Source organism: Manacus candei, unplaced genomic scaffold (assembly GCF_025592945.1).
Source record: "Manacus candei isolate 608988 ecotype Guabito, Panama unplaced genomic scaffold, ASM2559294v1 h1tg000002l, whole genome shotgun sequence".
Taxonomy (NCBI): Eukaryota; Metazoa; Chordata; class Aves; order Passeriformes; family Pipridae; genus Manacus; species Manacus candei.
Window position 1 is genome coordinate 10,544,808 of NW_026138050.1, and position 115,188 is coordinate 10,659,995.

General features: G+C 39.5%; 3 protein-coding genes across 10 annotated transcripts; 1 reads left to right on the forward strand and 2 right to left on the reverse strand.

The window, feature by feature from the left end:
* Positions 1-1,369: 1,369 nt before the first annotated feature.
* On the reverse strand, positions 1,370-64,789 carry CLEC16A (C-type lectin domain containing 16A). Of its 4 annotated transcripts, none has more exons than XM_051783169.1 (24): positions 64,561-64,789; positions 59,157-59,285; positions 57,713-57,846; positions 56,817-56,965; positions 56,040-56,145; positions 54,079-54,202; positions 53,052-53,226; positions 51,418-51,471; positions 48,829-48,942; positions 43,835-44,063; positions 42,607-42,736; positions 38,440-38,540; positions 37,587-37,709; positions 36,323-36,432; positions 35,794-35,838; positions 34,400-34,450; positions 33,170-33,298; positions 29,825-29,945; positions 25,415-25,566; positions 24,467-24,671; positions 22,944-23,111; positions 17,862-18,008; positions 12,223-12,342; positions 1,370-8,184 (listed from the first exon to the last, which is right to left on the reverse strand). In XM_051783169.1, the coding sequence occupies exons 1-24, from the start codon at positions 64,638-64,640 to the stop codon at positions 7,844-7,846; spliced, it is 3,237 nt and encodes a 1,078-aa protein (XP_051639129.1). In that variant the 5' UTR covers positions 64,641-64,789; the 3' UTR covers positions 1,370-7,843. The 4 variants fall into 4 exon arrangements, with proteins under 4 accessions (XP_051639129.1, XP_051639138.1, XP_051639143.1 ...); XM_051783183.1 differs by having other exon boundaries at positions 8,044-8,184; positions 12,223-12,346; positions 64,561-64,788; XM_051783178.1 differs by lacking the exon at positions 12,223-12,342 and having other exon boundaries at positions 64,561-64,787.
* Positions 64,790-66,242: 1,453 nt separating this feature from the next.
* Positions 66,243-74,775, forward strand: DEXI (Dexi homolog). Its single transcript, XM_051783193.1, has 2 exons — positions 66,243-67,082; positions 74,118-74,775. Exon 1 carries the CDS (start codon positions 66,565-66,567, stop codon positions 66,844-66,846), a length of 282 nt encoding a protein of 93 aa, XP_051639153.1. The 5' UTR covers positions 66,243-66,564; the 3' UTR covers positions 66,847-67,082; positions 74,118-74,775.
* Positions 74,776-76,571: 1,796 nt separating this feature from the next.
* On the reverse strand, positions 76,572-104,112 carry CIITA (class II major histocompatibility complex transactivator). Of its 5 annotated transcripts, none has more exons than XM_051778503.1 (20): positions 103,784-104,112; positions 97,752-97,885; positions 96,670-96,798; positions 96,183-96,242; positions 94,771-94,854; positions 94,121-94,180; positions 91,129-91,278; positions 89,835-89,975; positions 89,649-89,705; positions 87,526-87,591; positions 85,404-87,111; positions 85,125-85,298; positions 84,190-84,261; positions 82,829-82,909; positions 81,722-81,814; positions 81,296-81,379; positions 80,870-80,953; positions 80,317-80,400; positions 79,570-79,662; positions 76,572-78,692 (listed from the first exon to the last, which is right to left on the reverse strand). In XM_051778503.1, the coding sequence occupies exons 2-19, from the start codon at positions 97,870-97,872 to the stop codon at positions 79,590-79,592; spliced, it is 3,321 nt and encodes a 1,106-aa protein (XP_051634463.1). In that variant the 5' UTR covers positions 97,873-97,885; positions 103,784-104,112; the 3' UTR covers positions 76,572-78,692; positions 79,570-79,589. The 5 variants fall into 5 exon arrangements, with proteins under 5 accessions (XP_051634463.1, XP_051634309.1, XP_051634527.1 ...); XM_051778349.1 differs by having other exon boundaries at positions 97,752-97,889; XM_051778567.1 differs by lacking the exon at positions 103,784-104,112 and adding an exon at positions 103,574-103,770 and having other exon boundaries at positions 97,752-97,889.
* Between the last annotated feature and the right edge of the window lie 11,076 nt (positions 104,113-115,188).

Below are 115,188 nucleotides of genomic sequence, written 5' to 3' on the forward strand. Positions count from 1 at the left end.
TTGAGAGACAAAAGGTATCCATTTAAAATACAATGGAATTTTCAGCAAATACACTCACAAACAGTAAACTCTCATTCCCAGTTGTATGCATCCCATATTAAAGATCACCAGAAAGTGCCAACATGGCTTTTGTCTTCACACATGGCAGCATAGAAACACAGCTTCTTCCATCCATGAAATCCCAACAAACAACTTTCCTTGACACAGAAACAAAGTTTAAGTGTCAAAGCATGAAGATACCAATCTCCAAATGCAGTATCTTTACTTAGACAAGAGTTATTTTCATAAAGACATATGTATTGATAGAGTTTCACTTTTGTATTTATAGAGAAGCTGTGGATTTACCTATTACAGGACTGTTCAAGCTGCTGCACTTACATATTCATGGGGGTCATTACAGCACTGCATTTCTGTCCAGCTCATTTTCAACCCAGTCAGCATGAGGAGTGGGTTGCAGGCTGTGCTTTCATTCCATCTCTGATCATCAGTGAGGCAGGGCAAGATGCTGAACCTGACTCAGTGTCTGAGTCTAGAAAGACTTTGTGCAAAAACACAGGAAAAATGACAACACAAAAGGCTGAAAAAGTTCTGAAGCATCAGGATATGGAACCACAAACCAGGTTCAAACTTGAAGGAAGGGAAGGAAGGGAACTTCCTGCCCACAAATTATAAAACTGGCATCCTTAAAGCAGTGTCACTGGCACAACTTAGAAAGTTCAAATGCCAGGAGCAGATTTAAACAATTTTTCCACTATATACCATACTTTAATACTTGCATCTTGTAGTAAACCCCAGTGTTGTCTCTGACCTCTGATACCTTCCTTGCTTATTTCAATGTACAATGTAATCGAATTTCTTCCTCAAGACGCTTCTGGAGCAAAGATTAGTTTGAGAAATAACATTTCACAAGGAATGTAAATTGACTGCAACTAATTCCTACCGATGCAGACGCTAATTAACAAGAATCTAATTAATAACTTGGTTGGGTTTAATCCATATAGTGAACTGGCAACATACACCAGAGAAAAGAGGCAGAGAGGGCAAGAAGAAGTCACACACGACAGGCACTTTCAAAGTGGTTCACAGATATTTTAGATGTTGCCCAGCCATCCTTAACCTTTGGGCTCATCTACTTTCCATCTCCCTCCAGGTTTCTTTTCTGCTCCCTCTCATGCAATGTCTGTCCTGCACACACAATGCAAATTACTTTGGCTATTCCAGTTTTCAGCTCAAAGATTAAACTGCCCTCCCCTTCACACATGCACAACATTCTTCTAACAAATACAAGATTCTGCAAATTTTGCCTTTCACTGTTATTGAATGTCCTCGAGCATCAAATGCAGCAAGAGAGCATGAAAGGGAAAGAAAGTTTCCTTAGTAACACCATTTTTATTGCCAAGTTCCATTTACAAAGAAAGGTCTATTCTTCATCCTTGTCCAGGTTTTCAACAGCCACGACACATGACCAATGCCAGCAAATACAGACTCAGCTATAGAAATCTGGATTTCAGAAACATACACAATATTTTCTAATTCCACTCCCTTTCCAGACACTTATTTACATTCTTCTTTAAATTAACATAAGATATTGTCACACTTACTCCAACTGTCTAACATAACTTATATTAAATAATTAATACTTATTGCCTGTAAAAAGACATTTCAGAATTCAGTTCACCCCATTTTGGGGTTTTTTTCCCTGTAAATGTAAGTGCATGTTCAGGACTTGTTTTTTTTTCCTTAAATGAAGTACATTTCAGACACAACTTTATTGAAACATATTTCATAGGAGGACAGTCCATGTTCATGAAATGTTTTATGTAGTGTTTAAATCCCACGTACATTCATTCTTCTAGAAAAATACATTTCTCCCTCTTTGCACTTAAAACAATCAAACTTACAAAACAGCTCAAAATGAAATAAAAAGTTTGCTACAGAAATATCAACAGAGCTATTCACAAGTGGAGATGCCTAAAGTTATCTTCTGAAGTTTATAATGCTTCCAGCAGGTTCCCTAGAACTGTGACAATATGTTATTCAGTGCTATCCCTGGGCAAAACAAAGCTCCTAGAAATTCTAACGGTCTATAAATTTGCACACTTGAATCTATTCTCAGTGTTTTTAAAAATTATCTTTGTGTTCATTGTAAATATTTCTGCCACAGTCTCTAAACACAAAACCCCAGACCCTCCCATCTCCTCATATATACTGAAGTTATCAGATTGCAATTACTATGTGTGTTAAACTCAGTTTAGTAAAAGCACCCATAACCAAAAGTAATGGGGAACAAGATAAAAAGTCTAGTGTATCTTCAGATCATGGTCTTAAAAGACTCCTGTGAACATTATGTACTAATCTGAACCTTAACTCTAACTTCTGTTATCAAGTATTGTTAGTCATTACCTGCTTAAGCCCTCTTTTAAAAGAAATGCACTCCACACATTTTTTTATGACAAGACAGTCCCAACAATGACTCGTTTTTCCTTTTCTTATTAAGAACCAATGAATTCAAGTTAGCAAAACAGTAAACCAGATACCACCACAGTGTACATTTATTAGACAACCAAAAGTTAGCTTTACATTTATAATACAATAATAAACACAAAATATACATTTTATAACACCTTGCAAAAGAAATCAAATCCGAGCAACGCGCAAATCTAAAAACAGTGGGAGATCAAAATAGGGAAAATTCTGTACAAATGTAATATAAAAATATGTTTCCATATGAAAGAACCTTCTGTTTGAGACTCAGCCAAGAACTGCATCTCCTATGTCTTTGTTGCTGCTCAAAAAATCCTGAGCAGCAGGAAAAACCCCCAAGCACTTCCCCCCTCCCAGCCCCTACAAACATCCCACCCTAGCAAGCCCTGCTTGGACCACAATCTGCTTTTCAGAATCCACTAGGAGACAGCAAGAGTTATTATATTTGTTTCTAATTCATGCTGCAAATGCTGGGAAAGGTCATGAGCAACAGAGCAGGCCAGCATAGCAGAACTACTCCAAAGGTTTCTAGATAATAGAAGAGCAGTGCCCAGTTAGTGGTACCCCAGGGATGGTTAACCAGTGACATACCAAAAACTCTTTCAAGAAGAATGACAGTAGCAGTTAAGAAGAGAATTTTCAACATATATTTAGATGGCTAACATTAGGCTGTCTGGAAGTAGGAGACTCATCAAGGAGACTCATTATCTTCAGAGGCAAAAGCCCTCGACCTCCCTGCCCCCAGCTGGTGTCTCTGCAAACCTCTAATTTGCACTAAACCCCTCACTTTGTGCTTTTAAAAGCAACTCCCCGTTCAACTTTAGCTGGGTAGTGGAGACACGGTCAGAATTGTCAGGCAGGTGGGGCTTTTTGACCACTACAACCGTGACCATTCCTGAGGCTGTTCTGGAGTTCCCTGGAATGTGCAGTGGAGAGTGACCGGTCACACCAGGGCACAGACAGCACCATGTGAATAAAGTGTTTACTTTTATGAAGTGGCTTCCTACTCACACATACACAGTTTGACCTGCTTGTCTGATACATTACCTATGTCTTCAAGCATATTTAAGTTCATTTTACTACTACTGAAGTGACACTCAATTACAGGGCAATTATTGAATTCCTGGATTGCTTAATCACCCCCAGCCACTTTCAGTAAGTGGAAATTACAGTCACTCACACCTTACTGCTTAATTAGAAAATAAAATCACAGTAATTTCGATCCTGAAGATCATAAATTTTGCCATGAACAAACTGTCTCAACTATCGTTTCTCAAATTCTACAAACCAAAATACTTCAAATCCAGAAAGGAACATTATTTCCCCCTGTATTCTCTCTCTATTGGGTAAAGTTTTTATAGGAATCACTTGACATTGACTTAAACTCTGAATACTCAGATCTGTATCTGAGCCTTAAATTCTGGATCTGAAAGAAGATTTTTTTTTTTAAAATGTCACATACCAGTCTGTCCTTTAGCAACAATACTACAAAAGAATACGTGAACTCTGGAAGATATGCCCAATTTTTCCTCACCAAGTAACTGCAAGTAAAATTCCAGCTATGGTGTAAAGAGAAGAACACTGAGGAGCTTCTTCAATAGGTGTAATTTTATATATTTCTTTTTTTTTAAGCTCAGCTTAATTTAAGGAAGTGTAGTCAGAATTTTGTTTATCATGATTAGCAGTGGAGAATACAAATGAGCTCAGCTCTTACAGTGCATATAAATCATGACTTCACAGACAAAATACAGCTTTTTGTAGTAATATATGTGACCACATTTCTAATGAATTTGGTTTAATACACACAGCTTGTGAAATGAAGTGCAGGAAACTTAACCTCTGGTTTTGTTCTATATCAAAGAATTTCAGCAAAACAATTAGTTTCCACACCCAAGCTTCACACTGCAAGCATTACTTCCATGGTGAAGCAGATACCAGAACTGGTGCTTCCTCCCTCCCTTTCCTCACCAAATTACCAAGTGTCTGCTGCCACCACTCCCTTCACAAATGCAAAGCTCAAGTCTGGGTCACTGCTGGTGACAAAAAAGCAAAGGGAACCAGTGAGAAGCAGGGAGGCAACACATGGTTCTGTTAAAATAGTAATAGCTTGGTAAAATTTAATAAAATATGACACACAGACCATAAAATAGCAAAGCAACATTCATTATGTCCTGGCTTTTTTGGCTTCTCAAAAGGAAGGAATTTTCAACAGAATTGTGTTAAGTGAAGAGGCATAGCCCCTACAAACACACATTGAGAATTTAGCATATCTCCAGAATTTTGGTATTTTGCTCTGGAATATTGATATATTTAGAGTGATTCTATCTTCCTCTGCAGTATTGCACTGAAAGAATGGAGCTTTTGAATGACTACTTGTTTAGTTGCTGCTCTCACCTGCAGTTTGGTATTTGGGTTTGGTCAGAAAGTGATGTTACTCAAATGAACTTTTTTTTTAAGAAAAAAACTGACATTTGTGGCTGATGTGCTAATGCCTTCCTGGTTGAGTTTCCTTTTTACAGTGAAAGGAGGGCAAGGAAACACCCTAAGGAAACAGATTCTGATGAGTGAGAGATAGATATGATACTCTTCAAGGAACTGTAGATGAGTATTATACTCGCAGAGCTTAAAAATGGCTGGTGGCAGATTATTTTGGTATCTCCAGAGTTTCTACATTCTGAAGTCTCCTAATGCAGCACAAAGCACAGAAAATTGTATACACACATGCCTTAATATCAGAAGCAAAGTCAAAAATCAATTGCTTCTGTGGTAGAACCATCCAGACCCAGCTGAAGTGTAACACCCCAACATCGGTGAGGCTGGTGCAGCCAGACCTTTCCTGCTGTAATTCCATCTCTGCAGAGAGCTTTTGATAGAACTGTTAGAAGATATCCCATCTATCCCTCAACCAGCAAGGCTCTGCCAGCAGCAGACTAGACAGTAGACCTAGGCTCAGTATCCACCTCAGTCATTTCCTCTGAAGTTCTCAGTAGACAACTGGTCATGAGATTTAAGAGTCACTCAAAGGCAATGAAAGCACAAAGTCAGCTTTCTACCCCTTTGTCCCATTTCTTGTGCAGTGTGGCTCAAGGGTGAGACTATGAATACCCATCAAAGAGACTCCTCGTGCATGTGCATGGCTCTGATCTTCCTAGAACTGACTTTGAAAGGAGATAAATAAAGATCAAGGTTTTCCTGTCTAAAAGCAATTCTATTTAAGGGAACTCATTCTGCACAGTGGCATTTTGTGTAATCTAGGTCAAGAGTCTAAATAAAATGTCTCAAATTAGGGCATTTTTTTATAATGATCTTCAGAATATTACTGGAGCTACAGTGCAATGCTGCAAAATCCTAGAGGAAGTCTAGATTGCAATCAGTTCAGCTAATAATTTATGTGGTCCTAGTGCCCAAATTGCTGATGTCTAGACTTGTTCAGGTACATGCTCACTACCTGCAACAGTGACTGCATGAGTGCAAACTCACCCTAAGCATGTGACAAACAAACCCAAAAAGTAAGCCCTTACTCCAGCCATGCCAAATTCTCATCCAATATGCACAGTTGTGCTGAGGACACCCAACTCTCAGAATTCATTTAGAGTTGGGGCCACTCTGGAATGCTCAGAATTATCAGTTAATTCAATTTGAGATGAAGCAGAAGTCAGAGGAAAATAGAAATCAACAAAACTGCATGTAAAAGTTAATAAGGGGAGGAGAAAAATTACTGGCATTCAGTAACAGACACCTTGTATACATGGTTGGGAAAGGTTAGGTTGTTATGTGAAGGAGAAGATGGAAAAAGTGAAAAAAGTTATACTTGTGGATTAGTCAATCTCATATATAACATTGAAAATCACTCCAAGTATTCCATATGACAGCCAGGAAGAGATACAATAAACGACTAGGAAGTAGGTAAAAACTTTTCAGATTCACCCCTTTGATAAGAAATCAATAGTAGTGGAGACAGAATGAGGAAAAAGATTGCACTGATGACTGAAATCAATAGCAGTAAACAGCAGACTTCCTTCTTTGAGAGCCTGAAAGCACTTGAGTATGAACAGACCCACAATGACAACCTGCTCATTTTACATTAATTTAAATTAACATACTTGGAAATTGATGAAAAATCTTAAATTCCATTCATGTTAAACTACGTATCAAATCAGCAGAGAACATTCCAGACTTTAATCAATACTTTTCCACTGCTTTCTGTCAACTTGGTGTCAGGATCTAGGAAGCAAAGCATGCCAAGCACAAACTCAGAATCACTGTTATGTAGCAATGTTGTTTAACTGGGATACCATCCCAGATAGGAAAAAAAATTACACAATCCCTTTCTTTTTTTGTTTCAGACTTGCAAAGAAATTCACAGTTAGATATGGTGACCTTCTTCCTATATGACTGAAAAATTTGAAAACTCTCTGGAGTAAAACTGCTTCTGTCTGCTTCTTGAAGTTGTCTTTCAGTAGCAAGCATACCACCATTCCTCAGAGGTGTAGCAATCTGACTGTCAGAAGCAAACAAGCTATAGCAATATCTTAAAATGTTTCACATTCCTCTGAAGATGGCTAAGCAAAGACTAAAGTAGTCTCTAAAATCCCTTAGGTTAATTTGAATAAGCATTTGTCATTAACTTCAGACTTTTACCTTCTAGAAAATTGTATCTTGCTTTGAATCAAACCTTGAAATAAATATTTCAGATGGAAAAAAACAATACTGAAGTCTGGAGTCCTATGAAGACAACACTGACAGTGGCCAAGCCTGCTGGTATCATGCAGACCTCCAAAAGATGAACAAGATCAGGATTAAAAAACAAAACCAACCAACCAAAAACTAACCAAAAAAATCCCAAAACCCCTCCTCCCCCCAAAAAATCTAAACCAAACACCAAACTGAAAAACACACCCTAACTCAAATGGAAATTTTGCCTCTGTACTACAATATATCATTTTTTCTGGTCAATGGCATGTCTCCAGTTTGAGAGACATAATAATATAGCATCATGAAGCCGGGTATCCAAAAATTTCTTCTCTTCCCCATAATACTGTAGACCTTTTACAATTAATTAGTTCCTGTTAGAAAGACAGTAGGTCCTCTGAAACACTTCCATGTTCTTGTATAACAGAAACTGGTAGGAAAGAACCAGTCCAGATTCAAAAGTTTGTATTTTTCCCTCTTCTCCAGTTTAGATATGCTGAGTATCCAATGTTTCCTCTAAAAGCTGCTGACATTCTCACTCACCAGTGGGCCCCTTGTGGACCCCACGGCCTCTCAGGCCTCAAGAAGTATCTGCACTCCCAGAGAAAAAACAGTTCAGAATTTGGTTGCGTTTTCTTCACTGTTTATTACAGTCTGCGTGTTGGCTTTAGTCAGAACATTCTTCCTCAACCTCCTTTACCTTGCAAACTTCATCTTCAGACTGCAAAGAGGGTTGAGGAATGCAGGGGAATGTCCGGATGCTGTGGGGATCCACCGGAGGCACCAGGGTCAGCGACTCCACGCTCAGTGTATCCGTGTTGTCATCTGTAATTAGGGATATTGTGGGCTGCTGGGCAGGAATCAGGCTGGGAGACAGGTTTGCTGTTTCTATGTCATTGGTTTTCCCAGCATTTCTGCTGGACTTTGAGACAGCTGAAGGAGTTTCATCAGTCAACATCGTCTGACTGGAAATGGCCGTCTGAGGATGCTCTGGAGCTGAAGGGTCATCTAATAAAAGAAAACACCAAGAATAATCAATATTCAATTTAGTATGTACATTAAGCCAAACAATATACTATTATTCATGAGTGTTCAAGAATAATTGGGTGGGAAATGCAGTTCTGTGAAGCACTATGCTTACACATTCACTTTCTAGTAATTAGAAATAAAACAAGATATTATGGAGGCATAACCTAAAATGCCAGCAGGATTCTGTTCAAAACCAGACAGTTTTAGACATTTAGTATTAGAATATGCAGCAATATTAGAAATATTCCTAGAGAGAGGAAATTGAGGGGAAGAATAAGAAAACCTCTCCAGTATTTAGTACCCACTAAAATGAACAGCTACCCCATGCCAGGAAGATCTTTAGAAATAAAAGAGAAACCAAAAAAGAACCACTGTATAGCTAGCTCTCCCAAAAGGTGGCTTGTTTCTTACAAAAATTTGGAAGTCATTCTCTCAATTCATTCTCCAGATTCACATTGAAGTGACACCTCAACCACAGAAAGCAGAAATATGGAAGCACAGGAAGGAGGATAATGTGCTTACTGCAACTGAAAGGTGCTGCAAAATAGGCCTGGTTTATACAGGTTTGTGTCATAGGATTTTTTAGTCCTCCTAAGCATGGAGCATACAACACAAAATTGAGAATAAGCATAACATACCACAGAAAACTGATATGCTACTACACCTTTCCACACTATGAAAACAACTCCAGCATTAACAACTATTTGTACTATTTGTCCTTTTCCCCCTAAAAATCCAAGTGAACTATTCAGTAAACTGTTCATTTGGCTCAGGATGGAGAAGGATGGAGGGGATGAGGTGATACAGCCTTACATGAGCAAGTATGCCCAAAAAAGTCATTTTTTTCTTTTTCTTTTCAGACTACAACAATAGATGCCATTAAAGTAACAGGTATCCAGCTTCAAGACAGACCACTTTTAGAGCTTTTGTAAGAAACAGCATGTGTTCAAGTGTACAGGCATCTGCACAAAGTCTACAAGGCAATGTAGTGAATACAGAAGCTAAGAATTAGGTTCTGCTTTTAATACAGTGACCTTAAAAATATTTCCGTTTCAATATGATTCCAATTAATCCTGGAAAAGAACAGAAAGCATGAACATAAGAAAAAAAAAAAAAAGAAGACAAACAAAGCTGAGAAAGGAATGGATATCAGGAAGGGATCAGTGGGATAACAGTAAGGTTATTGATTTTTTTTACCTTGCTGGAAAGATAAACCCAAACAATGGTGTATTCTCACTTCAGAAACCACTCAAATTTACTTTTTGTTGAATCGGTGGCTAAAGCTTCTCGCTTTAATAAAAACAAAATTTACAGACTGTAAAAAAGTCTCCTTTTAAATCAAAGGGACACGACTGGTTATTTTGGAAATATAAGGACAGATTCAAAGTAACTCTGCAGATTCTTTTCAGCTGTCAAGAAGCTTTAGGGAGAATGTAGCAACTGATAACAGAGGAAGTGATGCAAGACTTGCATGGAAAATGAACTGCTAAAACAATAAAATACAGCCTCAGTTCCCTGAATTCCAAGCTAAATGCTACCATTTCAGGATGCACAAAACAGTGAGTCTCTTTGTGGTGATTTTACTTTCTGAATTTATAAAATCTTAAAAGGATATCAAATGTTCTTTGCCAAGACTATTTTTTATTTTACTTCTACTATAATGTGAAAATTCACCAAAATTCAGGATTCAGAAACTTGAGGCATTCTGGTAAATAAAGGATTCTCAGTCAGTGGCATTCTGCTCAGGAATGTTATATACAGCACATCTCTACTGTGGTTCTGCTATTTCACTTCTGATTCTGCACTTCATTTCTTACATCATTCCTCCCCATTTCCCAATAAAATATCAATATATTTTCTCAATACTTTCATTTACTGAAATCATGAAAGACATACATGTTCTTTTGTTATGCTGTATTGTCCCCAAATCCTTCCATGTAGGTTCTAATCCTGAAGTGACTCCCTTCTTAATGTCACAAAGAGTATTTGAAAAAAGTGCCCATTAAAAAAAAAAGTATCTGGAGTTAACAAGCCCAAACTTTCCATACAGAAGTCTCAAAAAACATTCAGGAAAAAAAAGATAAAAATATCAAAAAAAGCTCTCAAGCCCACAGGCTACTTGAGGTATACACTTGGCTTGAAAATGCAGCTATAAGCTTGTGTTAGTAGGTTTTGACCGTGATTATCTCTCATATATTTTGGATATAAGCCTAGAGGAGAATAATCCCAGACTACAGACGAAGGAATACAGAGATCCAGCATCTTGGAATGAAAATTTGGTATATGAGACATTATAATGAAAAAAACATCAGACAATCCTCATGATGGAAAAACTTTTTTAATTGAATACCTGGCTTCAGGACAATAATTACTAATGAGAAAATCTTTGAGGTTCAAAATTTCAAAGCCTTTTGAAGTCATGCTCAACTCAGAGAAGGATGTAAATGGATAAATATACATTTAGTATGATCTGAATTATGAAAGTCTCTGAAACTGGAATAAACAATTGGCAAAAAGATGTGCCCTGGGTGAAAAAAAAACCTAAAGAATGGGTTTACAGGAACATCTGTCTCTAGGTAGGTACCAAGACAGGTACACCAAGCTCTGGCTTCTAGAGACTTTTGAATACCCAGTATGTTTACAGACTCATTTCTCTACCCATTATCTGGAATTTCTGCCAATATAGTGGCTTTCAAAAAAACCCTCAAACTCCTAACATTTGGTTCCAGTCTGACTTTTGGATAGAAAGAAAAAAAAGTAATTGTAATTTTTACCTGGATAAAACCACTGATCATTAAGATACGCCCTACTCTTAAATATGAAAAAGTTATCATCTAATACTGGAGAACAACATTTCTATTTATCTCTTTCCAAGTAAGAGTGTTCTGGCAAAAAAATATAAGCCAGTTCTGAAACAATACCAAGGAGAGTTCAGCCAGTTTCCTCACACAGTTGTGATGCTGACATTTAGTTCTAACAAACCCCTCCCACATACCTCCAAACTTAAGCACCAAACAAGATTTGAAAACAGGGTGTCATTTTGCAAGTTTTGGGGTATTATTAGCTCTCTGTGGATCCAGTGGCTTCAACAGCCTTAGATGTTTTTTCAGCACTTCTGTAATGCTACAGAGATTATCATTATAGCAAAAAAATCCACACCAAATCACTCAATTTCTGTTATATTAACTTATGTTCAGAAGAATTATCAGTGAAAAAAGACAGACTAGAACAGAAAAAGGAAAGAATGAATATCATCTACAGAGAAGTGTTCTAATCTGTACAGCAACACAATATGAAACAATAATGAAAACATAAATCACCAGACATTAAGTGAAAAGATGCAAATTAAATCTATAAAGATGAAAAAGGGTGTTTACATAATATAAACAGAATAAAGTATCTTGGTGCCATGACAGTAAAAAAAAGAAATTAATTAGATACAAGTTAAAGCAGGTTATGTAAAAAAGCAGGTCATCTGAAGCGTATTTCCATCTTTTTTGCATGTGCTTCCCCTCCTCAGGCAATTAAACAGTCCATAAAGTCATCTGCCTGAGCTTGATATCACAGAAGTATGAAGCTTGTGCCATCAGAGCCCAAGGGCAGTTGGCCATTCAGTCATGCTGAATGCCTGTCCATTTTACCTGAGCTATAACAGACTCCCTGCTGCCGGCCAAGTACCTGCATCACTGTCCAGTCAGAGCCTGTGCTCACTCAGTGTCACTACAGCCAGAGCTGCCCTGTGCAAATGAAGACATGGCTGCTTTGAAGCTGGAGACTTGAGAGCACAATTTCCACCTTTGGCAACAGAGCCAAGGGATGTGGGACAAACTGCAGGCAAGGCTCTCAGAAATGGCTCAACATTGCTTTACGATTCTCCCAAACCGAAATGCAGAGACAAAAATCACCGTGCTTGCTTTCTTCAGCTTCCTACCTCACTGGCACTGGTGTCAGCATGGAAACCAAGTATGTTCTATTAACAAGTGTTATGGGCTCGTGAAAGCTTATGGAGGAACCTGCCTGAGTGGGTATTGCGGGAGTTTCTGCTGCAGCTGCTGCTCGAAGACCTAAACCCAGTGTCCGCCGTGACTGTCAGCCTCCGACAGACTAAACACCCGCCGGCGTCCTTTCCTGCCAGACCTTACTAGAGGAAAACACAGCGATATATCATACACAGGCTTTAACAGGGACACAGGGGAGGGAAACTGGAATGAAGACAAAGGATAAATGTTAGAGCAGCAACAAGAATAAGTGACAAGGACGCATCCGGAACTGCTGGTATCTTGGATACAATCTGATGCCGCATCAAGAGCTTTCTAAGTTTGGGAAATACTTCTGGAGCTGGAAGTATTCATTCTTCAGGAATAAATGAGTTTAACTGAATTTAATTTTTGCTCCCCTCTCTGAAAAGGTTCATAATGCAGGTTTGGCTGTGTCTGGCAATACCAGCAGCACTTACAGTGAGGAGGGACTGGCAGGCATTTATTTGCATTCCAATCTCCTCACATGCTTTAGAAATCTCGAGAGAAGTTATTTATCACAAGTTCTGGTGACACAGAATTATTCTCCTTTTCCCTGGCCATAAATTATGTGAGGTGTAGTACTGTGCAGGTGACAGCACTGCAGATCATTCAGCCCTACAATTCTATCATCTACATTATAATGAATTACAATGATTATAATAAAGCTAAACACAGTGTTTTAAAAGATAGCAGCAGTTCAGATGATGATGCTTGGTGCACAGAAAGTTCCTAGAAAAGAAACTTTCTAAGAACAAAAGTACTTCCTCAGCTAGTTGAAAAATTACTAGCATCATAGAACAGGAGATCAAACCACATTTACATCACTGATTATAGAGGGAAGAGACAGGGGTGGTTTCAATAAGATGGGAGGCACTTCTCTTACAGGCTCTCCATGCTTCATTAATCATTCTCTCCTTGGAATAAAAATTTAATTTTACAGACTGGAATCCAATGTTCTCTGCAACAAGGGACAGCTCTTAGTACTTATTTTAGGCCTTTTATCATCAATATCTGCCAGAAGTGTGAAATACAGCGTAAGTGGCACAGAAGATCAGTGCCTTGTGAAGTCCTCAATATCCATTGCTCCAATGTAAACATTTTCTTAAGTACTGAAGCCAATTGCTTTTTAAAGTTAAGACAACTTAAACAGGAATAAAATACAGTGTAGATGACATTAACACATTTGTAATTCTGGAAGGCTGCTAACTTACAGTAAGAGAGCTTCTATATCTAATCTTTGACATATATAAAAATAAGCACTTTAAAGGAGTGCTCGGTTCCAGCAAGGTTAGCCAAGACATGACTGTATTCTAACCTCTGAAACTTGATGACTAAAATCTGCCTAGAAAGAAAACATTTCTACTTTATGCACAGCAACTCTTCAAAAGGACATGTTCATTAAAAAAAATAAATCACATAAATACAAAGAAAAAACCCAAACCAACAGCAGCATTTGCAGAACCTGATACTGCCTTTTCTGTCTTTAGGGATTCTGCTTTCTTTAAGGGATGACTTCTGCCTTTCCAATTTTAAAGAACTGTGATCTTATAAGGGGCTAAGCTTAATTCCCAAATACTACAAAGGTGGGAGCTGCTAGGTTTTAAAATATCTGTGCCATAAAGCAGTGTGACAATTATTAGGTACGATAGCTGATAAAAATCATAAGAGTTTATTTTACTCATGACAAGGCAGTTAATGCAACACTGTGGGATTGCTTGATGCAGGTAGGGTGACACAAGTAAACTATTTTTACCAAACACCAAATTAACAATTTTTCCCTGTCATGCATTTTTGAAAGCTCTTTTGCTGTTTAACCTTTAACATATACTCTATGTTGTAACATTGTTTTCTCTTAACTGACACACACTTTGTCTTTATTTTGTTCTCATCTATCACTGTTTTATGTTAAAGTTGGTGAGTATGTTCCAAATCTTATTTCCTGAAACAACTCTGAGAAGATTTACAAGTACCATCTCAAATATATCAAACCCCTAACAGTTTAAATCAATAGCAACTGTCAACAGACAGTAGTTCAGGACACTATGATCACAAGTTTACAGTACAAAAAGCTCTGTGGTTTAAAATGTTGCTCTTAAGGGAGGTAGTTGAGGTAGTTTCCTTGAAGTTCACATACTCATCTCCCCTTTATCTTGTCTGGTCTTCTTGACTGAAGTTCCTGAGCAGCTCAGCATGTTCTTCATGCTCAACAACCCCAGCAGTTGCCAGAACAAACAGGGGAGCAGGGAAGGAGGGAGGGACAGAGAGCTCATACATGTGCTTGTGTGAGTGTGTTTAAAATGGAATGGGAAATGAGACGGGAGATTCAAATGTGACAGATGGTGGCAGCATTCAAGTGCTACCTTGGGACATAAAACAGCTCTTGGGAACTACTTGCTGCTCATCACCTACTTATTTGCTCCTCTAAGGGGCCACTTCACATCATGCAAGCCTCTTCTGCTTACAGCCAAGCAAGGCAGGCTAGTTCCAACTGTCCTCAAACGGTTAAGGGAAAAATCACTGCATTTTGCATTGAAGTGGGTGAATACCAACAGTTGTTTCCATATCCCAGCTGAGTGGTCAGTAAGACCTGATACAACACACAGTAATGACACTGTCACTTATTTCAGCAGAGTACTTTTCTGTTCACACAGAAGCCTATCTGGACATGCCAAAGGGATCATCTCTGTCGTGACCGTGTTCCTGGCAAGTTTCCAGTACAGATCTCAATTACAAATGGTATAAAAGGGAGAACATTAATTACAAATTTGCAGTAAACCAGTCAAATCACTGAATGCAGAAACATTGTTCCCAAGAATAGACAACAGTATTGATCTGACACCAAAGATTAGCAAAAAGTGTCAACAGAGCTCCCTGGGTTGGGGAAAACCTTCCCCATATCCCAACTCAAAAAAGACCTACCTCCATGGATTTCAGAATTCTCTCTAGTCTATACTGAGGACCTTGAGACACCATCACCCCCTCACCTACAGCTATTTAAAACATTATTCATTACTGGTTGCAACTACACCAGCAGTATGGTACAGACTTCTGAAGAATCATGCACACTTACTGCTTTGTTTGATTTTAGGAACAGTTTCCGTGCATTAATGACATTCCTTCACAAGGAAACCAAACTACAACATATGCTACATCTATGCACCAAATACACTTCAAATATTAATACCAACGTATGCCTGAACTAATAACTGGTCCTTCAGACAATCCCATACATGACAGGAATTCTTGGTCCTAAAGGTCAGGGTAAATATGGTCCACAGCGAAATCCCTGAGCCATCTCAGTACCACCTGTGCATTGTCCTACTGCAACAAACTACCTGCTCAGGCACCTACAGTCACTGTCTTCCTCTTTGTTACTGTCCCCTGAGCAGAACAAAACCAGGAGTTGAGCTGCAAAGTCATCCCTGCAGCAGGTCAGTGAAGCTGCTGACCTCAGACTGAAGGAGCTGATGCACATTCTCATATTCACCTCTTCTGACTTTACTGAAGGTCACTGTGCTTATGGTGGTGGGGCACAGAACTATATCCTCACAGCTACATTTGCTAAAAGCACCTGCATCAGTGTGCCCGGATCCTGGGCAAAAAAATCAAACCCCACCCAAAGACTGTTTTCTTGCATGGCACGAGGCATTTTGCACACGCTTTATGATTAATTCACAGGGAAGATCAAGGTGGGCAGTTCATGCAATGTAATCAGTATGTGCACACTGAAAGCAGGCTTTTATGAAAACCTTCCCTCTGTTTTTTGTTCTGTTCTGGTTTTTGTTTGTTTGTTTGTTTTTTGGGGGAGGTTGGTTGTTTGCTTTTGGGGAGGGTAGGGAAGAGTTTGTTTTGAGTTCTTGGTTATTGTTTTTATTTTTTTTTTTTGAAAACAAAAACCAGCCTTCTGTCATCAGGCTTTTTAAACTGCAGGAAAACCAGAATTTTATGTTATACAAATGCCAACATAGCGTGTAAACTACAGTCTGTGATTATTCTTTGATAAGGCACTATCTTTTTATGCTTGATGAGTAATTATGTGTTCTGGATCTAGGCATTTTTTCATAGAAGCCAGATTATATGCATTTGAGAGACCTCATTTTGAAATGTAGTACAGTCTTGCTTGATATTTCTGTGAACTGGTATGTGGCTTACAACAACAAAAATAATTTAGATTCTTTATTTTCATTTCCTTTACCACAGTTTTCTCTTAGCTGCTATTGGCAAGAACTTGTGGTTACATTTCTCTGATCACAGATGATTTAAATACAGCAAGGATATTGCACATGAGCCTTTTTACACTGCTAAGGAGAAACAGGTCATCAAACAAATGTTTTCTTGTAGTGCCAATCCATATTGAGAGTTCTGACAAATAAATGATAGCACCTCTAGAGTCTAGGTGCTGAATGCTTTACATATTTATTGTTCATAAACTTCATAAGCACCCTCTCCTCACCCTCTCCAGCAGTATTTCTTGCAGGGATAGTCACTTTAAACATATAATGCACATTGATGTGCTGACACTGTTCCAGTGAAGGCTACAGAACACTAAATGCCTAACAAAGGTTGCATCATTTCCTGTAGGACTGCAACAAAGTTTAGATCTAGCTGGGGCTTCCAAAATGGTATGTCTTAGAAGGGGTAACCAGAACATCCCTCTCAAGGAGTGATCAACATTGGAAATGACCAGTAAAATGAGGGAGTTACTTGAAAAGGTCCTGAGAATCAGGTTCCCTCTTTTGTTTTACAACCAAATGAGGCAGAGGAGATCAGTGCTAGCACAAAAGCAGCTCAGCATGGACCCTTCAGCATTTACTTCTTGTTTAGTCTCCAGCCTGAGGCTTTACCTCACATAATTTGCACTCAGAACAGATACCATTACAAGATTCTCTACAATTACTATCCAAAAAGGAGGAATGGTGTTCTAATTAGAGGGTGTTCTAATGCAACAAGAAGTTCCAGTTTAAACACACCCACTAAATATATTGACCAGTGCAAACAAATGGGGGCCATGTTTGTGAAAGTTACACTGTCACTATTTATGTTGCAGCCTCTTCTGGACCAATGGAACAGCTCCTGACTGGTGGTGTTCAGCCACAAGAGTGTTATTGCAAAAGCTTTACAATATAACCATCCTAAATAACTATTTTTCAAATATTTCATATTTGGCCCATTGTTACAAATTAACATGAGTATCAGAAAAACACACAAAAGCAAATGTCACCCAGTTCAAAAAAGATGGAGATCAACTTATCCACTAAGGTGAAAGGCTAACAGTTTAGATTACAAATTCATGCAAAGAATACTTTAGTTAACACAAGCAAAACAAACCATCAACAAAAAACCCCCCACAACATTCTAAACTGTGTGTGCTAGGAGAAAAGACAGACAAGCAGGACATTGTTTCACCAGTACTTAAAATCATTACTGAAAGATGACAAGTATTTATTAGAGTTCCAGAAAGTTGAAGAGATCACTAAAATTTGCACCACAATTTACTTTTAATTGGCTTAGTTGAATGATCAAGTGACCTAAAACCATAAAGCCCCATTGTTTTTAATCCAATAACACAGTAACTTAATTTTACAATAAACTACCCTATATCCCTTAGTGCCTGGGCTGAAAATGGTGATTGAATACCTGAGGGGCTCTGTGCAGCAGAAGGAGTGGATGTCGAGCTCGCAGTCACCGAATCACAGCGCCCTGTGCTCCCACTGCCACTGGAAGGTGATGGTGATGAGAGTGGGGAGGGATGGTGCTGATTTATACACTGGGCTACAGCAAAGCCTGCAAAACAGCACAGTGAAGCTTACAAGTTAATTATTACCTTGAAAGAGTTAACCTATTGAAGAAATTGGGGAAAGCTGGGAGCAAATACTGTATCAAAGTGGTGTTGATTTCATGTAGTGACCCAGAGGACCCACTGAAAGCTTTAAAACACAGAAATGACAAGTCAGGAAAATGCTGTGAGCAGCAACACACACTGACAGGTTGTGCTACAAGAAAACACAATGAAGAAGGCACAGAAAAAAGCTAACAAATACCAGTCCTGTTAATAATCTGACTTGATCTGCACTCCCGCCTCCTACCCCCCATGCTTACAGTCTAGAACTAGACTCAAAGCCACTTGCACAAACACAATGCTATCTGCATTTCTGTCATACTTGCATCATAGTTCTAGATGGGTGAATGCTACTTTTACTGAGCTTTTCTCTTATCTAAGTTACAGCTTGTTATGTCCAAGATGAATACCACTTGAAAGAATTAAATCACCACCACGGCAGGAGCCATCTATTTTGGTGAAAAACAAAACAGTTTGGTGAGGAGCTAACTATCCCATAAATGTAAATAAATTCATGTATTTTATTTCAGAAACCAACCTGATTGATCTTCTACAATCACTTAGATAAGTTAAACTGAGGTCACACACAGTGACGCCTGACAGTCTGCAAAAAGTTAACCACAAACTGACCTACCTCAAACGTGAAAGACTTCTGTATCACTGGCCCTGAGTGCTGTAGTTTTTAATCACAGAAAATGTACATTAGGTTTCTCATACACACTTCATATTTTGAAATACCAGTTAGAAGTGGGAAACAAGGAATAATCAGTGGACTCCTGACCACAGAAGTGAGGTAAAGTCAACTGTTAATGTGAACGAAATTTGTTTTAAGAACAGCTGCTAAAGCCACTGGTATAGAAGTGCTTACATCAAGATATTTTTCTTCCCTTACAGTACTGGAAAAAGCTGTACCTTCTATATTCACAAAAGGTTTGCACTTCAAGAGAGGAGAAATCTTCCATCCTCACCAAAATAGAAGAAAACAGTAAATAAGGTCTGCCCTGACTATCACAGGGAAAGTTGGCCTGATTCAGCAGGATTGCCTGCCCAAACTTCTGCAGAACAGCACTCAGGGATTTGTGTCCTTACAAGGGAGCATTTGCTTCAAAATGATCTTAACACAGTTTCTCTCCCAGTACAACTGCAGAGGAAGGATTTGAAGTTAACAAGAAGTTAATTTAGATAGGAGGGAAAAGTAAGCCTAAATCATTCAAAATACTGTAACTGGGAAACTACTGACCAAGAACAAATCTGCTAATCAGGAAACTCCTTCAGGAAATACTTGCAAAGACAAGGGGAGCAGAATTAATCATAGCTACAGGAAGTAAAATTAACTTAGAAGGTTCTAGAGGTGTCTTTTTCATTACTTTATGACTCTCAAGTTGTGATTGTGGTTGCTAATGAACAAAAATATTTCCTTTCCAGTAGTCATGATTCTGCTTTAACATACATTTCTATTAAAGACTCAGCAAAGTATTACTGTAAAGATGTGCTTCCCAATTCCTTGGAGATCTTATTTGCATAATCACGTTTCATAGGGCTGTGTTTTCTTTCCTAAAACATGTATCAACAGCTATCCTCCTACTGCATTTTACACAACAGCAGCAAAATTTCATGCCAAAACCTGAAATAGCTTCTTAGCTTTTCTTTAAAGGAACTTTTTCTTAAGCAATTAATGCAAATCTTCCTCCTAAACTGGGAAAAGCTTACCTACTGTCTTATAGAAGTTTTCATGTGAAAGACAGCCTTAACCATAAATTCTCCTATAAATAAAAATGGAGGTGAGGAAAAGGGGAAAGGGCACCGGTGGCAGAAAGCAGGAAGAAGGAAAAAAAAAAATAAAGAAGCCTGAGAAGTAGAAATAAAATCTTGGCCAAGAAAGCAGTAAATGTTTTCTCATTGCAAACCATATCCTCATTGCCCCAGCGTCTTCTGGGGCAATTTCTTTCTATTCTGTTCTTCTATACATTGTTATCTTATTACAAATTCTCATATCATACTTAAGTAAACTATTCCAATCTGATGTTCCAACAGTAGCTGTGGACCAAACTTTATATAGAATTCTTGCCTGTATTTTCTTTTTCATTCAAAGGGTTACAAAGCTATAAAAGATGATTTTTTCCTTCAGATTTTAAAATGAAGATGGTTATAGTTTGCTTGCCATGGCTAACGTTAGTGAGAGGTTTTTTCAGCTTTTCCCCTTCAAATCATATCATCATCATTATATACTAAGGTATTAACAATGGATAAAATAGTAAGAGATATTTATTGATTCCTTTTGCTTTTCAAAATAAATTTACTCAGTAGGTAAGCTACCACACTTGTTAAAATATTTAGATGTACCTTTTGCTGGAAATCATTAAGATTTCCCTTAAGACACACTGGGAACATAAATCTCAGAATAGAGCTGATACTTGAAACTAATACTTGAGTTTGCTTGGAGAGGAAGTCATTATTTATTTACTTTCAGTAGAAGACCTGTGTTCACAGGGCCCCTACCAAATCTGCTGGTTTCTTTGAAAACAATATAATTATTTATATAGAGTGCTTCAGAAGTATCACATTCATACACAGATGGTGAACAGTCCAGCCAGCTAAACTACCCCTAGAATGCTCTAACATTCCAGCAAAGGCCATTAACTTAAAATAGACCCTGAAGTATATTAATAGCCATGACCTCATGATGATAAAATTGATCAAGTGAAGGCTTTTGCTCATGCTGTTCTCTGATAAGAACTGCCCAGTTTATCAGCCAGTTGGCTGGGATGATTCCAGCATCTCACTGCCTTTGCATAACACTCTATAAAACATACAGGTTAACAGGGATGTTCTGGAGCATGGTCTGTTATATTCTCATCACCTTTCACATGTCTTGCACAAAATCTGGTTTTAAGCTACAACAGTCCTCACTCTCTTCCCCCCAGGATACCAAGAAGCACTTTAAAAAACATTTTCACTTTGTGCCATGAAACAATAAAGAAAAACAAAGCACAGTTTGCCTACAACAAGGTAACTGCACACTCTCTAGTGAAATATGGAGAGCTCTATTTATGCACTATGACAGAAACTGAACCAGACCAGACTGAAATAAGTGTTCTTGGAAATTCTGAATTCATTGACAAGATGGATTAGGGAACTGATTCAACAGTTGTATTAAAATCCTCCACAGAGCAAAATTTGCAGGAGAGCTGAAAACATTTATATTATTGTTAATGTCTTAAAAACCACACTGAGTGTACAGCACCGACAGCTGACACAGTCCTACTAAAAGTAATAAATAAGCTTCCAAAAATATTGCCAAAACACATAGTTCTCCTTTAAATCTAGAAAGGACATCATCACCAAGAGAAAGTATAATTTGTTTCTTAAAAGTACAATCAAATTAACTGACTGTACGAGCTTTGCACAACTCTTAAGCACCAGATGAAGGTGTAGCATTAAGAAATGAATACATGAAGCCAGTAATTTAACTGCAACTTCTTCAGTCATTGTTTCAAAAGGCAAAAAAATCTTCCTCTTGAAGTAAAAATCACGGTGGGCCTGATTAAGGGATAAGCACAAACAGATTCCTATGATAATCACTCAGAACTAGGAAACCTCATTCATCCATGAGCAAGAAAGAGGTATTTGATATTTATTTTGTAATCAGATGTAAAACAGGATGTGAATCCATTTTTTATTATATTACTGGCTGCCATAAAACGCACTTCAAAGATCCTACACTTGAAATACTTCATGTTCTGTGCCTCATTTCTTGTACTTTGTGCCAAATAAAAGCTTCAGAATACTTTTTCCTCTAGATTTGCAAGTGCAAGTCTCCAGTTCCTGGAATTCAAAGGAAGTATGTGCTTGTTGGAACAAATTACCATATTGCACCACCTCCAATATCCCCCCCTGAAATTAGTAGATGAAGTCACTTGTTAGGAACACAAGGGCACGTGTCTTAGAGAAAGTTGAAACAGTAACCCCGGGGCACCTTTCCAACCACACCTTTTCCCTGGAAGTCATGTCAAATAAGGAAATACTCTCCCATCATACAACATACACTTGTCTTTTGAAAAACCTGACTGGCAATATCTATGGTTTTATAATTTCTGTTCCCCAGTCAAGACTCAAGAAAACTGAGCTCCAATTCAGTCTTAAAGCAGTTAAACATCTGTGGTGTAAGTAGGGCACTTGAATTTTGAACCATTGAATCACATTTAAAGAGAAATGCTGACTTCTGTGAAAGGATTGGCAACAAGTGGGGTAAGGACATTGTATCTTTTTGTATAATACAGCACAAATAAGTACTTTCAAGCAGTATGAAATTCAACTTTAAAATGACTCAAGACCAAATGAGAAAATTTCACCATCTGGAAAAGAAATTCTGTGGAGAAGTCAGTTTGTGAAACAGATAGTAAGAGACAAAAAGCAAAGAGCCCATTGTTTTAGAATCATTCCTTTAATCCCAATTCCAAGCTAATGTTTTAGGAGCAGGTGTGACCCTCTTCTCTCTTGCTGGCTTTAAGGTAAATGAAGCAGTTCACAGTATCCTGGTTATTTTTACAATCTGGCACAAAAACCATCATAACCAAATTAGAGGAGGAAATACAACTGACAGATGTGTTGCATAAATACTGAGTATGCAAAACAGGATTGAATCTAAGTTGATTTGTAAAGGAAGTCAAAGTATTAAGATATTTCCAGCATATTTGGGGACACTGCCATGAAGTATTGCTCACAACACACCCAGAACACACCCCCGGTATTGTTTCTCAAGGAGTAACTTTTTCCATAAGCCTCATGCTGGACTTGTGTGTTCAGGAACATATTGCAGCAAGTTTTTCACTGCTTATCCAGATTACAATACAGTTTTTGTCAGTGAATGCTGCTCTCACCTGGGACTTTGTCAACAGATGCAAAGACAGAGCGCTGCACTGTGGGGTCGCTGCTCCCACGGCGGGACTGGTCGTAGAATCTAAAGGGAAGGTGCTGGGCTGTAGCTCCAGAGCTGTGTCCAAAACCCATAACTTCAGTTGAAGGCTGAACAGGAAGATCCAGGAGAGCTATGTTTAATCACAATTGATAATTTTTGTTACTCAAAAATACATAAAAGGAAGAGGAGGTGAAAATAAAATTGATAGTTTGTTCAGGATCTTAAGACTAAATCAGATTTTTAACGTGACTTGTCTGCATTTGCCTGTTAATTATGGTTAAAATTTTGTTGGAAAACAAGAGAGACAACACTTCTGGCAACCTGTTCTACCATTGCTGTCCACATCACATTCACACTAAGGAAACCCCAGAATAAACAGTGGAGGGCTAAAAAAACCAGGATTGCAGGAAGCTCCTTGCACTAAACAAGCCATAGGAGTTATTAAAAATAAAAAATCCTTTTGTTTTTCCCTGTACAAATAAAGTAATTCATTAGTTACAACTGAACACTGCAGAAAGCCACTGAAAGAGACAAACTCCTTTAAACTGGAAAAAAAATGCCTTTGCATTACCATTGAACTTAAAACTTTTAATATCAAGTAAATCTGTATCACCCTCAGACTTGCTTTAAATTTTTTTATATGAAGCAAGCCATAAAAGTATGACATATCCACTCTATAAACTCCAAGTATAAAATTCTTTATTAGCTTCCTACACATCCATAATAAAGCATCTATAATCAGAATAATTCTCTGGCCAACTCAGTAATTTTAATACCAGCTATTACTTTGTTTTTCACAGCTCTGATTAGTTCATTATTGCTCTTGGACTATCCAAGTAACTTAGATAACTTCTTTTTATTTGCACACTTATTTTCCTTCCTGTATTTCAGAGCTTCTTTTTCTGTACTCAACAGTTCACTCAGTTTACTGGTAAGCTTCAATTTACTCTTCACTCAATATTCAAGTAATATTTGAATCACTGCTATTTCCTCAAATTAACTCTTTCCTTCATGTCTTCACAAGCATTTCCCTCAAACACAGGAATTTAGTGTTGATGTGTCACTCAACATTTTGGATTGCTCATCATCACCACATCCAAGCATTATCATCAAGACCATCAGGACACCATCCAACTCAAGTAAACTGAGCTCCAGTTGAGTCCTGGGGCAGCAGGACATCTGCTTTCTATTGGAATTCTGAATCACTGAACCACACTTGAAGAGAAATGCTGTGTTTTGTACAATAATTGGCAGCAAGTGGCAACAAGACAGGATTCCTCTTTCATCCTTTCCTGAGCTGTCTGTCATAACTATGAAACCACATATTTCACTCCAGTAAAATCTATCACTTGGAAACTCGGCACTGCTTCACAGCTTTCTGTGGCCACCACTTTGTAAGGTTTCTGTACCTCACCCTTGTGTTACAGAGTGATTTGCAATGGCACACGAGCCTTGTTGCAGACCCATTTCCCAGTGCCCACCCACCTGCTATCCTCTGCATTTTCATGCGCCGGGCCTGGATGCGGCCCTTGGCCAGGCGCTGCTTGGCGATAATGCAGCGGATGTGATCCGAGAAAATGAACGTGGCCTGGAGGATGGGGAAGGGCTTAGAGTGAGGGCTTGAGGCAGGCTTGTGGATGATTATGTTCAGAGCTCTACTGTCATCCTCTACTCCCGTCACCTGCATGTCCTAAAGAGAAACAGAAGGCAAGTAGCTAATGAAAAGCAAGCTTTTTTAAAACTATAGGTTAAGTATCAAAATTAAAAGAAAATGCTATGAATGTTCCATTGAAGCTCTCACAAAGACAGTTTCTGTGGTAAAAACCCCAGTAAAATAAAACCAAAACAAACAACCTTGGTTTGCAACCTTGTGCAATTTGTACAACCTTGGATTTACTCCTTCAGAAATTGGTATTCAGAGAGATTTAGTCAGTTTAAAATTCAATTAAATTATCTGAACATAGCAAATTTTCAGGAGATAAAAACAAGGCAAGGAGACACAAATGAGAGAAACTTCCTAAAGCTTTGGAAATCAATTAGATAAGCACTGATCATTTTGAAGTTGCAACTTGTCACCTTCCCTACTCATGGAGGAAGACCTTGAAAAGTTCATTACTCTGCTACTTGAGCAAAGTGCTTGGGACTCAATCCTAGGTGGAAATGACTTCACTGTTCAAATGAACACAGCCCAATATTTACTAGGAAAGTCACCTCATCTTCAAGTATGTGTCTACTTAGCTGTGTAAACTTCTTCAGAAAATCAGAGATGTTTTAAAAGGCAGGAAGCAGAAAAAAGATTAGTAACTGAAGAAGCAAGTAAGCATTGTACAGAGCTTAAATACGAAAGCTAATATTGGTATTACTATTTATCCAACACAAAATGTAGATTTTCAGGTGAGAAAAAGTAACCACCTAGATTACAACTTCTCTTACCTGCAAAAGGCCTGCAAACTTTACTACTCCCCATCCAAGTCTGGCAATATCTGGTTCAACCAAACTCATCTGGTAAATATCCACAGCCAGGAATCTTTGAACTTGACCCCCATCCTTTGTTATCACTGTACAAGCAATTAGATCACTGTTATCTGAAGGAAGAAAGGAAGGAAAAAGGTTATTTAATCACTGAAGTTGAGGATTCTGGGGTCTGAATGTTTTACATAACATAAAATGTTAATATATAAAAGCATCTTGACAACACATGGTTACAGTTTTTGTTTGCTCTTTTAATAAATATTTTAAGTTTTGCCATAATATTTATAGCTACATAGAAAGGGCAAGTTAGATTTTAACAACAGTGGTTCAGACATCTGAAGATGGGTATTAACATATATAAGACAGGTATTATACACACCTTGCTTTCTCTTACCACCTTCATTATCTTTCAGTAACACAGGTCCCCTCATCTCAGGAGTGAAATTGCAACAGTGCTGATGTGTCTCACTAAGTGAAGTCTCAAAAAGTTTTGTTGGAAGACCAAAGACAGTCCTGCACCACTGCAGGCAATTATTTCTACCTTGTTAGAAACTCTGGCTCCTGACACAAGTGACATTTGCACAGGTCTGAAACCTGATATTCTGACTGTTGGAAGCCCTTCAAGATTACATGGATTCTCCAGGCAAACTGTAGCAGGCTTTTGCCAATATTTGTTAAATGAGGTGATATTTTTTCCTTTACCCATGCATTTTATTCACTTATATTGAACAAACATACCCTTTCTTTACCATTACTCCAGGACCCCTCCAACAAGCCCCCAAACAAATCCTCCTGTATCTCCTCACTGCCCTTGTTCCAGTTCAAATCCATTGTTCTTGAAAAGGGATTCAATCACCTTCTTTACACCACCTGGAATCTACCAAGCACCCCTTAAACTGCCACAATTTCTAGCAGACCTTTGCTAATCTTAACTAGAGTTGCTTTTTCCTGTGCTTCAAACTCTTACTTTCATTCATATACTTGATATACACAGGTCTTTTTCCACTCTCTTATCTAGTACAATTTATAGCAAGTAAAATATTCTGAACATTATACAAAACAGTAGAACTATTTTAAATTTATTCATCCAAACATCTAACCAAGTATTTAACACCATATTTCATCCTAGAAACATTTGCAGGATAGATACAAAAGCTACAAGTGGAAGCACACAGCTTTTCACAGTGGCAGGTTATACAACTACAGGCAACAGCCACAAATTATGGTTGGGAGGTGGAAGAAATTCCTTTGTGCATAATACAGCACAGTATGTTACCCAGAGAGGCTGTGGAATTTATATCACCAAGGGTTTTCAAGTTTCAAAAAACCAAAACCAACAATCCTCCCCAAACCAACCTCCTCTTCCTCCCAAAAATCCCCCCACACCACAAGCGTGAGGTCCCTTCCAACTAACATTTCTCTGAATCTACAAATTACCCTTTACCAGCAGGATCCATTCAAAATTGATTGGTGATAGGAGATGAAAAATGGAACCCTAACACAATTAAAAGAGGATAATTAATGCTAATCCAGTGTGAATTTACTGTGAGCTTTTGAAATTTGAGAAAACAAGTTTAATCAATAAATGCAATACATACAGGACGTGATACATTTACACGAGGATTGATTGCTATTACCTTCTCACAGCCCTAGAAGGCTCAAGAAATCCATACAGGATTGGTAAATATTACTAGAGGAGCCTGTGGAAGATTTATTCCTGTTTAGAGAAGGAGCTGAGACACCAGGCAGAGAATCTTAGAGGAGATCTAAAATGGCAAAGTAGGCAACTGAATCCTACTGAATATTATTGTGCCACTGGCATTCTAATAATCTGAACAATAAAAGACAAGCCACAGAAACAGAATAAAACAAGAAAATCCATGTCAATATTTATAAAGTTTTCAGTGCAACAGCAAGCAGATTAAAATACCTGGAATTATTGCTGTACAAATTCAACTACCCGACTACAAAAATGTACTTCAGGTAAAGAACTTAAGGGGCAGAAGTTGCTTTCCAGAGCCGAAAGTTTTCATTTCAGATCTGACAAAAACTTGAAGTAAAACTGTAAAAATTTATCAAAGAACAGAAGGAAAAATTACTCATTTATTAGGCAACTGTTTCAGGAATCCTTTGAGTTTATACAACTGAGTGAAGGCCATTTCAGCTCACAGCTGCTGAAAGGTCAAAAGCTACACCATCTTTGATGACAAAAACAGAAGGGAAAGTGTAGTTAAACACATTTCCAGTGAACTGATCTGAGAATACTCACAGCTATACTATGAAACAGTTACACAACACATAGCTAACACATTTAGAGGAAAATACCAAGCCCAGTAAAATTCAGTCTGAAACTGAAAATTTGATCTGGGGATTAAAGTGAATCCCAGGCTGAAAGGCCATTCAATACTCATATGACACTGCTGCAAAGAAATGTGCTGTCCTTCCTGAGAGTAACTGCAGTGCCTAATTTTTCCTCATGCAAAATGAAGCCTGTAGCCAGTTTGGACACTACACCTTCAAGACATGGATCCAAGAGTTCTGTGGACTTTCTCAAAGAAAAATACAAGTCGTAGGAAACAACCAAGGAAGGAGAGTTCAAAGACCTCAGCTGCTTGCAGCACAGATGTACATTAGGTGAAAACAGCTGACTGTGTTCATGCAATACTTACCTGAAAAGATTGCATTACATGAATTCTTTACTAATATAACAGCTACTTGAGGAGATGGTCTAAATGTACATGATCTGCCTCAGGGCTTGATCTTTAATGATTTTATAATTTACTGTCATCACAATTCCAGAAATCATCTGCAGGCACTAAAAGCTCTTACAGAAAACTTTTAGCCCTTTGGACACACAGCTGGTGGCCCAAGATAAGCATTAGGCTGCAGAAAGTTAATGCACCACCTCCCACTTGACAAGAAGAACCTTTCCCAACAGCACAGAGCCCATTAGTATGACATTCTGCTTTACTGCTTACTAAGAATGCAACAAATCAAGGACCCACCCAGATGTTCCCACAAAGGACATTTAGTTGAGATTAGGGGATGTGTCCCTGGTCATACACCTGCACTACATTTTGGCTTCCTCTCTTTTCTTCAAATATGACAAGTTGCACTGGGCAACTTCCTCTACCTGACTGTTTTGAGCAGGGGAGTTAGACTAGTGATCTCCTGATGTTCCTTCCAACCTCAATTATTCCATCATAAACTTTTCTCAAACATTTTTTTAGAAATATTGGCTGCTTTTCTAAAGTCTGGATATTTGGTAGAGACAGAATATACAAGGAGATTTAAGTATAATGTGACTCATTTTTAGTTTCAGCAAAGAAACAACAGCTTTAAATGTACCATCATTTACCTCTTGGCCATGGTATTTAAAACAATGCCACAAACAGAATGCTGTTACCAGCCTGAAACCAAGCACTGAGGCTGTTAATTTGAGCTGCCAGTGAATTTCACACAGTGAGCTGCTAAGATTAAAAAGACACCTGCATGAGACACCTACAGCCTCACATGCAGTCTGAGGCAGGCAGTTATCACACAACACGTGAGTGATTCAAAACTATTTACAGTAGAAAAACAACACTGAAAAGTAATAGATATCATTCTGGTGGCAGCATACTCAGCAATATAGAATGAATTCTGTGGAATTCCCTGCCTCTCAACACATACATTCATATATAGTGCTGACAACCTTGCAACTACACCTAAAGGTTTACAATGAACATATGCCCATCAAAATATTAAAATGTTTCTTTACAAGGTACTTTAATCTTTCTCATCCAGCTCCCATAAAACACCAGCATTGCATTCAGACAAAAGGAAAAAAAGTCATTTTGATAAAGTCAGTTTTGCAGGATTTTTCAAAATCCAAACAGTAGCTGAAACCATTAGTGGATCATATTAACCTCTACTTGACACTATTTGTGTACAAACAACCATAACCACAGGAGGCATCTTAATGTTCAGAAGAATTTTTAAAGACTTGTGATAATATAGATTGGGGAAAATTTGTTACATCAACAATATCTCCAAAGTGATAATTAAAAAAGGCACACAACTAGAATTTTTTAGGTCTCATTTTGCCCACTGCTAAGTCTCCTGCCAAGACAAGGTATCTATGCAATGATGTGTATCCTGTATGCTTTATGCAAAAATGCTGATATTCTCCTGTTTCTCTCTTGGGCAACATAAAAGACTTGAACTGGAAAATATGTTTTTATATTACAACACACACCAGAACTTCACCTCTGCACTATCTCAATTCAGGTAGTTTAGGTAACAATAGCAGTAATAACCAGTTTAGAGGGAAAAAAAAAATAAGTCAGTAACTTCTCTTCAGACTATTTGGGAAATTGAGGGACTACTTACTCAAATCAAGAACATCATCTGTCTTTATCAGATCTCCCTCCCTCGTGAGTGGTAACTGAGTTTCTGGCTCATCTCGCAAGTGCAGTGACAGCGAACGGAGCATAAAGAAAACTCTGATTGCCTTGAGAAATTAAAGAAAAGAATATTAAAATATTGCTACCCCCAGTACTACATATTTTAACAGAATCTTACAAATGTATCCTGGCTTTTACAACCCCCGAGTTTGTTCTCATACAGTAGGATCTACATTTTAAATTGACAAAGTAGAATGTAATTTCAAACTTAGCTAGAAAAATATATGAAAAAAGTTGAAACGTGCAATTTTCAATGAAGTAGAAGCAGCAGAGTTTTTTTGGCACTGGCACACTTACACAGACTGACAGGTAATTTTTTCTTTAATAATTATTTTAAGACTGATTGTATTTGCAATACCTATATGCTACACACACCTCCCCAATCAGCCTTCAGAGACTGTCACATTTTGAACTTAAAACAGTGATAACTTTTCTGGTCAAGCCTCGCTAAGATGCCTGCAAGTTAGAGAGAAAACAGTGGGGATTTTTGCATTTTAATTTGCTGTGTTCATCAGAACTAGCCACATATAACACAACATTCTTGAAGCACTTGATTCATATTCTCAGAAGGTCCGTACCAGGGTAAAGCACTCTGAAAGCTGCACCAGGCCCAAGAAACTTTCAACAGTTGCTCTGTGAAATTAATAAGCTAGTTTTGATTTATAAATTCATGACATATGGTATGCAAAGACCAAAAGTGTCAAAGAACAATCATCATTTTATTAGCCACATTTTGAAAGGCACCATTTATAATCCTCTTCCCCTACAAGAACTGTATTTTCAGTATAGTAAATGAAAAAATCATTTTTTATTACTTCCGGTGTTTTGTTTTTTAAGAGTTTCCTATACAGTAATTCTGTGGCATACTGTAAATTAACTGCTGCCTTACAGTAAAAGCATTGAATACATGAACAGCTGCAATGCCCAGAAACTCCCAGATTGCAGGAAGTATCAGGACAAACAAATCTGAAGTGCTTTAAGGGAAAACCCTTCACCCCTCTATTTTTAAAATCAACAGAACTGTGGCTCCTGTGAACCAGCAGTGTGAGTGCTTGGCCAGCCATCATCCTGGCAGTGCTTCCAGAAACTTCTGGCACAGCAGGGATGAAGAGAGGGAAGTCATGTTCCCAGCTCTTCCATGAAATGACAAAGCAGATGAATTTGGCATGCTGTTGAAATCTAATGGGGCAATACGATTCTGTGAATCAAAGGATGTCAAGGGTATCTAAAAAAATATGATATTAACACTGGCTTATTCATAAGAACAGAGTCATTTTGTAATGGGAGATCTCTCCCCTTCAGGCAGATTGCATTCTAATGGACTCTGGATTTACTGAAATTATACACTATTACTATAAAGCACTTTTACTATCAGATGCTTCAAGAAAAATTCACAATACTGGGTTTAAGACTTTTCAAATTCAATCAAGAAAAGGACTATTTTTGGTAACCCAAAAGTCAAACCCAACAAGGCATTTGGGTTTTTTTGTTTGTTTGTTTTATTGTTTTTGCTTTTTTGTTTGTTTTTTAATTTAGAGGGCAGGCATCACTCAGCCTGCTTTCACTTACTTTTCCCTTCAATCCTCTTCCTCCTAGACAGCATTAATTTTTGTTGCATACATTCCCTATAAAACAAACATCTCTCATCTCCAAACATGTAATCACATTTACTGCAGATTAAGGTACAGCAGTAGGGAACAAAATTAGAACTTTAGCCTTTGCAAGAAAAAAATTAAAAAGCAAGAACATCAGATGAAAAGGGAGTTACACTGTGCTTCCTACAATATTGACAGCCCTCAGTTTGTTAGCAACATCAATATAAATCCAAAATCATGTGAGTTGGGCCTTCCTACAACAGTTTATTGCCACATAGAGACTTTCTATAGTGAAACAGGTCAGAACCTAAAAAGATCTGATCTCTAACAGCTAAGAACTCACAATATAATCCAAGTAAGGGACTTCTTCACTTGCCAGTGAAACAAAACTCAAGAACTTTTTTGGAATCATGACACAGGATGCTCAGAATCGACTGTTCATTTGAAACTGTCAGCAAAACCCCAGAAGTGGCAGCAGCAATGTCACAAGACAGACCTCGAGTTCAGCACATTGTTATGGCAATTCAGCAAAGCAAGGGAGCCCAGCTGGAAGAAAGCAGCCCAGGAATTGAGAAAATGCTAAAACTTGTAGAGCAATGTGACTGGGGAAGGACAATCAACAAGGAAGCATTGTGGGACTTCTTGTGGATGATAAAGCCCCTTTCATCCCAAACACTCTACAGGAATATTTGCACTGATTTTTTGATTTCCACTAACAGAAGTTAAGCTATTCCTTATTTAGCTCATGAAAACCATGGAACAGTCAGTTTCCATTAATGTGCATTTCTAAGTATCTTCTGTTAAATGCCTCAGAGAGAATTCCAGGAAGCATTTTTGCTTTCTAAGAATACTTTTCAAAATAATTCACTGTATTTTACCAGACAGCTTATGGTGATAACAAAAGCTGTGTGGCTCACAATAAGTAATGAAAACAAACCTTTTCAGAAGATTCCTGGAAAAATGTTTTTTCTTCAAGGGTACTTGAATATACATACATATATACTTATGTAAATGCAAAGAAACCCAAAGAACAGCACTTTTCAAATAATAATGTCGTGCAATAATATCTCTCTTAGACTTACTGGCACTGCAAGGCTTACAGGACACTGCCAGATTTGGGTCAAGAACTGATTAACCTAAGAATGGTGATAATGATTCAGGTCAGTATTACCTCTACAGATTGTGTCAGTCCTGAAAATAGATATTTTGCTATTTTTCTCCTCATTCTCAAGATCTCTGTCATTAATTACTTTGAACTCTGGAGTAGTTAAACTTTTTGTTATGTGTAGAAACATGAGCAATATGAAGCCAGCCAGCCTTCCACTGGAGATTCCCACCACAGGAATATAATTGTAAGATAGACAGAGACATCTGACAATATATTAATGAGTGTCATCTAACTGCCATTGTATGTAGATGTCTGTATGATCTGAAAAATTAAAACCCCACTGCAAGAACATGTTGTGTTGACTAGACACAGGAAATCATAGAGAAAAAGTTGTTCTCCACTGGGACAGGTAATTATTTTATACTCTGCACAAGTCTTTCTCATTTTATGGACGAAGCTTCCAACCAAGTAGTTTTCAGGGAAAAGTATTATTTGTATTTCTAGAATTGTGCAAGGACTTTGGCATCATTTTGCCATGAACAAATGTAAGAAAAATAGTCTTACTCACTCTTCGTGTTCTTTCCACATCTCCACAAGGCAATCTTTTCACAAAATCAATACCAGTCAGTGGTGTCCCCGTTGGAGGCAGTAAGATTGAGGCATCCATCATCAAGTATTCTACATTCATGGGTTTAATCTATAAAAGTATTTTAACATTGATTACCATACAGGACAATAAGCATCTGCCTCTTTGCTTTCAAATATAACTCATTGTTCCATATTCTAGAGTTCTGAGAAATTTTAATACCAACTGTCTTACTTGAAGCTCCTTACAAGCAATCTCTGTTTTATATTTGTTCATCATTTCCTCACACACTGTTGAAGTTTCCATACTGATAGAACAGGGGGAAAGCTCCAAAAGATTACTGAAGAAGAGGTACTTCCCTAATACTAAAAACCAAATTTGTCAGGTTTGCTTTTAAGTTTTGACTTAAATTTGTGACTACTTCCATCACAATAAAGAGTTTCCTATAACTTTTTCTCCCCAGAAACAACTTTCTAGTTTCTAATAATGCAGCAACTTTCAAAGTTAAATATTTCACTAAAAACTTCCATTATTTAGGCTGGTAAGATATGTGTAAGATGCTTCCCATATTAAAAGACTTATTACAACATACCAGCTGTAGATTGTGCTTTTTCAAAGAGACAACGAGCAGCTGCTCATTAAATCCCTCACCACTGGGGAAAAAACCCTGTAACTGAGTACCCAAAGCATTTTTATCTGAACTCTAACCTAAGAACTGAAACAGATAATTACTTTTAAAACACATTTACAGGTTAAATATGAACTGAGATCAATCTTAGTAATCCATTAACACCTTCACAGGCAGTACCTCTCCTAGAGCAAAGGGCTCAGCATTTGCTTGCTCCAACCCTGTTTTCCACTGGTAAATAAAGTGACACCATCAAAACTGAGACCTTGCTGGGCTTTGGACAGATACAGGAAGATTTTCATATTGTTCAGTAACTAGGGAAAAAATAAATCCAATGTCCCATTTAGCAGAATAATTTTTGTATATTCCATCTCAGAAAGTAATGGGCTTTACTAAACAAAGAGTTGTGAAATTTCACATAACAATTTATGTAACTAGAGACACAACTCCTCAGAGATAAAACCACATTTTGTTATTCTCCTGTCAGCAATAAAGACCCCAGTGTTCTCAGTAACTATCAGTAACTGTTCCTGCTCCTGTGCTGTATCTGGGTTTGAGGATTTGGCAGAAAAGGTGTCACTTACTGTCATACTCCGGTATTCATCTTCAAACATATCCAGAAAAATTTCTTCTCCCTTCCAAAAGCAAGAACATGGACACACCATGAAACCTGAGGGTTGCAGAGCTGGGTTTGTTTGGTTTGGTTATGTACAGGGTGTCTGTGAGGGGAGGCCTCTGCAGGACACTGCTGAGCACCACAGCTCACTGATGGGAAAACACACTAAGAGGGAGAGGGATTCCTCTGCAGCCCCTGGAGAGGACCATGGTGGAGCACATATCCACAGGGCAGCAGGAAGATGTGCCCTGAAGGAGTTGCAGTCTGTGCAGGACCCACAGATTATTTTCCTGAAGGACTGCAGCCCATGGAGGAGGAGATCCACACTGGGGCAGAGGAAAGTGTGAGGAAGAAGAGGCAGCAAGAGATGAACTGTCATGGTCTGACATCAAACCCCTATTTCCCCATCGCCCCTACACCACTCAGCAGGGGGAGAGGGCAGAAGAGTCAGGAATGAAGGAGCAGAGCTGAGCCTGGGAAAAAGGAGGGGTGGGGGGAAAGGTGTCTGTTTTTATTTTTAAATTTGTCTTTGTTTCTCGCTATCTAAATTTATTTTTATTGGCAATAAATTCATTTTTGCCAAGTTGGCTCTCTTTCACCCTTGACTATAATTAGCAAGTGACCTCTCAGTTCTTTATCTTTACAGCAAGATACTGTCTTCCCTCTCCATCCTGTTGAGGAAGGGCAGTGAAAGAGTAGCTGAGTGAACCTCTAGCAGCCAACCATAAGGTGACTTATTTTTTGGAAGCCATATTGAGCAAACAGTGTTCAAAAGTATTCTGACAAAAACAGGAAGATATTTCAGACACTTGAAATCTCTAATGGATTTACTGCTCCTTATTTGGAAGTTAACACCTAGATCTTATAATTTTAATTCTTTCACTGTTTACAACACACTCACACACACACACAAAAAAAAAAGCAAAAAGCTGCAAAGGTCTCCAATAAGAAAGAAAGATTAAGTACCAGCATTTCAGATAAGACACAAACAAAAAGTAATGTCAAAACCAAACACATTCCATATTAGTGCCAATGATAAAATCCCAGGAATCATGCTCCAATTGTGTGGCTCAGTTCCATGAAACACATAACAGAAGCAACAAAGGGGCCTGACTGCTAATTTGACCTCCAATATAAACCCTGAGTCTTCTAACAGCCCTTTTGTGACATATGTCAGTGTGGCATGGGAAGGGCAGGAAAGGAGAGGAATCCCCCAACAAAACAGTTCGTTTTCTGTCACAAATTTGGAGTTCTCATATTAAAAAAGTGCTGCCTTGGGCACCAGTAAAGACTGGGTTGCAGACTTGCTTCTAATTCCACATGATGTAAAGGACTTTTTCTTACAGCATTTTGCATATATACCTTATAGAAACGACGAAGGAGATGAACACTTTCTTCCCTGGCACCCTAGAAAAGATAAAATGTTTTTCAGGGAGTACATACACAATTTACTTATTAATCACATTAAAAAACCTACCCAAAAACTCATATAGAAGGGACTGTCTATTGATTTCCCCACACACAGTCTTCATCCCAGAATTTGACAGAATACATTTTGAGCTTCTGAAAATACAGCTTATGTGACTTTATTAGTTTCAAAAGAACTTTTCTTTACATTACTGAGGTGGATGATATACAAATTTCAGAGAGAAAATTAAACCTAACACTGCTTGGGAAGTTATGAGTTTAAACAGCATGATAACAGCAAAGCTGGGGACAGAACAGAGGTTTTGATTCTTCTGCACAGAGCCACCAATGCCAAGATGTTCTAGAAGCTCAAATTTCACATCTAGGCTTATTGCAATCAGAAATGAAACAAATTTATTCAACTATATTACAAGACTCAAAGACTAGTAATGCTGTGACTGGAAATTTGAAAGAAAATACTCACCTCAAGACAAGCAAGGTGAACATCTTTTATGATGCTGCCATTTTTAGAAAACACAAGCTGCTTCAGCAACAGGCACCCAAGTTCTAAAGTTGCCAAACGGATTTTTCCATCTATGAAAAGAAAATTTCAATACACAAAACAGCAGTAGTTTAATTATTGTTCTTCTCATTATCTGATGTTCTTTAATATTTTTACTTTTCCCCCAGTTGTCAAACTTGGCTCCTCTGTCACACACCCCCTATCTGACAAGCATCAGTGCACATGCTGGCTTACAATGCTAATGGGTAAAAAAGAAAAAGAATTGGAAGAGTAATTTAAAACAGAAGAAAATTTAAAACAGAACCATGCAATAAGAAGGCAACAAAGATTAACACTGTTGAAAAATAAGCCAAACCCATGCCTTCATTAATCTGCAACCACAAGTTGAATTACACTAAAATTACAAAAGGATCAGAGACATTTGGCATGGATAAAGTCACAAGGTGAAAGGCAGCTTTGTATGTAGCATACTAATAAGGTATAGCTTTTCCTTAAAAGAAGTCCAAAGGATTCAGATACAGCCTGGATCTGAGAATCTAGAGAAGTCAGACTGAAAGAATGCACCGAGATTTTAAGCTTAGTGTCAGAAGGATTTTAAAAAACAATAATAGAAATTATGTACAGTCTGAGCTCAGTGATCTATGCTAAGACAATATATCCAAGAGACAGACTGACATCTCAGCTTTTGACTCCAACTCCTGTTCTACCACTTCAAAAGTTAGCACTATGCTGTCAGAAACTGAAGATACAAAGGTCAGTACCCCCTCTAAAAAAGAGAAAAGATGTTCTACATGGCATTTAGCAAGTGTAATAAAAATCCAGTATTTCCACTCCTCCCCAGACAAGCCTTTACTTAAATAAATCCATTTCCTCATCTTGCACTCTTCCCTGTTACTGCATGTATAAACTCTTCATATATAAACATGTTTTTAATCTCTGACTGGCACATCAGCACTAGTTAATGCTCTCAGATCAGTCTTGCAAGTCAAATAAACATTAGATTTTACTCTGCAAACAATCAGGAATTTGAGAATGTGTCCGTTTCAGGGGAAAACCAGTTCCACTCATTTGAAGTTTTAAAGGGGGAAGTGCAGGAAGAAGAGCTGTGGCTTGAACAAAAGTCATATTTCCATGGAATGGGTCACTGAGCATTGTAACCAGATGGCTTTTTTCCAGTTTCAAAAGTTTCAGCTTGGAAGGAAAACAAATACTGGAAAAGCAATACCTGGTTGTGCAGCATAATTCATTATCCTGATGAGCCTTTCTGCAAGTACATGATTATATGAGTTTCTCTCTTCAGCATGTTGAGCTGGAAGCTGAATTCTCTCCAGTTTGACTGGGTCAATTCCTTTTTCGGGGTGAAGGAAGAAAGGTAAATTAGAAAGCAGGAGTATGTCCTGAGGCAAGTATTTAATAGACCACAGCAGTTTTCTCGGAACATAATAATTAGCAATATGAGACTAGGCAAGTTAGCTTTGAATTAATATTACAAGGAGGAACAACAGAAAGACTGAAGACATTGATGAATCCCTGAAAATTCGCAGCCTTAAACAGAGTACTCAAATCCCAAAGTGGTTGGTGAAATCCAAACTATTTTGCTGTTTCTGAAATTCTAAAACTATTTGTTTGCATCTAAATCAAATGAAAGTCAAGCCATATATCTGAAGAGCATAGTGACTAAAGGGGAAAAGATGAAAGTCTGATCTTAAATTCTGCTCTGGTAGTAAGTGATCCGTTCATATATGTTTAAAAAAAAAAAGGAATTTTATTTTGTAACTAGAAGCCTCTGATTGAGTACCCTCCTCCATGCAAATTAAATTCCCCCTGAATGGTTGTATAAGGAAATTAATCCCATTTTTCTTCAACATATTCCTCTAAAATATCGAGGTATTTCTCAGAATAGACTGGTTACTGTAAGACCTCTTAGGACAATACATAATTATGGATTGCTGGGAATCTCCCTGTCCTGTTCTAAAGAATGGTAATAAACAATCTCATAAACCAGAAGATGATTATATTTAGGTTTACAGTTTCTTCCAACCCTGGCCTTGTAGTTAACTCTGCATAACAGCACTTACCTTTGTTGTGTGACATTGCATATAAAAGACAGAGCACAAAGAGGGCATAGTAATCATCTTCAGGACAGTCCAGTGCATTATAGACCATATCAAGAAAAGGTCTGCGGAAAGGAGTAATTTAAAAAAGAAAAATGGTTAAGAAAGTAACATATCTATAGAAAAATGGGTAACTATCTTATTCTACATGTAGCTAATGGATGAGGCAAATTTACAGTAATGCACATTTTCAGGCATAAAGGAAATTTCTGTTAGAGAGGAGTCAGATTATAGCCATGCCTTGCATTTACACTCTGCCAATAATTCTGATGCTTTAACAGGATTTGTTACATAATACTTTCCCAGGAATTGATTGTTCAAACATTTACTGGTTGTTTGTGGCACATTTAGTACCTATTGAAAGCTTGTTCTAAGTGTATACGTAAGCAACTTCAAGGAGCTGCTCTCACTGTTGCATAAAAGAAAGAGAATACCTCCAAACTCATGTACTAAACAGAGCTGAAAAGATCTATTACAAGTAAGCATTTTTCATCAGAAGTTTGGAGGAAGCCATTTTGTTCTAAAACAATCAACAACTTTACCATGCAACAGTTATAGGAAAGAAAAATTAATAAGCAGGGAACACTTGAATGAAAAAAAGAAAGCTTTGGATTGCAGATAAACTTTGTTTTCCTGAGTTTAAGCACATGTGGCCTATGACACTTCTGCAGGAAGTTATAAAGTGCCAAGTTCACCTTTTACCTGTACCCTGAAGAGACCACAAAAGTCAACGTAATCCAGAAGCCGTTTGGACAGATCAGATATGGCTGAGATTTAGCTGATATGAGCACAAGCCTGACTGTAAGGCAGCTTGGTTTCTTGTCTTAGGCTGGCCTGCATCCAATCAGTTGCACCAGTTCAGAGCATAAGTGAAAATTCAATATATTTTCACAACTGGTCCAGGCAAACAAACAATGTATCAGGGAAATGTCACAATCACCAGAAGATGACAGTCTAGAACCCTGAGTGAAATGAGTTAAAAAATACTTCAAAAGGTAGGGAATTAACAGGGAAAGAAAAAAACCCCTTACATCACCTAAATTACATTCAATAAAATACATTAAGGTAATATAGAAGTCATAAAAACATTTTCCTGTCTTCAGAGCTAGCAGACAAGAAGCATCCACTACAAACTCATGGTTGTGGTCAGCTGAGGGTCAGCAGGGCTATCAGAGCCCAGAACACAACATACTTCAGTACCTCCTCCAGGCCTGTGGCGCCATCATGGCCACACTTAATGTGCCCCAGTAAAGCCACCAAGTCATAACAAGGGACTTGACCTTCCCGTCAGCTCCACACACATTTCACCACCATGTTCTTTTACTGAAACAAGGCAGTGATCAGATTCACAGACCACGTTGTTCCTCTGCTCAGTCCCTGACACTGCAGCACGTCGTGCATTTCTGAAGCGGCATCACAACCATCCTCTGCGGGAAACACCACCCAGTTATGATCCCTCTTTGCCCAAGGTCAACACCTCTCTGTGCCTAAGCCACATTTCCCACATATTGTAGATCTTAAAAGAATGTAACTATTCAAGGAAAACCAACCTAAATAATTAGCAATGTTGAAAACAAACCAAGAGGGCCTTCAGGCTTCCTAAGTGTTAAACAAACCCTAAAGCCTGATGTCACCTTCAAAGTGGGGGCTTTTCACACCACAGGGGGAGTTCAGCTTCAAGGGCTAAAGAAAGAGGACCAAGACATCCAGGTTCAGGATATTAACATACTTAAATACAAAATAACATGAGGTCTGCTTTCAGACCAACAGACACTAACTAACCTAAAACGTGACCTATGATATAAAAGTAATATTTAATATAATTTTGTTAAAGCCAATGTTTTAGCAGGTCAAAGCTGCTGAAACATCAGTAGCTGTTCATATAACACCAATATTACATGGTATTAATTGATTTCTGTAATTTCTAATGCATTTTTCACTGTTTTACCCCCTGCATACTAATTAGATTTGTAAAATTACATAACTTGAAAAAAATTACAGCAGCAAGAGAAATCGTTCTCATTCCAGATGCTTCTTCACAGCATCTCTCTATCTGCATTACCAGAGTCTCAGTCACAGTAATCTGAGGCCAAAACAACTTCCAAGAATCCCACTCACCAACAGTCCTCAAATAGACTAAATACATGATAGACCCAGAAAAACTCAGCTGTAAGAAAATAGCAACCAAAGCCACAACATAGCACAAAGATTTCACATTCTGGAAAAAGGCTTTGCTGTACAGCATATTGCAAAAGAAAGGTAATTTAAAACATGTCTTTAAGCTCAAAGTTTCCAGCAGTGAGGCCCATCAAAATAAAATTACACCCTAAAATATTTCATGTTCTTCACAGCAGTAAAAGGGCTAAGGGAAACTGAAAACTTGACTTAGTTTTTAAAGCTTTTAAACTCCCTTCCGTGCTGTTTTCCATTCATTTTTCAACAACTATTGGACTATTTTTAAAAAACACTTTTAATAGTGAAGTCTGTATTGTAAATATTTTCAAATATAAGTAGTTCTTAACTCTGTAAGCATTTTCTTCCTTAACTAGGCTTTTACTACCAACTTGACAGAAGAAGTATATCAAATGCCATACAAGTGTTCTTTAAATTATTTATTCTTGTGGAGTGTGCCTACAACTGAAGACTGCAACACACTGGGAATCACAATCATCACAGTCATGAATGATTATTCCAGTTAGGGAAGACTCACTTTGGGCATGGCATGATGTTCACTGCATTTTCCACTACCACATGGCACCTTATCCACAAGATTCAGTGATTTCCATCAGTGTAGGGCAGAAACTGTACACACTTGAGCAAATCTCTTGAGAAATTTAGCTACTGTTTCTAATACTACATTTGGCATAGAAGATAACACAAGATTTTAAGCTACAGCAGCTTATCCACAGGTATTTCCAAAAATTCACATACATAACTAAGGTCACTACCAATTGCACTACACGAGGTCTATCCTTATTTTAAAGATATTTTTAGCTCTGCACATTCTTTGATGTAGATGCAGGATGCTGTGAGATCATATCTGCAGAACAAGAGAGTCCTGAACTGCAGACATTTGCCAAATGCATCACATCTAAGGATTTTGCACTTTTTGAGACCTGAGCATCACAGTCATTTTAGTATTCAATGCAGTCATGGCCAATTTCTTTCTAAAAGCCATTTGGCACATATTTTAGTCAAATTATCAATAATCTAGAACAATGCATTTTAAAGCCAGTTCAAGTCAAGGTTCAATTTCACTTTTACAATGAAATGAAATGTTATCTTTATTAATGAATGTAATCTAAGGTACATCAAAGCTATAATGGAGACAGAATGAAATTCTGGGAATACCAGGCAGCATTTCCCAAGTTTAAAAATAAATTTAAAATGCTATTAAACATGTGCATTTCCCCAACAGACACATCTGCAATTACTTTTGTGTCAGATACAGCACGTTTGGTTTCTTTTCTCCAACATCCTATTAACAGGAACACAAAATTCTTACTGAGAAGGTGTCTTACAGGTATTTAATACATCCAAGTTTAAATTTTTAAGTCAGGGTGATTTCTGCTCCCAGAAATACTTAAAAACTGTATTTTCAATAGAAGTCTTCAATAACTTTAAGATACACTAATGGACCCTGGAAACTGTAGGTTAGAAGGGTTTATCTGTAACTACTCCCACTAAAATTTTGCCAAATTCAGCCCTGAACTGAGGAGTTTTCCTTGGTTTTTTCCCTACAGGTGCATACAGAACTGACAAATGTGACCTTATATATAATTAAGAAAACTTCTTCTGGTTTAATTTAGAGGTTTAGAAAATTCTGGAATGCAAACATTTATATTCTGGTTTTGTTGTGTTAATATTCTGTAATTTAACTTTACCAACTTAACATATCACAATTGCCATAAAGGAAAGCACAAACTTTACAAAGGAACAGGATCATTTGTGCAACTGATGAGCAGAGAGGTTACATCCCACTTTTCTGTTTATTCCCTTATATGTGATGCAGAAGAACCCTGTAATTTTAACTGGAAGCAGATTTGAAACATTCCTTAAGAGAATTGAAAGAGTTAAGGGGAGGACAAGGAAGGAAACAATTCAGCAAAATATATTACAGTTCCTTTATACCTGTTCCAGTTTGTTATCTCACTCCCAGAAGCAGCTGCACTCTTTTCTTCATCTGTTGTATTCTGTTCTGTCACAGTAGAGATGGACAGCTCTGACAGCTTACACCTCTCCATGATCACCATCTCTATTTCTAAAAAAATCAAAACACACCACCAAAATTGGACATTTTTAAAGTTATCACAAGCTCTTTTCTATTTTCTGTTTGCCATTAGAAGTGACTGATGCATCTGTATATAAGAGGTATAACCACAACCTCAGAAAGGTTAATGAATGAATAGATGTAGGCAAATTTTCTTCCCAATAAAGAACTTTGTTTACATGTCTTTAAGGAGTTTGATGTGATAAGAAATGTAAACGTATACATAAAATACGTAAAGAAAACAAACATATCATTTTGGCAAACAAACAAGCAACAGTAAGCTCTCTTCCCCACAAACCACAGGAAGAAAGCACAGAACCTCTTTCTGCTAAGAAGATTTCTCCGTGAGGATGCTGGTGAGAGCAGGGCATGGGTGGACATCAAGCTTCAAGGAGGGTGTAAAGAGGCCTCTACAATTAGAGCAAACAGGACACCTGGGCTCTAGTGCTTCAAACCTGACTTTCAGTAGAACCATTAGGACCAAATTCAGCTTTTGCTTAAGAATTTGGACAAAGATGATGACTAAATGCACCAGGTTAAACAGTAGATCATTTTAGATTTTCCTCAAATCATGGCAGACAATACACCACCAGCTATCTGACACTATTTAAAGAAAGCCTTCTCAGACAGACTGCTTACCTAAACCTAAATTCAACCATGTTTGGACAGGACTGTCAAAGCATAACACTCTTGTTTTCAATTGCTTGCATGCCAATCTGCTACAGAACTTTTTTTTTCAATTTATGTCTAACAAATACCAGGAGAAGACACAAAGTTGTCAATTCTACTTATCAAGTGCCCCGTACCCACCCACACTTTGGTGCAAGGTATGCATGTGGGATAAGGGCTCAGGACTGCAGGAAGATATGAAAACACTTTCATAGTTTTTAATCAGATTAGAAGTACATGTTCTCACAGAATGATTTAACATGAGAAGAAAATACAGCCAAAGACTTAAACAAACATAATAGTCCTGTGTTTACCTCGTGCAACAGGAGAACAAGTCACACAACAAATCACAACTAGGTCTATACAGTAAATAGAAGGACCTATATTGTAAGCATCATTTTTACTTGTTGGTATACTCACCTTCATTTTCACTGCTTGTTCTTATGCCTTTTGAACTTGCTTCTGTACCTTTAGTTTTATCAAGGTCATCTTGGTTATCTTCAGATCCTCTCTCCTCTTCATCCTCTTCACCAACATTTTTATAGTTGGGTCGTTTTTGCATCCTCTTCTTCCCCTTCTGTTTATTAATTTCAAGAGACCTCTCAAGTGTTTCTGTTGGTTTGATGAAACATCTGATACTGGACTTTGCCTGTAAATTTGAAGAGTTTACACTGAGTTACAGCAAACATTTTTAACTGTTATTCATAAAGAAACTTCAGTTCATACAATTGATGGGGTTTAGAATGTAAACTGGCATACTACTTACAAATCTCAAATCCATTTTAAAATACAAAAAAGCAAGTTGTATCAAATCATCAGTAGCACACATGACCAAAGTAACATACTCTGAAGATTCACCACTAAAAGTATGGCATCTTGAGACAAGAAGATACAGAACTATCCATTTCATCAACAGAAGTTTATTAAATTGTTTTCCCCTTCTTTGAACAGGTGAGATAGACAGTACACATAAAATTAAGATACCTTTTGTAAAAAGGATGCAGGTAGCAAAATCCTAAGTGTGTGTTGACAGTAGTGTATTAATATGAAATACACCCTTTAAAGGTCGTTGGCAGTAGCAAGGACAAAACCCAATGCTCTATGCCACAAGCTTTTTTTTTTTTTTTGGGGGGGGGGTGTTTTGGTTTTTTTGTTTTGAGTCTTACACTTCCCACAACACCAAACTAATCCTTGTATCAACTAGGACCAAATGACACCTTCGATAACCCTTTTTGGGTCTCCAGAACCTACCCAAGTCTAGAAAACAAGTTTCATTTGTTAGACTTAATTTTACTTGTGTTTTACCCAAAGTTATCACTGGCTTTGGACAAGATGACAAACAGTATTCAGTCAATATCCGATTTTCCCGATTATTAAGTTATAGAGCCAGAAAATAAAATTAAATTACAAATTTCTCCCAGAAGAAATGAAGTATTTTCAGGAATCTGTGCCATCCTAACACAGAACAACGTATACTTTGTAGAGACCAAGACACTGCAAGAAGTTCTGCAACTAGAAGGACTAACAAAACTTGGTTTTCTACAGTTTTGGAGCTTTTTCTGAGCTGGATTAAGTTCCCTTCTCACTTGCTGGGCCTGCCAGCTGGATTACCAGAGTACAGTATAAACATTGATCAGTCAAACCTCTCTCACTGAGAAGTGAAACACATGGATTGGGGGCATCCTGCCAGCACAGGTTTATGCTACACAAGACTGCTACAGAAACTCCATTACCTTTCAGAGCTTAACACTTCAATCACATTTAGCTGACACTGGCTAAAGGGTTTAAAAGTTTAAGGCAAGAGAAAAGAAGTAAGACTAGAGTAAATACCAAACTGATTCCCTTCTTTGCCTCAGGTGACTCAAGTACAATAAGCACTGAAGAGACCTCAGGGAAGAAGTTTGGAAAAATCCTCCCTTCACTTAATAAGGAACATCTATATGTAAAAACCCAAGAGATTAGGGAAAGATCAGGGAAGAAACTGTCTACAAGTTAAAGGGCCAAAATGGTTCTTTGAGTCTTGTGATGTTTTGCAAAGGTTTTACAGAAATCTTGCATAAGTCACCTTACACTTGGCACTGAAACAAACCACATAGGAGGAAGAACTTCCTACAAGACCAAACAAACCCCATAATATGAAATCTAGTACACATGCCCCCAGTAGCCTCTCTGACAAATTTTAGTCTTATCCAACTGCAACACAGGAAGGTTATAAAATGACCAGGTTACCTTTTATTGGTGGCTTCTGGTCAGAAAGGTTGTAAGAAAAGGGAAGAACACCTTAATTTCTGTTCTTCAGGGAAATAACAGCAAAGTAGCATGCAAGTTGCATAATGCATTTTCCCCTTTCTGCATTCACTTCTTACTTCTGCATTGCTTCCTAGAATCTTGTAGCTACTTTCTTTATGCAGAATGTATGTACTTAACTTGCATTTCTAACAGGCTGTTGGCCACATGAGCAAAGTAACACAAGAGACCAGCAGACAGTGATATGCACTGAGTCATGGTCTGCTCCATATAAAGAATGCTGAAAAAAAACCCCTCTATACATATATTCTGTTCTGCTAAACACAACAAGGCTATGTATTTAAACCATTCTAAAATCTGACTTAAAATTCATTTGACTAGTATATGGTTTATTACACAAGTTGATTATACAGCTTGAGGTACTGCTAATTCACACTTCTAAAATATCTTTCAATGATGGTTTGTCTTGTGCAATGTGTGCTTGTAAGATAAGGCAGTACCAGTAACACCTTTTACGGGAAGGGGAAAGTAGGTTAAAGAAGAAACAGGCACTGGGTAGAATTGGCCCACATCTGAATTATGCAGGAAAACAGATCTCACAGGAAGTCAGGTAAACCTTAGTGTGATGTCTGACAAGTTTAAATACATTCTGCTGGCTACACATATTCAACTCTTATTGTGAGGTAAGGGTTTGTATTTCTTCTGATGACACCTAAAACCAGAAATACAGGGAAAAAATATGGAAAAATAAAAGTGTATCTTAATCTGCTATACTTTGAGGTGGAGAACCTGTTCAATGGAGGTCAAGCAATCGTTACTGCCCTATGATGTTCAGCAGATCTCCATGGGTAGTTATTGTCAATTCCTAAGATATGAATTGTTCCTGTCCTGACAACCATCACTGCTCTTTATCCTAAATCATTCAGGATATTTTGCATTTATATACAGCAACTGTAACCCTTCTCAGCTTTTGTTTTTGTTAAGTGTTCTTTACTCATTTAGTCTCCTAGGAAGAGGACATGTGACTCTGCTTCTCGTAATCTCAGTCCTTACTGTGTTTCCACTTTAATTCACCTTAATAGGAAGATGAACATAGATATGAGCTTCTACTTACTTCAGGTTTTAGAAACTGTCAGTTACACTTCAGCTTAAACATATCAAGACATCTCAGTTACATCCCCAAAACAACGAGCTTAGGAGATTATCAGAGTGGTTATCATGAGAAGTTAGAGCAAAAAGGAAGTAAAAGATAACTTTGGGTCTGATTTACGAATAAACACAATTCTGCACTCAGATAAAAAGCAAATTAAAAAACTTACTCCTCACTTTTCTCTACTATCTCAAAACAAGTAATTCTAAAGTAACTTCTGAAATAGCTTCCAGTATTCAATAGAAATTTGCAATTTTTTTGCAACAGAAAACACCACAGTAATAACTTAGCAATGATACTGATACACCTTATGGTCCAAAGAACAGCCCCTGAAATGGTTCACAATCCTCAAAAATCAACTTTCCGTTCTGTCCCATCACAAAGCAACAAGAAACTGCCTCACCTTGACTGTGCCTCTATATCTACAGCTGACTCACTGCACTAAGCTATGTATCAGTAGAAAATACCAAGCCCTACATGCAGCAGTTGTTCATACACATTGACAGAGAGCAGCTCACATGACAGCTCCTCTCCCTGGAAGCAGGGCATGGATCTCCTCTGGTGAAGATCACCCCACTCTTTCTGCACATAACCAACCTCCACCAGTGGGCTTTCTCACAGTACAGGTTCTCCCCTCCATGGTTTCATTGAAGAATACAGTTTAATTTACTAAAAATTAAAGTTTCTCCCATGGAAGTTTTTCCCCCATCCAGCACTCTGCACTCTCTGTAACAAAGCTCCACCTCCAGCAGTTTCTCTAAGGGGCCACTGCAGAATGCCAAGGCTCTCCCATTTACTACCTGTTCAGGTAGGACAGAACTCCCCATTAACATACTGTGAGGACACATCTTTGAGTCCAGTGAGAAGCAGCGACCTAAAGAGTATTACAAACATAAGAGAATAGATGAACAGGAGTTTACAGGGAAGCCCCAATATTTCTGACATTAGTGCAAGCACACCGCATGCTACAGGTATTTTGTAACTTTGTACAGTAACTATGACAGGAAGAGAAAAAAATCTCACTTCTGTAACAAGTGGTGCTCCACCCTCTCGCCACAAATTTCCTTGTAACAAAGCTGCTTCTGCACAAGTCACACACAACATTCAGTGTGCAGCCAGCAGAAGGTCAGACATTTCCCAACAGAAGTAAGGGATTGCTGTATCTTAAAGCATTCAGTCAACTCTAGCATTCAGTCAACTCTACCATTCTCCTACAATTTTCTCTAAAATAAATTCTAAATATTAAGGTTAACAGAACAAAATACCAGAACCCAAAAGCTACTGGATAAGATCTGCCCACACAGCTTCCAATGCACAGAGGAGAGAAATTTGGAAAAGCTGGCTTGTGTGATGGAAGAGTTGAAGCATCTGCCCTTTGAGCTACAGTCACTGCTGGGAAAGAACATGCATGAGAATCAATCTACTGCTTGTTATAAATTAAACATTTGGTCAGCAACTGCTGGCCAGTCATTAGGGGACATGTTCAATTTTTAGACAGAACTACAGTCAGAGGCCTCTTAAAGGTCATACCCTCTTCTTACTACTCTCCCCAAAACAGGCCTTTAAAAAGTAACAAATAAGCATTTCACAAACTGTGAAACTCACAACAAAAGAGAAAATATATACATGACACTTAGAAAACCAGTAACAACAGCATCTAGCAACATCTACACAGGACTGAATGTGAAGTAAAAGGGCAGTGACTAAGTGATAGCCCTCTCACCTATCTGAGGCTGGTCTCTGCTCTCACATGCACACAGATGCACTTTTTCAGCTTTACTGCTAAAACACTTAGAATGTTCAGAGGAAAGTCTTTATTTCCTTCTACATCCAAGCACAGAAGACTGGATTACAGAACTGTCCCAGCAAAATGATGATCCAACAACAAAAGCTGAAGTCTATTGCTGCTCTTCTAAACACACACACCTTGGCTTACCAGTTTCCAATACCTGATTTCATTTTTCAAAGATTTTCTTTGCCTTTAAAACATTACAGTTAAAGACAATTGGCCACTTACTGAGTTTTTCTGTATATCTTGCTCAACCTTAGAAGAAAACACCGAGAGGTCACCATTGAGTATAACCTCAGCCAAGGAGTTCACCAAAGGAGCATAATGTATAATTAGAAAAACCTATTAAAAGAAGAATGGAAAGAAATATCAGACATATTTACAGAATAATACAGTTTCACAATTTTAATCACTGAACAAACTTCTTTGACCTTCTTAAGTGCTATCTGTGGTTTATATGTAAATATAACTGGTAACACTGATTGTTCATTAAATCTACTTTAAAACACAGGAGACCATAATCCTCTTTACAGCTATTTGAACTTTCTCTACCTTTGAAGACACCTAGTTTTAATAATTGTTCATATTCTTCCCTCCTTTTGAGGCATGTAAATTCTCTCTCCTTATCAGCTTTGAGATGAAAGCTGTGTGATACTCCAGCAAGGAACTCAAAGCTGCTCCAGAAATTATTTTCTTTTTTAGAAACAACACAAACTGATTATGGTGCACAGCATCCATGGATCTTCCATGACAACAACTGGGTGGATTCCAGGAAGTTCTGGGCTGTGCCCACAATTGCTGTGCAGTGATTCATGGGTAAATGCCGTGCAATTGGCTGAACTGGAGCAGAAGTAGCTTTTCTGGCTCCGAAATTGCAACAAATTAAGGTCTAGTGACAAAGTGGCTCCACAAGGCAGGAGTAAGGGCCATACTGCCGGGAACATTAAAGCACTTCTCCACAAATTTTGGTGCTTTAACAGAGCTCTCTGTTTACACCAACTCCTCTATTTTGAGCCAAGGCTTACAAAAGCGTGGGCCAGCAAACAACTGGCTTCTGGACAGAACCAGCTCAGGTCCAGTCACAATAACCTTCTGCCAGCTTATATCCCTTCTCTTCACAGGAGAATCAAAGCTGGATCCCGAAACAGCTGCAAGATTCCCAAATAATTTCTAAGTCATTAAATCTAATCATTGTTTTGACAATATTTAGCTCAACGTTCTCCACAGGTTTTCTCATTAAAGCCAGCACCATTCCAGACCTTCAAAAGGGAAGTGATTATTAGCATGTGGTGCTGACCCATGTAAACTTTGGAAAGTCTCATCACACTTCCAAAATGCTTTGAAGAACCTCCAAATCACTTGAGCTTCTGCCAGTCCACAAAGTGTTGCTCGACTGTACCCAGGCCTGTTTTGGTGTAAGTACATCACATGTTCCCTTTGGGAACAGGGGAGGAAAAGTCCCAGGAGCGGATTTTCATTTGCCAGCATGAGTCTCTCAAGCACTTGTCTCTAATATATCAGTGGTGCCTAAAGTGTATCCCTGGTGTCAGTAACAGAAACAGTTTGCAAGGTTTGTCAGATGCTCAGTGCACAGCTTTTCACATCCCACTCCATCAAAGACAGACTCTGGGTTAAAAAAGGTGGAAAAAGATGCATTTCTGCCAGTTGCAGAAACAGCAGCTTGATTTTCTACATCACATCCCATTCTGATACACAGAACTTGTTCTCAATTCTTTATGACTAGTTCCATTTTCTTTTTTAAAAAGAATGAAGAACATAGACACAAATCTTGAAGTGATACCCAGTCAATGCTTCCACTGAAATCAAAAAGGTTAAAAAAGGTCAACTCATACAACCCTACAGTGCAGATCCCTTTAGTTACAAGAAGCTGTTGCTCCCACAGTTTTGTCTGTCGTAAATAACTCCCATATCACCACAATTTTTTAGATTTAAATTAAGGAGCATCAAATTATATTATCCTGAAAAAAAAATAAAATAAAAAAAAATTTAAAAAATCACACTTTTAGTAAAGCTCTGAAAGAAAAAGATGAAATTATGGGCCAGACAATAATAAAAGGACTACTGAAAAACTTTTAAGTTCAAAGAAAAATAAATATAAATTCTATAAATACAAGTCAGAATTATTTTCAGGGAGTGTAATTTAAGAAAACCAGTCTCACAGCAACGCACTACAGAGAGAAAAGATTAATTTTCTGTACAGTAAAAAGATCCACTGTAAAACTCTTAATTTGAAAATAAGTCCCAGAAAGAAAAGGAGGTGGGACTGGTAAGAATAAGAAATAACAAGTACTTAGTTACAGATTTAAGCTACAGGCATAAGGAAATTCAAATTCTGAGAAAGTGAGATTTCGGTACTGGTGATTTTTGGGGTTGAGTTTTCAAAGAGAAAAATTCAGACCTGAAATCTGCTACAGCTTAGGTAGATTCAAAATGCAATAAAGCATTTATCTAAATTTCACCTGCCATTGTACCAAGTTCTGTCCCAACACGTTGCCTGACTCTGTTATGCATCATTTGTCAGGTGGTGACAATCCATAGTCATGGAATGCTCTAGAGGTTACCCTGTGCTATAGGAGCCTCAGAGGAATGACAGTAACTCAAATAAGAACCTATTTTGTCTGCCCATAAAAACACAAAAGATTTTGCTTTTTTTTTTAATAGAAACTGAAAGGTTAAAAACTTCTTCTGCCAAAGCCAAATTGTCTTTAATGGCTTTGCCAAAAATACAGTAATTCATAAACCATAACAGTACTGAAAAACTTATTCTGATACACAACAAATACTTAAAACACTTACTTGAGACAGAAGATAGAGAGAAACTTGGAGACTTATTTTTGGACGCTCTCCACCCTATGGGAAAAGGTTATGAAAAATGCTGATTTATTTATACAAAGTTAAAGCCATTTACACTGTTTAATAATTCATTTAAAATGTTTAATATTGTATTATTCCACATTCTGCTACAAAATATTCAGAAAGCATTGTTCTTTTAACATTCACTGCTTGTGAACTATTTCAAATGGAGACTCCCTGAACAAGCACATCCCTTACTGCAATTGCTTAAAAAATTGCTATTAATTACTGTCTTTCATGGTCACTTGAGTAACTGGAATTTAAGAGGTGAGCATGAGAAGTACATTGGTTTCCACTACACTACTATTCTTTCAAAAAGTACTTCTCAGTTAACATTCATTAAAATCTGCTTTAAAAATCAGCTATTCAGAAACAGTGAAACATTACCCATATCATAAAAACATGTTCTTGGCAGACACTTCTTAAATCAAGTAAATAACATTGGGCAAAAATACTTGAAGTGTTAACTTCAGCACAATAACACTAAGTTTATAGACCAGTAGTATTGAAAATGTTTCTAAAAATAAATCAGTGATACTTTAGAAAAATCACCAAACAAATTCATCAGAAGGTAGGAGCAGCCCAATTTTATGACTGCAAATATCTCCAGCCTCATGATAACAGACACCTGCCTGAAAATAGGAGGACAAGCAGATTTTTGCACATGGAATGAGTCAAAGTAGCTGAAATGAAAGTAGAAGTCAGGCAAGCTCCTGCACTCTATTTCAATGGTCTTATCAATGGCAAGACAAGAGGCTGATTTTTAATTCAATCTTCAGCGCACATGCAACATACTGAATTTATTAACTTGCAAGAAACCTGATCTAATGAAAGCATGCTGAAATTCCAAAGCATTGTGATCTTAAAAAAACACCACTACAGCACAAGAAGAGGGGAGGGGAAAAAAAAAAAGAAAAAAAAAAAGAAAAACCAGAAATGAACCGAACAGTGAATTATTTAATTTTTTTAAAAGACAACTGAATGCAGAAACTTGTTCAGGTTTTACAAGAACAGTTTCTATTTCATTAAAAAGTAGCTCTCCACCAAATTTAAAGGCTATGTCTTAAAAATAAATTCAGTTGTATCACATTCCAGCACAGCTTCTCTGCAAATCGAAGGATCCAGTATCAAAATCAAAAGTTGGTATTTTCCATGTGGTACAGACTTTAACATCATGGAAAATTTGCATGTATACTGTGAAAAGGTATTATAACCTGCTTTTGCCAGAAGACAAGTTACCTTATCAGAAAAGGAAATCACACGTCTCCCAGTGTCAGAGAAATTTAAACCCTGTTCTGAATTCACAGTTGTTCTTGTCTGCACTACTGGCAGCTTTTAACCACCACATCATTCAAAGCAGTACTTCTTTGGTGAATAAAATTGAATCTATTGTGCTCTTAAATTTATTTTCAGGGTATTTCCCTGACAGTCACCTTACTGAAGCTGTTTCATGTAAAACACACAAACACAGACAGCAACAGTATTAACCCTACTACAGCAGACACATCCTGAACAAATCACTATGCTGAAAGCAAGAAATAGCTTTGAGGATTAACTGTTTGCAGATATTAGCTTACCTTATCTTGATTTACTAATGAATACACGTAGAGGGGAAGAAAGAGTCTATTAAGTAGGTGGTCTGTCAACACATCATTTAAAAATTCACAATTAATGATGAGGATATCATTAAGGTAATGCAGATGATCAAGATGTTCTGCTACCAGGTCACTCAGTTTGCCCCTATTTCTGTGCCTGAAAGAGAGAAGAAAGAAAGAATGATAAATTAGCAATTGTGAAAGTCATAAAAACCTAGGTTAAAAAAAACATTAATGTGCATCCCTGCCACAGATCACCTTGTGCAGACAGACTGCCTGGAGAAGATGTTTCAGTAAAGTCAACTAATGCAAGCAGCAAGGAGAGTTCAGGCTTATTTGTGCTTTAGGATGCACATATCAAGTTTTTCTTCACTGACAGAGGCTTTTCACAAGCCAACCACAAAAAATGGTAAGATTTGTTCCCAAAACTGAAAGAAGAATTCTGTGTTGTATTTAACATCTACCTCTTCACTTTAAGAAAGCAAGCGACAGACACCCACTCCAAGGTGGGGGTGGCAAGGCAAACAAAGAATAACCTGAATCACAAAATATTTCTGTAGTTGATAGTGGAATATTACACAGCTATGTCAGGTCTGATAAAGTTCATCTTTCCAGTTTAAAATTTTTTCCTAGAATCTTTTCAGAAAGAACTTTTTCTGAGATAATACATAGAAAAGGAACATTAAAAAGACAAAGATTATAAGATTGAGAAGCACAAAATACCTTTTTTGCCTTCTGGATAGCTACTAAATTTAGCAGAATTAAAGAGAGATGAAGAAGAAAAAGCATGTTGCCAAACACTAATTTACTTGGAAGGATATTAGCACAGATTAGGCACACAGCACTAGCTGTTAACTTACAGAATCACTAAAAGTTCTGAAGAACGAAAAGCCTGAACAGTCTACAAGGGAACATATTCAAAAACTGGACTACTACAGACAAAATAAGGACAGCTTTAGCATCTGGGAAAGGCATTTCCATTCAATACCCAGCATTTGTAAAAGCTTACTCTTCATCAGTCTGCACACAGTTATCCAGTTCTATCACGTGGCTGCCAATAAACCAGACGAGGTTGGAGAAATAAGGAACTGCAGTTTTATCTCGAATGTAATGCAGCATAGGCTGGTTGTCCACTGAAATCATTAAAAAGAATCATGAGTTGCCAGTATTTTTTTATTGTTCTTTAAGAAAAACAACAAAGTATCTTCTGAATTTTGATGACATGCTGGCTTTCCACATGAGAATATACCTGACACGATCTTATGCGTGAAATGGAATCTATACAAACGTCATATCAGTTCTTAGCTGGCTTGAATGAGCCTAATATTGATATATTTACTTATGTCTGAAGATAAACAAATCTAGTGGAATTCAGAGAGGTTCTATTAGCACATTATTTATTAAAAAGAAGAGAAAAAAGCACAAGAATAAAGCAGTAATGCTGAGAGTCAAGCTAGTTAGACTTACATGACACTGCATTAAGGAACACAGGAATCATCAGTGAAGGAAGGGCAAAAGAAACAGACAACAGTTAACAGGATTAGGAACTGGGATAGTGACATCCTCTAAAAGGGTTAAAAAAGCTAAAGCACAAAGCATCTAAACTAAAGGATACAGGGTAGGTGTTAGAGCAGAATATATGCAAATGGATAGTCTGAGAATTATCAAACCTGAACATCTGAGCTGTGCTTTTTCAACTCTAACCTTTATATCACTGCAACAACATTCAATGAAAATTCTAGACATTTTTTTCCATAAAAATACTTAGGTACATAACTACATCACAAATAGGATATGAAGCCTATAATTTTCTCATTTAGTGAGCTCACATTTGCATTTACAATTCCTTGAAGAAGAAGACCAAGTACCTGTTTCTCAACATACAAAAGAAAAATATTTTGTCCCTTGCGTGAAGACCCTGCTAAGCAAACTACTCAGTCATTTGCAAAGCAAATTGCTCATTGCTTTAAAAAAGATCTTACACTCTTCTGTAAAGACTGTCATCAAACCATTATTTAAATGACAGAAAGTTGTGTAAATTCAACATGTAATTTAACTTAAAATGCGTTAAAGAACAAGAAGTCCCACATGAACATATTGCATAATACTACCCTACAGCATGCTGATTTCAGAGGTAGAGGTTTTGAATAAACATCCATTTTTCTACAGAGATCACTGTGATATTTTCAGCTAATTAAAAACTTTATATATACCCCAAGAAAAACTTGGGGGAAGTGACTTTGGGACATTGTCTAGTCTAAACCCATTCTCAAAGATGCTCTAACTTCAACCAGGTTGCTAAGGGCCTTGTTGAGTTTTCAAGATCTCAAACAATATGGATGCCTCATTTTCTCTGGAAAATCTGCTGCAGTGCTTAACAGTGAAGTTTCAGGGTTTTTCCTTATGTCCTACTGGAATGCCCAGCACAGGAATTTGCAACTGTCCTCCTGGCCTTCATTGAGCACCTCTGGGAATGGTCTGGCTCTTCTTTAGACTGGGGTGACTGCAGCACCCAGGAGTTCTACAGTCAGATTCTAATGCACTTCAAATCCAAAAGGAAGGGATGTAGGTTACTGCTTCATACACTATAAAGCTCCATTTCATCAGAAAAGAGTTGTTTGCATTCTTAAAACACTTTGGTTTTGGGGTTGGTTTCTGTTTGTTTACTTTTTAAATACAGTCACATTCTGATCTCTGTTGGAAGGGAAGCTAAAGTTCCTTGTGTATACTTGATGTCTTGGGGTTTTTTTAACAAGTTTCACTGGTGAGAAAATAATGCCATTTATAAGCACATCCTGTAGGTTTGGGATAATGTTTCATAAAAGTCAAAATGTGTATCTGAAGCATGTCAAAATGCTAAGCTTCTCAATCTCATAAAACAGAAAACCCTCAAAATGTAAATAACTGCAAATTAAACTACAATCAAACAAGACTTGTACACATGCCCTTTTTAATATATAAAAAGCATACCTTTGTAGACATTTAAAGTTATAGTCCTAACAGCAATCCTGACCATGCTTTCGGGGTGGTTAAAAAATTTAATAGCTTCAGTGTACAAAGCGAAGTCATTAGTGTGCTGCAACAAGGGGAGAGAAAGCATTTATTCATTAAACATGTACAGGATATTTGTTGGGATTCTGTATGAAAAACGTTTTCTGTGGATTAATATGGTATTTTTACCTTCTATTTAAGTAACGTGAGTTTACAATGCACAGTCAGCTGCATTTGTAGCTCTGCATTAAAATAAACTGCTTTAAGCATCAGAGCTTCCCATGATTACTGAGCACATACTCAGTGCTTTTGTGCCCTCTTCTGGCAAAAAGCAGAGTGGAGCAAGGAAAAAACCGATTTCAACTTTGCCCTTTCATTACTCAGGCTTTTTGGACTTTGACTAAATATCTTAGAACCAAGTGATGCAATAGGAAAGACCCTGCTTACAAAAGCACAAGAAAGCAAAGCATAAACAAGTCAAATTCTCAGGGCAGTAAAATTCAGAACTCCTGAAATGGTTCGATATAACACTAACTTCCAGATTTTTATTTTATTATAGTTGTATGAGGACAAAGATCTTCTTTACCATGCTTCTGCAGAGATCCCCACAAATGAATCCTCAAATCACTGGTATTATCATTATAAAAATAAATGCAAGACATTATGAGACAAGAGACTAAATAGAGTATGTGCCACACTGCCATCAATTTCTAATTCAAGCCCACTTATCATTATACTGCAACTTTCTTCACTTACCTCGTTATAAAAGAAATGTACAGTATGATTGTTGAGCTTCAGGGAAAGAGTTTTCAAAAATGATATGTAGTATGCCATGATCTCCTCATCAGAAAAGTCAAATTTGTGAACAATAATAGAATTTACATAGTTATTAGAGAGCAGGTAATCTGAAAAATAAGAGATAGGTTAACAGAAAAAGATCATTATGGTAACAGGCTGTATTTAAATACCAGATAGCAACAAACTACCTGATGCTTGAAGATACCAATTTTTAGCCAAACAACTCATGTGATGGCTTCAAGCAGTAATATAAAGGAACTGTTGCTTTGTTTGTTCCCTACAAAGGTCTTTGCTCCTAAGAACAACTGAGAATATACTTCACCTTCCTCAATTCATGTAGGCTCTGCAGCTAACAACTCTCTTTTCCCCCCAAATTCTAAATCTCTGAGGCTTGAATACAACTTTCTCTTCATGATAGTTGTGGAGTACATGAAACTAACTATTAATTCTCCATCCTCTTCATATTTTTCCAAAAACCTTGAAGTAAATGCCCATGGTTGAATGTCAGCACCACTGATGTCAGAAGAGTGTCAGTACAAATTATACAGCACAGCTCCACCACATGATCTGCAGCAGCAAGTGAACATTTCAGATCACAACTGACTTAAAGAACCTCTTGAAATACACTGAGTGCTTCAGCAGTACCAAACAACTACTCCCGTACTACTGAAAATTTACATTAAAAGGGATTTTGGAGTCAATTTACACTATGTTGGAAACGTTCAATTAGAAATATTGTTAGTAACACATATAGTTCTGCAAAAGGCTACTAATACTAAATTTCATTGAATGAAAGGGGATTCAATCAAATCTTGACCACTTAATTCTAAACAGTGTAGAAGTTGTGCCCTTACACAGTGATGTTTCATGACTGATGTTCTCAAAAAGGATGTTGAGAGTCTGCAGCAGCTGCACACACACGTAACGACCAGACTTCTGGCGCAAGATGTTCAAGAAGAAAACAAACATATTCTTCTCCAAGAAAAAGCTGAAATAAAAGAGGGATGTCATTAAGTCACATGCTGTAAATAAAGGAACATAATGACATAATTTGGACGGGGTCAGGGATGATTCAAGGCAAGTTTAACAAACAGCATGTTTTGCATTTATGAGAGAATTATTTTGCGAAGTTATATCTGTATAATAAAAGAATAGCTTTCAAAAACTTTAGGTATTAAACAAGGCGGCTTAAAAATTCAAATTATGCAAATTTGAAGAATTTCAAATTTGAAATCAGGGCCTTTTTTACTGTATTTTAGTATATTCAACTTATCAGGCAGCTTCCCTGCCTTACAATCATAATTTGAAAGGGGAAAGCCTCAAAATAAAGGTTACATTTTGTTCACATGCCCCTTTTAAGTTAACACACTTTTTCTTTTCAACACTGCAGACCTTATTTTTGATCCACTTTAATTATTTTTTCCCACACCCAGATAGGCATTTCATGGTTTATTATGCAATTCAAACAGAAGTGAACACTTGCAGTGTTTTTAAACCAGAAATGCAATATAAGAGAACAATGTGGACTCTTTCCTACCAGGATATCACAAATACACATTTATGAAAATTGCTTTCAGAAAAAACTCCTCATTCCTAAAATTCTCCCAAGTAGAGAAGACAGTGAGGAATGTGACAGAATTACAGTATAGATATGACTAATCAGAATAATTTTCTTGGTCCACATCATAACCAATTCATGATGAATTAATCTTGTAACAAGAAAACCAACCACACCCTAGATAGGTAATTAAAACCACCAAACACTTCAGCTTTTCTTATCTCAATCACAAATTGCCTTTGTAAAAGAGCAAGTGTTTTGAAGCAAAGGCACTAAATACTGCCATATTTGCAACTGTATTTGTTTTGAAGTTCATTTTTCTATCACCCTATTTTATAAGGATTAAAACAACACCTGACTAAATCTCTAAATATCATAGCTAGAATAAGACATTTATTTGTGATATCTTAGGTAAACTGAAGTGAACAAATGGAAGCAATATGATATTAATAGATGTATTAAGTAAATCTGGGCCCTAAAATCAGTTAGTTTGTATTTATATCAAAAGAATGGAGAGTCAAACAAAATCAGTACATGAAAGTGGCTCTGGACTTTGAACATATTTTAAAATAAACAAATTCTTGTATAATATGAATATGATCCTGCTACAGGACAGGGTTTTCTCCACACATTCAGGATATACAGTCTTGGAAGAGTTAACTTTTTGAACTAGAACTCTGTACAACTCTAAGCATTCTTTAAAAGCAGAAGCAGAGTCCCAACTGCTCGGAAGTACTCACTCAAACACTGAGCTGTCATTCTGGTCCCCCCAGATGAGGATCTCGGTTATGGAACGAATTGTCTCCACCAGCAGGTTTCGGTTGTGATCTGTTACTGTTGTGTTTTTAGTCAAAATATGATACATGTACCTAAAAGTAAAAATAAATACAAGTAATATGCTGTCCTGACACTTTGTCTTTAGTGACTGTAACTTAATGTAGACCCACACATATGCACACACTATGTCTAATCATTGCACAGTTTTAAAATCCTAAACTTTCCTTTTAATACTGATGCAGAAAGAAAAGCAGTTGTTAAACAGAATATGTGACAAAGGAAACAAATCCCTAACTAGCCAGTTATGAGTGTTTATGCATATGTCAAAATGGGACTAGAAATTGTGTAACACTTGTCCCACAGTGCTTCTTATGTGAATCTCTCTGGAATATGTTGAAGTCACAGGAGTGATGAGCAGGAAGAAGAAGAAATAGAAGAAGCAGGTAAATATGCAGTAGCTGGTATGGGGAAGTGTAATTGTGGAAAGAGGTACATACAGATCTAACTGGAGAAATCAGATCCCTTCTCTTGTCAGCAGAGATCCTTTACAGTCACATCAATTTGATGTTTAATATCAGGACTGTCAAAGAATATTCATTCATCTTGGCAAAGCTTCATCACCAGGTCTCTGGCCCCTCGAGCATAGAAATACTGATTGGAAAGGAGGCAAATTCCAGCTTTACCATGACAAAGGGCAAGAGTTTAAAAAAAGGGTATGTCTGTATCACACAGGTGACAGGAAGTTAAATAGAATCTGAAAGGCTTGTATTCTAAGTCTGAGAATTTTACTCATCAAGGTTAAGCGCTTTTTCCCTCCCCAACAATAAGTTGTTACATCATCATTCCTTCTGTCCCACAAAAAAAAGGGGAAAGGGGGTTAACTTTGACCATATTTACAGTTTACTTAAAATTTGCCAAATTTTGTTCGGGGAACCTTCCTCAAACAGTTGAGGAACCTTCCTCAAACAGTGGCAGTTGAGCTGCCAGTGAGTTGGGCAGAGCTTCAAAGGACCTGCTGCAAGACACAGTCCATCCCCACAAGCCATGCAGGGAGCAGGTTTTCAGAGGTGGTGATATGGTAAAATGCCCTATGCTGTGTGCTTGCTGATCTTGATATTACTTAATCATCACACAACATTTTACTGTGTTGAGTACAGCACAAGGACACCCAGAGGCAAACAGCTCTCAGAAGTTCACAGCTTTAACAAACTTGATACACCACATTACCTTCCCTCACCCCCAAAATCAGCAGTGTGACAAAGCCTATCTCACATTACCAAAGCCATTATCATACTACATAGATCACCAGACAGCAAAGGAAAGAGGAGGAAAAAGAGAAGACACGGCAGGAGACGGGGGCAAAATTGTTTTTTCATAAATAAAAAAACTAAGTAAAAAAAGATATCTCTCTCGATGGTGGTTTTTTTCCCCTCATAAATCAATACTCATTTTCAAATCCAGAACAGAAATTGCTCAGACTGAAACCACTTCAGGAAAAGTTGATTCACAGCTACCTCCTACAGTCATAATTGGCTGGTCACGTGTAGTACCATAACAGTCACTAAATAGCCAGCCAGAGAGCACCTGCAAATCCTCTTCCACTAATCCAAGGATCACGGTTCAAGATTCCTTCTGTGGCGACTGACAGTGTGACAGCTCACAGTGAACACGTGAGAGCTTAAGTCTGCCCATGTATGAGAATTCCCAGAGTTTCTAAAAGAGCACATGGCACAGCAGTCCCACAAAACCTTCCCATCATGGCACCATGTGTATTATCAGGACAGTGAATCAAAAGACAGAGCACAAACTAAGTCCCTGCTCTGAGCTTGCAGCAGTTAATGGAGCAGAGATGGCAATTAGATCAGTTCATTCCACAGACCCCTGGACAATAAGTACTTTTCCTGACAGAGTTAAAGAGAGTAATTATACACCACATTACTTCACATATTTTAGATTGTTTATTTGAAGTCACATATAAATGATTGCATCTGTGAACATATATTTCTCTTTAATCAGTCACATTATACAAGCTTGGAGATAAAGTTTACTCCAGCAGTAGAACTCTGGGAACGGGATGCAGTGGGAAGAATTACATGCTATTACCTCACCTGGGGAGCATTACAGATGCAAAAAGGAAGAAACATTTAATAGTGAGGAACACATTATCTCCAAATTTATTTACTTAATATTAGCATTACTGCAAAGTTCCTTAATTTGTTAAGGCACTGATACAATTAGAAGAAACCTGGGCTTCACTTTCAAGTTATTCCTTTATCTATTTACTTGAAAAGGAATGAGAAAGCATGCACAGACTTCTTTCTCTTTCCACACAAGTAAAATAACATACAATGAGAACAAAGTATCACACAAACCCAGCATTTTTATATTTAGACAAATCCTCAAAGCCTCTCTAAATTCTGATTACAGAGGGGTCAAGTTCATGCTCGAAAACACAAAATCCCTCAGAGGAGGCCTTTGTTATCCCAATATCTGAAGACTGGGTTCAAATAAACAAAAACCCATCACACAGGAAGTGTTAAAGTACTCAATACAACCAAGATCAGTGGGAGATGCTGCCAGCAACTTAACAAAACAAACAAAATTCTGAACATTTTTCTGGTAAGAAACCATGCTCAAAGGGGTAACCTAAAAACTCATGAATACAGACAGTGTGTATTAATGACTTTCCTACTTGTTACTTACAAAAATACACTAAAACAGGTAAGAGTTTAGAAGTCAAGGGGTCAAATTTTAAACCCCCAGATTTAAGCATAACATGCTTGTCTCTTCACTCTGCTGTAACTATGTAATTACATATTGTTCTCACAGAGGAAACCCAATGCATAGCACAGACAGGACCTCAGGAAATGAATCACCCGAGAAAAGAGACTTCAAGTACACACCTTTATGGACACACTGCTTCTGACCAAGGCATGGGAAATGTTCAGCACCCAACTTTAATGGCACAAAACCTGTTGTGCAATCACTATGCAATTAAAATACCAAGTGCAAAAGCAACAATGGGGAATGTACTTAAACGTAATAACAGGGCTATGTAAAATATCTTAGAAAAGTAGGGTGAAAAATTGCACAAAAATACCAAGTTCTCTGAAATATAATGGTCAGAAGCACCCAGGTAGTGCATAGTCCTGTTTCATCCCTCTCTAGATCACATTTCAGAAGTTGAATTAAATTGTAACTGTTTTCACTAGACCGACAGACTGTATAAAACACTTAATACAACCAGCTTCACAATTTTCCTTTAACCAATCCCTTCTATGGCATGTTTGCAGAAAGACTGAAGAGTAAAATTTCAAAAGCAAGCTTCAAAACAAACTGCATTAAAGCTGATGGTAAAGATCCAACATTTACTGACAAAAAGCAGTGACTCTCTTGGTATCACTAAACAGGTGCATTGTTTACAGTTTAGACTAAACTCTATTTTATGCCAGTTTCAAAATAAAACCATTCCCATAAGGCTGACCTGGACAGATTTCATTCCTGTAACACAGCATAAGATACCTTTTACAGGCTGAGCTTATCTGTGATAGTAAGGCTGGGGTGTTATACTCAACTCCTTCACACGACATGGGGTTGAAAAGATGAGAATGCAGACAGCTTATCAAGGGATCTTATCTAGACCAACTTTCTTTCATGACCCAAAACAAAGACTCTCTGCCCTTTTCTTTTCTGTTACTTCACCCACTTCAGCTGCTACCTCAGAAAAACCCTAAATTTCACCTTACCTCTACCTTTGCTGTTGAAATTCATGCAGCCTGGCTAAACACTTAGAACATACATAGTCTAAACAGATTAAAGGTCTTGTCTGTCCTTTCCATATTACCATTTCGGATTCATAATTAAAAAAGGCACATGCAAAAAAGCAAACAGACCAAAGCCAGTATTTTAACAGAGAACTATATTCTTCAATTCTCAGATAAGAAGTCAAGCATAAGCCACAACACTTCTAGCCCAATTTTTGCTGCAAATCAAACAGTGTGTAGTTTTTGTATTCTCTGTGGCTCCAAGAGAACATATGGACACATTTTTCTTCTCAAGTCTCCCTCTCACCAGCCTATTTTTTTTTCTAAACTTAAAGTTCAGTTTCTTCAAAATTCATCCTGTATCAGCATTCTTGCTCTATCTTCAAGTGTAATATCAAAGTCAGACAGTTCTAAAGCTCCACTAGCACTGAGTACCTAATCATGTTACCTCCTACGTTAAATAGGACATTCCTATGTTTATATCTGAGCATGACTTCCCCCCTTTTTCCTGCAGTGTTAGAACATGTTGACTTACTAGTCTGACCTACCGTGCAAAATTACTTCTGCAATGCTACTGCCTCATCAGTTTTGTATTCATGCACTTGATTTCCCTGTCTTTGGCAAAAAGTAATGCATTTCAGTTAGTCTTGCTCATTTTGAACATTTTTCCAGTTTAGGGACAAGGACCAGAATCCATAATTCATGTCAATAAGGTAACTGCAAGATCCAAATCTTGCACAGTGCATCCTGCTCATTACTGTCAGCCCCCATTCATGTCCTCCTTGTAATCTCACTAACCATTGAAAACTCTCACTCATTTTTTTTTCAATGAGCTACATATTCCCAGTGATTTCATTTAGAAAACGCTTCCTCTCTTAATGACCTCCTTTTCTTTTTCAGTACAAAGTAGTTATCACAGAGGATCTAATTTTTCTCGCAACAGCACAACACTTAAAATGGAGCAGAGAAATTAAGTTTTTTTATCCCTTGCCATCCTGCCAACTCTCCAGGGGCAGAACTAGGAAAGAAAAAACAACTATTCCATCTTCTGCAGACAGCAGTAGCACAGGGATTTATACGGGGCTCCAGAGACCACCGTTACAGTTCTCAAGCAGCTGCCGAGCCCCGCAATCCAGGCACATGCCCTGGACGTGCCGTGACTCACTGCTCACACCGACACCCCGCACACCTCCGGCTCTGTCCTGCTTACACTGGGAAAGGCTCCTCGCTTCCACCTCCCCACTACCGGCGAACAAAGTTCTCCCCCAAGAGGAGTGCGACATTTCCCGTAGTTATCACCCCTCGCACTCCACTCCGCCCAAGAGTCCGTGGCAATTATTAAAAAATCAAACAGCGAGTGTGACATGACATCACACCACGAGCCGCGTCCGCCCTGAGGACACTCCGGGTCGGACAGGCCGATTTCCGCGGGGCAGACACCGGCCCGCAGCGGCTGCTCCGCCACCGGGCCCGCTCAGTGCCCTTCCCCTCGGGAGAGGGCGGCGAGACCCGCCCGAGCGGCCCCGCGGTCGGACTCCCCTGACAGCGCCGCCCGCACCCCCGGCCCCGCACCCCGAGCCCGCGCCCGGCCCCGCGCTCTCACTTGAGGTGGTCCAAGGAGTGGATGCTGCGGGCGGCCTTGCCGTGCCCGCCGCCCACCCAGCTGCGGGAGCGGCCGAACATGCTGGCGGTGAGCGCGGCCCCGGCGGCCCTACGCGCTCATGGCCCCGGAGCGGGGCGGGCGGGCAGCGGCGGAGCCTCGGCGGCGGCGGCGGAGCCCCGGCGGCGGCACCGGCGCGCACGGCGCACGCGCGGGCGGGGCACGCCGGGAATGCCGGCCCGGCCCCGCCCCCGGACTGCGAGTCCCGGCGGGCACCGCGCGGGCCGGGACCGCCCCTCACAGGGAGCGCTGTGGGCACTGAGGGCTGGGCCTTGGGAGCGGGTGGCACAGAGCAGTGGGATGGGGCAGCCTGGAAGGGACCACGCTGGGTCATCTGGTCCCAGCAGGGTCATCCCAGGGCACACGGTACACGATTGTGTCCAGACGGTTCTGGGATGTCTCCACTGAGGAGACTCCACACCTTCTCTGGGCAATCTGTTCCAGTTCTCGGTCACTGAACAGGGAAGAAGTTCTTCCTCATGTTCAGGTGGAACTTCCTGAGCATCAGTTCTTGCCCGCTGCTTCTTGTCCCATTGCTGGGCACCCCCGAGCAGAGCCCCGTCCATCCTCTGACTCGTCCATTCAGATACCGAGAGACATTGATGAGGTCCTCTCTGCCATCTCTTCTCGAGGCTGAACAGCCTCAACTCCCTCAGCTTATCCTTGTCAGACAAGCTCCAGTCCCCTCATCATCTTTGTCACCCTCTGCTAGACACACTCCAGGAGCTCCGTGTCTCTCTTGTCCTGAGGAGCCCAGAACTGGACACAATGCTCCAGATGGGCCTCACCAGGGCAGAGTAGAAAGGCAGGATCACCTCCCTCGACCTGCTGGCAATGTTTTTTTTAATGAAAATTTGTTCCCTGACATTCCTTGTTCACCTTCCATAACCCAAAGGGAGCAGCTGTGTGGGGTCAGGTTCTGTGCTGTGAGACACAGCAGCGAAATTTAGCTGCTGACATTCCCCTTGCTGAGGTTCTTCCAATAATGATTGCATTTTTACTTTTGAATCGGCTCGAAAATTAAAGAAGAATGAAGAGAAGAGGACTATTAGTGACTGTCATGACCTAGTTTGGGATTTCTTTTTTTTTTTTTTTTTTTTTTTGCTTTAACCGGAGAAATAAATTAAGTAAAAGCTGAAGAGTCTGTGAGCCAGGGTTAAAATTGCACCGAGTTTAACATCATGCTTTCGGATATATTTTGACAGAGGCATAGCCTTGGTCAGCAACGAAACACCAGCACCGCAGCCGAGAGGGGCCCGCGCCCGCAGCGCTGCGCCAGGAGGGGACAGGGAACAACTTCCAGGGGCAGAGGAACAGCGCAAACCTGCGGGGCGCTGCAGGGCTGGGCAAGGCGAGGGTCGGGCACCGCCAGCCGCCTCCTGTCCCCTCCAGCCCTCGGGCAGCCGCAGCGGGACCCGGCTGCCGGTACCGGTACCATCCCCACCCCGGCGGTGCCCGGCGGCGGGTGAGGCGGCGGGCGGGGAGCGGGGCGGGCAGCACGGTCCAGCCGCGCAGGCCGGGCCCGCAGCCGGCGGCAGGTGCTCCCAGCGCGCCTGCGGGCTCCTGCCGCGAAGTTTGCGGGCGGGAGGAGGAGGAGGAGGAGGAGGAGGAGGGAGCCGCGGCGGGACTGCAGCAGCCGCGCTGGAGATGCCGCTGAGGAGCCTCCTGCCAGTGGCGGGGCTGCGGCAGCGCCGCTGAACCCGCGCTGGCCGCCGGGGCCCCTCGTCCTCCGGGGACGGAAGGGACCGAACCGGCCACTCCGCGCCACTGAGAAGGTTCGCCTCTTCCCAAGGTCCGGCTCGGGCTCCTCGGGGGTTCTGCCCTTCGCTGCCGCTGGGGCTGCGGTCGTGCAGCCCTGCCCCGCTCCCGGCCCCGCCGCTGCCGCCCGCCCCCCCCGCGCCGGCCGGGCGGGTCGGTGCCCGCTGCCCCCGCAGCCCCCACGGCTGCATGCCCGCCGCGGTCTCGGCACGTCTGGATTCGGTGGAGTCCTGGGCCTTCCATGCGCTGCTGGTGCTGCCCTATATGTTTTACGTGGGCTTGTTCTTTGTCAACGTGCTGATCCTGTACTATGCCTTCCTGATGGAGTACATCGTCCTCAATGTAGGCATCGTCTTCCTGCCCGAGGATATGGACCAGGCTCTGGTGGATCTGGGGATGCTCTCCGACCCTGGTTCCGTGCTCTACGAGACGGACAGCGAGCTGGATGTCTTTGACGGGTACTTGGAGTGACGCCCCGGGGCGCTCAGAAGCGACCGAGCGGTGCCGCCGCCTGGCCCGGGGCCGGGCGTCCCGGCATGGCCGTGGCTCGGGGGCCGCCGCGGCCCCGGGCTGCCCTCGCTGCGTCCCGGCTCCTCCTGCGCAGCATCTTCCCTTCCGAATGACACCCTTCCCGCCCGGTGCAGGGGCCAGAGGGGCAGCCGGGACCCGCTGCCACCGGGCAGGCCCGCGGCGACCTCGCCAGGGAAGTAAGTAATTTCCTGGGGCTCGTCCTGGGCAGGCCCGCGGGGCGCTCCGGGCGGGCACAGCGGGCACGGCGCCGGGACACGCTCCATCGCAGCTCCCGGCACTGCGGGCACGGGCCGGGGCCGCCCCCGGCGCTCCCCCCCGCCCGGCAGCCGGCGGGGACAGCGTCCCTTCCTTCCCCCGAGGGCTCATGGAGCCACTGCAGCTGTGCTGCCTGTACAGCTGGGCAGCGACTCTGCTCATCCCGTCCTGCAAGCAGCTCTGAATCTAAATGAGCATCCCGGCTAATATTTAGTACAACTCAGGGACCGTCCTCGAGCTAGGAATACATCTTAGTCAGCTGCCCTTTAAAACCACTCTGTTGGATCATGACAAACTACCCAGCACGAGGTAGTTATCAATTTCTTGTAGTTCTGAGTGATTCTAAAACTCTGGAAATGTGAGGATTTAGCATTTTAAAATACTAAGATGCATTTGGGAAGAAAATCACTGTTTCTGGCTAGGACTTTCTGTGCCAAATGTATGTTAATGAAAACATTCAGAGTTTAAATTTAAATGTGTTAGCAAATCTGCCACTGGATTTTTTAGCAAAATATTGTCTGTAAATTTGAAAACCAGTTCAGGATACCTCCCCCCCCGTTTGAAATGATGAAAATAGGAAATTTAGTTATAAGATTTCAAGCATAACACACTGTACAAATACCAGTTAACATCAAGCTATTTTAAAGTCTTCTAATTTAGAAAAAAAAACCAAACCAACCTTTCCTGTTGTTCTGTCTTTCATGTAGGTTAAAATTATCTCCTAAATATTTCTATTCAGATTTCATATAAAGAAATAGTAGCTCATTTTGGTCAGTAGTTTAGAAGGAAAAACTGGTGTTGGAGTAACATTGATTGCACAAACACAGCTGAACAACACTTGGTCAAAGGCACGTGGGAACATAAGGAGGGAGTGAACAGATTTTGTTGCTACTGGAGAAATCCCACAGCATAGAGTCACTGAAAATGAAACATACCAACATTTGGTGCTTCATCCCAAGCAACTGGATTAGAATCACTTCTGCTGGAGTAAAAGGTTTGGAGCAGAACAAACCTCCCCACGAAACACTGATGGCTGCTTTTGTGGCTGTCTCCTTTTTCAGCTGGGCAAATAACATACATGCTCCGTATTACAGGAAAGAAATTCCTAAAAGCTAATGGAAATCTAAGCAAAATATTTGGTGTAAAAATCCTTATCCATTTTCTCCTGCAAAACACTTTCCCCCAAACTCCAAATCTTATTACTCCAATGCCATTTAATGGGTTAATGCCATTTAATGGATTAAAAATACTTTTTTAAAATCACTGTTTTTTCTGACTAAAGTTGTCATGGTGAGTTGCATCAGTTTTCAGGAAGACCTAAGGAGAGCAGCAGACATAATTTTCCTCAGTGGATTTTTCCTGTTGTATGACCATATAGTTTGATGGAGTATAGGGCCTGAGCACAATTCTGTTCAGTGCAGATAAATGGGCTTCTTAGAATTTTCCTTCATGTTAATAAGATAAGCAGATCTGAAAACTTCTTGATATTTGGACTATAAAACCCTATCATCTCCATATGCAGAAATCAAAATGCAGAGGTCTTCATAAAACTCAAAATAAGTCTCAGTCTGTATCCACTGTGAGCTAATGGAGCTCTGCCTGCATAGGTACCAACTCCAGCCTTGACACTTTAATTTGGAATCTGTCCTGTTAGATGGTGGCTTCCAGGGAGAATCAAATCACAAATCCCTAAAGTTAGATCAATTCTTAGGCAGCAAAAAGTATGCCATTACTGCGTTTCATGTATTTATATATTTAATTATATTTAGAGACGCAGCAGCCAAGCCACAAATTGCATAATTATTTAGCTACCAGGCAAACACTCAGCATGTCACCCTGAAAAGGAATTTGTGTTAATACCCTGGTTACAGGTTTCTTCACTGTTCTGTGCCATTCCTCCTCACCAGTCCCTTAGCAAGGTGGCAGAGGAGGGCCCTAATTTGGGGCTGTGTTTTCTGCTTTGGGAGCAGCAGTAAGGCACTGAAAGGGAAGATTTAAATTCCTTTGGTGCCTAGCCTGCAGTGACCCGAGGTCGGTATGAGTGTTAATCCCTGCTCTCCACAGCCTGGGAGGGCTCCCCACCCGCCCTGTTGCCTCACACCCAGAAGTGCTGAGGATTCAGGAGATGCTGCAGGAGGAATTTGTCTGAGTTTTGCCAGCAGTGATGAAAAACACATAGGAATCCTCTTTGCATTAAATAGGAGTGTTCTTCATGTGACTCACCAGTGGTTTCTGAGAGCAACCAAAGAGCTATGATTAGCCTCAGCTGAATCCTTGCAGCATCCTCTGTGCCTTTAGAAAGCCTGGAGGTGAGTGGCATATGTGACAGGGAAACAAAGGAGGGAAATCCCAAGAGGTGATTCTGCAATATGTGGAAAGGCTGATTTAGATGTAAAATTAAAAGAACATGTGGATCAGAAAAGCTCTGTTCTCTCTTGCAGCAAAACCCTCACTTGAATAAACTCAGTAGGAGCAAAATCATGTCCAAGTTTCTGAGCATAATTAGTGGCAGAGATTGAAGGCAGACAGCTAACTAAAGCAGCTGAAAGAAGTTTCCTGGCCTATTCAAATGGAGAAATTAATCTGTGTAAACTGAACAGGATTGAGCTTGTTTGTGTCATCTACTGTTTTAGAGTGAGTGTGCCAGGTTCTTTATTATATTCGAAGTCCCCTGGACTAAAGTCACATGACTGTTCTCATACTTTCATAAAATCAGATGTGACTCATCACAAAGTACACTAATAAGAAAGAAAATGAGCAAAAGTAATCAATAATCAAAACTGAACAGGAAATACCGATTTTATATAATCTTAAAGTATTGCAATATTATATATCATTGTATATGTATAGTGTATATATATGTATACAGTATATATGTTGTTACATTACAGTATTATATATCATTACCTGTATTTTTTCATAAGGTGAAGTATGATGGATATCTTCAGTGAGCAGAACCCAGCACTGAAAAACTTATGACTCAGCACTTCTGCTAAAAGTCAACATCTAAATTCTGAATCAAAGAAATAGCTTTACTCACCAGCTCATCAATACAGTGCCAATTGCAGGCTCAGTGTCTATGGGAACATAGCCCAGTGAAGAGGGAAATAACCATGCTGGACTACTTGCTGTGTCTGCCACTGGTGTCTTCTGTGAGCTTAACTCACCTGTGCCTCTGTTTGTTTCTCTGAAACAGAGATGTCCTGTAAAGGGCAGATCAGAAGAATGTTTTCACTAGCAGTGTCAGGATAAATGCATCACATAAATGCATCAGAATCCACTTCCCGAGTTCTTCCTTTTCAGACTTTAAATATTAAAAATAGTGAGAACAGCAATCTGTTACTTATTTTACCTTACCATTTTTCACTATGTTTTTTTCCCTCTTTGTAGAAATCTCCAAGGTGGCTTGTTGACTCCATCATACAGATCAGTTGGCTATTTTATAAGTTATAGTAACAAGAGGCTTAAGAGCAATTAAAAAATGTGGTTTGAATTATTAGTTGTTATTAAAATTAATAGAAGTTCAGTGTTCAAACTCACCTGATAACTCTGCTTTAAAGAGAATTTTGTACTTAATAGGAATTTCATCCTAGATGAAAGGAAGACAAAATCATGGTTCTGTTTAACTGTCCATACAGACTCATTAACCACAACCATGGGCAGTCCTAAGTGATTTTCTACCAAATGCATTTATTTATATAATGCAAAGAGAGTAGGCAGGTTTTTCAAAAAGCTTTCCAAAAGCTGCTGTTAATAATGTGAATTAAAACAAGGCGCAGAAAATAGGGAGACATTCAGTTTTGGATAGAAATAGTTCAGGCCTGAGTACATCGTGCATTAAAAGCCTCAGCCACAAGTAATTTTAAAGAATAATTAAAAAACAATCTCCAGTTCTTTCCTATAAAAATGAAGCTTACTGTAATCAACTTGCTTCAATAGGTGGCAATAGCCAATTACCAGTTCTAAGCTGTCAAAGGAATTAAGAAATGAATCCAATTTAATTCTTCATGTTTGTTTCCTCTGGAGGAAGGAAAAAGTGCCACTTTAGTTCAGCTAATAACTAACAATCCTAAAATAGAAGAAAAGAATAATTTGTTTAGAGGCATTTAGTGTGTATACTTGGCCAGTCCAACTCTATGATATTTGTTCCCTCGTAATGATTTTAGTTTATAAGGAGTGCAACTGTCAAAAGGGATTAAATAGTATGCACAAGCTGCTAAATCTTTCCATTTCTTTGGGGAAATTATCACACTGTCTGTCTTTTCCCAGATGAGTTTTAGTACTTTGGCCATACTCTTGGAAAAAAATAGCTGAATAATTTCAGTGGTGCTCTCTGAAGACACAAACATGTTTCTAATATGTGTGATAAAAAGGGCAAAGACTAATAGCAGCCATATATGGAAAGTAATGGTTTAATGGAAAATGATGACGTGCACTGAATGATATGATTGCTGGGTAAAACTCTAGTTCAGTTATATACTCTTTGAAGTTCAAATATATTCTTTGAAGGGCCAGGAAAAATAGACCAAAGGCTCAGTCAGGCAGCAGAGCCCAAAGAGGCCAGGAGATCTGAAACACACTCCTACAGAAAGTCAGAAAACAGAAAGCAGACAGGATGAAAAATAAAGTCACTGTGTGTCCTTTGGTCCAGACTGAATTGTGAAGAACAATAACCTCACGGGCAGAATTAACAAAAATATCATGACTGAGTTTCTTCTAAAGCTGAAGTTATGCTACTACAGCCATACTGTTAAATGCTTGCAGGTGTGTTGGCTGTTGGAAGACTGTGGTTCTGAGATGTTAAAAATATTCTCTACCTTATAATTTTCCATTGGTTTTTGAAATTTTTGAAATTTTCTGTTAAAAAATAGGTTCACATGAAATTTGAGGGACAGCTTTTTAATTAGAAAATGAGAAAGGCAAGATTGAATATCCTGGTCAATTGTATACTTCACACCCCATTTAATATCTGCCACAACAAATTACAGTCTTGGACTAGCGGCCCTACAGCAGTACTTGAAACTTCCATTAGATGGCTTTATACTTTGCTTTGGAGGCCCCATACATTTTGCTGTGCTATTTTTAAGTCAGCCTAGAATTTGATCTACAGTGCAGAATACTAACAGTCTCTCCCTGAACTGTCTGCTCTAGACCGGTTTTTAGTTCCACTTGGGAAGCAATCAAATAAACATGAAATGAGTTACCTGGTAGAGCTGCTGTTTCCCCTTTTTGTAACCTTAGCTTAAGAGACAGGATTTTGAGCCGATGTTTGCTGTTAGCAGGTGCTGTAGCTGACAGACATTGGACAGAAGTACCTCTCTGGACACAAGAGCTTTCTGTTTCTGACCCAGCATCTGCAGTAACTGGCACACAGGAACATGTGAAATGTCATGATGAGTCAGACCACGATCCCCTAACCCTGTGTTCCACCTCTGACAGGAGCAGGGGATGCTCTCTGGGACACCAAAATCTGCAGGCTGTTCTCTTTGTGCTTCCCAGAATCCACAGTGATAGGATGTGGGATGTTACATTGCTGCCCAGCCCTTTAGCAAATGTTTTCCAAACCCAACACCTTTTGCCCGTTCAATGTTATGAAATCCTTCTGGATTTGCTTCCTATTCAGCCTCTGAATACCTGAAAGAGCTTGTTTTCTGCAGTCTGGAAGATTCCTTTATTAATTCTTTTCTCTGGGTCAGTAATGGTGATGAATAAAAATTGGTCCCTGGTGTACTCTGCTACTGAGTTCTTTCCTACCAAGGCTTATTCTTTCCTTCCAATCTTTTAATCTGCTTTCAATCCACAGAAGAACCTTTCCCCTAGTACTGTGTCAGCCTGTTTGCTTTCAGCTTCCTTTAACACCCTTGTTCATGGCACTATTCCTCTGTCTGTCCAAGCTCATGCAGAACATGTGATCATCATAGTTCATTCTTCATTCACACCCAGAAAGGGGAAGGAGAGAAGAGCTGTCCTTCCAGAGACTCGCTCCACACAGCCCAGATGAGCTGCAGGCAGCCAGGGGACCTGCTCTTGGCCTTCTGTACCTCAGCTCATCCTCAACACAGATTCATCCTCACACAGTCATCCCCTCTCAGAACTGCACCATTCTGCACTGTAGTAATTAGTGATCTGTAAGATCACACCACCAAATGGATACAGTCACTAGTGCCCAGCAACGTCATAATCCACAGCTCTTGTGTTTACCTCTGGTGGTAGTAAAAAAATCATCTCATAGCAGTCGGATACTTTGACCTAGGCAAGGCAAATGGGTTGAACTGGGATAAAGCAATATAACAGTAATTTATTCTTGCCAGTAAGACCAAGAAGTTACCCCAAAATGTTACTTAATTCTGTAACTACTTACCAGTGGATCCAAAGTGGTTTGAACAACATGACTCTAAATTAAGAGAGAAAGTGACCAAAATTAGAGCTACATCAAATGTAGGCAATACATGGTTAACACAGTGACACAAAAAATAACAACACTCTAATGAACAGTATCTTGTCAAGAGAGAGTAGCCAGTTCAAAAATCAGTTTTAATGAATAGATCTGATGATATCAAACCCGGCATAAAATAGGTTACCCCACTGTATGTCACAGCTGTTGTACTGTCCTGAGAACATCCCTTACTAGTTGGCACGATGGACTGTGGTTCACAGCTTACTCTCTTACCTCTCATAACCCTCACACTGATATCTTCAGGCCTCTCTTAAAAACCCACTAAGGACTTGTGTGCTCTGACAGTAACAGGAACTGTGACATTAATTTCTATGAAAGGTTGTTCAGGCCTTTACTGCTCAAACAATTATTACCCCTAGTCACAAAAGGGTTTGATTTTTAAACATTTTTTTTTTTAATAAGTCAAGGACATGGTGCTATATCTCACATACACAGTGACTATTCTGTTCATTTTAGCTATGGAAGGTTACTCTGTATTTATGTGTTTTCTTTTAAACAGATTCATTAAACACCTGACATGGATTATGACCAGGATAATGGATCAAGTCCTGGAAAGAAACTGTGCTCTGAAATGTGGAGATGGAAATAAGGACAAGAGAACAACCAGAAGAGTTGTCATCAGACCTTGTCAGTTGTGACTTCTCTTCAAGGTCTTTGCCTCTTGAGGGTGCACTAACTGCAGTGACTCATGCACCATGCTGGGCTTCCATGGGTAATTCTGGGATGGACTGTATGAAAAATAAGATAAACTACGTTCCATTATAACAGAAAATCAAGATGTTACTCAGATTTGATAAACTTTTGAATAAATACCATGTCACGCAAGTGGACACGCTCTACATATAGCTTAAGAGGGTTTTACAATCACACATTGAAAACTCTACCAGCCAGTAGTTCAAAGGCAGTGCTTTCTCAGGGGATAATATGCAGGAGTGACTGCAAGGAGGTTCTGTTCAGGGAGTATAACGGCAAGAACTGTGCTAGGAAGATATTTTATTTAAATTGTGAGTTTTGAAATAGATCAGAGAGTGAATTTTATATAAGTCAGATGGATTCATTATCTAACACAGAATACTTGGCAGATTGTTTAAGCTCATGTTCCTGTGTACAGATGTGAAAGCAATACAATAAAGACTGATCTTTTCCATGAAAAATTAGCAGTCATATTGGAGTTGTTATTTTTCTATTTGGATAGAAAATAATTTAAATATGCTTTCCAGGAAATCTTAGTTTTCCTACAGGTACCTCACATAGTTCCAGAATGCTGAGATGCCCAGCATGTAGAAATCCTTCTCATGAACAACTGCTTAAGAAATCAGACCTGAACTGAAACATCAGGAACTGTGGTGGGAGGAACCCACACATTACTGAGGGCAGGTATTGGACTGGGTTTGGTTTTATTTTTTAGAAAAGTGAGAATTTTGTAACCGTGTAGTTGTTTAGCCAAGTTGATGTATGAAGACCATTTCAGACAAAGCAGAATTGGAAGCAATTCTCCTGATTTCTCACTCTGCATGAGTCTGTCCTCTGAGGTCTTTGTTTACCATCTGCTCTGAGCTCAGGCTTCCCGCTCCAGACACATCCTGAGACTCTCGACAGTCAGCACGAAGGACAGGGTGATGAAACAATGAAACAATGACAAAGAAACTTGCATATACATTTTTTTCCTGATATTCCCAGTGTGTTGCACTCAAATGGCATTTTTTAGCCCCTAGGAAGTATAAACTAGCTCCCAGTTCCCAAAGTTTCTGTGCCCCAAATACAATTTTCAGCTGCTCCTTCAAGAGGGGAAGCACTGGCATTGAGCCAAGTAGCTTTTCTCCAAGATAGGTTTCATCACATGCAGTTTAAGGCCTTAAAACACTGACAAGTGCTTTGTTTCATATAATCCCTGGCTGGCAATTCAGGAATGAAGACACTTAGGGCACAATATTCTAACACATAAAGATACATTTAGGGAACTAAATCCCCATTTAAGTAACTATAGAAAGAATAACCAAGTCTAAAAGCTTGTCAAGCTTGTGTTCAAGTGCCCATTTGGTACTAAAACAAGAAGTGCTGAACGTTGCTACTGAAGGGGGCATTCCTGCTGCCTGTATAATCAGAAATTCATACTTTTCAGAGATGGCTTCACTAGCTTTTCAGAGCCACATGTGTGTCATTTTAAGAACATGGTTCAGTTTGTTATTATTATTTTGTAATAATTCCCTGCAGTGGGTTTATGCCACAGAGTGCACAGAGAAGGCAATACAAATTCCACCCAGTAAGTCACTTTGGAGATTCTGAATCTTAGATCAAGATTTCCGATTTCTTAGATCAGCTCAGCTTCATACATTTAAAGGATGGGGAGAGTGTTACAGGGTCTGACTTCCATCATAACACAATCCCTGGCATTTTAACAAGGCTTCTTTGACAACAAAAAGAGATTGGCATAAAGAGAGCAGCATTTTTCTCATCCTAAAAGATTTTTAGAACACAGATTTGATCAGAACAGCTTCTTTCAGGGTAGCCAGTGAATTCAGTCTCTATACACAAAACACTCATTTGACAAAAGCATTTTGGAGGAGCTTTGTGCCACAAGAATATCCAGACTTTGAACCATGATTAATTTTAGAACTTTTAACTGCAAAGATTTAGAAAGGATGAAAAAACCTTTTTGCTTTTGTTAGCAGGCAGCCTCAGTCAGCCCTTTTGCACCTTCTGAGCCTGAACTCACACAGTCTGTCACTTGGCATTGCAAGACCCCGTTGCCTGTTAAGAAGGAGTTATTTCTCCATTTCCAGACCACTGAACTGCTAAGTGCCAGCAGGACCAACCTGTCTGCCTCACACACAGTGCTTCCCACTGACCTGCAACATGAAGCCCTGAGCTTGTCGTTATGACAGAAGCCAGCAGTGGTTTCATAGCGTTTCCAAGAGAAAAATCAAAATAATTTTCAACAGGTACTACGAGGTACTGTAAAACATAATACTCAGTTTTATTAATACTTTTAAAAAAGATGTGTAAAGACAACCAAAACACGGTCTCACAATTTACAATCTGTACATTATAAAAATACATCTCTCGCTAACTCATAGAAAGAGGACAGCAGTATATACAACATGACTTTATCAGTCCAGACAGGGGCCTGTAACATTCATCTGCCTGGTTAATATTTAGCACATTCTCAGATTCAGTCACAGTAAAGTGCAGCTGCAGAATATGTGCCTGAAGGGGCATTTGTCATCCCAAGCTTAGTTAAGGGAAGCCAAGACAAGGGTTCACCGTAGATGTGCACGGCTGGGGCGCCGCAGGCTGATGGGAACATCACACAAGATTTGGCTCAAACTACCTCCCATTCAAGCAGCTCAAAAAGGGGAGTATAAATGAGATCCTTTATCCATGACTCTGGCTAGAGAGAAGAACCACGCAGACAGTTAAGAAAAATACCACATTCTAATTACATTCATATTCTCCACAGAGTTTTCCCACCTTTCTATTCTTTCATGTACAATGTCTGATCCCCCACTCTCAGAAACAACCAACAGACCTTCCTCCCTTCTTTCTTTAATTTGTCCACTTTGTATCCCTGCTGTCAGGATCCTTCAGGCACTGAAACATAAGCAGAGGAGTGTAACTTTCTGGAAAGAACATAAAGATTGTGGGTTTGAGCTGTTTAAATTGGGGACTTTTAAAATTTGAGAGGTCAGTTGAGAGATTCTAGTTTGCACAGATACTTGGGTCAGTATTGTCAGTGCTTTTTAGCAGAAGAGATTTCAAAGGAGTGGCTGAGCTAACCCTGAGCTAACTGTGAAGGAGAGACTTCCCAATTTGTGGCATATCAAACATTCCTAGCCTTTTCTATCCCTTTTTGTTGTTCTGTCTCAGACTGTATCTGATAGGAAGCCAGAACTCTAGTGCTGACCTGACAATTGTCTCTGTACAATTTTTAAGTTCTCTCCATGTTCACAGAGCAGAAATGAAGGAAAAAAATGAGACAATTGGCTTGCTGCTGTAGCAACAGGATGAGTATTTGGCCCACATATGACTGAGACCAGCAGCATAGACATGATAATGCTTTGAAATGTATTTTTGTCTTTTTTTGCCCAGTTATTCATAACTGTACCAGAGCACCACATAAACCACATACAGTAGTGAGATCACTGTCAAGTAGAAAATCGATGCCTGTAAACATTTATGCTGCCAGCTGCATTTAAGAAATTAAATCTTAATCCAGGTATATGAATTTACAGTTCTCATCTGAGACAAAGTAAAAACCTTCAAAGATTGTCACTTTGAGGATTTTTGTGCAATAAATTGAAGGTATTTGTATGTATTTGGATTTCTGTGATGTCAGAAAAATCCTGAGTAGTTTTTCAGTTTTAATTCCTTTCTTCTTATTACTTCTTTCTTTTTCCCCCCAGTTTTTTTGAAGGATTCTGTAACAAACAAGTGATAGAAAATATCTTTCTATACCTTAAGACAGCACTGATGATTAGCATCAAGAAAAGAACCACTTCTAGATTCTCGTGGATAATCTTCCAATATCATGTTTTCTAGGACTGATCATTCTTTTTTATGCTCCTCATCCTAATGCTTCAAATCAGCCCATACACACAGGTGGAATCTGTAACACTGGGCTTTGAAAGTCCAAAATCATCAGACCAAAGTCATTCACAGTTACCACTAGCACCTTGAAACAATCAGATTTGTTCTATCACTGCTTCAGGTGTTGCAGATTCAGCAGCTTTCAATCTGCTCTTTCGTGAATCCGTGGTGGAATTTTACACTGTCAACGTCCTGGTGGTTCCTGGTCTCCTTTAATGGTGATCACAGTATCCAGATGTTCTTTTCATCTCTGAAACTTGATGTTGCTTAACTCTTCATCACTTCAGTAGGAATACGATGGGGTCTTTGAACAGCATTTTAAATGACCTTTGAAAGTTCAAACTTTATAGTTCACCTAATTTAAGCATCACTTAGAAACTTAAATGTGGCCTTTTTTGCAACATGAAAATCTGCCACCGATTCCTAAAGCAGCAAGAAGATAGGAGAGCACAGAGGACAGACACCTTCCCCCTCTTCTTTATGATACCTGTGAAATGATGAAAACAGAATATTAGATATACACCCACCAGCCTAGTCACCATTAAGATGACCAAAATCAGATATTTGATGAGCTCTGTAAACAGACAGCAGTGACTGGTAGGTGCTGCATGTCTCAAGGTTGGGAGACAGGACCCAGACTTCCTGCCATTACTTCTCAGCACTAATGCAGAAAGCTGGGAACAGAAACCCTACACAAATCCCTAACTTCCCATGCCAGCTGCAGCTCCTTCAGTCCAGGAGCATCAAGGCAGTCAGATCCTGGTCATCATTGGCAAACTTATTAAATTATTAACAGTGCAATTATTTCAAGGATCTTTGAAACTGTGCAGGCAGAATCAATGAAGTGAGGTGACTGCCAGTGGCTAAACCACACCATGAGACTGAGAACAAGGAATGTGGGAACCAGTGGTTTGCTCTGAGTACAGTCTAGGTACAGCTTCATAGTGAGACAAGCAGCTGTTGAGGATTTGTATTAAACACAGGAAAAGTAAAAAGGACTTCCTGAAAATCAACACAAAACAATCTCTGTAGAGCACAGAACTCATCTATTAAATATGAGAAGTACACAGAGCTTTAGTTTTTCGCAACAGAAAAGAGAAGGTAAGGAAGGCAGCTGCCAGTCACTGAACTGGGAGGTCTGGGAGAAGTCCATTTTTCTTAACATAGCACTTGCAGTCTGCTGGTGCAGGTGCCAGGGAGATGGGGGATGCAAGGTGAGTGGGGTAAAAGAGACCCTGACGTGACCCTGACCTGCCACTCTAGGGCAGCATCTCTGTCCTTGTCCATGGACACTGTTCCTGTGCCTGCTGCCAGGGAGCCCAGAATCAACAGCTCCCACAGAAACAAATCTTGCTGTTTGTTACCTTTGTGGGATCCTCTGAATCTACACACTGATCCTAGAGTCCAGCTGCTGAAGGTATTCAAGGATTCCATAGGGAATGGCGGGATTCCACATCCTGCAAGGGCAAATTCAGAAAGGAAAGAGATTTTAAGAAGTGTAATTTGCTTCATGGTGTTTTTGGTGTGTTTGTTATGTTTGTGGCTTTGTTGTTGTTGCTGCTGTTTGGTTTTTGTTCTGTTTTTTAAAGTTGCCTTTTCCTTTGACTATCATGCTATAAAAGTATTTAAGCTATGGAACAAAGGAAAATGCATCTTAATTTAGAAAAAAGCATAACCTTGCTGACTCTGGTTACAGGACACACTACAGTCCTGTTTCTGTAACTGTTCTTTAATTTTCCATCGAACCCACTCTGAATGTGTATTGGCAACTTCAGCCTATTTAACCTGTAGTGATGGTTGCTCATTGTTTATCCTCCAAACACAAGTCCTGCAGCACAGAGTAGGTTGAGGTCTATGGAGGGTAGAACATTAACAAAGGGAAGCTTAATGTAAACTGTACTTAAGGAGGACAAACTTGCCTGGGACCATTGGGAAGTAATGCAGCTGAAACCAGAGACAACTTTTTAACATCACTGTGGCTACTTTTGTCTTTTGGTGACATCTCTTTTTGTGACTCATAAATCTGACAAATACAGAACACAGCTTTAGCATGATTTCTACCCCAGTTTCACAAAATGAAGGTACAGCAAACAGCCTTTCAAGAGACTTACACCAAGTTCTTTATGTGGGGACATTTTCGTAGGCTGTTGGTCAACTGCTGGGCTCCCACACGGGTTATTTTGTTGTACTGAACACTGAGGAATAAAAGCAACTTTGTTAATCCAGATCACATCATGTAGTGGTGTAATCCAACATTCAATTCAAAATCAAAAATACTGTATAGGCTACCCTGCAGATGGGGAAAGAAAATAAAAAGAAAAAAACCCCATAGTAATGTACTCAAAAGGTCAAACAGGAACTTAACTGTGTTAGTTCATCTGAGGGAATCCTTTTTCTATATACCTGAGGTCCTTCTCCAACTCCCCATGATCCTATTCTCCCATCTTAACAGCAATATTTTTGCTTTTAGGGTGAACTGCTCCTTAATCTTCTCTAGTCACTGACTGTTTGGGCTCTGCATAAGCACATTTTCCCTGTGAAATTTCCCTGAAGTTTTCTTCCTCAGTTTCTGTCTCCTCTAAAGCCAAGCATGGGACATTTGAATTTTCAGTCTCCAAGGAAGTAAGCTTTTCTGGGCCATTTCAAAAGGTTTCATATACTCACTCTAGCACTCTTAAAGATGTCATTGCAGGAAGAACTTTCGCCAGATTTTCTGCTCCAAAATCACTGATGTTGTTATTGTACAAGCTGCAGAAAACCAAACCAGTTCAGTCAAAATTGAACAATGGATATTGTAAACAGACTATACATTAGATCACAGGTTTTCAAATATTTTTAGTCCATTTTAGCTTTCAATTTGTGCTTATTTGCAGTTAAATTTTAAACCACAACTTTGTATTCCCTAGATATCTTTCTGTATGTCTGCACTGGGTCAGAATTTTGCTCCTCTTCTTTCCAAAGACTTTATGCAAGAATGAAGTCAAAAGTTTGGGTGCTGCACAGTGTTAATATTTGTTCCATGTTCAGTAATTTCTGACAGAGACAGCAAGGTATATTGTACAAAACAACTGGACAGGATACACTACTTACCTTAGTGTTTTTAAGGAAGACAAGGAAGGAAGAGCTGTGGCGAGTTTCTCCGCACCCATGTCTGTTATTTTATTCTGTGATAAACTACAGTAAGTGAGATCACTGTGTTAGTTGAGCACGTTTATTCTAATTTATTACAATACGGGGAAAATTAATTTTCATTTTTTAAAATATAATTTGGACAGTCTGTTTAGACCAAATGAGGAGAAAAAGACAAAATACGGCCCTTGAAGGGCAGTGAGGGATTGCCATAAGATTATCCTATTTCTCTAATGAATGTACAGATTAATCATCCCCATAGACTCATTTGGTCTTCCATGCCAATGGAGTAGTTGTGCCTATAATTGTTAACACACAGTCCCTTGAGGATCTGAGTTTAATTTATTTCTTTTCAAGATTTCCCAGAACTGTTACCCTTGCACTTACTTTAATGTTTCCAGGGATGTCAGGGTTGGAAAGACTTCAGATAGACTCTTGGCTCCTTCATCTCCTATGCCATTTTCGCTCAGAGCATCAAGGCTGGGTGACAACAAAGAGAGAATTAGCTCCCCTTTTAATCTAAATTTCTGTGGTTTATTCACCTCAGAGACCACTCTATCTATCTTGAAAAGCTCCTTCTCTGCAGTAGCCTCAATCAGCATGAAGCATCACACAAATTACAGCTTCTCTAATAAGCAGCTTTCTGCTGCCCAAATTTACAGCCTAAGAATTTTTTTTTTACTAGTTGAATGGCTTGACCCATTTCCTTTGATATGCAAGATTATTAAAATGGTTACGAAATAGCTGTGTTCCAGCTAAGCTGAAATGAGATTTCTTGTGCACACGGAAATACAGAACTGACAAAATCCAGCAGGGGCTCTAAATCCCTGCCTAAACAGATCCTTCTCCAGAGTGGGAGTATTAGAAATTGAGTTTTTCCTCATATCTAGTCACAATTTTAGATACTGAATCCCCTTCTAATCTGACAGGTAATGCTGGGATATATGGGACTAATTTCAGTCTTAAAGTCATGAAAAGGCCAGATCCAGTACAGACAAATGGCCAATGGGCTGAGCCAGTGAGGCCAAAGGCCCTCTCAAACCCCAGTAATCTTCCCACAGACACTGTGGCAAAGTACTGGCTATTGTTGGTACAATTGTTTTGCGTAGAGAAGCTTAAAATTAAGACACAGTTGGTTTTTCATGGACATGGGCATATTCTGGAGCTTCAAGGAAGAAATAAGTGACCCTCGGGCAGTGCTGTGGCAGGAAAGGGGGACCACCCAGTGGGTCTGGGCTAAACCTTTCCCACAAGCTGAGGAACACCCAGGGAAGTGACTGAGGGCACTGAATGAACCACCACCGAGTGTCCCAGGGGAGGCTGAAGAGCTTTTCATCTGCTGTTATAGTCTCAGGATGTTTCTGTTGTTCATTTTGTTCATCAAAGCAGGGAGTCTTGTTGGCACAGAAAATGTTTCTCGGGTGCAAGAGCTCCCCCATCATCAAGGGCTGCTGAGGAGCAAGGGTGGCAAAGTTGATCTTTAGCAGAACTCACTCTAAATGCTGAAGTGATGGAAATGCTGCAAGAATTTTCACGAGTTTTAGCAATCCCTGAGGGCCACACACCGGACCCAGCCTGGAAGAAAATACAGATATGCAGCAGTATTTTCACATATTCACAAACAGCAAAGTTTAAGAATCTTTAAGTTTTTCTCCCTGCAGCCCCCAATGCTGTTTACACTCCTCAGAAGCAATTATTCCCTACCACCTGCAGCAAGGAATTCTGCTGTGAAGCCTCCAGATGAGGAGCACACACAAGGCTAAGGCCCTTAGAAACCACAGAATCAGTGGTACATGCATTTGCCACTTTTTTTGTTCCTCTTTGCAAAATTCATCTCACTTTTTTTAGATTCCTGTATTTCTGTTCTTTATCTTTCTCAGGTTTTTAATTTTAAGTATAATCTTGATAACTGAGATTAAAAAAAATATTTTTTGCCTCAACTGTTGGCAATTCAGACTAACTAAAAGTCAACCTTTTACTGCATCTTAAAGCATAAATTGCACTTGGATAGCCATGCTCACAACATTTGTCCCTCAGATCCCAACCTGATTTAGAGTTTCTTTGGTATCAGAACAAGTTTAAAAGGATTAGAATTTTAAACAAAATTTAAATAGAAGTAAATAAGAAGAGGAAAGGAGAAGAGAAAGCAGCGTAAAATCAGAAGTGAGGCCAAGCATAGCAGTGCTGGGTTGGGTTAGATCTGAAGAGCAGGAAACAGATGAAGACCTGCTGAGAGTTCTCCATTGCATTGCTGCAATTTCTGCCCAAACCAATTCACAGCCTATGGCAGGATATTTTAAGCAATAGAACAGCTTTGGAGGCTGCTTGAAGTTTGTGGGGAAAAAAGAAATGTTACTGAACACTCATTTTCAAAGTAAGTGTTTCCAAGTCAACCTTCCTTCTTCTAGGAAAAGGGTGCTAAATAATTTATTTGGGAGGCATTCTCTGACATAATTCTCTCATGGCCCAAGCTCTATTAGGGTAGCAAATTACATTAGGAGACCTAGATAGAAAAGTTGAGCATTTCTGGGGGAAAATCCAGGTAGCTGGATCACGATCAAGACATTTTATGCCCTGTGGCACAAGATCTACACCTGTTGGTAAGGAGCTAACTTGTAGTAAAAATCAAACAAAATTGGTAGAACCTTGTTGATCTGTATCACTGCAGGAGCCAGAAATGATGCTTTCTGAGTTTTGGCCATAATTTAATAAATCTTGTTAAGAAAAGCAAAATAAGTTTTCTTAATGCTTTACCATAAACTAACTATACATCAGTACAAGGACTGCAGCCAATATCCATGGCTTGTCCTTCTTCAATGTAATCATATCAATCAGCAGAGAAGAACAACACTTACGCAAATTCGAGTTTTCTGAGGTTTTTGATGGCAGGAATTTCATAGCTGGTGGAATCAGATGCATCTTGCTCACTAAATAAATCACAGTAGACCAAGAGTATGATAAATATTTCAGCAACAAAAACAGTGCTCTAAAATAATTTGTTAGTAAATTTTAACAGGAAATTAACCATTGCTGCATTAGCTGAGGAACCAGGAAACTTCAGAATAACTTGTGCTCCAACCTTTCTCCAACTGAGTAATTTCAATCTGATAATTGCCTTTCATAGTGCAGTTGTTTGCTCTTTTTCCAATAAAACTTAAAAATATGTTTTTCTGTATCAACTATTTTCTCTCAGACATGAAATTATTGTGTGTATATTTTAATCAAAATACTCTGCACATCTTAAAATGGAAGTCATCATTTAAGAAACAAACCAAAACCTTTATTTCTGTGTGCTTTTAAATGCAACCAGTCCCCTAGCCCCAGTATGAGTAGGGATGAAACAGAGGGTTTATAGACCCAAGCTTTCATCTCCTGGGCTAAAAGACTGACTCAGACCACATGTGACTAGTGCAAAACAGGCTTTCATTTATAGCCCAGGGGCTACAGGGGGAAAGAATCAGCCAAAGTTATGCAACTGAAAGCAATTGAAAGATGGCCCACTTGGAGATCAAAAAGAAATCTGAAGAAAAAATGACAGCTGGCCTTTTTATTGGCAGTTTTGATGAATGTTGCTGTCATTGCTCCTCCCTGCCATGACAGCCACCTCACAGCAGGGTAGAAGAACACCCTGGTGTGATACAAGAGCTTGCACTGCCTGAGTTACTCCTCCTTTGGAGAAGCAGAGAACTCTGTTTTCCAGAAACCGTTGTTCAGAGAACTCTGTTGTCAGTGAAACCCCATTTTCTGAAGTTGCCAGCACAACAGGATTTCTGATCATAACCGAGCCTACCAATTCACCATCTTCTCTTGTATCTCTACAAGGTCGGAGAGGTCACTGATGTCCTTCATCGTCTTTGCCTTAAAGGGATCAAGAACAAATTTCTCTGCTGATGCTTTCAGCAGCTCGTAGTCTTTTGACTGTTCTAAAGATTTCCAAAGCCTGACAGTGTCATTGAGGGAGGCCCTGTGAGGTGACAAAACACGCAAAACCAACAGATGTGACAGCTGTTGTTGCATGAGGGTGTCATCTAGAGACAGTGCTACGAACTACATACAGACAGTGACCAACCTGAAGGACGCCACGTTCTTGAGGCTCACCAAGTCTTTGAGCCCTTGCATGTCAATGCTGCTGTTTCTCAAATCCAAGGAAAACTCCTTTCTCGACCTTTTTAAAATAGAGTGCAGTACATGGACATCAGGTGGGGTAAGGACTATGCTCAGAAAAGACAAGTCTGGCTTGAGCCTTAGGGCCACGTGCTGCAGGAGGTAACTGCTTTGGGTTTCATAAACACAGCGTAAGAGCTCCAGCAGCCTCTCTGGACAGAGATCATTAATCTGCAGCCTTCTAATGTATTTCAAGAGTTTATTCTGCTTCTTCACTGGTTGTATTTCATCCTGATTCGAAAGGGAGCAGAAGTAAGGGTCATCCTGGAGAAACAACAATCCAGTCAAAAATCGAGGCACTAAATCTAGCCAGTGATAGGGTTTTTTCCTTTTGGATGGAAAAGACAGGTACTTTATTACACTTTTATCCTTGAGCTCTTCTGCTAATGAAAGGTGAAGTGCACACAAGAAGTTCTGAATGACAAAATCAGAGAATGTGCTCCCAAATTCCTCTTCTTCACTATCTGAATGTCTGGGGAATGCAAATGGAAGGAAAAATCCATATTTCAGAGCAAACTCTTTAACTTCTTTAGAAGGAAAAAGATCACTTTTCATGGCACTTTGGTGCTTTTCTCCAAGACACCAGGCTATATGGGCTAGGGTAATAAGATTCTCTTGATTTTGTGTGGTTGTAACATCTGTTTGCACAGGTATTATCTTCTGCTGAAAAAATTTCAGGAAGACTGCAGAAAGAGTTGAAGGAAGGCTCTCCTCTCCCATTTCAAGCACTGTATCACAAAGAAAACAAACAAATCTGCACATGCCAGGGCTGTAACAATGACTGAACAAGTACTCATGGTCTTTGACTAATTTCAGTGCACTGTCACAGTGGGGTAATCCTTCAAAGTATTTGTTTATGTACAGTTCTCTCTGCTCAGGGGAAAATCCTACTATTTCAATAGTCTTATCCACTTTGGACACATAGTAGTACACCCTGTCTTTTGGTCTTGCTGTAAGTAATAAGGTACAACCATTGAGTATCTTTCTTTGGATGAGTCCTGAAAGCAGCTCCTTTATACTGTACAAATCTTTTTCCGGCTCGCTGGCTGAGCAACGAGGAGAATTCTCATGGTCATGCAATCCTTTAAAGCCATCAAAAACCAGAAGGACTTTAGCAGGATTTTGCAATATGTACTCGAATATCTCTTTGCTTCCCTCCTGAGGTTTTACAAAAAATTCAAGAAGCAGTTCCTTCAGGCTGTATCGCTTCTCAGGCAAGCTTATTTGCTCACAGTCAAACCAAAATACAAATTCAAACTCAGAAAACTCTCCATTGGACCAGTCCTGGCAGATCTTCTGAACAAGAATGCTTTTGCCCATTCCTGCTTTTCCCAGCACCAAAATCACTTTAGTCTCTAAGCCTTTACGTTTTGGGATTTGAAATATTTGGCTTCTATCGATGGCTATCTTTTCCTTCTCGTGCAGACTGCAAGTCACCAGCTGGTTTTCCATTGTTTTTGCACTATTCCTCCCAGTCCTGGTTTCAGTTAGGCTTTGAACAAGTGTCCCATCAATAAACAGGTGATCCAGTGCTACCTCACGCTCCAGGGTCACAAACTTGCACGTGTCTCGGAAATAATCCTTAAGTGAAGTGCAGAAAGTTTCCACCAGCTCTAGAGAAATAAAAAAGCACACACAAACTGAAGACACCAGTCCACAAATTACAACATCACTCCATGGTCCATTCCCATAAAGCACATAGGTCTGGATTTATCCTGTGCAGCCGCAGGTTAGAAGTGCAGGCACAACAGACATTTTTAAATCTACAAGCTGAATAATTTTGGAGTTATCTACAGAGATGATAAAACCAGCTAAGCAGGTACTACAGCTATCTAAAGCTATCTAGATATCTAAAGGTAGTCAAGTCTAACATCATGAAAACAGGAATCGTGCCCAGACCCTCAGAACAGCTCCACAAATTGTTGAATGACGATTCCTACAACAAGTGGCTTTTCTGTATGAAAAGAGGCACAGAGTCTCTTTCCAAGAAATACTGGAAGGTTTAAGTTCAAGAGTTCTAAACTCACCTCGTGTTTTGAAATCGTCTTCAGAAGGAATCATGGAATCTTGAACTTCTTCAAACCTTTCTACATCTGGAGAAACAAAACCATACACTTGAAGAAGACACCGAGATTGTAATTGAGTCAGTCTTACTAATTTTACCAATAAGACTGATGCAAATTTTCAAGTTCATTGCAACATATATCCAGAGGAAGAGATATTTTGTTTACTTCACAAGGAAAAGGGAAGAAGTCCTCACACAGGTAGGATTCAGCTGATGTGCAGTTGCAGACAGTGTGGCACCAAACAAGCTGACAGCTGTTCTGACGGTGGCATGAAGCAGATCTATCCTTGCAAGGTGACATCTAGTGTTCTTTTGAATGTCAGTGTTTTGAATAAATTCACATTCACACATAGTGCTTCTCTATGTCTTCAAAAGCAATTGCTTCCTTTTGTTATTCTACACCTTGTAACCAAGCACTAAAGATGAAAGTCACAGCAAAGTGACTGTTGGTAACAGAATTTACCCGTTACTTTTACTGACAAAGTCCTGTTGCTGTCCTAATTTCTTTCTTTTTGCCTGTTTGCTTTCAAACTTTTGCACATGGGTCAGATGAGCAGTGTCTGCTTTACACAAAGAAATTGGGAGTTTTTCCAGAGAGAGAATATTTTCTATAGGTAATGACAGACTATCAATTTTGACAAAACTCTTGGTAGGCAAAGCTTTGCAAATGCAAGACAGAATTTAAATTGACAGAGACTGTAACAAACCTAACCTCTTAGTCTGGGAACTACATGCAGCAGAGATCTGCAAAAAATCCCCCAAATCAAAGCAGGTTATCTCCTTAAGTTTGAACAAATGCATTTTATACTATATCATCATCTTGCTGTAGAATGTGGTTTAAAAAAATACAAATCTTAGAGTTTCAGAGATCTGAAAATTAATTCCTACCCCGCATGCCAGCAACCTTTGGAATGGTTTGAGTTCAGAGTTGTTTCTAGCAGGGAAGCACCACAGACTTCTAATAAGCAAGTCCTTACTTCAGTGAAAGAATACATTTAATACAAAGATAGCTCTCCTCCTTGTAGAAGAAAAATCAACCTAAAATATTAAATAAAGAAGGGTTGTGCCTGTTTTCAGGCAGCTGTCTGGTTTTGGTTTACTATTTATTTTATTAAATTAGAAAACAGAATGGAAAACCAAAAAAAGCTGTAATGAGACATTTAGATGAGAAACTGGTCAAATCAGTCAGGAGTGAATAATTTTTCAAAAAGGAAAAGACACTGGCTCAGAATGTTCTGTGCTAATTTTTCTGCTGCATTTGGAATTCTGAGACTCGTAACATGCATATGTTGTGCTGCTGTAAATCAGTTGGAATTATCAGCGTTGTGTATTCACATAGGCAGTATATACAATTTACAAAGTCTGCCCCAAACCTAGGGATATTTGCCTGTTATTCCGCACTTTATGCTTTTGCGGCGGTGGAAGCCACCAGAGGGCAACAGAACCCGTGTACGGGGCTGCTGCAGCTGCAGGGACCAGCAGCTGAACGCTCACATCAAATTCCGGCTTCCAACCCCGCTCCGAGGGCTGGAAAAAGTGACTCAGGAAAGTTTGATGCCACAGGTGGGACTGTTATATCCTGACCAAGGCTCTGACTTCTTTATAAGCCTTTCTGTACATTAGGCTTCTGTACTGTTCAGTTAAATAAGCCCTCATAGTTTGGATTTTGGGGCTTCCATGTGAGCTGGGTGCAGTCTGGCTTCCAGCACCGAGCATTTAAGATGCTCAGGCCATGCCAGGACCAGAACAACTTCCACTTTCTGATGGGGGCTCAAGCACAGTGGGCTTTGCATTGTCTGAACCAGACAAGACTTATTCCAGAAACTGGAGTCTCACAGCAAACACAGAGGCTGCTAAAATACAGCTGAACCTGTAGCTCTACAGCCCCTTATCTGCACTTTATTTTGGATTAGATTAAGCAGACAATGATCAATACAGAAAAGGTAATGCCATCAATTTTTAGTTTCCTCAATAAGATCAATATGAGTAGAGCCTGGAGAGGAGAATTGGCTTTGAGTAGAAGAAATATGGTGCCCCTCTCCATTAAAAGTGCTGTACACGTATAAAAATAAATTTTCTACTTACCAAATGAACTAACTGGAAAATCTGGGGATATGAATGTTTCCATGGAAGAAGTAAACACTGGCAAGAAACAGATAATAGCTTTTAGCATATCATAGCTATCAGTAACTGAACTTAGTACTTTGTTGGCAGCATTGATTTTTCTGTACTTTATGCCTATTTATGTGGACTAAAGGCTGTTGCTCTTACCTGGATATATTATAAAATCAGATATGCCATTTTCAAGAACAAAGTTAAGTAACTGCTGAGGAGGATCTGCAAAGCCTGGATTGTCCTGGCTCCCTTTCACACTGACAGGTAGAATCTCTGCAGTCCAAGGTTCTGAAGATCCTGAAATGAATGGAGAATAATTACTATTCTGGTTTTAAAGCTTCTGGTTTCTAAAGGTTTCTAAGAGAGAAATAGCTTTCTGAAAGCTACTTATTGTTTATACAGCTTCTAGGCAAATATTTTCTGTGGAGAATTCATAGGACCACAGGAGGTCCATAGAACCCACTAGAAAAAACACTCTTAAAAGTGAAATACAAGAGATTACCCAGCTTTTAGTGACCACTGTTTTTCAACAGTCTAAAAAGAAATCCTATTAATATAAGGAAAAGTGCTTAAGGCCAAGTCTATCAACATACAGACAGAGATCCAGAAGAGAGAAGATGTGAAAATAGTATCTACATTAATTTTACCATCCTTTGCACTACATCCCACCTAAGTGAACATCATACAGGTTGTACAAGCAGCCAGCCAGCATCCCCCCTCCCAGACCACACTGGGTAGTTTTTCTGATGATTCAATGCTTGCAATTTAATCACCCATAGCTCTGAGTTTCTGTAGGTGTGACAGAATTTCCTCTGATGCTTTATGCTGCTTTAGCTAGCATCAGATACTTCAAGACTTCCAACTTATACACTGCTTTTGGTTCCTTTCCAGCATAGGTTTAACAGTGAAAGGAGTTGAACTGTGTCCTGGTCATTAGCATTTCACAGTGTACCATGAGCACCCTCTGCTACACAGCATGACCAAGGCCAGGTGGTTACACAGCCCATCACTACTCAGCTTTTATGAGCTCAATTACAACCTAGATTTTACTCTACTACTGCAAATGTAATTATCCCTCAGTCCTTTACAAACTTCGCAGTGAAAAAGTAATTGGAACTAAATCAAAGTTTATTAATGGAAGTTCTGTGACTTCCTATTCTTAAGACAAGTAGGGAACTACTTGGATTAGCATAAAGTAAATAACTGTTCTCTTATAACCTGCACTTCACCAATTAAAAGAAGGATTCCTTCCATTTCATCGGGGCAATGCCCTTTAATTCCCTTGAATGTTTTCATTCTTTTAGTGAGTGCCACACATTTAAGTGTTTGGTTGAGACAGCTGCCATGCTTGGTTTTCCTGCCATTGTTCACAGTCAAGATTTAGAGGAGAGTTTCCCCTTGTATAAATGAACCTCTGTACAGGTGCATCCCTGTAGCTTTGTGTACATACCAGGAATTAGGAAACTTCTTTCCAACCCGTAGGCAGCAGGAACAGAAAAGGACAAGTGCTGGTTAGTCAGTGAGGTGCAGCCCACTGGCAGGTTGTTGAAAGGCAGAGCTAAGAAACTGCCATTCTCTGCAGCCACTGCAGGCACTTCCACTTCAAAATAAAAAAGCAAAATGAAAGGAGAACATTGAGGGGGACCAGAGAAGAGATGTCAACAGATAACATGAACCACTAGTCAGTAAGAACAATTCATGATAGCTTTCTGGAATATACCCAGCTCTCAAAGCCTAAAATGTATTTTTGAAATTCTGTAGTGGATCACTTTTTCTTCCGAGTAGTTCACCCTTTAAATTTTCTTTTTCTTCATCTTTCTTGGCCTGTCTTATTTCTAGACATCTCCAGATGTATCTATATGTAAATGATCTTACACATGGATAGCTGACAGATTAGACATAACAAGGTCTGACATTAGCTGTGATAATCGAGCACACTTTGTTATCTCAATATTGCACAAGAGCAGAGAGGTCCAAGTGCAGTAAACTGAGGACCTTGACTCTACTGAGACACTACAGTGCTTGTAAGGACAGCTCTAAGAGTGTTTCCCAAAGCAGTCACAAACACCTGAATTTTAAAAGATGCATCTTGCCCACAGCACTCTTTTTTCTTCCAAGAATGGGACAAATGGGGAGAGAGACTTGTGCGTTGTACAATTTCATCTGCTTATGGAAAGTTTCTTACAAATCAAGTAAGACACATTTGTTAATTTGAATTATTCTGCTAGTTTCCTTGGGTTTGCCACATCCTTATTCTCAGAGGTTTTTTTTTTGCTTTTTCCTTCCCTCTCCTGTCTAGCAGCAAAAAGTAAGTCTATATTTCATCACTTTCTGTGGTCTGATGTTTTCATCTAGAGCTACAGACCTGAGTGGGTTTTGTGGCACTATAAATTGCATTGTGTCTGCAATGCAAATCTTTTAGGGTGGGATGTGTTAATGTTGCCTATCAGGAACTGATGTATTATTTTGTTAAAGAATCTTTCATTTCTACTGAGGTATAAACCCAGATTTTAAAAAGTGTTTTTCAGCTCATGCTTAAATCAGTGGGATAAATTCCCCTGTAATTTTCTCTCCAGAGACTGTTGCATTGCTATGGTCAGATGAGAACAGGTACTGCTATAGCTATCAAAACAGCTGGGCAAAAAACCTTTACTTTCATCCAATTCCTTTGAAAGAATCTCATCCTTTACTTGCCACTCTGAACTTTGGCACACATTATCCTCTTTACTGTAGGTAGTCCTACCCTTCTGAAGAGGTGATACACTTACCTTTGCAGGATCATTCTGTGATATTCATGACAGGGTAAATAAATTCCTGATTTTGTCAAGTAGCCCATCTTTTTGTCCATTAGATTTTTTGTACCTAGTACTTATACTGTCTTATGTATATACTCCTTCCTCAGTACCTTTATTGGATCAAGGAAGGTAGAGAGACTGACAGTATTCTGAAGATTTCCAGAAAAAGGATAGGTGCAGCTTTACAGAGCACTTGTTAGCTCTGTGATGATGCTGGAATGCAAGGTCTGTAGGGTGGGACATTTGGAACTGATGTGCCATTTCCTTATTGAAAACTCTTGTTGTTACTGTGGCATAAACACAGGCTTTTAAAAGTGCCTAATCTCTAAGGGAACTTAAGCAGATAGAAGATAACCCACCTTTAATGGGTACCAGCTGCCAGGACCTTCACTTGTGCCTAAATAACTACAATCATCAGGTACCCATTCAGAAGAAACTCCAATTACCTCTCCAGAACTAGCAAATGTATTTTTTCTACAGCTAATTCTGTTCTACCCTCCCTCCCCACTCCCTCAGAACTCCACATGAACACTGGAAAATCAGCTTGGATCACAGCCCCAGTGCACATGTTTGTTCTCTGTGACCTTTATCCAGCCTGTGCAAGTTCCTTGCCAGCTGCTGGCCTGGATTGTGCTGAGGGTGCAGCCCCATGATCCCAGAACTCTCTGGATGGATCTCTAGGTTACACTCTGGTTTGGCTGCCCTTCCTGACATGTACATGGCCCCCGGGGTTTGGTGCAGTCAGAGTTCCCCTTAGGAGGCCCGTGAGGTGTGCTGACATACAATGACTCAAATGTCAATTGAAAACACAGTATAAAATATTCACCCCAGACTGGTTGCTCTCACATGGATGTCGGAAGACTATTTTGCTGTTTTAGCTGTGTCTGGGACACCCATTTAGGCTGCAGTTGGGTAAGAAGATTAGCACCAGTTGACACATAGGGAGCAAGTTCCAGCCTGACTGCTGGCCCCAGGCATTGTCTTGTAGATGGTCTAAAAATGTGCAAAACCTAGAAATTTCCCCTTCTCCCCTTCTTGTTTTTGTTAAAGGACTTCATAGCATTGACTGGGCCAAGAAATCATCTCTTCACCGTTATTATTTTCACTAGGATGTTTCCCCAGAGTTTTGGAAGACGTCACACAGAACAAAGAGGATCAAGCCCAGAAAAGGCCAAACTATGACCTGAGTCATATTACCCACCAGAAACAAAAAGTGTACGTGATAAAAATTACAAAATTTGGCACCAAGACAGTTCTCTGCTGTTTTGCTTTCTTCTCTCAGGTGGATTTAGAAAAGCTCAACTGTGCTGATGTTAAGAAAGTGATTTTCCTATCCCCTGGCAGGAACATGTGCTTTTGAAGCATAAGGATCCAGCTGTTCCTAAGCTACTGTGTATCTGGTCCTAAGTTGCACGAGTTAATAGTTGCTGATAAGAGGATGTGGATTTGTTATATCATAAATAATCAGAGGAGTACAAAAGTGTGATTTTTGCAGAAACATGAAAATGCATGATGGTCAAAATCACCAAATCTATGAGAGCAAACTTTTCCTAGAAGGCAGAGCTCCAATACCTAGCAGAGGATGAGACTTTGGAACATGAGAAAATACATGCTCCATAACCTTCCACTATTCAGTCAATGACTTACCAATTTTTCTGTATTTTGGTTCTGAAGTATCAGACCAGTTCTCTGCAGAGCCTAGGAAGGCTGAAAGAAAGAAAGGTGAGAATAAGTGACAAAAATTGAACCAGTTTGGTAATTTTAAGTTTACCCCACGGAAACTTATTTTAACCTTTTAAAGTAGAAGGGGGTGTTATGAGTTTCAACTCAGCTATTTCAGAACTGTGCAGCTCCAGTGCATAAACACCAATGTGAAAAGCCTCATATTATTATTTCAGTCTGACTGTGAAGTTTTAATTAGGCCGCAGATTTTTGTGCCATTCAAAGATTTTTGCTGTTGTCCTTGCTGTTAAAGAGGGAGTTGTTCAGCCAATACTTGCTAAGCTATAGATACAGTGAAAAAGAAGTTAACACTGTCACATGGATGATAAAAATGTGAAGAAATAGATCATGCTTAATGTCATGTTACAGGGCAACAAATTCTGTGAATTGTAAATCCTGTGCTTGGAAGAGCTGTTTTCAGTTCCTGCCCACGCAGCACAAGCAGGGGCAGAGGAAACACATCTGGTTGAATGAGTGAAGAACTGCATGAGAAGTGCATTGGGGCTGTGCTAAAACCATGAAAGTTTAGAATTCAAACACTACAGCCTTCCAAATTCTTAATGTTCTTCACTTACTTCGTTTATGACACTTCTGCTTCTTTATGTCAGGAAATTTCTCAATGTTTTCAGCAGCCATTTCATCCAAATTGAGGTTCCCTGCTAAAAATATGAAATATGGCCAAATGTCAACCTTTTTTCTCCTAGAAAAATTACAGAAAGAAATAAAAGCTAGAGAAAGACACCAACAGGCAGCAAAGATGGAATAGGCTCCAAATGAAAGCTAAAAATCAAATTATGCAATAAAACATGTATCCAGATCCGTATAGTTTAGAAAGCCCACAGAACTCTGAATGCAGATTTTCTTGCCACGTGTTAGCTTCTGAACTGAAAACTATTAATCTTCTGCCATAAATTCAGTGGTTAATAAAACATAAATACTACTCAATGCTCTAGTGATGAGCAAAGGATAAAACATCACAGCCGTGTCATATGGGATCTCAGTACAGGTAAAATTACTCAATTTATGTACAAAAGGGATTAGATCCTTTAAGAGACAGAGTAAAGGGTTCTGAAATGATTTCATTCTTTGTGTTTAAAGAACTGTCAAGTTATCCATACCATTCTTTTACTGGCAAATACTTAAGTATTAATACTGCATCTTGGGTTTTTTTCTAAAACCAATATAAATATTGTTATTAGGTGCAAACCCCCTGAAATTCTAGACACACCAGGGAGCAGTATAAATCATTTGAAAAGTCATGTGAGCTTACTGTAGCCAGAATTATTCTAGGGAAGGACTGACCTTTGGTAAATTAGTTCAAGTTATTTTGCTCAAGCACAGAAGAGGATGTACAGATATTGTGTGAATCTTTCTGATTCTATGGATTTCTCAGCAGCCACACATTAATATACAGATTCTGAAGTAGTAAACAGCTGCATTTTTGCTACTACCTAAGCAATGATTTTGTCCCAGAAGCCAAGCAAGTATCTCTGGTCAAGCACTGAATGAAGGAATAATTTGTTATATGTATATTGTAGCATTGTTGCATTGATCTGGGTGAGAAGTAAAACTTGACGTGCTTCCTCAGGCAGCTGTGTGCATCTTGGATGGAAATAAGTATGTGTGAGCTGCATTTATACACATGTTAAGTCTTCTGGCAACTCATGTATATCATCCCTGTTGTGCTCAGAGTATTTGTGATGCTACTTGAGGGCATTTACAGCGCTGGGCAGTTAAACTGTGAGTGTGTTACAGCCATAGTGATGTCATCAGCAACTTGATCAGAGATAAATCTGCCATCTTTGAGAAAAGCCTTCAAAAATACAGAAAATTCTTGATTTTTCAAGAAAATCCTGGGACATGTTCACAAGTGGAAAGAAGGCACCATATATATAAAACTTTACTAGTGTTTGAACTGAGGGCATGAAGCACATGTTAGCCAGAACACTGTCATGGAGAAAATTAGTCTTTGTCATGTAAATCTTACCAAAAATGTCTTCCACCTGCTTCTCCTGATGATCCTTGAGCACATATTCTACTAATTCAGCTGGCAACACAGGAAAGAAAAACAGAGGAACACAGCAATGGCATTGTAAATTTCTCAGCAAAACTCTTGTAAGCTTACCCTTATTAACAGAAATCTGCAGTTTAAGTAAAATTGAAGAGTTAAATTAAGTTTTTCTTGTAAATTGTTGTTCAGGAAATAAAGATCACAAGAAAGGAGAAGTTGAGACAGGAAGTATTAAGCAGAAGATGACATTAATAGAGAGATTTTCCCCCAACAGCCACAAGCTACTGTTCATGTGTTTCCCCATAATGCACAGGTTTAGGTACTCTGGTTAGATCTACCATGCATGAGGGACAGACCACTTGAGTATGTGCCACTGTTTCAGAGTGAAAATAGAATTTGTAAGGAACAGCTACAGCAAATGATTGTAAAATAACGATTTAACACCCAAAAATTACTTTCATACCCATTTTAGCATAAGCATCTGTGGTGTTGGAACAGAGATACGACCCATCTCCATTTTCACCATTTTCCATCGTACTCATGAAATCCATATTATTTAACTGTTCATAGTTGCTGGCATCAACTTCAAGATCTAAAGAAGAATATGCATTGGCTTAATGAATACCATAACTAAGGAGAAAAAAACCCAGATACCATGACATGCAGAACAGGCAGATATGTTGCTTCAGCATAAGGTTTTGGCTCTGCATTGTAAGTTGGCTAAGGAGGAACAGAACTGAACTCTCAGTAATTCATAGTCATCTGGAAATCAGCACTTTTCTTTTGATAAACTCTGAGACCTCATCTCTCCTAGTAAATAAAATAGTACCTAAATCCATTCTATGGCATTAAAGCCCAGACTCATGGACACTATTAAACCTTCTGCTGCAGGATATGGTGGTGCCATCAAAATTCCCTGTTCAGAACAATGCTGTGTCCAGGTACCGCAAATTGCTTGTGAAGCTTCTGGTTGGCCAAGGTCAAATCCATGCCTGGGACTGTGCTAAGACCCTCCCAGCAGAGATTTCAGCTTCCATTACCTGGTGTAGTGTCCTGATGATGTTTGATTTACCTACATCACCTCAGACACTGCTGAGGTTATTCAAATAATGAAACATCTCTGATAACACAGTCCTTGATCCCTAATTCATCCTGCTTTCAGTCACTGAGCAAGTGAGGCCATGGGGTGAAGAAACACTCCTGCAGCTGTTATTAACAGTCAAGTTGAAAGAGAACAGCTCAGCCTGGGAAATAATCAATCACAGAGGTGTTTCCAGTACAGTATGTTTTTTTAGACTGACTGAGCAGGATGCTGCTCAGTTTAAAACTGCTGTACAGTTTAAAAACACAACAGTTTCTGGAAGCAGTCACTATTGTATATACAGATGCAGACCAAGTTACCACATCATAACACCAAGTGCCTGTAGAATTTAGCCCTGTCACTAAGATAAAGTGCCATTAGATGGCTTTATGTCTGAGAGGAGATGGCAATAACTCACAGCACGAGCACTAAACTAACCAAGCATTTTTTAGTGTTTTACTAACCTGTAGTGAAGTCACCTTCTCCATCTCCAGATGACTTAGGATCAAGGAGAGCACACAGTTGCAACGGGTCGATGTCACTGTGCAGTAAATCAAGGTAGCCAGTCTCAGGCACAAAGTCCATGGTTTGTCTCTTGCTGGCTGAAATCAAGTTCCAAACCGTTAGCTCTGACAAAATCACAGCTTCTGCCAATCCAAACCACAACTCCTGCACTGTGGCTTTCTGTGGGGAACTGGTATTGCTTAGACCTGCCCTGAGTTATAACCCTGAGACCCTTAAAGTTACAGACCCAGCCACAGCTTGCAGTGAGAGTCACCCATCTTTCACTGCAGTCAGGGCACTGGGATGCTGCAGTCTGACCACCTGGATCAAAAGTGCCAAGTATTGAATAAATGGCAACTCCTGTATCTTATCGGGGTATAAATGATGCAAGCACAGATTCAGCAGGTGTTGGGGAAATTAGGAGACTGCAGAGAAGGTGGTGGAAGAAGCAGCCCATTCTTTACTGTCAGGACAATTTCATCTCAGGGGAAGCAGCTTCTGGCTGGGATGCTACACTCAGTTCCTAAGCCCTGGAGGTGGCACTAGGAGAGGAGACATCCTCACGGCAAAAGAAGGAACAGTGAAAGAGAAAACATTTATTTTCTACAATTCTTTCCCAAACAATATGGTTGATTAGATACAGAATGGCATGGTCACCTTGGGAGTTCATTTCTGGACACATGGCACTGACATTTTGGAATCTATCACATTTATTTTTTAATCAATTCTCTTTCCCACCCAGAACTCATGCACAAGCCTACTCCTGAGCTGGGAGTTGTTATAGCCTTCCAAGTAGAGTGTCATACAATATCCAGACAAATCTGACTGACCTAAGCTCCCTGCTCCAATCACCCTGTATGTGAGAGCTGCTTAGGCTGCTGCAGCTACATTTCTTGATAAAGCTTATTTTTAACTCCACATTTTAAATCCCTTCTATTTGCTTCCAGTTACTGCAGCAGGTTTTAAAGAAGTTCAAACATTCCTTCTGGATATTCCACAGGTGTAGAATAACACTACATGTTGGTTATTCATCATCTTTATCAGACTGTTTCAAATCCAAATATTGGCTCTTCAGTGTTTACACTGATGTGAATGCCAGCTGGGCTGGCAATCCAAGTGATTTACTCCACTGTAATACTGAGATGCCAGCATGAAACAACCAGCAAAATTTCCAGACCATATCCTGTTAAAATAGGTATCCACACACCACAACCATGAAAAGTTTCCGCTTGGCGTCAAGCACCATGTTTTGCAATGAAGAACATCTAACAAATGGCCCTCAGATAATCTGCCTTCAGCTGAATTCCACTGCCATCCCTGGTTGCACTTGTCTACTTTCCTGAGGTGTGCAAACACAGTGCTGTACCATGAAGCTCACCTGCAACATGGAGTAAAACAACTAACACTGCATCTGTGATGGGAGAAGGCAGAGCAGACCTAGTCACCCACTACCACATGCTGCTTTTTTATAAACTAAACCTCATTCTTCTTACCCCTTTATAAGGTTTTTCCTCTGAACAGCTTGGGAATGAATACTTCTGAAAACCACCAGAAAAATACTGCCCAAAACATCAGAATCGAGAGCCAGAACTTCAAAAAGGGGTGAACTCAGTGAGGTTCAAAGAGCAGGAATAACCTGCACTAAGGTAGTTCTCCTTTTTCATGTTTTGTGGCCTCACTAGGCTACTAAGATTACAAAAATTTTATATTATTGCCTGGTATGCTATAAATGGAAAGCAGAAGTTGAGAAACCTGCATGAGAACCAAGAATGAGGTTATAAACACACCAGATTAATTTTTTCAGTTTGTTGCAACACTTTGCTTTGCCCTTTCCTTTTGTTGAATTAACATAAAATCAGAACAGGGCCTTTCAGAATGCCAAGTTACATTGGACTGTGTGAGTAAACCTGTTGAAGAATTACCTTTGAGTCAAGATAATTTTGGGGTTAGAGAAGTAATTAGGCAGAAGGTGCAAGGGGAATGCAAGACAGATAAATGTATCACTCCAAGATCAGTGATTAGACAAAGGCACAGCCTATGGAAAGAGACTAAGTAGGCCTACTTAATCCTCATGGAAATACTAGGCTTTAATTAATTTATAGTCATTAGAGCTTTTCTTATTTGAAAAACTTTTCTTTCAATGGCATTTCTCCATGGATAAATACAGGAGTAATGTGAAATGTTTCATCTAAAACAGTCAAGAAGTCAGGAAGCAACCAAGGGGAAGTCTTGCCAGTGCCAAGTCTGGTTAGAGAGCTGAAAATTAGAACATGTAAGATGCTACAACCCAGGTGCACAGGAGTGAGAGACACAGACCCTTCTACCTTAACAAGAATCAAGACTGACACTCTTTCAAGAATGAAAAACGTGATTGCTTGCCTTTTTTTTTTTTTGCTTCACAAGTCTGAATGGCCATCAGTTTCCTCTGGTATCTTTTCTTCCTTGTTTTGCTTCTGACACGAATCTTTACACAGCTCCTTATTGACTGCACTGGATTTGGGATGCTGGGATTTCTTTCTGTAGCTGAACCAATGTATTTTGAATAGCAGCTGTACTTTGCTGCATTAAAATCATGGTGCCACCACAGAAAGCACTCTGTCCAAGGGTGCAGGAGCAAAGAAGCAAGTTTTTGAAAGTGGAAATTTCTACACTGAGAGAGCCACAGGCAAGGAGAATTCCACCTCAGGGACAGCAAGTGTTGTGCTGCATGTTGTAACCGAAGCATACAAAATGAAACCAGACCTTTACCAAGCTTGTTTACCACAGGAACTCCTTTCTCCAGAGCTTCCCCTTTTTTCTCACAGCATCCCAACAGTCCCCTGTCTGGGCCTGAGGATTAATGAGCTCAGTACTGCTCAGCACTTCCTCTGTTGTTTCAGATGTGATTTTAACTTAGTTTACTGATATTACATTCCCTTTGGGGTCCCATGGGATCCAGTGTTGCCAAAATGGGTGTTTAGCACAGTTTCATGTCAGAGGACTGAAAAATGTAAAGAATAAAGATTCTGTGCTGGGGCTGTGAGGGCTGGAGCCTCTCAGAGGGTGAGGGCAGAGCCTGCAGTGCCCTGCAAGGTTGCAGTGCCCAGGGCCTCCTGCGAGGCTTCCACACACAAAGGGCATGAGCTGGGCGGGGGCAAGGCAGGATGTACTTCCAAATATATTTCCATGCCATTCAGAAAGTTCAACCCTTTGTGGTTTGGACACTGGTTAGAGCAAGTATTTTTCTATAAATGTTTAAATAGCACCTCCTTTTTCCAGCAGCCGACACGCTCCGGCTACACGGAGCAGACCTGTGTCCCCTCTGTGTCACCTCTGCAGTGACCCAGGGACACCTGGCACAGCCAAGCTTCCTCTCAGGATGCTTCGGGTTTAGCTCTGTATTCTGCATATTTGGCATGATTACATGGTTCACTTTTGAGATTCAAATTGCTTTTTTCGGTGCTCTTTCAGAGTCCAAGAGTTATCATATGATTTAAACATGCTGGAAAAGTACTAAAAGAAATAGTGAACAACACTGTACCAGGATGAAGAATCCAGTAAATGAGGGAATCACTTAAATCACATATAAGTCTTAAGAGTCAGAAGGGGCATTTTAGATTTCTAAAGTTAAGGGAGGCTGTTGTGATTTATCATTTTGCCCCAATAATTTCATTTAACCATATTTTAAATTATCAACATGTTAAAGACTCCAGGTAATGAGGTCTGCTACTAACCAAATCAAATGATTTTAAGGGAGGAAAGAAGAATTATAAAGGCAAAAATGTAATATTTACTCCAATAATAAGGAGAAGGAGAAGAGATTTGAGGTTTATTGGGGGGTTTCCTTCCCAAACCTCTGCTGACATGTCAACAGACAGGTAATAAAATAATCTCCCACGTGAGTATAGGGGTTAAGAAAATGAAAAGTTGTAAAGTAATTTTAGGAACAGAGGAAACCCCCCTGCAATTACCAGTTTAGGAAGCTGAGGATAATTCATAGAAAAGAGTAGTAGTGCCATGCAAATCACACATTTTTCAACCAGAGGATGATATAACATCGAAGTCTTTCATAACATTCCAAGTCTAGATTACAATAAAATTAGAGAATGAGACTGCTGTGAAGACAGGAGGCTGAAAAAATCAAACACAAAGATGCTGCAGAAATGTTATTTTCCTGCAACACTCCAGACCCATTAAGTGCTACACATGAACCTGGGTGAAGCAAGCTGACAGAAAGCAGGTTATATCAGGCTGTAAATAAGGAGTTCAGTGAAACACTGGTACTTTGATTTAGAAGTACTTTGATTGAAAAGCTCAGTATCGTTGGCCACAATTTTAAAGCTTTTTTTTTTCCTTCAACAATTTTAGAAAGTTTTCTCTTTTCTGCATCCCCCAAAGGTTATGTCCTGGTGCACAATACACTCACCTGAAGGCAGGAGTATTTCCTGGCTTTTGCCCCAGGCAATGTTTTGAGACAGTTTCCTGGGAGATGGTCAAGCCAGCATTAAGGAAGGGAGAGATCCCCTCCATATTACCATCACCTGTCTCCTTTTTCTCTCCCCAAATACATCCCTCACAATTCCTCTGCTCCACAGGCACCACACAGATTTTCCTTTCAGAAATGGCCTGATTATTTGTAAGCTGCAAGTAATGGAGCTGAACTTATATTTAGCTTTAAAGGTTTTACTTTCTATTTCTGATCTATGAAAAGCTTATACAGCTGACAGGCAGCTTAAATTTTCTTTTTGTATTACCCAGCTGAACAAAAGATACTATTTTTATTGAGAGTATTTATCTTTCCAATGGAATAATGTTGCTTTCCACAAACTTTATAGTCTAAAATGAAAGAAGAACAGAGATGATGCTAAAAGAAAGCTGATCCATATCCTGCCATATTCACCTTTGTCTCCCTTAGAGATGAGTTTAAACAAGTTAGAAAAAGTATAAATGACAAGAAAAGAGGAGTTTTTGCCTTTTAATGAACTTAGCTGTACCGTGATCAACACAACAGAGAGATGTTATTCATCTGGTGCTGGAGACAGACAAGTTGAGGCAGACCAATGACACTCTGACCTGCAGGTGTCAGAGTTGTGATTTAGAGCAGAATTTGCCTCATCCAGTATTGCCCAGCTCTTCCATCCCAGCAGTAAGATGAAGTAAAGCATCACTGCAGACACCTTGCCTACATTTTAGCTCAGTGATTCTCTTCAAGACAGAATTCCAGCCCATCAAAATAGGAAAGTAAAGCTCGAGGTTGTTTTGCCAGATCTGTGGAAAAGATGGAAACATTCCAGTTTCTTTCAGTGATTTTCAGTTTCACTTTCTATAGACGCAACAGTTATACAAAAACAAATGTTCTTAACAAAGTATGAAACAAACTACATCCACCTTTAGAGCAAGTAACAGGGCTAGGCACAAAATAAAATCACAAAAAGCCCTATCCAAAATTTCACCTGCATTCAGACATCATCCTACTAATACTCCAAGCAACACAAGTCCGGATACTGACGCACTACAGTTACCAACACCTACGAAAGGTAAGCTAAGATGAATTTACCATGGGAAAAGCATGCATTCAAGGGTTAAGGAAAAACTAACCTTAGGAAATTGCACAGTTCCTGCTCTTTCCCTCTGTGTTCGGTACCAAAAAATGAAGAGAGCTGCCTGCCCTGCCCAGGGCAAATTGAAAGTGACAGCAGAAAGAAGGAAACAAGCAAACCAGAACACTCAGAGGGGGAATTCCAAGGAGGAAAAGTAAGAGGAACCTCCCTTCTAGCAACCCCAGTACCACAAGCACTGTTACCTTCACTGGTCACTGCCACCGCTAAGAAGATCTTGCTCTTGTCGCCAGTTAGGAACAGATTGAATTATCTGGTTGGAATTTGTAATTGGGTGAGAGCTGACAGTGACAATTTCCAAAATTATTCTTCTCCTTTTTCATTCCAGTTCAAATCTCTCCCAAAGTCATGCTGGTTATCAGGAATAGCAAAGCAAACAGTGTGTGGACACTTACCTTGCAGCTCCACTTGGGGTAACAGAAGTGAAAGTGTGTCTTTCACGTGTTCACAGACTCTACCAGTATAAAACTAGTTTGGTATCTCAAGCATGAGTCTCTTGCCATTGGTCTAAAGTGACAAGTAGGATGTTCTGTGAAACAGGAGCTCATAAATCTTGCCTGGCTTGCACGTGGTGTTCATGGTTTGCTCATAGCAGCATCCGACAGAACGTTTATTCATCTAATCATCACTTACCTTGCCAGTGCCTACCTGGTGTAAGACAAACAGCCTTTTGAAAACCAAGTTCATTCATGAGCATTCCCATCATGATGCCTGTAGCTGCTTCTGTGTGGCTCTGCAAGTTTATCTGCTTGCTTTTGTCTTGCACAGACTGATACAAAGTAGAAATTAGTTACAAAAGAGATTATGTTCTGAAGTGAGCAAATACTTTTTGTAGAATTATTCCATTGGCTATAGCTTTAAAGAAAAGTTCCACCAAGGGAAAAGGAGGGAAGTAGGATCTGACAAACACGATGGCATCCAGGATTTCCTCCTTTAATAAGGCAAGATTTTAATCAGCTGCTTGAAAACAACTTGCTTCTGCACAAGGCAGCAGCTCCTACAAGCAAAGCAGCTGCTGACCTGTGTAAACCTTTTCTCTTTGCAGAGGAGATCCACCAGGATTCCATGGGAAAGTGCTCACTGAGAAGGGACAAAACTGTTTCCTCCCTGGGAGCAGCTGATCTGTTCCCTGTATTCACAGACATGGAGCCCAACCTGTGGTGCAGAACACCAGCCTCTCCAGCCATCTAGGCTGTGCTGGAATTCCTCTGTGCACATTAGAAGAAAAGCAACATCTCAGAATAACAGCACTCAGAGCAGGAAATAATAAAAGGCTGCACAAATACAAGTTCTGTATTTTAGTGCTCTGTTCTGATTGGAGACAATAAAACAATCATAACAAAATTTAAGAGGGTTATTTTTAGCCCTATTCTGGTATGCAGCACAACCCCTTAAGTGACAACTTTCTTCACCAGCCCTGCAGGCAGATTTCTTTACCAGCTTCTGAGACGGAAGTCCCAGGAGGCAATCTCTGTACTTCAAGATCAAAAATCAGGGGAACAGGAGTTCAGCTGTTTACTCAGCTGTGATTCCAGTTCATGACTGCAGCAAAGACTGGTTGTCCGCTTCTTGTACAACACTCATAAGATGCTTGGAAACAGCAGAAAGGAATGGCTTGAGCAAATAATGGTTCATCTAGTGGAATACTCTATGGAAGTGGTCTTACAGACAGAGGGAAAAGCAGACTGGAAAACAGGAGGGTGTGAGACAGCTGAGAAGTGCCTAAGCTTTTCAGAGAACCATCGAAGCCTCTTTGCTTCAATGTCTGCTGAGAAACTGCCCTGCTGCAAAAAGAGGAGGCAGAACATATTCAGTAATACTGGAAACACTTCTAAACAGATGTCAATAATGCACTTTACCAGAGAGAGAAATCTGTGACTTTTCTGTCCAGAAACTGTAAACATCTGTAAATAAAGAGAAACCTGCTTATATCAATCTGTTCCTGACCCAAGTTTTACTTGCAAAGCTTCTTCAGAGTGAAGCAATGATTGAACTTAAGACTGACAAATGACCAAATTTCAACAAGAAATCCAGAAGAGAATTTGCTTCAAAGGAAGCTGAAGTCTCTAATAAAATTTAAGTAATTTCCTAGTGAACTAATGTCTTTGAACCTGCAAAATCTAAAAACCAGTGACCATGGTTGAACATGTGATGGGTGAAGACTAATGCTTCAGATCTTCAAGATCTTTGAACACAGATTTTAAGTGCTACATTACAAAAATGGGAAGAAGCAGACACCTCTTCAAGCATAACAGGGATTTTATCAGAAGAAGAAAGCAGACTGTATACTCCCAGCATAAGTGGCACTAGGCCACTGTCTATAGTATTCTACACTTAGAAAAAGAATTCTTGTTGTTAATTTGAATGCATGTAATAACAGAGCTAGAATCTTCTGGGTCAGTATTTTGCCTTCTTATGAACTATCTTAATTTGTATCCTTAGCATTTCCTCTTGTATTTTTATCTATGTCTTTGAGTCTTGCTCTGTCAGCCTTCTGAGAATTCTTATCCAAAGTTCTGTGAGATTCTGAATGACCACAAATATTTGAGGCCATAATCTGTCTTTGTACCCACTAGACTGGAAATTCTGAACCTTCTGAGTTCCTAACCTCACTTGACAAAACTACCTTCTGAGGAAGCTGCAGGTATGACCAGCAGCAATTCATGCAGGTAAGACACCCCTGCAATTTAAAAGGCAGATCATTTATGTTCAAATCATCTTCTGTAATATCACAGCTTTCCTTTCCTACAGGAAGTCACGTTCATAATATGCATAAAAAGGTTTCCATTGAGAGCTGCAAACCCTGGTGGAATTACTGAGGAAATCCCATGTGAGTGTGCATTCATGATGGAAGGCACAACACTGGTAACCAAAGCCTTCTTTCAGAGATTTATCCAAAACAGATTCCTGCAGTTCTGCTTTGCAAAGTGTAACAAAGTCTGGGGATGGGCTGGTCCTTGGATATTCACTGAGGGCAGCGTTCTCTCCTGCTCATGGGCATTGCTGTAAGGTCCCTATAGATTTCCATACAGTGTTATGATCAAGGAACTGTGCTTCCTTGAAAATTCCTTTCATGTTGGCTGAGCTGTTGGGTCTACATTTGAGCTCTGGTTTTCCAGTCAGCTACTGGCTTTGGCCTCTCTGGCCATAAATTTGTTTCCCTAGAATTTTTGTTTGGGATTCCTTCTATCCAGCCTGGATAGCTCTGAGGTACTGCTGGTTGAGCAAGTTTTCATAGACTGGAAAGTCTATTTAGCAAATTTTCCTACTTTCTGATTATAATGTCTCAAGCCTGTATAAATACACAGGCATCAGCAGTTCATTACTTTGCTTTACTGGTCAGCTTCCCTTCCTGTTCTGTGAATTCTCTCTACCTCACACACGGCTTTCCTAGCTAAGAGGGATGTTTCATAACAGCTGTGTCTCTTCTAGGGATTGTCATGGTAGTGTTCTTCTCAAGATCCAAAAGAAAAGACCTGCCTTAGCAATGGAAAGTGCCAAGCAATACCAACGTAAAAAGCAACAAATAGTAAAAATGTATGGCCTGACTTAGTTCTCTTTTTCACACACACTGTTTGTGCTATGATACATTTTAAAGAGGAAAGTGAGTTTAAAAGGAGAAGTTGAGCTTTTGATTTCTCTGCATCGAGAGGAAGTATCACTTCTAAGTAAATATGATGCCACCCAAAAGTCTACAGCTGATTTTGGAATCCAAATAATATTAGTAAAATGTCAGCAATTAATTTCACTGGTTTTCCCATGGACAGTGAGGCAGCTGAAAGTGTACCAAGGTAGGCCAGTTATGTCCTTCAGGTCATGGCATCTGGGTATGACATGAGCCTTGGTAGATTTTATCTGGTGTCAAGACAGTAAGAAAATTTTTTTATACAAATGCAAAACCAAAAGCAGAAATAGAAATCACATTTGATTTAAAATTAGGACCGTAGCAGCAAAAGTACTTGAATCAAGTTTTCAAAGCTTAAGCCACTCTAGTCCCCTTTCTCTTATTTTGGTCTTAGCTACAAGATAATCAGTTTTGAGGTCAAAGGCAGAGTACTTCTGGCACATTGTTGCTTGGTATGTTTGCCTATAGCTTAGCAAAAGCCAGGGGCAGCTGTATAGGAACTAGGCTTCCTCCCAGATTAGGACCTTACAGATCTTGTTGGAAAACTCCTCAGGAATTCTTAAAACTTGTGGGAAGAGAAAAACAGGAGCCAAGTTGAAATCTTTATATCTTAACACCTATGCAAAGGCCATCCCACTTTTAATCTGTCTCCAGTGCAGATGCAAGAGAAGAAACAATACCATTTTTGGGTCAAAAAGTCTCTAATCTCCTGCTCCTGGTGAACACCACCTGGGCACATTTGCAGGTGGACACTGCTTAAGGTGTGAAACAATTGCAGAAAATCTTCTTTTCTCACGTTTAAGTGGCAATCATTATGATGTATCACAAGCTAACTGCTCTCTTGGAACTATCCCACAGAGGGGAGTTCTTTCTCCACAAGAAGTCTACCCTTCTCACATTAGTATATCCCCTCACAGCCAACCACACTTCTGCCCTGGAGCTCTGAGCTTTCCTCAGCTGGCATTTGCATGACTAAGGTGCAGCAGCTCAATGAGTTGCAGGGACTGGCCAAGGGTTACAGTTTAAATTGAGTTTCTTCTCTTAATACACAGCTTCTCATGTGGCTTGAACTCTGCACCTCCCATCAAGAAGGAGACTTAGTCAGGACAGCTGGTGCCTAGAGGGGTCTTGAATGTGACTGATGATGCTGAGAAAGGCTTCTGAAAACTTCCCTGGCCAAATAACAGAGACAATACTTTTGGCTTTTTGCTTGTTTGTTTTTTTTTTTAAATCTGTTGAACCCATTCAAGAGCTCAGTGATTGCAGAAGAAGCTGAAACTTCCCTCTTCCCCAAGCTGTGGTAAAATCATTCAGATTTGTTGTGACTGCAAGTGATTCCCAACTTTCTGCAAGGGAAACCCTTAGCTGCCTTCAGCATTTCTTCTGCTCCACAAGATGGCAAAGTAAAACTGAAGGTATCTTTTTCAGTGTAGTTTTATGCTGATAAAACTAAGAGAAACAGTCTTTTTCATGTAATAGCCCAGGAGCAATGCTCCCTAAATGAATTGGGCCTTATTTCTACTCATACTTCAACAAAACTGTTTCTTCTCTTTTGAATCGATGTAGGCAGCAACTTTAAAAGGCAAATTCTGATTTGAAGGAAGATTAGAATACACATCCAAGGGATTTACTTCTCCATAAGGAAAATCAATTAATCTGCTCTACTCAGTTGCCACTTACACAGTTACAGCAAAACCTGTTACCCACCTGCACTGCAAGTTAAAATTGTGCTGTTGGATAATGAGAGACCTTCCTTTTCCAGTGTTGCACTTTCTGATGTTAACCATAAACAAGTGTTTGGAAGAAACATCAAATTCTTCTCATTCTGCAAAGGTATTTTGCATCTGAAGGAGAATCTGTTACTTAACATTTTTATAAAGATTTATCAAGTTCCTCCCAGTGCACTGTTTCTTCCTGGGTGGAATTACTGCTCCACTTTTAAGTGTATCTGATGATGAAAGGAAATCGTGGCAATTTTCAAGGTAGTAAAATCTAGTAGCAAATAAAGAAAAAATATTTAGATTATATTTGAATACATCTCCTGTATTCAGCATCAGGCTTGTTTAGGCAGCCATGTGGCAGACTGGAGTTTAAAGATCCCATCTGTAAGCCAGGCCTAGAAATTTTGCCCCAGTGTTTATTTTAAGGCTGTAGGTTCTGCTATAGCAATAAGGGATCCAGAAGAAAAAGTAGACCTGTACTTTGGCACTTTGGTTCCCCTCTGTTGTTTAAACCTCTGTGTTTCGAGCCTCAAAACATGACAGATAATGAGCCAAGAGGAAGTACATTTCTGGTAAAATAGCTTTATTTTTCTTTTTTGCTTTGTTAAAGATTTACTTTTGTTTATTGCATTTTGAGAATGCCTTGTGGCACACACAGTGCAAAGTCCATAACTGGAGACTAGATAAGCAGGAGAAAGTGCTGAACATAATGCACGAGCAGCTACAAAGACATTTACCCCTTCAGGGTGACTACCAAACACCCATTTTTATAGCTGGGCCATAATAAAAATTGTTCTTTGCCACCTCTCACAGAACCAGACACGCAAAGTAGATTTAAGAGACCACAGTGGCAACTCATGTAGGAAAATCTCTGATGTTTCTCCATCATATATGGGAGGAATGCCTTCCACTTGAAATTCCAGATGTCAATAAACAACAAAATTGCACTGCCTGCATGAAACTGCTGCAGATTTAAATAGGGGAAGTATTTAATGACTTTTGAGGCTGAATTCAAGACTTGAGGTTTTTGGTGGGCAGCAGGAGAGATAAAAATGCAGACACATTCTGAGGGAGTAAACTCACTTCTTAGTCTGACACAGCAGAGGATTACTGTGTGTTGGAGAAGAGGGGTAGCTCTGGGGCAATTCTAACAGTGACCACCCTCGTAGAACAACAGAATCCCAGCTTAAATTGTAGCATTCAGAATTACTTCTACAAAACCAAGCGACTTTAAAAGGAGAGTAAAGGAATACTTAGTAGAATATTGGTATAGACCTGTAAAACTTGCCCAAGGACCTTGGGCTGCAATTTAGAGAGGGGTCTAATCTTTTTTCTTTCTAAAATACAGTACTGGACATTGCTTCTCAAAGTGATGTTCAGGTGTCAAAAAGGTAAGTTCCCTGTTGGTAGAATTGCCTTCTTAAGGTTTAGGACTTGATACACTTCAATGATTTCAGATTTAGGGGGAGGTTAACAAAGCTTGGGGAGAAGGAGATGCCACTTATAACGGACACAAAGAATGCAGAATTTACAGGACACAAGGACTCTTAGCAGAACTCCCACGATAAGACTGCAATGACTGTTTTGCAGAATCCTGACTAACTTCAAAAGGCATTTCTGCAGAAATGACCCTGGTTTCTATTTTTATTAGGCTGAGATTTACAAGTTTGCTGCCAGTCTGCCATAAACATTGAATAAAATCCTTCTGTTTCTCTAAAATATTAGTGTTTAAAAACTCATAGGCCTCATGTTTTTAGTTTAGTAACATAAATAATGGTAACAAGGTAACATCAATTTTTCAGCACAGCTTGTGCAGCCCAGGTTTCACTGGTGTACCAAGAGCTCTCTGTGGGGAATTAGGCTGAGATATGAAGACAAAGACATGAAACTGTTTTTAGCAGCAAGGTATCAGCCAAGGAGGGTCAAGCATGTCCTGGGGGGCATCAGGCAAAGCATCAACCAAGAGAAGGGTCTGAAGTTGGGGAAGTTTAGGTTGGATCTCAGGAAAAGGATCTTCCCCCAGAGGGTGGTCGGGCACTGAACAGGCTCCCCAGGGCAGTGGTCACGGCCCCAAGGCTGACAGACCCCAAGAAGTGTTTGGATGATCCTCTCAGGCTCATGGTGGGATTGTTGGAGTGTCCTGTGCAGGGCCAGGAGATGGACTGGACGATCCTCGTGAGTCTTTGCCAACATAGAATATTCTGTGATTCTGTGAAACATTTTCTATGCTGCCTTTGTGTTGATAGGCCCATGTTCAAACTATGAATCCCACGACTTTCTTCCTCACCTGAATACCAGTGATTCATTACTTTCACTGACACTAGAATGATGGTGCTTTGGCACACACCAGAACCTTCCAGTAAAGAATCAAAACAAACCAAACCAAACATCCCAAACCAAACAACCCACCCCCACCACCCAAAAATTAACAAAACATTGCTGATTTAGTGATACTTTGCCAAAGCACTGCTGATTTATAAGCATGCCGTTCTCTTATTACACTGTTTTTTATTAGCACAAGGTATTTCATTAGGAAGGCAAGAATAGAATGTGAAGCATTTCCACTAAAAGTTGACTGCTGCCTGGCCTACAGATAGAGGAGAGACACTGAGAGAACCTCTTATGCCCTCTCTTGGTTTTCAAGAAGTCTGGGAGCACCACAAACACAAACATCTTAGCAGTAGCTTTGGGACAGACAGTACACAACAGTATTCATCTTGCTACAAATGGACTTATAATTCATCTATAGCTAAGAGTAATTGAAAGAAAAAAAAGAAGAAAATACAAGAAATTTATATCTTTTCTGTCACCACCACTGGAACTCGTATAACTAGTCCACTACACTGGTACACTGGAGCACGTGACATAAAACCCCCGTAATTTCCCTCACATTGAAATAAAATAGAGCAAGAATTTTATTCTTGCAGAATAAAATGGAATGCAAATGCAAACCCAAGCTAAACAAAGAAAAGGATGCATGCAAAACCACAGACTGTGGCAAGTTTCAGATTGAGGCAAAAATACTAAACTGACAGTTGAAGAAACCACATATTTTAGGGGCTTCCCTGGAGCATTTCTGATCTTTGTCAACTAAAGCCTGAACCAGATACAAAAGCTATCAAAATCCACACCAGACACGGTAGCTCTGCCCTAAGTCAGTTGAATAAACCAGCACTCACCGTGACTTCCACTCTGGTAGCTGTGCTGCTGTTCTTGTAACTGCACACAGTGACTGTGGTATCACAGGCAAGGTCACACCACCTTCTTTTCCAGGAGCTTCAGGTTCATGTTCCTGCAGTCCTGCACCATGGTCCCTGGTCTGCTCTGCCATGGAGAAGAACTCTCACACCCTTCTGCATGAGGGATGAAAATCAGGCAGTCAGTGCATTCCCTGAGAAACAAACAGGTTTGAGTTCCTGCCCTCCTTCCAAGGTTTATATCAGCATTTTTAATTGGTGATTATAGATTTTAAACATGTGTGGCTCATGAACTCAGGCCCATTCACAAGAGAGACAAATGCTTCACCCTCCAGCTGGGGAGTCAGGCAGAACAGCTTTCAGCTGTGGACACATCCACATCCAGTACAGCCCAGAGCTCCCTCCTCTTCTAAGCTGGGAGGTTGAGGCTTGTCACCTGTCAGGCCACAGAGGGAACTGTGGTCTCTCCTCAGTCACAGACTCAGTTCTAAAAGGGGCTCAGAGGCCGCAGACATGAACCTTGCTTTCCTTTTTCCCAAAAGAGGTTGAGTCCCTTCCTCCAGGAGAGGCTCAGGGCTGTGTGCTCCTTACAGAGGGAGTTATCTCCCCTAGCACCTGGTACATCTTGTAAAGAAGATGTGTCAGACCCCATTCCAAGGCACTTAATGTCCCTGTGGCTTGTATGAGGGATCTAGTGACCTAAAGACCAATCCTGAGCACCTCTGCTTCTCTGTCTGATTCAAACCTACAGAAATAGTGTGGATCTGGTGAATTTTAATTCTTCAGATATCCTTTTAAGTTCTCTGTGATTGAGTACGAGGAATATTAGAGAGATGAAGATATTTGGTGAACTACAAAAGTAAATATTAACAAAATAAGGAAAGATACTATTAAACAATAATGCTATAGAAGTAGGAACCACAGGCTGCTTCAACAAAAAATTTGCAAGTCAAAAGACTTAAGAATGGTGGGTACAGGTTTTTCATTTCTTTGCATCCCCAGACTAGGAACCCTTTCTTACTTTGTGTTTTGTCTATATTTTTCTTTTTTTTTTTTTTCTGATAGAGTTATTGCCTTTACCCCCCCCCCCACAGACACAGCAATTTAGAATAAATAAGGAAAACAAATGTAAGCGAGTATTGCCAAAGCTGCTTAGCCACAGCCTCCACAACAAAAGATGAAGTAGAAATTGCCAGTGAAAGTGGTTGAAGAACTGTCCAACAAGCATTTCAGAAAGCTGAACAAGGCTATGTGGGTATTATCAGCAGCTGGGGGAGGAAAAAAAAGAATACAAGAAATAAAGCTAATGAATAAGCAGCTTACAGCTTTTATAAGCAACTTCAACTTTTATTATTTATTAACTTGTATTTTTGCAGATAGAGCAGTAGGAGCAACAGTACTCAATTTTTCTTATCAGCTATTGTACTAAGTTTCTCAGCTCTTCAACAACCCTTAGGGTCTTTTATTCAACAGGTTAAGATTATTATTATATTTTTTTTCCTCAGCAAGCCTATACAGGACTGGCCTAAGGCAGGCAGGAGAGGTGTTGGGTACTTTTGTGAGAGTGCAAAGGCATTTTAAATTTATATGGCAAAGGAAGGGAGGGACTCCAAGCACCTTTTCTCATGAAATCACTGCCATTCCGGGAAACGGATCCCGGAGTACGGGGATAAGCCCCGCCTACTGCAGTGGATCTGGGACGTTACTTTAATCAAACTTCTTCCAGACGCCCAAACAGTTCCCAACTTGAGGAAGAAGAGATTATTTGCCAAAGTAACAAGCACCAAGAACTGCAGGTGAGAATGAATAAAGCTTTGAACAGAACAAGAGAGATGTAAACACACCAAGAATTCTGCATCCAAATGCTGGGAAGCAATGCAGCCCAGGCTGGCAGAGAGCTGATGACTTTGCCTTGCTATGCCTTTGTTCAGCATCAGAAAAAGATGCTTAAGTAAACTCATTAATAATTTCAAAGATTTTTGATTCCCAGGTAACTGCACTAGAGATTCCTGCAACATGGGTATAAATAAGGCCTAAAACCACACAGTGAATATAGAAGACAAAATAAGGTATTTAATAAATATATGTGGTGTTTCTTTGTTTTTTTTTTTCCTAACTGAAAGGAGTAGAGTTATTGCTGCACTTTTTAGAATGAAACCCAGTTACTGTGCAATAATAGGTATCTATACTCCCTTTTTCAGATACTCAAAAATTATTTTCCACCTTTTTAGGCATAACTGAATGAAGATTTTATACAGGCTTTGTGTTTTTTTTAATCCCCATTTATATTTAGGACCCAAACTTCTTCAACTACGACATATCTTTCAGTTACCCATTTCTTACTAATGGTAGAACTTGATTATAGCTACACATCACCCAGCTAAGAGACCCCGATCTGTTAAGTGTATGCTGTGGCTTCTCCCCTGTTAAGAGAGAGTTGCCAGTGACAGCAATTTAGGTATGTACAGCCAAAAAAACCCATAGGAATTCCTTCTGGGCCAAAGAAGAAAATCATATTTTACAAATTAATTAGAAAGTGATGCTATTAGAAAGTTATCTGTTTAGTACCTTCTCTGATTTGCCTCACCTCCTCAAAATGTAAACATTTTACTGAACCTCCAACAAACCCTTTAAATGCATCTAATGAAAGTGAGGTAAGAGTTATTACTGGATTAACAATATTTTCCCATATTCAGAGGAACAGAATACTCAACTGTAAACACCATTGAGATACTCAAACCAGAGCAAAAACTATCAAGGTATTCACAATGTCCTTGGGCTATTTACAGGGAGAGTCTCTGGTGTCATACCCTGCAACATTCTGGGCGGTGCTCTAAAGAGAAAGAGAAATCAGCTGACTTCTTGGAAGCTGTGTGCATAAAACAGCATACTAATCTTAGAGGAGGTTCTATTTATTGTTGAAGCAAAGAATGAGAGGCATTTCCCAGTTATTCTTATCAAGCCTTTGGCACTGATGGTGCTCTACCACACAGAGGCTGTTATTTGTCTGGGGAGAGGATCGATTGCCTGCAAGTGCACAGCAGCAAGTAGTACATTTTTAACTATTTTATGTCATATATTTCTGTCAGCAATTAAGTGAAACCTTAATATATTTTATAAATGGTCAAGGTTTTCCTGTGTACAAACCTGAAAATCAAAGCACAATTCTTAAATTCAGCGTAACCGTCTTCACCTTTGGTGCTGTTGAAGCAGCATTTGAGAACTTACATCACCTTTAGGGTGTTGCTAATCTTACC

Bases quoted from the DNA above. Each gene is read 5' to 3' on its own strand.
- CLEC16A (XM_051783169.1), bottom strand. From the start codon at position 64,640: ATGTTCGGCCGCTCCCGCAGCTGGGTGGGCGGCGGGCACGGCAAGGCC. The intron at 56,146-56,816 runs GTAAGTGAAGAA...CCCTTGTTGCAG, and splicing joins TACATTTCTTTTATAACGAG to CACACTAATGACTTCGCTTT. The intron at 37,710-38,439 runs GTAAGTGCTGTT...ACCCCGAAAAAG, and splicing joins TGCAATGTCACACAACAAAG to GAATTGACCCAGTCAAACTG.
- CIITA (XM_051778254.1), bottom strand. From the start codon at position 98,069: ATGGGTGACTCTCACTGCAAGCTGTGGCTGG. The intron at 91,279-94,120 runs GTAAGTCATTGA...TTTATTTTGAAG, and splicing joins ACCAAAATACAGAAAAATTG to TGGAAGTGCCTGCAGTGGCT. The intron at 87,112-87,525 runs GTGAGTTTAGAA...TTATTTCTCTAG, and splicing joins AGACGATTTCAAAACACGAG to AGCTGGTGGAAACTTTCTGC.
- DEXI (XM_051783193.1), top strand. From the start codon at position 66,565: ATGCCCGCCGCGGTCTCGGCACGTCTGGATTCGGTGGAGTCCTGGGCC.